Consider the following 144,179-nt stretch of genomic DNA (forward strand, 5'->3'; position numbering starts at 1 on the left):
AAGCTCTTACTAAGATCTGATATTCTCTCTGAACTTTGAAATTAATGAGCTATGTAACGTTGCTGGGTAGAAAGCTGTCACTAAGGATAGAGCTGTTTCACAGTAGAGTTGCTTTATTAAAAAAACCTCTTCCTTTCCGTAGTCCTGATTCAGAAATGGAGGGAGGAGTTATACTGAACTTGACTGTTTACCGGACAGTGAGAATGGAGCTATTGTATACAAAACTGAATATGCTTGTTTGTGCTTCTTTTCACAGAGCTGTACACAGCAATTAGCCTTGAAGAGAGAGGAACCCTCTAAAAAGCTGCTATGAGCTGACTGTCGGTGACTCAAACTCTGAAGAACAAAACCCTGAAGTCATAAAGTTCAGAGGCCACAAGAGGTAAATATGCAATTTGTAATCCCATCCTCTGTTTTCTCATTAGCCTCAGGTTAAGCAACAGATTGCAAAAGCCATACAGCAAAGATCATGTCATCATCTATGCTCTGTACAATATGCACATTGGTGATGCTTGATTAATAATAAAGACTGCCAGGGCAGCAGAGTTGGAAATGTTTATCTAATACTGTGACCTGAATTTGTTTATTTGAATAAAACACTCATCACTTCATGGATACTTTTGTATTAGGCATCATCTTTCAGTTGCATGGTTTCCTGGTGGGCAAAACGATAAAATGTGATTCAATCTGAAATGTGATGCATGTTGGGAAAAGTTATCTCGAGTGCAGATTTTCAATGGGAGGAAGAAACCTGCCCAGTGGTGATGAGAGATGTAGGGGCATAACAGATAAAAGATATGAAATGACATTTGTCACAGCATAATTTACTCTTTTATATTGTTTACTGTGGGTTTCTCCATATTTCTGACCCTTTAGTCTTCTAAGATCTCAGAAGGAAGGGCTCTCAAGAAACTTTCAGGGCAAAGAATGGGGTTTATTTCTGATAGCTAAGCAGAAAAATTAAATACACAGAGTGGAACTTCATTCCTCCCCTGTCATCCCCACCCAGATGCTGAGGATGTTCTTATTTAATTTTAGTTGTTCCTGCTATGGAAACCCTTTCTGTAATGTATGCAATATAAGACCTCTGCATCACTTAAATCATGCTTAAGCCCTTGAAACCGGCCAAGTCTACTATAAACTTTCATCAGTATAACTACATCGCTCCAGGATGTGAAAAGTCAATGGGAGGACTTCTCCCTTGACATAGCTACTGCCTCTCACAGAGGTGGATTAACTAGCTGACAGGAGAGCCCCTCCCACCGGTGTAGTAGGGTCATTACTGAAGTGCTATAGCGGCACAGCTGCAGCTGCCCCGCTGCCGTGTTTTAAGTGTGTGTAGCCCTACCCTAAGTGATACACAGGCCCCCTGAACAAGATGAATTCCACTCTCTAAGAACAGCTGAATGATACTGTGTTTCTGCAGCTCATCTGAAGATGAGAAGGGAAATGAGGCTCTCCCAGCTCATTCGTTTTCCCCATTGTCACTTTACAAACAGAAAAGCTGCCTCATTCAATGAATAAAAACTGTGGCTTCTTTTCCTGTCTTGATCCCGCTGGAATTTATGATGCAATCAGCCATTACCTGCTAAAGGCTGTCAAATTAGGAAGCAGTGGCTAATTTAAAAAGTCACAGGTGGAGCTGTAAGCAATCATCAGGAATAGAGGCAGTGAGGGTCATTCTATTAAATAAAAGACCTAGAGCAGAGCTTGTGTTTTACTTCTGGGAAGGTAGGACAGTCTGAGGAAAGCTTCAGGTGCTGAAAACTTAGATTTTGGTGGTATTAAAGATATTATGACTCTTTATAGACTCATAGATTTTAAGGTCAGAAGAGACCATCATGATCATCTAATCTGACCTACTGCATATCACAGGCCACAGAACTTCGCCCACCCACTCCTCTAACAGACCCCTAACCTCTGGCTAAGTTACTGTAGTTCTCAAATCATGATTTAAAGACTTCAAATTACAGAGAATCCACAATTTATTCTAGTTTAAACTTGGAAGTGACCAGTGCCCCATGCAGCAGAGTAAGATGAAAATTCCGTAGGGTCTCTGCCAATCTAACCTGGGGAAAAATTCCATCCTGCCCTAAATATGGGGATGAGTTAGATTCTGAACATGTGGGCAAGACCCACCATCCAGATACATGGAAAAGAATTCTCTGTAGTAACTCAGAGCCCTCACCATCTAGTGTCCCATCACCAGCCATTGGAGATATTTGCTACTAGTGGTCACAGATTGGCTACATGCCATTGTAGGCAGTCCCATCATACCATGTCCTCCATAAACTTATCAGGCTCAGTGTTCAAGCCAGTTAAGCTTTTTGCCCCCGGTGTTCCCCTTGAAAGGCTGTTCCAGAACTTTGCTCCTCTGGTGGTTAGAAACTTCACCTAATTTCAAGCCTAAACTTGTTGATGGCCAGTTCTTGTGTCCACATTGGTGCTTAACTTAAAATCATGAAATACTCTTGTTGGAACATTGCAACAAAACTGTTCTTTATTTCTTAGAATTCAGAGTAACGCATAAAAACTTAAAATCAGAGAGAGATAAAACAGGTGGCTCCCTAAAACTGAGAGGCACAGATTACATCATGTAGAGTGGCTATCTACAGACTAACTGCTGCTAGGCCCAGATTGCACACTTCCCTACAGAGCCCCCTAGCCTGCAAGAAGGACCAGGAAAACCCCCTGAAATTTTTAACACAATTTTCAACACTAAAATCTTTATTCTAATGTAGTATTTGTATGTAATTCCCTAGGACTGTTTTTTTAAAAGGTAAAAACAAATTATTATGTATAAATGTAACAACCTTCACATCACCAGCAGGGTTTGAACTGCAGCACAGACTTCTACCACTTGAGCTACAAGACTGACTATCCAGAGTGGGGCCATCTGCTAGGTCTGGCGGGGCCATTAGTGAGAGACTGGCCCAGCTCTCTTCCCCTCTTCCCCCACTGTTGCTACCAAAGCTCCCAACATTGTTTCTGCTTTGGCATCAGCATGGATGGGCCTTGCTCTTTAGAATGTTCACATTTAGTGAACATTCCATTACTATTCTGTCACATAGCTGTAATTTTCATGCAGGAGACAAGCAAGAAAAGGAAATAAATCTATAATTAATCCAAACCTGAACAGAGATTATGGGATGAGTGAAAGGTACATCTCTACCCATAGGGCTTTGTCCTTGCTGAATTTCAAAAGCCTGCTTGCAAACAATGGAGGTGTTCAAGCATCTTTTAAAAAAATGCTATTATCTTTTATAATTAAAAGTGTTAAATCAACCAAAATATAGGGGTTTCTACCAGCTCCCTCTATAATACATATATAAAACACACACACACACACACACACACACACACACACACACACACAGAGTCTACAGACTGGCAGAATATTTGCTGATAAAATAATCATGGGTGAAATTCATATCTGTGCTATAGGTTAGAAAAGGCCTATGCATCACTTAAGGTCTGTGACATAGCAGAGACTGATTGAGTTAGTGTTTATAACTGGAGAGAGCAGGCTCTGTGGGACAAATACTTTTCCTTGCTAGCAAGTGGGCAGGATAGCAATGCAGAAGGATGGGAAATGGGTAGAGCTTTAGTTCTGTCCCTCACCTCCGAAGTACTGGCCAGCAGAACTATAACTGTGCATGTGGGGAAATATGCTGCACAATAGTAAGAACTACAATAAATTATTTCCTACCCCACAGACCAGATAAAGAGAGTGCACAGGAGGAACTCAGACTTTGGCTAATAGTTCCTTCTCAGGGCACCACCCAGGGTGGCACACCTATGCAACACACAGGGCTGAGTGTAACTTCTCAATCAAGAATCAAGCCTTCAATTTTTATTGAACAGGCATATTGAGGAAAATGTATAATATACCATTCTCCTAGATTCCATCTATAGCTCTTAGCTATAAAAGTCAGCCATCTTGAATTCTCATTATTCTTGCCATAGCAGATCATTTGCATAAAATGAAAAGACTAAATTGTTAGGAATCTAAAAATATATTGTTGCCAGGATACATCTTGCGAGATGCAAATGTAACTGTGTTTGTGCAGACCAGCTAAAAATAGTTTGGTACTCAAAAAAATTTTTATTAACATTAGTCTTAAGTGAAATGATATATCCCCACTGAGCTACTAAAATTCTGGCTATTTGTTGTGAGTAATATGAAAAATAGCTTTTGCATTAGAAAAATGGAACTATTTTACAAGGTAATTATAATTCCATTAATAACCTTTTTCCAGTGCAGGTGCCACTATAGAAGGATCATATTGTAAGGGTAAGTATTCTATTTCAGCTTCTAGATGCACTTCCTTGTACAATAGATTAGTCATTCATTAATGTTGGTTGCAAGGCAACATCCCCTCCCAAAGAAGCAGCAGCAGCAACAACAAATATTTAACTAGCCGTATATAGTAACACTACTACTATATTGTCAATCCATACATATTTTGTAGAATCACAGCTGAGAATTAGTAAACAAAAGTGCTTTCCTAGGTTTTGATCCTGTACCTTTTAGAGTGTATAATCAATTTTAATGTCTTATGTCTACTTATTCCTGATTATCAAAGAAAATCAGAAGAAATAGAATTATTTTTATTGCAAATAATATACTTTAGAAATATTAAATGATTACAAATTGAACATACACATAGGGGCTTATTTTAAAACCCGATACAAGTTAATTAACTGTCATTTCCATTGGGGAAATTGTTTAAATGAGCGAGAGGACTGAGCTAATGCCAAATCACGGATGAGGGTGATTGGAAATTAATGTATAAAAACATGCACATTGGTAGTGTGTACTGTTTAAATTGCCAGCATGTGGATATTGAATAAATCTTGCTGAATGAATTAGATTTTGCCATTTTAAAAACTGATGTTTTTAATATTTCAGGAAGGATTAAACTGAACATGAATCTATACAGCCAAAAATAGTACTGCAATTACAATGTTAAATAAGGAATAAAGGGAGATGTTTAAATTAAAATAAAGGTGGTTGAAAATAGTATTGCCATGACTTCCAAACAGGCAGAAAAACTTAAACTTAGATACTCAGCTGTATCCAGTTCTATGCCCATCCTGGCCCCAGCACACATGAGGCTGTTCTATCCTATACTGGCTGACTGAGGCCCCTGCAAGAGGCCACTGCCAACCTTGGACTGTCAGAACACACCATGGCCATGCCCCCTCCTCATCTGCTACATTGGGTGCCTCAAAAGGAAGTGGCCTAGGAGTTTATTATGCTAACTTTGTGCCCACTGGGAACAACCTCATGCTGAAGGAATCCCCAGCAATGGAGATCCAGCAACTCTCTGCTCCATTTGGGGAACCAGAAGAGAGCTCAGGATTCACCCTTGTACTCAATAGGTTTCTTCCTTGACTGGAGAGACGGGATTTAACAAAAACACAGGAAAACCTATTCTTGAAACAGAAAAAATGTATTACAGTGTTGAAAAAGGATATTAGATAGCAAAAGCCAATTGCTCCACATAATTCAGAAACATCAGAAAATGGATTCATCCATCACATACAGTTCATTGGTTTTGCAAGGCCATAATTCCATCCATGGCTTCAGTGGAGTTATTCCTGATTTACATAAGTGGGACTGAGAAAAGAATAAAGCCCCTCCACTCCAGAAAACAGCTCTGGGCATGTTTTTTTTTTCTTTTCAGAAAGGCTAAGCACCTACAATTCCAGCAAAAGTCACATGTGCAATGGTTGGCAGGTTCAGGCTAGATATTAGTATAATTTTTTAGCTTCTTCTTCTTCTTCTTCTTCTTCTTCTTCTTTTTGCCATTTTAACCACAAAATTATGGTCCTCACAGACTGAGGGAATGATTAAGGACCTGATTCAGAGGTCATGACATTGATGAGAGTCTTTATATTGACCTTAACAGTCTTTGGATCAGGATCTAAATCTTTTTGTTAAAGTGATATTACTACTTTTTGGCCTTCAAAGAGAGGCAAAATGAGCATTAACTAGGTTGTCATTTTATTCCACATATTAGGTCTTGGCTGTAATGCTCAAGAAAACTACTTGATAATCTATTAGTTCTGCAACATCAAAAGCAAATAACTGTCTCCCATCTGTTCTGGTCCATTGTTTGCACCCAGATGGCTGTTGGTGTGGTTTTGCATAACAAAATATTTCAACAATTGCTACCCTCCAGACAGAAAAGGCTATGCCAGGTGAGTAGTCACTTGCCATGTTCTCAAGATGATGTTATGACTGATTCATACTCAAGAATTATTAAAGAGTCTATATTCCAGCAAATCACTAGATTTTTTTAAAAAATCATGTTTTAGATTGTTTTCCAAATGTATCCTTAGTATCTTTTTATTGCTGGTCCCTTTCCTACTCTCATCAAAATCGATGGATGTCAAAACTCATATTGATATCAGGAAGAGGTATTGTTATGGCCACCTCCTGGCCAGGCCTGGTATTGTGATGGTCATCTCCTGGCCACCTCCTGGCCAGGATAGTGTAGCAGCTTTCATCCCATATGGTGTCCCCTGCTCCATTGTTGCAGTAGTCTTTCTTAATGTAATTCACAGTGCTCCCTCTTCACAACTCAGCCCTCTAGCTAGGTCACTGTGTGTCCCTCTTGGTAGCTCACCAGATCAGCTGTCCAGATGGTGCCCCTAACAGCCCTGCACCACTTTCCACTGGCAGGCAGGGAAATGCAGCCCCCCACTTCTATGCTGGGTTCCAATCCACGGACCCTGTGTGCAGCAACTGTGGTCTACTTGCTCCCAGTCTACATCGCTATTTGCCTGGACTCCTTCCTCCTTTCTTTCTCTATCTTATGGTCCTATCCCCATCTGGGTTTGCCGACCTAAATTCCTTCCTCCCAGGGAGCAACTGTAGACGACTCCCTCCCCCAGCCCCAACTTCTTGCCAAACTCTGTAGCCCCAAAACAAACCTCCCTTCTCCCAGGAAGTGACTGCAGATTACTTCCCCTGCAGTCCCCTTTTCTTTTCTTTTCTTTTCTTTTCTTTTCTTTTCTTTTTCCAGACTTAGCATGTGGGGGGTTCTGATCATTACCTACTGCAGTTTTCACATAAGCAAAAATCTATTTACCCTCACCCAGTCTTGTATCCATAAAAAAGCAAAAGTAATGTTTTATTAATGATATTAAACTTTCCCGGTACTTTCACTAATCCTTTCAGACTCTATTCTTTCACCTTGAGGTATCTCAGTTCTTCATAAAGAATCTTTCTTTCTGTGTAATTCTCCTTGTATTGCCACAGCAGATGCTCAACTGTTTCTTCAGCTTTGCATGTGTTGCACAACCAGTTTTTGTACTTGTTTAGTAAATGTAAATTACCATTCAGGTCACAGTGACCTGTTGGCAATCTAAATTGGAATTTCACTTCTTTTATCATAGCTATTAACTGTGCCGTTATCCTCAAGTTTAGGACATATTTCACAGAACCTTCATCCATGATGTAAAACTGGTCTTATTAATACCCTATACAGCATCAACAATGTGTTCTTATCTGCACCCCAATTTTTCCCAGCAATACTTTTAAGCAGATTTATCCTATCTTTTCATTTAGTCTTTATATGATCCTTCCAAGTTGGTTTGTTATCGAACATAACTACTAAGAACTACATGTATTTTTTCTGTATAGAGATATAGGTTCCATTCTTCCTCAACCTTCCTTTTTGTGAAGATCTTTCCATTTGTTTTACCATGTGTCATAAAAATAAAGGGAAGGGTAACCACCTTTCTGTATACAGTGCTATAAAATCCCTCCTGGCCAGAGGCAAAACCCTTTCAGCTGGGTTTTGAAAGGGTTAAGAAGCTAAGATAACCTTGCTGGCACCTGACCAAAATGACCAATGAGGAGACAAGATACTTTCAAAGCTGGAAGGGGGGGGAACAAAGGGTCTGTCTGTCTGTGTGATTCTTTTGCCAGGGACAGATCAGGAATGCAGTCTCAGAAACTCTGTTAAGTAAGTTAGTAAGTAATCTAGCTAGAAATGCGTTAGATTTCCTTTTGTTTAATGGCTGGTAAAATATGCTATGCTGAATGGAATGTATATTCCTGTTTTTGTGTCTTTTTGTAACTTAAGGTTTTGCCTAGAGGGATTCTCTATGTTTTGAATCTGATTACCCTGTAAGGTATTTACCATCCTGATTTTTACAGAGGTGATTCTTTTACCTTTTCTTTAATTAAAAAATTCTTCTTTTAAGAACCTGATTGCTTTTTCATTGTTCTTAAGATCCAAGGGTTTGGGTCTGTGTTCACCTGTACAAATTGGTGAGGATTTTTATCAAGCCTTCTCCTGGAAAGGGGGTGTAGGGTTTGGGGGGATATTTTGGGGGAAAATGTCTCCAAGTGGGCTCTTTCCCTGTTCTTTGTTTAACATGCTTGGTGGTGGCAACATAGGATTCAAGGACAAGGCAAAGTTTGTACCTTAGGGAAGTTTTAACCTAAGCTGGTAAGAATAAGCTTAGGGGTTTTTTCATGCAGGTTCCCACATCTGTACCCTAGAGTTCAGAGTGGGGAAGGAACCTTGACACCAAGTGGGAACTTAAATCCCCAAGTATATCCCCCTTCTGAAATCTTCCTGAGTATCTCACTGATTCTCTCCATAGCTATCCTAAGTCTTCTATGTTTGGTCTATATAGCACAGTTATCTGCAAATAGGGTAATACTAATTCCTGCCTGTATATTCCCCAGAAAATCATTAATCATAATATTAAACAGAGTGGGCTGATAACACTCCCCTGTGGAGTGCCATTAATAAGTTTATAAATATTCGACAAAGCCTTGCATAATTCTATTACTTAAAAGTCTCTTACCCCCCAGAACACTCTTCCTTTTATTCTACTTCCTGCTAGTTTATACAGCAAGCCTTTCCTCCATAGCACGTCATATACTTTTTCAGTGTCCAGAAAGACAGTTATAATAAATTCTCTGTTCCTCCTGGTTTTTTCTATTTGCTTCTAATCTTACAATATTATGAACTGTGCATATTCCATTCCCGAAACCAGGACACAGTTTATAATTTCATTTTTCCAAATATGCAACTAATCTCTCATTTATCATTCTTTCCATAATAAGGACAATAGGTCTATATGCAGCAGTCTTGTAATTTGCCAGGTTCTCCTATTGGTATAACCACTGCTTGCTTCCTTTATGCTGGTAGTATTCCCTTTCCTCATGTTATTATATAATTTCAATTAAATTTTTAAACTCCCTTATAAGATTTCCTACAACTGTCAAGCAGAAATAGTCAGTCATCCTACATTTTGATGAGTCTCTCTTGATAACCCCAGATCTGGTCATCTGACCTAGCATCTTCTGTAACCTGTGCTCTGAGAAGATTCAAATAATCTATATTTCTCTCTGTAGACATAAACGGTCCAGTTTCCTTATTTCAAATTCTGAAGTATATATGTTTCTGTAATAAAGGATATAGAGAACCTGTTTGGTGATAGCCACTTAATTCACACACATCTGGGATTTCATTTTGTGACAACAGAACCTGACACCTTCTATAATTACTGTACTCATAGATTACCCACATTCCACCAATAACTTGAATTGAAGGTATTTGAGGATTGTATCCTTGGAATTGAAGATTTAAGATTTCTGTAGTAAATTCAATTTTCTTCCCCTTGAAATCTTCCTTTTCAAAGAGAACTATGATTGGCTCAGAAAGCTTAATGTGTATAACGTATAGAGATTTAAGGCTTGTTTGGGGTGGACATCCCATTGCAGACAATTAGGATAGGTTCCTTCTTCTAACACATACTGACTACCAGAGAAATCTTCTTTATAATATGCAATCCAGCTGCCACCCAAAGTCTTTCAAGATGTTATAGCAAATGAAACATCAATATAATTGGTGTTTTTCTCAAATATTTGACTGTAACCTTTGAATTCTGGTTATGAAAATAACTGGACATTGAATTTCCCCATTTGGCTATTGATGGTATCCACAATTATGGACTGAACTGAAGAGATCTTACAATTTATGGCTCGCCCAAGCCTCAGTGCTGGGATACAGTCCTCTATCAAGTATGTATTGGTCTCCTTAAAGTCGGGATTCTCATAGACAACCCACTCTCCATTTAACACATTTATGGATTGTGTCCTCAGCCATTCCAAGTGTCTCTCAAATTAGAAATAATTCCTAAAACATCAATATTGGAACCTTTAGTCCCAAAGTATTTTTCACTGATCATATGGGGGTTTGTGCAATCTCCTAGAATATGTTGCAGTGACTAGCTCTTCACTGTAACCACCCCAATCTTTCCATTCCTGGTACACACCTTCCTCCAGCAAATGATGACCTGCAAACTAATTTCTTGTAAGCAATCCAAATGCCCCCCAACACTTTTATGGACCTAACTGATGTCAATGGCAGTGTCTTCTTTTCTCCCAGTATTTCTTTTTGCTTTTCTTCTTCAGTAGGTGTGAGTATTTCTGATTCCAGTTTCATATATTTCCCCTCCAAGAGAGAGTTCTCATAAATTATTACCTTTGGTTCACCAATGGATTCAACGTTGTGGCCATCAATTTTCAAGGGTCTATCTCATGGACCTAATCTATACTTCCATCTTCTCCCAAAACACTAAATTAGGATAATCACCAGGCTCTAACATTAAAGGGACTCCCTGGAAACCAGGTTCTTCATAAATTAGCCCTGTGCTCCAATTTACCTTTAGAAAACAAGTCTGCTGCCTTGTGCCAAATATACGTTTCCTCTTTGTTGTCAAAAAATGGCATTACAATTCCTACCTCCTTCTGGTTCCACATACAACTCAATTTGGCAGATTCTTTACTACATGTTTAATTTAACTAGTCATTGAAAGCTTAGCAAATTTACATTACTCTTTTTCTTCTGAAGTATTTTCACTTCAAATATTAGTGAGTTCCTGTTCTCCTTCTTCCAGATGAATAGAGGTCTTTCAAAATTTGGTTTCTCATACAGAATTCAGCTTTAACTATGTACCATTCTTGTGAAGGTTTGTTTCACTATATATCAGCATCTGTTCAGGTCTGGGATGGATTTTATTTTAGCTGTTTCCTGAAAATGACTCCCCATTAATAAACCAGCAGGGACATTTGGTTCATATCAGCTAGATTTTAATGAGCTTGAGAAATTTTTGTCAGTGCTTTCATAGTTTGGCATTTGTAAATTTAGTCCTTTTTTGACATCTGTTTGTAAATATTTTTCCATGTGACTTGGAACTTTTGAATATGACAGGGTCTCAGACCTTTGAGGTATGTTGAATGGTCTGGCTGCATCAAGTTATAAAGCAGGCATCCCTGAGGAGTCAGCTGTGAAAGTTGTTCTGATGGTGTTTACTAAGGTTACAAAGGGAGTAAATATCTTTTCTTTGGTTGTAAATATTAGCAAGCTTGAGAAGACAGTACTTTTTCTAGACGGAACCGCTTAATTTCACCATCTTTACCATCCTTGTTCTCTTTTCCATTTACTTCCTGAATCAGTGCAGGTTAATCTCTTTTGGACTTCAGTAATTTGAAAAGTGTACTTTGTTCTGTAGACGCACGCTTGGGTCTGACTCTGGCTTCAGTTTCTAGGCTTTGTACAGGTGAGTCGCATCATGCGCGCGTTTAACTTATGCAAATTCTACTATACGCTCTCGGCAAAAAAAAAAAGAAAAAGATACCTGTAAATAGTGCGGGTGATTCCGCCCACCATTCCACTCAATGAATGTGAGTGAGCGTGAGATGGGAGACGTGAATCTGCTGTTCCCTCAGTCAGTCTCAGTTCCCACGTGCCTCTCATAGTGTCAGCATCTCACCGCACTGATTGTAATTCTAGTCTTTAAAGCTACGTATTTTTCGTACAACATTGCCCCTAAATGCAAGCCAACTACTTCATCTGGTGCTCAACCGAAGAAACAGCTATCTGTTCCAACGCTGGAGGAAAAGCTGGCTGTGTTGGACTTATTGAGAGATGGTATGTCAGTCTTCAACTTGGCGCATAAATATGACTGCAACGAATATAGTGCCATCAAGATTCGAGAGAGAGAAATTCATCAAGCTGTGGCATCATCCTCCAACTTCTCGACCAAGGCGTGATTCGCTGTTTCAAGGCCACGTTCACGAGGCTTACGTTCTCACGGATACGTAGCACTGATGCTGATCCCAATCTTAATGTGATGGAGTGTTGGAAGTCCTTCAACATTGCTAATTGCATCACTTATATTAAACAGGCAATGGGTGCAATCAAGCCTGAAACAGTCAATGCATGTTGGCAAAACCTATGGAAAGAATATGTGAATGATTTTAAGGGTTTCCTGACCATTGACAAAGAAGTGAAATGCATTGTTCAGGTGGCCAGGCAAGTGGGTGGTGATGGCTTCAACAACATCCTTGAGGAAAAAGAAAAGGAGTACTTGCGGCACCTTAGAGACTAACAAATTTATTAGAGCATAAGCTTTCGTGAGCTACAGCTCACTTCATTTGATGCAGCCATAGAGAAACATTGACTAACAAAGAGTTAGAGGAACTGATAAAATCATCTACAGAAGATGAAGATGATGACGATGAACAGGAAGAGCCAGCAAGTTGCAATCTTCAAAAATTTGCTCAAGTCTTCCAAGCAGCGAAACACTTGAATGATTTAATTTCTGAATATGATCCCTCTATGGAATGAAGCCTCAAAATCACACATAGTATTATGGACGATTTGAGACTGTATCAATAAATGTTTGAGCAGCTCAGAGACAACAGTGACAGTTGCCGATCACCATGTTTTTCAAGGAAAAACAACCAGCAGCAGATGAGCCTACGCAATCAATTTCTTGAGCTGAACCAGAGCCAACCACTTCGTCTACGCCTTGCTCTCCATTACCCAAGCTCTCTGTCACCTCCATCTCCTAGAGCAACATCAAGCCCTGATGACCCCCTGTAATTACTCCTGTAATTAAAAATACAGTACTGTAAAATTATATTTTGCATATGTACTCTTTATTATATACTGTATGTTACTGTATACATTATACATTTATACATATTACTGTACAGGGTTGTACAGTATACACAAAACCATGTACAGTATACTGTACTTTATGGGTGATTTAAGGGATTTTCAAGGGTAATTTTGACTATACGCGATTTTCGCTTTATGTGCTGACTTTAGAACCTAACCCCACGTAAGATGTGACTCCATTGTATTTTAAATTACAAGGCTGATGCTAGGTTTCAGAGTAGCAGCCGTGTTAGTCTGTATTCGCAAAATAGAAAAGGAGTACTTATGGCACCTTAGAGACTAACAAATTTATTTGAGCATAAGCTTTCGTGAGCTACAGCTCACTTCATCGGATCCTGTGTTTTTTCTCTCTTCATTCCCAAAATAAACTAAACACACTGGGATTAAATTAGGGTTACCATATGTCCGTATTTTCCTGGAGATGTCTGGCTTTTAGTTCTTAAATCGCCATCCGGGAGGAATTTTTAAATATCTAAAAACGTCCGGGATTTTGCCATTCTTATTTTTCCCCAAAGAAGAGTTGATCATTCAAGAAAGAGAGTGAATGTTGATCATTTGAGAAAGAAAGTGAATTCTGATCACTCGAGAGAGTGCCCGCTTTTTCCCCCTAGTTCCCAGCGCTTGCACCGCAAACAGCTGTTTCGCGCAGCTGGGAGTGAGGGGGGATGAGGGGGAATGCGGCGTGCTCAGGGGAGGAGGCAGGACCAGGGCAGGGATTTGGGGAAGGGGTCCAATGGGGCAGGGAGGGGGTGGAGTTGGGGCAGGGACTTTGGGGAAGAGGTTGGAATGGGGGCAGGGAAAGGGCAGAATTGGGACAGGGCTGGGGGCGGGGGGGCACAAGCAAATACCCCTTTCCCCCCCGTGGAGTGCTTTGTTTTTGAATGTTCAGATATGGTAACCCTAGATTAAATACTTTCTCTAAATTGTCTTCATGAATTGGAGACCTTGTAAAATGGATTGCGGGGGACTTTGGAAGCTTTGGCCTTTCTTCTTACGGGCTATACAAATTGATATGTCTAGATTTTTGATAGTTTTAGTAAACTTTTTCACGTAGGATGGGGACTCGAAAATGCTCTCATTATTACCATCAAAAACATTCCGAGTGTTACTTGGACTCTTCTGAACATTGATAATATTTTGCTCTAATGTCTGTATGTTTTCTAAATTACTTTTGTTATACTTCATGTTTGTAGACACTGACTCTTCTGTTTTTTGTCTTTTTGCCTTCATTTTGTATTTGAGAAAGCATATTCTGCTCTTATTCTGATTCTTTGGAAACTACATCAGATTTTAAGGGATATTTATAATCTTTACAAGGTGAAGTGATCTCTGTGTTTGATAACAATATTTGTTCTTCATGTTGGTGAGATTTTGAGGTTCTATTAATTGTTCTATTAGCATTATCTTGGAAGATTTCATTTTGGGGGGTTTGTAAAGATGTTATTTTAGATAACAAACTGTCCTTACTAATAGTGATGGGTTCTACATCTGCTTGTCTTAAAGAGCAAGCACTAGCATCTGCTTTGCTGGTGTGGTTAAAGAGAAATCCCATAACTTTAGTTGTAACCGTAGATCTGGAAACATCTAAACATAAGTTTCTCAGCTCTGAGCTGTCTAAATCAGAACCTGTTTGTTTTTCATTTGATTTGTCTATTTTTCCATGTTTAATCCTTTGAATACACAAGAGAGCTTCTCCATCAGAGCTCCATTTTTACACATTTTGCTGTCTTGCATTCAGTTTTACTTCCAGAAAGTGAGCAAGTGACCCACATTGCTTTCACCAGAAGCTGTGGGTACACCTCCCTTTTCCACTGAAGTATTTTTTGCTGTTGGTTTTATTGTTTATTGCTACCACAGGTTGGATAAACTGTCTTTTTGGTAAAGAATATTTTACCTGACTCTTCAAACTAGTGGGAAAAACAGGGACTGCATAAGATTGACTCTTTTTAAATTATGTTCTTCTGAATGGGGGTAAAGTTTGGAGTTGTTTATTTTTGTCAGATTCAATTTTAGGTGGTCCCTTGTGATTTGATCCAACCTGTATGTCCTGGTTACTCAAGGTGGAAGAATTCCATTCAGGAGTCTGTTGAGATTTAATTTTTCTTTCTGAGTTGGTTATCTTTTCTGAAACCACATCAGAAGAAACAACGTAATCCAAAACAGGATCTTTTTTTGCAGTATTCTCAGTCTGATTTCTCTCTCCATTTAGAGTGTCATCAAATGACTGAGATTTTCTCCTCTTTCCAGATCTCCTAGCAACAGTTTTTTATCCAATGCACCTGTATCATCACAAACTTCTCCTGATAGGTATCTAATGTTAGAGCTCTAGCAGGATACATGCATTCACTTGATTTGGATTTCACACCGTGGCAATTCCTTCGATTTTGCATTTCGGGATGTGTGGACACTTACACATTCATTAGTTGCTTGTTAATATGTTCTTTTCTAAATCTTTACTAGATACATTATTCAAATTTCTGATGAAATCTAGCATTGTGGAATTAGAAGTATCTAGAACAGGCTCTTTTTCTAGTTCCAATATCTCCACTCTAAAAAACATGTTCTCTGAAGGTGACCTAATGTGTTTCGGTGCTGCTGTTCCAATCAGTTCACCACTCACTGTCAGAAGTGACTCCCTTGCTGCTCCATTCTGAAATATCATGACTCAAAGGTGTTATTTCCTTACTGATATTATTGTGTCTCTGCAACAGCATTCCAACTTCTTGCCTCCTGCACATACAGAGTTTTACATTTTTTCTTTAGGTCTTCATTATCTATTGATTTCAGTGAGGTTGTATGCTTAGGAGGATTTAATATTTGGACTTGAAGAGGGTTCCAGTGAATTTTTGGCATTTTTTTCTCCTCCCTGAACTAAGCACGTTTCCACGCTTCCCCAAAATTGGTTAATTTTTGTTCTCTTCTTTGAAGGAATCTGGAGACTGTGCTTTGCAATTAAAAATTTCAAGATTGGGGCCCAAGTCATTAGGGTATGGCATGACCCTCTATGTACAAAGGTGAAAACCATGTTCTTAAACTTACTTGATTTGAACACCCAAACAAAATATTCTGCAACAGTAAAGGTTGCTCAAGTACAACCACCACCCAGACATGAAAAATAAGGAAGTCCACATTTATGTCAAATACATGTACACAGCAACCAATCAACAGTTTATAGAAAACCCTGGCTTTAATATGTCATCCATCAAACTCCTAAGCAAATACCCCACCAAATAAACCTTAACTCTGTCCCCATAGTCCAGCGCCCTTCTGTTCTCAGCTTCATTCTTTTATACAGGCCCAATCTGCTCCTTCCCAGCTGAACTTTATCTTCCATTAGTTTATTTTTCCCTGGCTCTCCTTCAGGTGCAGAATATAAGCCTTATTGACCTAATTTAACCTACTCTGCCTTATGTGGTGGTGGACACCCCGTCATAGATGCCTATGATTTCCATAAAGTTTTAAGTGCAAGTTCAAATTGGTTAGATGTTTCTAATTCATGGGAGAACATTAAGCCAGCAGTAATAGCTAAGGCCTACCTAAAAAAATAACCTTTGTACTATGCTCTGAAGGTCGGTGTACTGAGCTGTATGAGCAGCTATTGCAACAGTCAGGTCCAAACCTGGTAATTCCATTGTGAGCAGGGTTGAGCTCTCTTTAGATGATATGTGAAGTAAAAGGGAAAAATTGGTTAAATATCAATAATAAAGCCTCTGGACTAGATACTTAACTGATGTAAATCAGCATAACTCAATTTCCTTCAAGGGAACTATACAACTTTACACCAGATGAGGACCAAGCCCAAGTGCCTGATATTCAACAGGTATAAATTAATGGAATTACAGTAAATTACATGATCTGAGAATATGGTTCAATAGACATTATGCAGATTCTAGTTTGGGTGTTTCCATGGAAACACATTTGCATGTATAGTATATTGGTAAATAATTGTCAATCATTTACCAACTCATTAAAATAACAAGAGGGAAACATATTTCTCCTTTTCCTTTAACAGGTTTATAATATGAACTGTGCAATAAACAAAATCTAAACTTTACTGTCAATATTAACATTTACTTGTGGTTCTTCAGTTTTCTTCTTTACTGTTATCTCTGTTTTAATTCAATTTCCAATTTAAAACAATATATATTTGTCTTCCGTTATAACAGACCCATATTACTGAGTATACGTGTATATTTTATTCATCCATCTCAGTAAAAGAGCATTCAATTTTAAAATATTTTCTTTATTGTTAAAATGGCTCTAAAATATTACATTGTAAATGGAAATTGGTTTCACTAAGTCTGAAACCACTTCTGAAGCATAAAGACTTAAATGGAAAAAACGCTTTCCAGCACTGTATTGGATTTAAAATAGCAGTATTAGGTGAGACACAAAAGGCCTGCTGGAGACAACTGGTCAGATTCAAAGTGTTTATTCTTCTCTAATACTGATATCATTTTGTATCTGTTGCTTGGCTAGTGGTTAGAGTTTAATGTAGTTCTCTTAATGTCAAGGTCTTAAACTTAATACAGAAGAATGGTTCAGTGGTTATGGTCCTAGCCTAAGACTTGAAAAACCAGGGTTCAATTTCCTGCTTTTTGTGTGATCTTGGCCTTCCTGTGCCCCACTTCCCTGTCTGTAAAATGTGAGTAATAGTACTTTCTTGCCTCAGAAGGGTGTTGTGAGGACAAACTCATTAAAGATTATAAGGAGCTTAGACACCATGGTGATGGGGACCACTAAGTATGCATTATGTGGATATCCTCTTAGTATCTATTCCTATCCCCTACATTCATCTCATGTATTCTAGTTAGATACTGGAGAAATCTGGGGTTTTAAAAGAAAAGTTCACCCATGGCCATGATGTGGCAAAGCAAGTAGAGTTAAAGTAGCTTCAGCAACCTAGCATACTGCCTTTATGTGGATGAAAGGCTAGAGCAGGGGTTCTCAAACTTTTTTTGTTGGGCTTCCCTTTGAAAATATTTCAGGCTCTGATGACCCCACCCCAAAAAGTGATAGGAAATTACTGTACATACTCATAAGAGCACTAAATGAAGCATGTAATCATTATCCCTGCAGTCAAAGATGCTGAAGCCTTTCAAAAACTGTAAAGCAACAGTTTTCAGGAATAAATATGTGGACATTTAAGAAATACAGGGTTTTTTTGCGGGGGTGGAGGGGAATAAACAACAGGACACAGTTTGGGGAGCTGGAAGCCTTTTCCAGTGATTTTGGCAATAATCATAACATTGTCCCAAGGACTGTGGCTTTATATGCAACTATATACAAACAAGTTTCTGGATACTTAATGCGAACGTGCTGCTTCTTTAAGGACACAATTATTTTAATCCAGGGAACTGATATCTTTACATCACTTTTGCCCAGTATTTATTCTTTAAGTACATCAAAGCTGAAAAGCCAGATTTGCATAAGTAAGTGGTTGGAAATGGGAGAAGCACTTTACTTGCTGCAGTTGAGATTTGGGTATAGGCTGCTTTGAGAGAAACTCAGAAGTCAGCCAGAGGCTGGGATTGGAATTGCTACTTCAGAACGGAATCACATGAGATGTCAATCAATTCCTCTTGAGTTTTCCAGGTGAGAGTTTTATTAGGAGATAACTGGCAGTCAAATAGATTCCTTATCCAATTAAAGGAGGTTAGGTCACAATCAGTAAAATATTTCAAAAACTGGGCTCAGAGTGTAGAGGCATGTTCAGTTACATGTTCTTGTATATCCCCTATACTGACATCATTGGATGAGAATTCCAGGAGATTGTTCAATGTTGAAAATATTTGAAAATTTTTGTTGTTGACCTGTGACTTCAAGAGATCCAGTTTTTTAGTAAAGGCATTAATTTTGTCATTGAGTTTGAGAATGTTAGTTTATTTTCCTTGTAGTGACTCATTCAATGAATTTAAACAATCAAAAATGCCTGCTAGATATGCGAGTGCTACCAACCATTTGATGTTACTTAAATGCTCTGGCAGAGAGGAATCCACTTCAGTCAGAAAAAAACGCACTGCATCTCTCAGTTCAAACAGATGAGTTAGAACCCTTTCCTGTGTCAGCCAGCAAACCTCTGTGTGCAGTAATAAGTGCTGATGTTCCAATCCCATTTCTCCAAAGAGACTTTTAAAAAGTTTGTGAATTCAGTGGCTTTGCTTTAATAAAAATAACAATTGCTACAGCTTGATTCAAAATTGATTTAAGATAAGGATCCATGTTCATGCTAGCAAGAGCCTCCCTGTGAATCATTCAGTGTCCACTAGGCTTCTGGGTCCACTTCTGTAAGTCTGCCTAGAAGTCCACGCTTGGTACCAGGCATAGCTTTTGCAGCATCAGTGCAGATTCCTACACAGCTGTTCCAGTTAATGTGTTACCCCATTATAAAGGAGCTTAAATATTTCCTCTTACATAGTATATGTCCGCAGTGCCTTGCAGAAGAGAAAGTCTTCTTTACCTGTGTTTTCTCAAATGTACCGAACATAGACCAGTAACTGTGCTGCTTCTGAAACATTGGTGGATTCATCAGCCTGTAAGGAAAAGAACTTGCTCTTGTTAATCCTTTCTATCACTTGCTCTCATATGTCATTGGACATATTGTCAGTATGACAACTCATTGTATCATTTCATAGTGGAATGGAGCTCAGCTGAGTGGCAGAATCTTTGCCAAACATAATCTCACATATTTGTTTAGCCGCAGGAAGAATAAGAGAGACTTTTTTGCCCTGGTGATTAAAAGAGAAACACCATAAGATGCCTCCAGAGTTTTGGCTGTCACAGTTGCTGATTTATGTATAACAGTTTTTTGTTGCTCAAGTTCATGAAGATTTCTTTTAAAAAATTCAACATATACAAGTCACTGAATTTCATTTGGTTTTAGGCTGTTATTGCCCAAACTTCACTGCACAAAGCACACTGGGGACTTGAATATCTTCTGAGCCAGAGTAAGTAAATCCAAATGCCAAAGAAAAATGAGTATTTTCTGTTTTTGGGGCTTTTTTACCACTCAGAGTGGTTTCCTTTGTCAGTGAAGACCCCGGGGTTCAGATGTGCATATGTGTGTCAGTTCAGCTCTCACCCAAGGAAAAGGGCACCTTGCTTGCTCTGCCAGCTGAGCACTTGCTCTGGCTCACTGCCTGGCCACCTCGCCAGCCCACTGTCAGTCACCTTCTGCTGCCACCGGCCTCTCTGCTGTGACTTCTGCAGGTCAGTTTCTTAGTGATTTTCAGCTCTTTGCAGGCTGGGCAGAAACACTGCCCCATCAGAAGCAATTTCACCTCTCATCTGAGCTCATTTACATAACAAAAATGCTCCTCATGAAGCCTCTTTAGCTCTATCTTTGAACAGTGGGGAGGAATAGGTTAAACCAGGCTGGGGACCCTTTGGGAGTGTCCACATTTCCTGGCTAGGATACCTGTCCCCACCCCTCTTACTTTCACAGGGCTCTGGCATTCAAGCCCCTAGCTTAACAAGATTCTTTCAGCTGAAGGTGATCCCCCTCATTTGGGACAGGTTAAGCACAGTTCTGCTCCCCTTTATTCATACAATACCGACAACAACAACACTGATAACAGCATTTCACTACCCCTGCAAGTGATCTGTAATCTAACACCAGCCAAAGTGGATTACTTTGAGCAACACTGCTCTATCTGCTGGATATCTAAGCAGAGTAGATGTGTTTATGTAAATACAGTCTGCTCCTGAAGTCTCTCCCCCGCCCAGCTAGCGGTCGGGGGGGGGGGGGGGGAATTCATTCAAACCCTGCTTACAAATATGCTACACAAGGGTCACATTCCATGACAACAAAGCCATTGCTTAGGGAAGTGACACAATCAAAACGGACTAGTTGTCATGGAAGGCCTAGCTCTGAAGGCAGAGCCACCGCCACCAGCAGCGCAGAAGTTAGGGTGGCTTGATATGCAATTGCCACCTTTACCTCTGTGCTATTGCTGGTGGCAGCGCTGCCTTCAGAGCTGGGCACCTGTCCAGCATCTGTCACTCTCGCAACCCTCCTTTTGGGCTGGGAGCCCCAGTTTGAGAAACGCTAGGCTAGAGAATCCATTTAGCAGCAGATCGCACCTTCCTGCCCCACCATCATACATAGCCCCAAAACAGGCATCCCAAATCTTGCCTTCCCTTATCCATTAGAACTACTCCAGTACCAGCCATAGGTCTTGACTTCACTACAGTTTTTATCGGGATAGAATACAACTGTGACGTTTGTAAAGTCTGTGCAACAATTTAAATATCTTGGTTCAGTGTTGAGCCCTGATGGAAATCTGACTGCGGATGTTAGAAGTCACAGGAACAGCACGGGATGCAAATGGAGGGAGCGGATGGGAATTCTCCGCGGCGAGAATATGCAAGGAAAACTAAAAAAAAAAAAAAATAAAAATAAAAAGAAGGTTAGGTCAGCCATGACGTACGGGTCGGAACGATGGCCAATGGGGCAGAGAGAAGAACAACTGCTTTGCGCTGCCACAGTGGGAATGCTTTGTGGGTGCTGGGTGAGATGAGGTGATAAGCTATGCAATGAAATGGTACCGGCCATGATGCAGGTAGCCGCTATTATGGAAAAGCGGAGGGAATATTGCCTGAGAAGACTGGGTCAGTGCGTGGTTTACTCCTCCGCTTACACTGGGGCTGAGGGGTCCCAGGGCCTGTTTCCCCACCTTACACTGGGATGGGGGGGTCCCAGTGCGTGTCCCCCCTTTACACTGGGGTTTGGGGTTTCCAGTACCAGTTGGGAGGGGGGGGGGTCTCCGAGCTTGTTCCGCTCCCTTACGCTGGGTTTGGGGAGGGTCCCGGGGCCTGGTCTTCCCCCGCCCCCCCGGGTTGGGTTGGTCCCAGCGCCCGCTGTCGGCCGGTTAGCTCGGTGAGGGGGAAAGTGGGAACCCGCGGCCCCGTCTGCCAGGAGCGAGGAGGCGGGGCTGGGGGCGAAGTGCCCGCCCATGGCGGCCTGGGAGGCTGTGATAGGCCACTAGGCGGAGGGGGTGGAGCAGTGTGCGCCACGCCCCCTTGGCTGGGCGGGCGCTGGGGCCGCCGTCGCGCGCGGGGGGAGGCGTTGGTGCGGCTTCCTGCTGCCGGCGGAGCACAGCGGCTCGGGTAAGGAGAGAGGCGGGCGGGCGAGGTCCCTGCGCCCCGCGCGGGGAGAGGCGGCTTGGGGCCCGAGTCGCCGCTTGCGTTGCCCCGGGAGACCGTGCGGGTGGGCGCTGGGACATGTGGGCGCCGACCAGGCTACGGCTCCGCTCTTCCCTGCGAGCTGCCCCCGCCCCCGCCGCCGCGGAGTCCAGCCTCCCCCGCCGGCACCGGGCTTCCCCCCCACGCCTCATTCGCTCTGGAGGCGGGGGGCGACCAGCGCACTGGGCTGCTTTCCTCCCCTCCCCCCCGCCACTTCACTGGGCTTTGGGTGGGGAATGCGGGGCTAACCCGTGTCTTTCCCCCCGGTACATTCGGGGGTGGGGCGGGGGGCTGCAGGGCGCAGTCTGCTCCCCCTCCCCGCGTACGCGGGGGCCGCAAGGCCTGGTCTGCTCTCCTGGGGCACCTGCGGAGCTAGCACCGCACAAACACTTAAGCGAATAGAAAAGGAGGACTTGTGGCACCTTGGAGACTAACACATTTATTAGCGCATAAGCTTTCGTGGGCTACAGCTCACTAGCTCACGAAAGCTTCTGCTCTAATAAATGTGTTAGTCTCTAAGGTGCCACAAGTCCTCCTTTTTCTTTTTGCGAATACAGACTAACACGGCTGCTACTCTGAAACCTGTCATTAAGCGAATAGGTGGGCAGTCACATCCCCAAAGCGTTGACGCGTTTATTTCAAACTATAGCAGGTGGATGAGGCAAGCAGAAGTAGGGTGTGTGTGTGTGTGTGGGGGGGGGGGGAATAACGCACACGTATTTGGGTGGTTGAAGGAGAGGGTCCTTCATGTCCACTGGGCTCTGCGTTGGTGTCCTTTTCCCCCCTTTTATTATAGTTTGTGCGTCCCGCATGCTGCAAAATGTATTTTAGGCTTTGAACTCACCATTTGCCTATAAATAGGGTGAGGCAGTACCAAGCTGAGACGCCATTCACCCTCTTTTCTTTTAAAAACAAAATGTATTTTGATTTCATTTCAATGCATCCGATGAAGTGAACTGTAGCTCACGAAAGCTTATGCTCGAATAAATTTGTTAGTCTCTAAGGTGCCACAAGTACTCCTTTTCTTTTTGCGAATACAGACTAACATGGCTGCTACTCTGAAAATTGTCCCCCTGTGATCATTGAGACTGCTCAGGCCTCACCAACGCAGGAAAGTTTTACCAGTTACATTGGGATAGTTGTATCTGTCTAAGCCCTCTGAGGACATTCCTATTCTGGAATAAGGGTGCTTTTCTTTTTTAGCTTAAACCTCTTTCCAAGTAACGTAAACTAAACCAAAAACTGCCTCTTGTATCAGAATGGAGTGTACTACTGGTATACCTACTGGTTTTAATTCATTCTCGGGTTATACTGAAAAAAACTTTTTCTTCTAGCTGCTGTGATATCTAGCTGTAAAGTGTCTTGAGAAGGCTTTTCCTAGACTAAACATGAAAATACTGAAGTTAGTTATGAGGATGGGTGGAAAAGACTTCTGTAACATTGACTCCACCCTCCTGGTTGAATCCCTAAACACCTCTCTATATTGTGATGTATCTGACATTGAACTGTTACCACACTTGATTTACTCATTTTTCTAATTTAGCTTTAAGGCAGTCTTCCTTTTATTTTATTGATCTGGCTTTCAATAAAAGCTCTCAGCATTCCTGTTTTATGTACTGACATTGTGTATATATTCCATAAAGCACTAGAAAGACTTTCACTTTGCACTTTTTTCCCTTTTTTATTTTTGTGTTGTCCTGTCTTTTTTTTATTATTATTATTTTATTTTATTTTCCCCCTTCCCTTCTCCCAGCATCTCTCCATCTGCTTAGTTAGAAATGTATAATAATCTAAACCTCATTTTCACTGTGAGCTCCTACCTGGAGGAATGAAATGCATTTGTCACATAAGATTGGAGAAAATAAAGCTAATTCCTTGCCTATTCTATAAGGTGTGATGATGTTAAATTTTCCTTTTTGGTAAAGTATAGAGAATATTTGTACACCAGCAGTTTTGCATTTTTCTCTTAGACATTATTTCTGTGTGATGACAAAGTTTCTTTCCTAAATCCCCATATGCCATATGTTTAGTTTAAATAAATAAAACTATGAAACCCTATAGAGACCAGGAATTTCTTAATCCTCCGAAGGCTATATTGTAATTTGTTCGTGGACATAAAAGAAAATTACAGATTACATGAGAGTAACATTAAGAGTTTGACTTAAACCCACAAAAGTGGAAACTAACAGTTAAGGCTAAAATTCTTCCAAACATTACATTTTTGCCTAACTACTGCAGCACATCTGGTTTATAAGATTGTACCTAAATGCAGCTAACGATATCCAAGAGTTTCAGGATTGCTTATTAATTTATTTGCGTTCTGAGTACTTCATATTTTAATTTCCTTTTATGCTACCCTCTTGTATCCTTTATGTAGTAACTCTTGAATTCCTGTTTCCTTCCACCCTCAATTTAAAAAAAAAAAAAAAATTGAAACATTAGAAGCCATTAAAAAGTCAGTACTTGTTAGTCAAAAGAAAAAATAAAGGTAACACATAGGGGGGAAACTGTAGTGATGTTGGATTAGTTGGATACCATTGCATAGTAACCGTTGGCAAACATTGACACTCTAATGGCCATCAGAGTAGCTCTAATTGTCATAGTGCTGGGGAGTTTCTTTATTGTCAGTGTGCTGAGGTTTAGAATGTCTTCATAACACTGCTCTATATGCTCTGCTTTTGTCTGGCCAAAAAAACATGTTTAAAATTAGTGTTTAAAAATGCATCTCCAAAGTATCTGGGCTACACAGTGCAAATCATTTAGACTAGAATGAAAATTTCCACCTTCAAATAGAAATCCTTTTTTTTGCTTATGTACAAATAACTTCAGACTGGTTAGTCCTCTCCTATCAGTCACATTTATATACATATCTGAATATCCTGTAATAATAGCTTTTAATTTAATTTGTTTGTGTTGGGCATGATGCAAAATGCTAGTGGCCTTCTTTAAAACCATTTTAAGACTACATTCAGAAACTCCCTTTCCGCTACATACATAAAGTTTGATCATTCATTTGCTAATTAATATTTTTCTGTCTTGTAATATTCAAAATCACACTTTCACTTTTCACAACTTAATCAGATTATTTAGCTGTAATTCTGATGATCTGATATTAAAATCCTGAAAATAAATTTATTATGCTAATGTTAACCCTTAACTTTAATGTCCCAAGTGGACAATAAAACATGTAGTAAATATTTGGGGGCCAGAACCTGCTAGTACTATCCATGTATGTAGTTCTACTGACTTAACTGCATGTCATGGGTTTGGCCTGTTATTAATACTCTACTAGTAGTACATTTCATGAATCTCATTCCGTTTTACTCTTGTTCCTGGGTATGGTGAATAGAGAAAATAATGTGAAATGAGTGAGTTAAAATATTCTATATTGAACTAGTCCGAAAGCTAAGAAAAAATGGGGTAAAATGGAATTTCTCTGAAATTATACATATGGTGCAGGCTATTGGGTTTTTATTTGTAGTTATAAAATTCAAACCATGATAGACAATAGTTTCCATAGAAAACGGTGTAGGACATAATACTGTGAGCCACTGAGTGACCTCCATTTCAGTGAAAATGGAGAGCATGCTTTTATTTTTCTGTATGTATGTTTGGTGCCTAATCCTAACTGGAGTTTTTTGATGCTACCACAATACAAATGATTTATTGACATAGGACAGTTTTTTGGGGACCATATCTGATTGATTATGGGGGCACTCATACTCAATTCAGGTGTTTTTAAATGTTTGTAAAGTTTTTGTTAATTTTGAGTTCTAGCAATGGCCAAAACAGGGGTAATTTTTATTTTAGCCTAAATAAATATCAGTCAATACCAGTGAGATTCATATGAATAATCAGTTTTATTTCACAAACTGCTTTAATAATATACAATTCAGTAAAGTACTTTAGAAACTGCTGAGGTATGATTATCTAACTTAGCTCCTGAGTTATATTGATTAGTCATTTCTCTGGGATTTCACTGTTTGTTCGCTCTCCTAGTTTATAGTTCTGTGTGTCTCCATGCAAATCAGCTTGCAGGATTAGGGGCCTTAGTCAATAGGAATTGTCACTGAGCTTGAAGTGAAGTGCACAATAAATCTTTGCCAGGTTGAGCCCTAGATGTTTGAGAGATTCCTTTTTGTGAGTGTGCAATTGTCTATGGCAGAGGTTCTCAAACTGTGGTCCATGGACCACCAGTGGTCCGCGAGCTCCATTCAGGTGGTCCGTGGATAGTTCCCTCTAAGGTGCACGCCTGGGCAGTCGCACACAGGAGAATGAAGGGCCACCCACCTAATTAGTGGAGCCGTGCAGGTGTGGCTCCACTAATTAGGGTCCTGGACCCTGGAGAAGAACAACATGTAAGGGGAGTTGGTGGCCTTGGGGGGAATAAGGGGTAGGTGGGAGGGGGCAGTGGGGTGAAAAGAGGGGAATGTGGGATGTGCAGGGCTGTGGCGGCCAGAGAAAGAGAAGTCTTTCCCCAGCTGCAGGGCTGTGGCTGCCGGGGAGCTCAGCTCTGTGGCTGCTGTGGCAGGGGAGAGACCCCCTCCTTCCTAGCCCCAGCTCAGAGGCTGCTGCGGTGTGGGAGGGGGGAAGAGGGAAGAGACCCCATCCTTCCTAGCCCCAGCTCAGAGGCTGCCGCACTCGGGGGGAGAGGGAGAGACCTTGCCTCCTTCCCAGTCCCAGCTCGGGGGCTGCCTCAGCGGAGGAGAGAAGGCACATCTATCTCATTAGAAAGATAAGACTACTGATATTAAAATATGAGTTGTGCACTTTTATTTGTAGACCACAAAATGTTAAGGGTTTTTTTTTATATAGAGCTTTTTATCCAAAGCGCTTACAATACTTAACTAGTGGTACAAACAACATTTGGAAAGATCATTAAGTGGTCCGCCGAGACCCTCAGAAATTTTCAAGTGGTCCCCCGAAAAGAAAGTTGGAGAACCACTGGTCTACGGTACGATTCTGCTAGTACTGTAGACCATTCTACCCAGAACTATCAGCAATCCTGTTTGTTGTGGCACTTTATTGTGGGAATAAATATTGGCCCAGTTTATGAATGTATTCCTCCTTCAGGGGTGGCCAGCCTGAGCAGGAGCCAGAATTTACCAATGTACATTGCCAAAGAGCCACAGTAATACATCAGCAGCCTCTCATCAACTCCCCCCCCCCCCCCCGAACCTTCAACCCACTGGTAGCCCTGCCAATCAGCGCCCCTCCCTCCCAATCAGCTGTTTCATGGCGTGCGGGAGGCTCTGGGGCAGGAACAGGAAGGAGCGAGGACATAGCAGGCTCAGGGGAGGGTGCAGGAAGGGGTGGAGTGCGGCCAGGGCCTGTGGCAGAGCCAGGGGTTGAGCACTGAGTACCCCTTGGCACACTAGAAAGTTGGCACTTGTAGCTCCAGCCTCGGAGTTGGTGCCTGTACAAGGAGCTGCATATTAACTTCTGAAGAGCTGCATGTGATTCCGGAGCCACAGGTTGGCCACTCGTGTCCTACTTTGATCTGGAGGACGGTATTGATGTGGCATGAGAATGATTGTATAGGGTTGTGGAGTGTGTTTATCAGATTCCTGGGTTTAGTTCTCGTCAATTAATGAGTCATAATTGGGCCTTAGATTTTGCATTCATAAACCTTCCTACTCCATTTACTCCTGGGGGAATTCTGCACCAAAAAAATTAAAAATTCTGAGCACTATATTTTAAAATTCTGCATATTTTGTCAAAATACAATATAATCATGCCGGTTTCAATTATTTTGGTAATTTATTTCAAAATATCTCTCAGCAAGTATGTTCATAACAATACAGACCAAATAAAAAGATTCTAGTAATTTTTTTTGACAGATTCCTTACTAGGCACATTAATACAGAACTTTGAGTTATTTAAATTACACTACATAATTGTATTTCCTTCACCTGTCAGAAGCAGTGCAAAGGCTTGGGGGAGTCAGGGGTAATGGAGGACCTGAGAGAGGGAGAGTGAACCTGGAGGGTTATTGGGTATGGGTGGGAGAAGGATGGATCAGATTTTTGGGGTGGGGAGAGAGAGGTGGGATTGTGAAGGAGTTGGGAAGCCTCCTCTATGCAGACCCTGTCTGAGCCCAAGCCTCTCTCATTCAGTCAGGCACATGTGCCCCTGTTCCCACACCCCCGTGGGTCTCTGCAGCCTCTTCCCTATTACCATGTGTCCCTGCAGCCTCCCTCCCCATGTGACCTTGCACTCCCACTCCCATTCAGCCCCTGGCTCAACGCTGTCACCCCACAGGCTCCTGAGCCTACGCCCCAATGTGTTCCCCCTCTCCCACTAGTCATTCTGAACCCCAGTCCGTGACCTCCCACTGCAGCCCTGCGTGCCCCACTCTGTCCTAACCTGACTTCATGGTTAAGGTGCTGTGATGCACTTCTACTCTTGGGAGAATTCTGTGCAACTGTGCGCATACAGATTTTTTTTTTTTCCCCCAGAGAAAATACATTCTGCCCCAGAAGTGCTGGAGTTCTTCCTTTTGCTAACTAGAGGCCTCTGTGGTGCCAGAACAGCTGGCTGAGTTCATGCTGCTAGCTGTTCTGATGCCAGAGCAACTTCTGGTGGGCAAAAGGCAGAAAGGAACTGCAGCACTTTTTGGGCAGAATGTATTTTCTGTGGGAAAAATAAAAATTATGCAGGACACATGAATTCTGCACATGCATACTGGTGCAGAATTCCCCCAGGAGTATCCATATACTATTGTGGTGTTTCAGTGTTCTTAAGGGGGGATTGTAGGCATGCATTGGCGTTTTAGGACATAGAAGGTCCATGGAATACTGTAGTTCCCTGATGCTTTCATTTTGAAGCAAATTTATGTGTAATGCATGATTTGGAGGTTTTTTTAGTAGGAGTTTTTCGTGGAAAACATGGCATTTTTTTCTCTCTAGATTACCTTGTAGGGGCATTGTGCTTCAGTAAGTCTAAGGCAAGACTTGGCCAGATTATGACAAGATAATTTGTATATCAGCTGACTCTTTTTTTTTTTTTTCTTGAAGTTTGTTTTTAGTGAGAGCTCTCGGTAAGAGCACAGTTTGAGCAGTGTAATTCAATCATTGATGTCTAGGTTGAATGTGGCTGATTGGATTGATACCTTGGTCCTTTCTCCTATGTTGTCACTTGAAGGCATGTGTTTGAACATGTAGTATTTTGTTTCACAGAGAATGAATTGGTACATATGCTAATTAATCCACCATCATTTCCATTTTGCAAAAGCCCAAAGTTCCATCTAGGATGTCACATTGAAGAAAAGCTCTGTGTAAGCTCAAAAGCTTCTCTCTCACCAACTGGCACTGGTCCAATAAAATATATTACCTCAAAATACAATATAATCATGCCGGTTTCAATTATTTTGGTAATTTATTTCAAAATATCTCTCGGCAAGTATGTTCATAACAATACAGACCAAATAAAAAGATTCTAGTAATTTTTTTTGATAGATTCCTTACTAGGCACATTAATACAGAACTTTGAGTTATTTAAATTACAATACATAATTGTATTTCCTTCACCTGTCAGAAGCAGTGCAAAAGCTTGGGGGAGTCAGGGGTAATGGAGGACCTGAGAGAGGGAGAGTGAACCTGGAGGGTTGTTGGGTATGGGTGGGAGAAGGATGGAACAGATTTTTGGGGTGGGGAGAGAGAGGTGGGATTGTGAAGGAGTTGGGAAGCCTCCCCTATGCAGACCCTGGCTGAGCCCAAGCCTCTCCCATTCAGTCAGGCACATGTGCCCCTGTTCCCACACCCCCGTGGGTCTCTGCAGCCTCTTCCCCTATTACCATATGTCCCTGCAGCCTCCTTCCCCATGTGACCTTAATCATTCTCATGGCTCATCTCTGAACCCTCTCCAATTTATCAATGTCGTTCTTGAATTGTGGGCATGAGAACTTGACACATTATTCCAGCTGCAGTTGTAGTGCCAAATACAGAGGTAAAATAACCTTTGTACTCCTACTCCAGATTCTCCTGTTCATGCATCCCAGGATGGCATTAGTTCCTTTGGCTACAGTATCATATTGGGAGCTCATGTTCAGCATATTAACCACCATGACTCCCAAATCTTTTTCAGAGTCACTACTTCCCAGGATAGATTCCCCTATTCTGTAAGTATGGCTTAGATTCTTTGTTCCTATATGTGTACACTTACATTTAGTCATATTAAAATGCTTATTGTTTGCCTCACATCAGTCCCTGGAAAAACCATGCAGCAGGTCCTCAAGGAATTGATCTTGAAGCACTTAGAGGAGAGGAAAGTGATCAAGAATAGTCGGCATGGATTCACCAAGGGCAAGTCACGCCTGACTAACCTAATTACCTTCTATGACGAGATAACTGGCTCTGTAGGTGAGGGGAAGCAGTGGACGTGTTATTCCTTTACTTTAGCAAAGCTTTTGATATGGTCTCCCATAGTATTCTTTCCAGCAAGTTAAAGAATTATGGGCTGGATGAATGGACTATAAAGTTAATAGAAAGCTGGCTAGATCATCGGGCTCAACGGGTAGTGACCAATGATTCCATATCTAGTTGGCAGCCGGTATCAAGCAGAGTGCCCCAAGGGTTGATCCTATGTCCGGTTTTGTTCAATATCTTCAATAATGATCTGGAGGATGGCGTGGATTGCCCCCTCAGCAACTTTGCAGATGACACTAAACAGGGAGGAGAGGTAGATGCACTGGAGGGTAGGGATAGGATACAGAGGGACCTAGACAAATTAGAGGAATGGGCCAAAAAAAATCTGATGAGGTTCAAGAAGGGCAAGTGCAGAGTCCTGCTCTTAGGAGGGAAAAATCCCATGCACTGCTACGGACTAGGGACTGAGTGGCTAGGCAGCAGTTCTGCGGAAAGGGACCTAGGGGTTACAGTGGATGAGAAGCTGGATATGAGTCAACAGTGTACCCTTTTTGCCAAGAAGGCTTATGGCATTTTGGGCTGTATAAGTAGGAACGTTGCCAACAGATTGACGGACGTGATCATTCCCCTCTGTTCGGCATCGGTGAGGCCTTATCTGGAGTACTGTGTCCAGTTTTGGGCCCGACACCACAAGAGGGTTGTGGAAAAATTGGAAAGCGTCCAGCGGAGGGCAACAAAAATGATTAGGGGGCTGGAGCACATGACTTATGAGGAGAGACTGAGGGAACTGGGATTGTTTAGGCTGCAGAAGAAAAGAATGAGGGGGGATTTGATGGCTGCTTTCAACTATCTGAAAGCAGGTTCCAGAGAGGATGTATCTAGACTGTTCTCAGTGATAGCAGATGACAGAACAAGGAGTAATGGTTTCAAGTTACAATGGGGGGGTTTGGGTTGGGTGTTGCAGCACTGGAATGGGTTACCTAGAGAGGTGGTGGAATCTCCTTCCTTAGAGGTTTTTAAGGTCAGGCTTGAGACAACCCTGGCTGGGATGATTTAGTTGGGGATTGGCCCTGCTTTGATCAGGGGGTTGGACTAAATGACCTCCTGAGGTCTCTTCCAACCCTGATTTCTGTGATTGTATGCTTGTGCCCTGTTTACTAAGCGATCTATATTGCTCTGAATCGGTGACTTATCCGCTGCATTATTTACTCCAACTTTTGTGTCATCAGCGATGATTTTGTAGGTTTTTTTTCTTGTTTTGTTTTTGTTTTGTTTTGTTTCTTTCTTGTCATTGATAAAATGTTAAATATTGTAAGGCCAAGAACTGATCCCTGTGAGATGCCACTGAGAAAACACCCACTCAGTGGTGATTTCCTGTTTAGAATTACTTTTGCAGTTTTTAATCCATTTTATGTGTGATATGTTAATTGTATATCATTCTGGTTTTTAAATCCAAATACTGTGCAGTACCAAGACGCACACATTACAAAAGTTTGACTATATTCTGTCAGCACTATGATCTTTATCAACCAAATTTATAATCTCATCAAAAAAGTTGTTAGTTTGACAAGATCTCTTTTTTCCATAAACTCATGTTGATTACGTTAATTCCGTTACTCTCCTTAAATTCTTATTGAGTCTTATTATCTTGCTGGGATTGATGTCAGGCTGATGGGCCTATAATTACTGAGGTCATTCCATTTACCCTTTATAAAAATTGACGCAATATTAGCTTTCTTCTGGAACTTCTCCAGGGCTCCAAGTCTGATTGAAAATCATAATTAATCTTCCAATGACTTCCTCAGTTAGCTCTCTTAAAATGCTTGGATGCAAGTTATCTGAACTTGCTGATTTTAAAAATGTATGTCTTTATTAGCTTTTCTTTAATATCCTCCAGAGGTACTAGGATGAAGGACGTAGGATGAAGCGTATTTTTATTGCATGATGAAACTACATCATCTTTTCCCTCAAATACAGAACAGAAATATTTACTGAACACTTCTGCCTGTTTTGCATTATTATTAATAATGTAGTGTTGTTATGGACCCATATTATTGTCAGGTTTTTCTTGTTCCTAATATTTTTTTTTTTTTTTTTTTAAAAAACCTTATTGTCCTTAACTCTGCTGGCCATAGACGACTTCTTGTGTCCCTTGGCTTCCATAATCAGTTTTCTATAATTTTCTAACTTCTGGTTTATATTCCTTACAATGAGCTTTCCCTTTCTTTTGCTATATATTATTTTTAATTTTTTTGTAGCTGTCTTCACTTCCCCTCTAAGACAGATTGGTTTTTTAACCAGCGCAGTCTTCTTCCTTAATCATTGGATTGTGGCTTTTTGGGAATCTAGTAAGGTGTTCTTAGATGATTCCCAATTATCATTCACAATGTTCTGAGTCAGTTCTTCCTTCTAGGTAATTGGCTCATGATTGTTTTCAGCTTTGTGAAATTGCTGAGTTGGACTCATTCTGCTTGTACATTATAAATATGACTAAATTATGATTACTTGTACCTAAGCTAACATTAATTTTTTGTTCTGTGATCATCTCCTTGTTAGGACAGGTTCTACACTAATACATTTTTTTCCCGTGTTGGCAGTACAATTTTGTAGTTGGGAAATTGTAATCTGTAATGTTTAGAAATTCCGAAGAAATTTTAGTACTGGCAGCATGAGACCTCCAACGTATATCATTTAAATTGAAGCCCCCCATGATAAAATACCTTTTCTCCTATGTATTATGGATAGGGTGTATAAGGAGGTGGTTAGCATTTTCCCTATTGCGATTTGGTGGTCTGTCAAAACATTGATGCATAAGCATTCAAGATCATTTTCTTTTTTGTTATCAGTGACTTGGAAACAGGGAGGAAGGATTTTCTCATAATATTTAATATTATTTATTTAAATGGCTTGTTTCTAGATTGGATCCTTTACATACAATCTGGAAGTTGAAATTGCTAGGATTGTTTCTCTTCTGAGTTGTCATTATTTCTAGAAACTATTAGTATCTAATGCTTCTTCAGCCTGATAATCCCCTCCCTCAGTGTAATTTGATTTCCTCTGTTAGCGCATCATTATGTAATTTTGTAGTTCTGTAGTTCTCAAACTGTGGTGTAGAGTAGACTACTAGTGGTTTCCATAGAGGACGTTCTGTGCTGCTTCAGCCTTGTTTTCAGATCTGAAGGGCTTGGACATCTGTAGAAACAGCTGGAAACAAGGTAGAGCCACCATAACTGACTCCAGTAGAGGCTCCTCCTGCATAGAAGAGGAAATGGGAGCTGTTCATCTACATTACATCTTTTAATATCAATGATGTAAGCTCTAGTATAGACCATGCTTAGGCATTTTCAGCACTGTCTCAGAGTAGGGTTTCACAACATGGTATTGAAAATGTCAGACCTTATCTACTCTAGTGCTGGTACTGGTGCTGTCACCAGTGCAACTGCATCTGTGCTGAATAGTGTGTATGAAATTCTGTAATGTAGACAAGGCTTCAGGGACAGGAGCTGTCATCTACCATCAATGGAGCTACCAATTGTCTCAGGAGCTGTCGGTGAGACAGGAGCAACCCCTACCACTACATAACTCTTGTGGCAGTCCCCTTCTTCCTGCACATAGTTCTGGGTGTGGCAGGCTAGTATTGCAAGGGAGTGGGGAAAGACTCAATAAGTTGGGAGAGAAATAGTTGCAAGTAGCAAGGGGAAAAAGTGTGACTTCCCTCCAATAAAAGGACAAAATAACAAACATAGCAAACACAGTAAATAATATCTAAATACTTTCCTAATGTTACATTGTTTATATGGAAATCATAATTACCACAAGGACAGTTAGTGATTACAAATAAGATCAGGACTGGGATATTGGAAAACGGGGTCCATGAGACTCTCTCAAAGGTAGTCTGTTTGAGAACCCCTGTTAGTGTGATCAGTATTGAACAGATTAGTGTCTATATGGTGTATGTCTTGAGGTTCTTTATCTTTTTCCTTTATGTATTTGCATCAAATATTACCTCTTTTTAAAAATTTTCTGTTCTGTGCTTTTAATCATTTATGTTGGTTGATTTCAGATCTTAAGGTGAGTTTAGGCTATATTGTTTGTTTGATTAACTGATTGATTAAATTTTCTACAAGTAGAGAGGCTCATGGTTTGAATGTTTTTCCTTTTAATTGTATAGGTTTTGTGAACAGATCATAAAGGTTTTAGATATGTGGCTAGTTGCTTATCCAATAATATAATAGGTGTAAAACCAATTAGTTACATTTTGACAAGCATGGTTGGGATTTGACTATTTATTTGTTCATTATGTCATAGATAGTCACACAGTGTCTTTTACTGAACTTAAAGTAAATCTACCTTAAAAAAAAAATTCCTTTTTGTTCTGCTACTGAAGAATACTGTGGGCTGCCAAGTCCTTGCAGTCACCACAATTGTAGTAAATGTTTATACTTTTGTGAAAGCAGTTATTCAGTATGATCCGTTTTATTTATAAATCAAAGGGTTACTTTAAGTTTAAAATTCACATTTAAGAAGCATATTCCTTGCTTATGTTTGAAAATATATTTGATTATTAAAACAAAATTAAAAACATTTGTCACTATTTATGCTGCTCAATGAAAGAGCAAATACTATGGCTATAAAAATTTGACAAGTAAGTTTTCTAACAAATTTTACTTTCAGGTTCTCATGTACTAGCAGTGATAGGCTTGCAAAAAAACCCAAAACCAAGTTGTTTAAAAATGGTCACATAACCCTGCATTTTGAATCATATTTGACCCAACAGCGTCCCTTGTTAAAAGTTTACATTTCTTTCAGTTTTAAGGCTCTGTTATTTCAGATGCTTACACGTGTTCTTAACTTGGCCTGTGATCCTGCAAACACTTACACTTGGTTAACTTTAATTGTTTGCTGCATCATCAGTGCCCAAGAAAGCATAGACAGCTTAGTTACAAAAAATTCACCTGTTGTCACTCAGCTATTTTTACTTAATATTGTATCTAAGTCTGCAGCCCACATCCTATGGGGCTGGTGACTAGGTTGGACCTATAAGTAATCTGTATAAGCAGCTGTAGTTATGCAAATGTGTGCATGTCAGGTGCATCATCTTATGAGTTGGGCCAGGCTTCCGAGTTGTTGTAAGAGTTACTGAGGCCCCAAACTGAACTTTGTCTTGTTAATAATGCAGAACAACAACACTCATTGAAGGCATGCTACAACAATGTGGAATGGCATTTACTTTTCTACAGTTTGGAGCCTTAAGAGGTTGAGACTGTTTTCTAGAAGACCAAAGTTTTGTAAATTACATTATTATTCTCTTTTCTGGTCCTGTTTTTTTTGAGCTGCATTTGTTAAACAAGAGGATGTGGAGGTAGACACCAAAACATTATAGAGCACATATACGTATGTAGCCTAGTAAATACTCTATTACACAGTTTTGTATTTTACTTGCAGTTCTGAATAATTGTCAGAACATCTGACTCCAAAAAATAAATTCATATACTAGTAATATGGCAAATGGCATTAATACAAGAAGGGAATGTTAGGTAAGCAAATACAAATAAAAGACATGTCCTGCATCTTTTAGTTCTTAATATAGTCTTTAAAGTGTAGCCCAGAAACCATGATATATTTTGTGACAAGTAACTGCGTATGTATTAGCAAAAATGTTGATTAATTTTTGTGTTCTACGTTTGTGCTCTCAGTGTATGCACTTTTTTTTTTTTTTCCACTGAGATAGGGATGAGTGAATAGGAGAGCAGCTCACAACATCCTATTTCATGTCATGCTGAAGGGAGCAGCTCTTGTAGTGGTGCTGACTTCCTTCTATCCTTTTGACCATAAAAGGAGAAAAACACTACCATATGACTTGCACGGGAGAGAATCACAAGGCAAAAAATGCATGTTTTAAAAATCGCTTTAGGAAGTTTATTCTGTTACATTGCTTGCTATATTCTATTTCATATTTCTACTTTTGGTAAAAATGTCTAACTCAGATCTGAGGTCTTTTTATGCCCCCCCCGCCCCGAGTTTTGTGCATCTCAGTTATTAACATTTTTTTAAAAAAAATAGAAAGGCCATATTACTGGTAAAGTGAAGAACAGCTTAATTCTTCCTGGGAATATTTGATAGTAACATCTTCAATGAACATCTGCAGAATTGAAATATATTTTGTTGTTCTGATGAATTTTTGTGTTTTTTGTTAAACACTTTGAATTAAGGCCCCAATTGTTCATTCGTTCTTTCCCTTGATGAGAGAGAATTCTAATGGGGAGCTGGGTGTAAAGAGGGTGGGAGGTAAATACCAGCTCTTTCACCAACCCATTTCTAAACCTTGCAGAAACATTTCTCCTGGGGCTGAGAAGAAAAGCTTTCCAGAGCATTCTCCCATCCTGTCAGTGACTACACACACAATCACTCAAGAATCACTTGGATGTTATAGAGTACCATGCAGTTTTGTCAATAGCATTGTTGTTTTTGGCTACTTTAAGCTAAAATAGACCAGCAATTGTGAAAATATGTAGCAAAAAGCTGGGATTGTAGATTGGCAGCTGTAGAAAATCCTTCCATTGTGTGAATATTTGTATACTGTCAAAAATTGCACATGCATTGCACAGTGGGGACCAGATTCTTTGCTGCCTTGAAACCCTGTTTAACCCACTTTGCATAAGTGTAAACGATTAATGTATGCTTTTTTGACTAGGCCAATGATACTCAGACCTCAGTGGTTCAGGAGCCAAATTAATGATCAACATTACCCAAAAGAGCTACAGTTTGAATATCCAAAGTTTGAATATCACATGCTGCAAATAGCCACAGGAGATGCATTAAAGAGCCTCTCACTTAGTCTGGGTATCACTGAAATAGGCAGCCATTTATGTAAACCACTGGAAAATCACACCACTGGTGATTAAAGAGCCATTGTTTTTTTTTCTTTTAATCACAATCAAGGGGAAACTATTGTATTAACTATGAAATTAAAATCTTAAAAATCTTGAGGCTGGTGCCTTTTCTTTAGGGGGAAAAAAGTTCTTTAACAAATTGGTATTAACAAACAAAGAGGATAATCTAGTCTGAACTAACTGCTATCGTCTACATCTACTAATCTGTTTTTGAAACAAGTGAAAACATAAGTAGATGTCATCCCCTCCCTCCATTATTCATAAACAGTAGCAAACATACAACCTCCTAAAAATTGGTGATTTTATTTTACATTCTCATTAGCTTCTCAAAGAGATCAAGTGTCCACTCCAGATCCCCACATAACAACCAGCCATCCTAATGAGTGGCATGGAAGGCCATACGGTCAGCTGCTCTGTATTGGCGTACCTTCATTGAAGATAGTGGATCGACAGCAACTGACAATTTGGCCCAGAGTCTCTTCTGGTATTGGAAGCAATCCAGGTTGATTAGAATGAAGAGTCAGATACAATAGAGATGGGCACACTAGTTATTTTTATTATTAAACAGAGATTGAGAATTTCCATGCTTCTAGGATAGAAGATGCACTTAAAATTCCAGATATTCCCCACAGTGCCAAAAGTGTGGAGAGACTGTTGCCTTTGATCACTATCAATCCACATATTGCATACACTCACTGAGGATCAGGACCTTTAACTTTTGTTATCTAACAAAATATAGCAAACCTCTAATAACACTTTTAACTAAATGTAAAAAGGAGCTGCTGAGTACTCCTGTGGTATACCTGGAAATTCAAAAAGATACTGTCTGCCGTGTCCCTGGTTAATTTTCAGAATTGTTGTTTCTGGAAAGCAGTGTCTCCAGAAATGGAATTGCAGCAACCCCCACTCAAGAGTATTATGTGAAGTATCACTTTTCAGGAAATTGTGATTCACAAACTTCCCATTGATGCTGTGGGGTAAGCTATGACCGGTTTATCTTTAGACTTCTCAAACTATTGGCTATAGGCATCCAGCATGCCGACTATGGCTACTGGAGGAGGCCTTCCAGATAATTAAATTGAAAGCCGCAGCTTGGCGGCACAATGATAATCAGTTGAAACGAAAATTTAACACCTTACACTCCACAATCGTGAGGAATATTATAACCAAGTGGCGGATGATGTCGAATTTGGCTTAGCCAGGGGTGACTTGAAGCCAGCATTCTGTGCCATTCGCAACCTCAGCGGTCAAGAGGCAGTCATTACAGACTGCATCCTGAATAACAGCCAAGGCCATCCATGTAAATCGGATGATGACCTTCTCTCTCGGTGGGTGGAACGTTTAGCAGTGTCCTGAACCATCCTCCAGCTGCTGCTTATTCAGAGTTGGATGATCTGGCAGTCACTGCTGTTCCAGATCCAGACATTTGTACTGATGCATCAACATTGGATGAAGTGAAGTGTGCTATCTCTAAACTGAAAAACAGACATGCAGCCAGTGCTGATGGCATCCCCTCAGAGCTGCTAAAATGTGCTATTGCTTCTGTAACAGAATCACTTCTGGCCATCTTTCGTTTGGTGTGGAGAACTGGAACCCTGCCAACTGCCTGGAAGAACAGTTTTATGATTTCACTCTATAAGGGCAAGGGATCGCGCAGTGAATGTAAGCTACAGGCTGATCACCTTGCTCTCCATTCCAGGGAAGGTATTTGCACGTGTTTTGCTGGCATGCCTGGAGCCTTTGCTACATCGGAAGTATCGTCCCCAACAGTCAGGCTTTACAAGGAACACTTCCACTTTAGATGCCATTTTGGCCCTTCGCTTGTCGGAGAGACATCACAAGTTCCGGAAGCCTCTGCACATAGCGTATGTTGACCTTAAGGCTGCATTTGATTCAGTAGACCGTGTTGTGTTATGGAAGGCCTTAGAGCGTGGGTGTTCCTACCACTCTGCTGGACTTGACTAGAGAGCTGCATAATAGAACCATGGCCCATGTTTGATGGAGAACGGGATGTCAGCACCTTTTACATTAGTATCTGGTGTTAGGCAGGGTTGTGTTCTGGCCTCTGCACTCTTTTTTTTTTTTTTTTTTGTCAGGCAATGGATTTCATAATGCAGCATTCTGTCAGGTCCATAGCCACTGAGATCGGTGATCTCTCTCTCTCTCTCTCTCTCTCTCTGTCACAGACCTTGACTATGCTGATGATGTTGTTCTTTTAGTACAGAGCCCTGACAGGTTTCATGAGGCACTCCAGCATATGGAGGAGGAGTCAGCGAAGATTGGTCTCCATGTTTTGTGGTCAAAGACAAAACTGAAAAAATCTAGGACCAGTCCACCTGCAACTCCAATCTCTTTGAACAACAAAACCAGAGAATCAGTTTCTAGCTTTTGCTATCTGGGTTCTGTACTTACCACCTCCTCCAATTCTCACGTGGAGTTTCTCCATCGGATTGGCATCAAAGCATCTGCCATGGGCCGTCTACAATGGATATGGAATCAACATCATCTTAGTATGACGACCAAATTCAGTATGTATTTGAGCTGTATCCTTCCCATACTGTTGTATGATTACATCGCACAGTGTCCGTGTTTCGCAGACTGGACAAACCTGAAGACTTTGACATTTTGTGTGGAATGTCGTATACTGGGCATAAAGTGGAATGACTTCATCTATAATGCAGATGTTTATGATCGTTTGAGTCTACAGATTGCCAGGGCTATTGTCCGCAGGCGGCACCTTATGCTTTTCGGACATGTTGCAAGGATGCCACAAGACGTTCCAGTGAACGCCATTCTCCAGGAAACTTGTAACATCTGGGATAAAATTCCACCAACTGTGGCGTGGAGGCAGAGGCAGACCCCCTAATACTTTGGGTTCATCAAGTCTGTTCTGATGTTGGACTCAGGCTGTCAAGCCCTTGTGGTTGCACAGGAACGGACCAAATGGCGAATGATTGCTACGGCCAACTGGCTAAGCGTCGAAGAGAAGAAGCCGGCTGTAGGAGGGATTCTAGCCACACTTAGAAAGTAAGAAGTGATATCTGGAAAACACGATGTTAGTATTAAAAATAATTTGAGGGACTCAGTATTGTGTAAGTGGTCTCTTTGGGGCATGTTTTATGTACAGCCAGCTTTTTTAAAAACCAAAACACTTCTAGTAACTTCAAGCTTTTAAATAAAAATCTGTTGGCAAATGAGATTTTTTTACCCTGCTCTGTGCAGAGGATATGCATGCTGGCTAGAGTCCAAATTTATCCCCATTTTCAGGTTTGCTTTGTAGTTAGGGGGGAGGGATAGCTCAATGGTTTGAGCATTGGCCTGTTAAACCGAGGGTTGTAAGTTCAATCCTCAAGGGGGCCATTTAGGGATCTGGGCAAAAATTGGGGATTGGCCCTGCTTTGAGCAGGGGGTTGGACTAGATGATCTCCTGAGGTCCCTTCCAACCCTGATATTCTATGATCTATGATCTATGTAATAGTTAAAATAACGGCACCAACACACAAACATAACCTTACTGTGGCTGTTCCTAGGATTTCCTCTGCAGAATCTCCCTGCTTTTTGAAGATGCTCTTACCCCTTTTTATTATATTAAATTTAAACCACTGGACAAACTTACCTAACCTCAAAGATTTGGCAAAAATACCTCTGTTTCTTTAAGTAGGGTTCATACCGTTGGTATCCAAATGACTTAACAGAAGACTCCTAGCCACAGGTGCAAGGATCTCTCCTACATTCCTTTACATAATAGTTAAATAATACATGTCTGGTATGGCCAAATCCTTACCTTATTGAAACCATAAATCTTTACAACCTCAACATACATTAAGAGCTTCTATCTTTTTTTGTTTTCTGAAATCAAAATACAGAAAATGTGACTTGATTTTAGACCATGAAACTTGGTACCTTAAGTAATGAAATTCTGAGATTTGAGGTAATTTTGTAGTGACCTTATTTAGAATCTGGTGTTTTCTTTATATTGCATACTACCTTATTTAACCATTCTGTTTTGTCTGTGGTCTGCAACAGTCAAATTTTGCAGTCCTGTGTTTAATCTGCTTTGCTTTGCTCTGTGCATGTAAATACTTCACTATTTATGCTCTGAATACTGATCACATGGCTTTCGTTATTTCTTAAACAGTGGGAAACTTTCATTGTAGCAGCTGTATATTGCCTTAAGTTAAACTGGGTGCAGAGTAAGACTGTTCAGAAATCTGTGTGTAATAAGCTTGGCTCCCGGCAGGTTCACTCGACTGTTGTGCTGAAGATACTGAACTGATTTCCTCCTATGCTTCATTTTAAAGTTCATTTTAACCAGCTTTAAATTGACTAGCTAGGTGGCACCAAAATAGTAACAAAACTAACGCATGATGTTTGTCCTCTTTGAGTTACCCTGAATTTGGCAAAATGCTTTTGCTAAATTTGAAAGTGTAGTGATATTGCATTGTACTGGCCTTACAGTGAAAGAGAAACCTACAAGTACACGGCAGCTGTGAGAGAGGTTTCAACATATTGTATGAATCTGATGTAACAGTTACTTGTACATATCTTTGCTTATTCCTACTTAGGACAGAATACTACAGAAAGGGTAATAATTTTAATAACGTTAGCTCTTTTCTTGTTTCTTTGTAATCTAACTAGGGCACCACTGCAGCCACTTTTAAAATTGTATTGAAAGTTTATTTACAATTTTGTATGTAAAGAAGAGTATTATGTTAGAAGTATTCTGCTTTAATTGACAACATAAGAATATTTGAGGAATATTCAGTTCTTAGAGATTTTGCTCCCCTCTCCCACTGTGCACAGTTTCCCAATGGTTGGCATTTTTCTCTCAAACAACCCCAAATGTTACTCCGTGGGGAATTCTGCACCACTGCACAATGCAGAAATTAATGTTGTGCATGCAGAATTTCCTCTTTCCTCCCACAGAAATGGGTTGCAGAGTTGCTGGCCAACACTAGGGGCCATTGAACCTGGCAGAGCCCCGCTCGTAAATAAAAGACACTATTGAGGGAGAGCAAGGGAGTTGGAGGGTTCCTGGCAGCTGCAGGTCCCAGCATGACCTGAAGGAAGGAGGCAGCGGCGCGCAGGAACCTTTGTACAAGCCTGGAACCAGCATCAGGCTGTTTCTCCCTCTGAATCTCTTGACTCTAGGAGGGTGGGGGTGAGTGTCTGAGTGGGACAGATGGAGCTCTGCTGCTGGCCTCTGGGAGGTAGAGGATGTGAGTGCCTGGGCCAGGGGCCTGCAGCTGGTCTCTGGGGAGAAGGAGGCTGTGAGTGTGTGGGCGAGGGCAAGGGGTGGCTGGGCTCTGCGGGGGAAGCGGAAGCAGGAGCTGGGTTATCCTAGGGTAGGGGTGGGCAAACTTTTTGAGGGCCACCTCGGGGTGCGAAACTGTATGGAGGGCTGGGTAGGGAAGGCTGTGCCTCCTCAAACACCCTGGCCCCTGCTCCCTATCCACCCCCTCAACCTCTGACCATCCAACCCCCCTGCTCCTTGTCCCCTGACTGCCCCCCCCAGGATCCCCTGTCCCAAACCACCCCTCTCTCCATGACCCCACCTCCTATACCCCCCCACTCTCTGTCCCCTGACTGTCAGAGGTGTGGATGGGGGGCAGATTTCCCCCCAGGAGTCCCACAGCCTATTCAACCTCCCCCCCCACTCCACACCTCCTGCTCCCTTATCCACCCCGCCACCCCCTTACCATGCTGCTCAAAGCAGCAGGAGCTTGCAGCCCCACCGCCCGGATGGAGCAAGCCACGTGGCTGCAGGGGAGAGTGGACAGCAGGGGGGAGGCCGGGGGCTAGCCTCCCCAGCCAGGAGCTCAAGAGCCAGGCAGGACGGTCCCGCGGGCTGTAGTTTGACCACGTCCATCCTAAGGGCTTCTTTAATTCTCTAATCTTGTGGGAATTTTTGTGTGTGTCTGTATTGTTACAGACATACTTGCTGACAGGTATTTTGAAATAAATTGCCAAATAATTGAAACTGGTGTGGTTATATAGTGTTACTTTGACAAATAAAATTTGCAAAATTTTAAAATATTATGTGCAGAATTTTTAATTTTTTGGCACAGAATTTCCCCAGGAGTAAAATGTGTCTTGTCTCAACAACCTTTGCCTTGCAGGCCATTCCACACATTCATTGCTTGCTTCGTGAAAAGTATTTCCTGACATCTGTTTGCATTCTTCTTTAAATTTTCATTTTATGCCTCTGCACAGATAATAAGACAGTGTTGTGGTGGCACGATCTGTGTCGCTGCCTCTGTGGTTTTTATACACTTCATTTTAAATTGCTTCCTAATTCTTTTCTAGATATATAAACCTCTCCCGGATCAGGCCTTGCATTCTGGAAATCCACCTCATCACTATTTCTTATGGTATGTCTACATATCCCACAGGAGCAAGCCTCCCAGCCTGAGCTGACAGACTCGGGCTAGCAGAGCTCATGCGAGCGCTCTAAAAATAACTGTGTAGATGTTGCTCTGAAGTTGAGGCTCAGGCTCTTGAAACCACCCCCATCCATGCTTCAGAGCCTAGTTCCAGCCCAAGCCTCAATTCAAACATGTTGGTTATTTCCTGTTTAAATTCCTTTTGAGCATCTTTTTATTCCTCTGGTCTTTATAAATGTATTCCCTGTGATGTACCCTATTCCAGTATCAGTCATACAGCAGCTGTTTGGTTTAATTCTTTATGCATTTAAACGTGGGGATTTTTTTCTTTGACTGCAATGAATTTAAAGATTTCCAGCAATGGCTTTTTTAATTCTTTGACAGGACTTGAAAAATTTGACATCTACCACTTTGAAGATGAAGGCAGCTTGAAAATATACCTGCGTTTTCATACAAATCTCTACTCCCTCCAAAACAAACGCATCCTGAGCGTTTTAAACGAATGAGACCTGTTTTGAACTACAGTATATTTAATTATAACATTATTAGCCTACTTTCAATTTAGTGGAAAATTTAAATGAAACATTAAAACTAACTTACCAAGTCTCCCTTTCTGTTTTTGTGCCTTCTTTCCCTTACTGACATCAGTCTTCTGTTTTCTTTCATGCAGTACTAGATTGCTGTTAAAACTGTAAGACTGATGATTGTGACTTCTGCAATTAAAATATTAGTCTTTCACCTTGATCAGCTGTTTTTAAGCAAGAATCTGACAAATTTAGCTCCATGTGTCCCAGTAGTAAAAAGTTTTTTTTTAAAGTTAGCTAACTAACTAACCACTTTTTAAATAGTTTTTCTACAAAATGATTTATATTCTCTCCCGTAGCCAAACCATGACTTTTTTTTCTCTTTTTCTGTAGCAAACTATTTGATATTAAAATATTGTGTGCCAGACTTCTTTTCTAAACTAAAATTTTGACCTGATCTCTAAAACTGACAAATTGCAGTCTCTGCCTAGCTGTCTAGAAGGCTGTGGAACATCTATACAGAGGTAGGGTTTATCTCACGCCACAAAAGTGTTGCTTTTTAATGTATCTGTTTTCCAGAAAATGGTTTCCACTATTAATTCTCAACATCTCTGAAAAATCTGCTGTTGAGTGCTGTAACCTACTGATGCCTTCAAAATTCTTACTAGCTATGATATTCCAAGACCTTTTTTGAGGCTGGCATAGAATGACTAATTAGAATGATTGACTGATTATTTTCTCTCATGCAGTAAATTCTTGGACTCTGGTTAGGCGAAAGGAGATGGATTCTCTCTTTCTATCATGGGGTTTTGTTCAGGTGTGTAGACGTGCAGGCAGAACCATAACACTCTAGCAATGGTGCAGGAATTGGCCCCACTACCTTATGAAGCCCCACTCATGTGTGGCCCCCAGACTCACTGCTCCCAGAAAGGGTTTTTCCCTGCTCTACATCAGCTTCCCTTCAGAAGAGATTCTAAAAGGGCAGACAAGCCACTGAAGGAAAAACTACCAAGGCAGAAAGAGCCTAATCAATTCTGTTTTCCATGGTGGGGAATGGGTGGTTTTTATCAATAAAGGTTTCTTCCTTTTCTCCATATGGATCTGTTTGTTTTCAAGTGCTCAAATTAGGAGGCCTTTGATCCTATCATGGAGCAAGATGAATGGGCAGTTGCTTCATGTCTCTAGTTAGTTTCACTGTGGCTCTCTCTTTCAGACCATTGCTGAGCTGCCTGAGTTCCTGCTTCAGGGACCCTCATCTAGCCACTTGCCTCTTCCTGGTATAAGTCAGACTTCTTCTTTTTTTAATGCCTCAGAAATTCTTTTAGTTGAAAGGCAGTGTTGCACCTGAAGTGCTTTAGTGGCTCTATTTGTTGAGCAGGTGTATAGCTGTCTTCCCCCTCCTTTCATCTCCAATAAGAACTGATTAAATAGCCTGTCAAATTCTAAAGATTTGAGGCTTCTTTCTACCTACTGTTCTCTGCTGAGGTCCTAAGCTTGCTTTACCTCAAGTGTAAATGATCACCCTCCACACACACACTCTCTCCGTTGCCTCAGAACACTAAACTGCTTTTACTAGGTCACTGTGGGCTAGAAAACACAAAATATGGCAATCCTTTTCAGAGAGTTCCCCAACTTGTGCAGCTCTTCCAACTTTTCTGCCACTCATCTCTAACCAAACAGGAACTATTTTTTTAAAAAGTTAAACTATTTTCCCTTCAGAGTTTGAAAACAAAATTCACCTTCAGGCAGCAATCAAGCATGAAAAATTTCAGTGAGTGAAAACCTGTGATTAGATTGGAAACAGTTACTTTAGATTCTACTGTAATGACAGCTATAGAAGTGCAGCTCTGGGATTTCAGGAGTCAAGTTTTCTCCCAGTAACTTATTTGCCTGATTAGCTCTGCCTCTAAACTTGCACAGCAGAGGGAATAGTAAACCTGGATACTTCGAGAAGAGACATCTCTCTTCTACTACCATATTAGAAATATTGTGGTTATGGGTGAACTGGCATTTGAATTCCAACCTTTTGTTTAGTGGCTAGTAACTTTTTAAAGTTGATTTTGTGTCTGTATGAGGAAAAGCATGAGCCTTCAAAAGTAACTTCATAAACAAACAAAAACAACTGTGCAGCTGTTCTTGAGTATGGAATGAATGGTGGATTTTTAGCCATAAAAAAGAGAGATTGTTACGCTAGAAATAACCCTTGTGTTTGGTTACTTTGTTTTTCCCTAATAGTGATGTGTGGTGGTTTTTTATTTTATTTTTTAAAGCTTTGGTAATCTTCTGAAAGTATGAGAGCCAATCTCAGAAATCTTCCACTATGCAAAAGATTTTGGCAAAAGCAGTTAATGTAAATACTTATTTTAAATGAGTATAGGTATTATGACAAGCAGCTAAATTTTACAAGTCGTGTCTCTCGCATTCCATAATTTAGTTGAATTCTTAACATAATGCACATGCCTCGGCTGCATGAAAACCACTTGCAGCAATTTAATCCCAACTAATGTGTTGAGGCAGTTCAACAATAGTTGAATATTTGCATGAATAAAAATTCAAATTAAATATTTAAAAAATTCAGCTCTGCCACACCTTTAAAATTGTTGTTCTAAGTCTGTTTTAACAATGTTCCAAATTTCACTTTTTAAAGAATGAGTAAAGGCATTCTTTGATAACCCAGTTTGTTTTCTTTTTAAGGTAGGGAAGTGTCATCTGCAAAGCTGAAGAAAAGGAAAAGCATAGTGATTCTGGGTGTGATTCCTGTGCATTTTATGTGATAGACGGATGCTGAGTTTTAAATCCATCATTCTAGATTATTGAACCTGAACTGGAACTACTACCTTACTAGGTAAGAAAATTGCTAAGTGTGTAAGTGATTTATATGCCTTTTCCTTTGCAGTGTTTAAATGAAAGTAAATATATATTGTAGACTTGTAGAGTGTATATTTTTGTTAAATGTGTTTGGCTTTATTAGGGGTGCCTGCACTTCTTAAATAATTGGTACAGTGTCCCCATGAGAGAGGCAACAGCTCTGCATGGACAACTTTAAAACAGCTGGTCGTCAAAGTATATTATGGAACTTTTAGTGCCCAACAGGTTAGAGCACTGTAGATTTATACCCCAGCTTGCGATGCTCTAAGTTGCTTTATAGATAATCTCTTAGTCTCCCTCCAAGAAAAGACTTTTGAGGCATCATGAATGAGAAGGGAGCCTGGTCTGAAAGACCCTACAGACTCCATGGTACTCTCTCCTTGACGATGACTTCTCCCATCACACTTCTCCTGGGGGGAAAGCCTTGCCATTTGGCTACTGCTGTTCACCCCGAGGGGAACAGAAACTAAAGAGGAAAATATAATGCTCCTGTTAGCAGTATTAATGATGTACAAGTTCTTGAAAGGAAATGTTCTGGATCTCTAGGGCAGCATGCCGCAGAACTGTTCTCATCAGCTCTGATTAAGACAAGCTGTTCTTCACCAGTTCTTATTCTTAGCTTGTTTGAAAACTTTGGCAGATGTTAGTGTTTGAAGTGGACTGTCCCTCAAATAGTGACTCCTTGTCAAATCCTAAAGGGAGGGACAATTTTTTGTTTTCTTTTCATAATGTTTATTTTTGTGAGACAAGGCTCATTAGAGGAAGTCAGTTTGGGCTAGTGGTTCCTAGCAGAAAGAAAAAGAGCCTGCAGCTGTGTGGAAATAAGTCTTTAGGATAGCTCTTCTCTACTCTGTCAACAGAACAGCTGTTTTGCATTATCCAGCATGGTATGCTATGAGCAAGTGACTCCCAAAAGAAACATCAAAGAAAAATCAGTGTTACGAGCCGAAACAAATCAGTTCATCACATCAGAAGTCTGTGTCATTGGGGATGTCAACAAAACAGATTTGGTTCAGCCACACTCGGATAAACCCAGGGAACTCAATGCTAATATTATAGATGTGATGTAAAAGGAACAGAATAGAACCACCAGCAAATTTAAGGATTCACTTTAAGGCCAGAAGGGACTAAAATGGTCATCTAGTCTGACCTTCTTTATAACATAGGCAATAGAATTTCACTCAGTAAGTCCTGCCGTAGAGGGAAGTATTCTCTACCATGTAATGTGACGCCATCAAGTCCATAAGTAAATACATACTGTATTCAGTAATCAACATAGATGCTTTGGCATTTGGGTCTCACTTATTTTCTTTCTTGGCCCACATAACGGGGGTCCTTCATGAAAGAATCCTATGGAATTTAACAGAAAATTATTACTGGCAGATTTCCACAGGATTTTTTTAAGTATAAAAAGTCATAAAATATAGAGAGGATATTGCTCTCAATTAAATTCTAGGGCTCATGCTTCTTTAAGAGAGGGAATGGGGGCTGGGCAGCAGTGCAGCTCATGTGCTGCTACCACTTTCACAGGCAGGAGCTGAGGGGCTGCATAGCCAGAAGCTATTGCTCTCAGCTGAATGGGGGAGAGGAAGTTGAGTGAGCCAGTGAATGAATGGCTGTAGGTGGAGGGGTGTGTGTGTGTCTGTGTAGGATGGAGAAAAAGAGAAGAGGGGAGATTGATTAAGGCACAGGACAGAGATCTTTGGGGGGGAGTGTGGAAATGGGGAGAAGGAAGAGGACTAAGGTGAAAATACTGTTGAAAGAGGAAAGGATATACGTGGGTGAAGGAAGAACAAAAGCGAAGAGGGTCTAACTCAGAGAGTCTGATCTATTAAAAAAATGTGAAGTAAAGGTGGGAAGGGGTAATGAGGAATAACAAAAGCATAAGATATAGTTAATAACCGTTTTTTTAAAGTTTTTATAAAGGCTGTTGTGATACAATTTTTTTTTTTTTACTTGAGATACTGGTGTTGTGAAAATTCTGCAAGCCCTGATTGTGTTCATTTGTTTCCAATAAATTATATATCTAACACTTCAGTAACTTCTTACCAGATGACACATGAGTGTGTGTATATGTTATCTACATTTGCAGGAACTTGTTTTAAGTTCTAAATGAGTTTCTGATCGGTTAGCTGAACTTTCATAGTTTGTTCCAGCTAAAGATTGTGACAAAATAATGACTTTGGCAACTCCTGTCTATCTTACGTCACAACAGTTATTGAAAATTGAATCAAAATATCAGGGTGGGGTATTAATGATTATCCTTAAAATGCTGGATACTTTTCTTAGTCAGAGGTGTGCTCATGAAACTTTGAAGACATTTGCCACTTCACTCCATTTGCTACCAAAAGTGGGTTCCAGTAGAGCTATTTGAAAAAATGAAGAAAAATTGCAAAAAATAAATTTGAAAAGCAGTTTCTACTTGGCAGGGTTTAAAAAGGACCTTTTTTTTGTTTGTGGCTTTTTTGTTTTCTTTTGTTTTTTTTTTAAATTGGCAAATAAACTTCCAGAGCTATTGTTACCAAACACTGTGTGGAACTGACAACGCTTTGACATTAGGTTTTTTTTGCAGTTTTTCTTAATGAAGTATTTTATTTGAAAGTTTTAGTTCTTACCTTTTAATATGTATTTCTGGAAAACTAAGATTCTTAAAGAACTGATGAGAGAACTACAAATTCTTTTATATATATATAATATACCATCTGAGCCCAGATAAAGTGAAACACTAGTCCCTTTCTCAAAGAGCTTACAGTTAAAGTATCAGACAAAAAAGAATGTTTAGATACCTTATGCACTGTTTACAATAGTGAGATCAAGATTAATATAATCATTGCATTGTAAGATTTCTGGGGCAGGGACTATTCTTCTTGTTCTGTTTGTACGGTGCCTAGCATGTTGGGCCCTGGTCCGTGACTGGAACTCTTGGGTGCTATTTCAATACAAATGCATAATAAATAAGCAGCTTTCTAATCACACCCACTGTCTAGTCATTGTCAAATGTTTTGTCACCATTGTGACATGAGGAAGGATCTTGCAAAAAGGTGTAGGATTTTTAGAAAATGGGGAGACACAGACTTATGCTCAATTTTATCTTCTGTGCTAGGTTGTTTCAAAGTCAAGTGCCCGGATTGGAGAATACCTTTGAGTCCTTTTGAGAGTATCACCCTGGCTATACTCAAGAGTGGAGCTGTTTCAGTGGGCATGAATGGAGAGGTGTTCTCTGATGCAGCTTATGCCCAGCCTATTGATGCCCTAAAATATTATGGGTAGGGTTTTCAAAGGCACCTTCATGACTTAGGGGCACAAGTCCCATTGACTTTTCATGCCCCAAAACCAGGGCTTTGAATTGTCACCAGAAGCAAACTGAGAGGCCTTAGAGAGTGAGCACAGTGTGATTTTATTTTTTTCTTTTTCTTTTTTAAAGAAAAAAAGAACTCTGAACTCTGCTGTGCCTACACAAATCAGGAAAAATCCATTTTTTAAAAAACAGAACGGCCTCGCTCCTGCAAGCGTTTAAGCATGCAAATTTAGCTGTGAACAAGCTTATGTATTTCCAAAATTGGGGCCTAAATGAGGTAGTCGTTATCTAGGCCACAAGTCAGATCCAAGACTGCACTCTCCTCTTGTACATACTGATGCAAATTCTCCACTGCCTTCTGTTTGTGCCTAGTGTAGTCATTTTTACAGTTGTGCAAAATGGACATAAAGTGCTACCAAAACCAAATAGTAGTGTTTCATGCCTATTTGCACTCACTCTTCGCAGGGGTAAATGACTACATGAGGCAAATCAGGCCCATTCAGAGGCTAAGCTAATTCTAATGAACTAGCTCTTTGCCTGTAAACACTGTGAGTGCATCTTAGTCAATCTGAAAATACTTTACTCTAAGTGTAGTGTAATAACTTTTGGAAATATTAATGGCAAAATCTTCAAATATTGCTGCCTAAAATTAGGTATCTAAATAGCTGGCATGATTTTTAGAGGTGTTGAGCACTCACAACTTGAATTAGCTAGAGTTGTGAGTTTTCAGCACTTACTTACAGATGCCTTGGTATGCATCTAGGTTTCTAAATTTGAGGTATCAATGTATGAAAATATTATACAGTCCTTGGCTGAGCACTCTGCTTCCATTGTACCAATTTTGGAGTGGTAGCCATGTTAGTCTGTATCGGCAAAAACAACGAGGAGTCCTTGTGGCACCTTAGCGTAACAAACTTATTTGGTGGGCTAGAACCCACTTCATCGGATGCATGGAGTGAAAATACGGAAGCAGGTATAAATACATGAAAGAATGGGGGTTGCTTTACCAAGTGTGAAGTCAGTCTAACGAATTAAATCAATTAACAGCGGGATACCAAGGGAGGAAAAATCTCTTTTGAAGTGGTAAGAGAGTCGCCCATTACAGACAGTTGACAAGAAGACGTGAGTAACAGTAGGGAGAAATTAGTATTGGGGAAATTAAGTTTAGGATTTGTAATGACCCAACCACTCCCAGTCTCTATTCAGGCCTAATCTGATGGTATCCAGTTTGCAAATTAATTCCAGTTCTGCAGCTTCACATTGAACTCTGTTTTTGAAGTTTTTGTTGTTGAAGAATTGCCACTTGTAGGTGTGTTGAGTGACCAGAGAGATTGAAGTGTTCTCCTACTGGGTTTTGAATGTTATGATTCCTGATGTCAGATTTGTGTCCATTTATTCTTTTGTATAGCAACTGTCCGGTTTGGCCAATGTACATGGCAGAGGGCTGCCACATGCTGTATTTAAAAATGGATTTTTCATGATTTGTGTAGGCACAGCAGAGTTCACACCAGGCCAACAGCCTATTTTACACATCCAACTACCACAAACATTTAGTGCACATGAGCGAATCTGCAACCAATTCTTCACATCAGTTAATTCAAGAGCTGTTTCAAGAGATTCCTGGGTGTTTTTAAACCCTGAACCAGAGTCGTCACTCCCCAGTCCCTGGGTTTCTAGGCACGCTGTCAGAATACAGATCTTCTATATGATACCCCCTTGAGAGAGCTGGAGCCTGCCTTCCAGCTGCGTACTCCCTCTTGGTCCAGCAGAGAGCTGATTCCTCCCTGCTTAAATACCTGCTGTCCCAGATTCCACCCAAAAGGTGTGAAGCGTCTCGTTTATAGTTTAACTCTCTCAGGGGCAACCAATGGTAGAGAAGCAGTTCTCTTATAGAAAGACTCTCTGCACAGTAGCTCTCTAATACGTTTATGCTCTTTTACTTAATCATTTAATGCACAGGAGAGTGCAGATCATAGAAAATAATAAACACTGCACTTGTGTCCCAGCTTTCCTCACTACTTCAGGACAATTTTTGGCCTGTGGCAGGTTGTCCAGAGTTCTTCTGTTTCCATGCCAGTGCATGGGTCATGGCTGACACATGCTGGATTACTTTTCCATTGTGGACTAGAGAAAAATGGCCCTTGTGCAGACCAATTTCTGCTCTTTATAAAACCTTCCCCCTCCACCCCCTGGTTCAGCTGACACCCTTGACCAACTTTCCCACATGACAAACCTTGTCAAATGACTTTGTTGCCAAGATGACCTCCACCTGGCTATGTCTGTCCTGGACAGTAGTCAGTCGATCTAGAGTGGATAGATTTCCAAGAATTAGGTACTTGGTCAACTATCCTCTATTGGTCAGCCCTGTATCTCTGTGTATTGGGGCTTCAGTCCACTGTGGAGGTGAAGAGGCAATAGAGAAGGTGAAAAGCTGCACATTCAAAATTAAGTTTGCAGCCTCATGCAGATATATAGTTCATAATTTTATAAATCGTACAGACAGATTCCCAAATTATCACAGCATGATATGACATTTCTGTTTTGCATGTTTTTCATGATTGCTTCGTGCCTGGACATTTCTGCTATGTATTTACAATTGTGTTGACTGAAAGAATAACCTGGTAGTGCCAGGTTACTCATAAGCTTGAAACTTGTTAGTTAAATTGGAATAATGCTTAAATCTTTGACATTCATAAATGAAATTGATTATCCAAAATACTGTTCTTCAGTCTATTCATTTTTAGGAAAATATATGGATTGTGTTCAGATGATGATTTTTGCTGTATTGCTATAGTTGAGTAAATAATGCCACTTAGTGGATGACTGCTATCACTACAGCCTCTTATGAAGAATTAAATATGGTTCTTTATACTGTCATTTACTTTTATTTCTAGATAGAATATGCCAAAAATGTCACTTTTTCAAATGACATTACACAGGTCCAACACTGGTAAAAGGAGAAGATGGTATAAGTGGAGAAGAGGTTTGGAAAAAAGTAAAATTTTTAGATTTGCAGGATGGGGATGGAAATAGTTCTTTCAAATTCTAATGGAGTCCTCCTTTAGTTTTCTATGAAATCTAGAGAGGAATTGAATATATTTTTTTCTAAACACAGAATTGTGTGATAAGATGCAGATGCCCTATTAGAAGTATGTTCTCTAGTACTTTCCACTGCCCAACAAAGTAATAACCAGTGTATCTGAGCAAGTTATGGTATGAGATTTTGGATGTGTCAAAAATCATGATGATAGTAATTATTAATAGATGAAGGCCAGTTTTTGGGGAAGTAGCAGGTGAGGAGCAGTGCGGCTTTAGACCAGGCAACAGTTGCATCAATCAGATATTTATGCTCTGATAGTTACGGGAGGAGAGAGAAGGGACTTAAGGCTGTTTGCTGTTCTCCTCCACTTCATGAAGGGGGGGGGTCTTTTTGGTGTGACTTGTGTTTCCCAGATTAACAGGATTTAGGTGGGAAGGCAATGACAGATACGGAGGCAGCTGTGGGAGTGACTCCTGTAGTGAAAGACACATTGAGGATGACTGGATGTGGAAGCTGTGGTATGTACATGATCCTGGAGGGGGGACCTGGTAAGAGTTTTTTCTGCATGAAATGCCGTCTGATAGAGCTGATGGAGGAAAAGATCCGAGGTTTGGAGATGAAGGTGGAAAGTCTCGTTGAATTTAGGAAGGGGTTTGAGCAGATGATGGAGCAAAGATATGAGGTATCTGAAGGGAAAAGCTCAGACTCACAGATGGAAGCAGGGCTGGGGAATTTTGAGGGGAGACTGGGTGAGGAAAGTGGCCAGTGGAAGCATGTGACTAAAAGGACCAGGCAGAGGAAAAGACGGGCTAGTGAAGGAGAAATAGAGCTTAGGAACAGGTTTTCGGAGTTGGAATATGAAGAAGGGGCTCAGCAGGTACTTGTTGAAGGTGGAAGGGTAAGGAAGAAGAGAAGAGAGGCTAGTCCTATAGGAAAAGCGGAAGAGTCAAGGGAGACTACACCAAATATGAGCCCCAGGAGGATACAGGATGGGTTGAAGAGGATTATAAGGGAAAATAGGAATGGAAAGAACTTGCAGCCAAAGGGAACAGGGGAGAGACTGGAGAATAGCACCGTCACCAGGAAAAGGCAGGCCTATGTGATAGGGGACTCTTTATTGAGAAGAATAGACAGGCCTGTAACTAGAGCTGATCCAGAGACTAGAAGGGTGTGCTGTCTTCCGGGTGCTAAGATATGGGATGTAGACCTGAGGTTGAAAAGGATCCTAAAGGGAGCGGGAAATAATCTCCTAGTTATCCTTCATGTGGGAACAAATGATATGGCTAGATTCTTGCTGGAAAGTATTAAGGGAGACTATGCTAGGCTGGGGAAGACGCTTAAGGAAATTGAGGCTCAGGTGATCTTTAGCGAGATCCTTCCTGTTCCTAGAGAAGGGCAACAAAGGTGTGACAAGATTTATGACTGTCAACAGATGGCTTAGGCAGTGGTGCTATAAGGAGGGCTTTGGCGTTCACAGATAGAGGACAGTTCTCTCGGGATGGACTTCATCTGAGTAGGGAAGGAAATAGACTTCTAGGATCAAGGCTGGCACAACTGATAAAGAGAGCTTTAAACTAAGAATTAGGGGGAGATGGTTGGGAGATGTCCAGGTAATCTCCACGCCAGATTTTAGCACTGAGAGGGAAGAAGACGAAGTAAGAAAGGACACAGCTGTGGGTAGGAGAATGTATATAAGGAGCGAGGGCGGTGTGGATACTTGTCTAATAGGTTATACTGGCTGTAGAATGACTGAGCCTAATAGGGTACAAAATGTGAGCGAGGCCAAACAGCAAAAATTAAGATGTTTGTACACCAATGCGAGGAGCCTAGGTAACAAAATGGAGGAACTAGAGCTACTGGTGCAGGAAGTGAAACCAGATATTATAGGGATAACAGAAACATGGTGGAATAGTAGTCATGACTGGACTACAGGTATTGAAGGGTATGTGCTGTTTAGGAAAGACAGAAACAAAGGTAAAGGTGGTGGAGTAGCATTGTATATCAATGATGAGGTAGAATGTAAAGAAATAAGAAGCGATGCAATGGATAAGACAGAGTCCGTCTGGGCAAAAATTACATTGGGGAAGATAACTAGTAAAGCCTCCCCTATGATGGTGCTTGGGGTGTGCTATAGACCTCCGGGATCTAATTTGGATATGGATAGAGCCCTTTTTAATGTTTTTAATCAAGTAAATACTAATGGAAACCGCGTCATCATGGGAGACTTTAACTTCCCAGATATAGACTGGAGGACCAGTGCTAGTAATAATAGGGCTCAGATTTTCCTAGATGCGATAGCTGATGGATTCCTTCATCAAGTAGTTGCTGAACCGACTAGAGGGGATGCCATTTTAGATTTAATTTTGGTGAGTAGCGAGGACCTCATAGAAGAAATGGTTGTAGGGGACAATCTTGGCTCAAGTGATCATGAGATAATTCAGTTCAAACTAAATGGAAGGATTAACAAAAATAAATCTGCAACAGGGTTTTTGATTTCAAAAGGGCTGACTTTCAAAAATTAAGGAAATTAGTTAGGAAAGTGGATTGGACTGAAGAAGTTATGGATCTAAAGGTAGAGGAGGCCTGGGATTACTTTAAATCAAAGCTGCAGAAGCTATCGGAAGCCTGTATCCCAAGAAAGGGGAAAAAATTCATAGGAAGGAGTTGTAGACCAAGCTGGATGAGCAAGCATCTTAGAGAGGTGATTAAGAAGAAGCAGAAAGCATACAGGGAGTGGAAGATGGGAGGGATCAGCAAGGAAAGCTACTTTATTGAGGTCAGAACATGTAGGGATAAAGTGAGACAGGCTAAAAGTCGAGTAGAGTTGGACCTTGCGAAGGGAATTAAAACCAATAGTAAAAGGTTCTATAGCCATATAAATAAGAAGAAAACTAAGAAAGAAGAAGTGGGGCCGCTAAACACTGAGGATGGAGTGGAGGTTAAAGATAATCTAGGCATGGCCCAATATCTAAACAAATACTTTGCCTCCGTCTTTAATAAGGCTAAAGAGGATCTTAGGGATAATGGTAGCATGACAAATGGGAATGAGGATATGGAGGTAGATATTACCATATCTGAGGTAGAAGCAAAACTGAAACAGCTTAATGGGACTAAATTGGGGGGCCCAGATAATCTTCATCCAAGAATATTAAAGGAATTGGCACCTGAAATTGCAAGCCCATTAGCAAGAATTTTTAATGAATCTGTAAACTCAGGAGTAGTACCGAATGATTGGAGAATTGCTAATATAGTTCCTATTTTTAAGAAAGGGAAAAAAAGTGATCCGAGTAACTACAGGCCAGTTAGTTTGACATCTGTAGTATGCAAGGTCCTGGAAAAAAATTTGAAGGAGAAATTAGTTAAGGACATTGAAGTCAATGGTAAATGGGACAAAATACAACATGGTTTTACAAAAGGTAGATCATGCCAAACCAACCTAATCTCCTTTTTTGAAAAAGTAACAGATTTTTTAGATAAAGGAAATGCAGTGGATCTAATTTACCTAGATTTCAGTAAGGCATTTGATACCGTGCCACATGGGGAATTATTAGTTAAATTGGAGAAGATGGGGATCAATATGAACATCAAAAGGTGGATAAGGAATTGGTTAAAGAGGAGACTGCAACTGTCTTTCCTACTGAAAGGCGAACTGTCAGGTTGGAGGGAGGTTACCAGTGGAGTTCCTCAGGAATCGGTTTTGGGACCAATCTTATTTAATCTTTTTATTACTGACCTTGGCACAAAAAGTGGGAGTGTGCTAATAAAGTTTGCAGATGATACAAAGCTGGGAGGTATTGCCAATTCAGAGAAGGATCGGGATATTATACAGGAGGATCTGGATGACCTTGTAAACTGGAGTAATAGTAATAGGATGAAATTTAATAGTGAGAAGTGTAAGGTTATGCATTTAGGGATTAATAACAAGAATTTTAGTTATAAGCTGGGGACGCATCAATTAGAAGTAACGGAAGAGGAGAAGGACCTTGGAGTATTGGTTGATCATAGGATGACTATGAGCTGCCAATGTGATATGGCTGTGCAAAAAGCTAATGCGGTTTTGGGATGCATCAGGAGAGGCATTTCCAGTATGGATAAGGAGGTTTTAGTACCATTATACAAGGCACTGGTGAGACCTCACCTAGACTACTGTGTGCAGTTCTGGTCTCCCATGTTTAAAAAGGATGAATTCAAACTGGAGCAGGTACAGAGAAGGGCTACTAGGATGATCCGAGGAATGGAAGCTTGTCTTATGAAAGGAGACTTAAGGAGCTTGGCTTGTTTAGCCTAACTAAAAGAAGGTTGAGGGGAGATATGGTTGCTCTCTATAAATATATCAGAGGGATAAATACAGGAGAGGGAGAGGAATTATTTCAGCTCAGCACCAGTGTGGACACAAGAACAAATGGGTATAAACTGGCCACCAGGAAGTTTAGACTTGAAATTAGATGAAGGTTTCTAACCATCAGAGGAGTGAAGTTTTGGAATAGCCTTCCAAGGGAAGCAGTGGGGGCAAAAGATCTATCTGGCTTTAAGATTAAACTTGATAAGTTTATGGAGGAGATGGTATGATGGGATAATGTGATTTTGGTAAGTAATTGATCTTTAAATATTCAGGGTAAATAGGACTAATCCCCTGAGATGGGATATTGGATGGATGGGATCTGAGTTACCCAGGAAAGAATTTTCTGTAGTATCTGGCTGGTGAATCTTGCCCATATGTTCAGGGTTTAGCTGATCGCCATATTTGGGGTCGGGAAGGAATTTTCCTCCAGGGCAGATTGGAGAGGCCCTGGAGGTTTTTCGCCTTCCTCTGTATCATGGGACATGGGTGACTTGAGGGAGGCTTCTCTGCTCCTTGAAGTCTTTGAACCATGATTTAAGGACTTCAATAGCTCAGACATAGGTGAGGTTTTTCATAGGAGTGGGTGGGTGAGATTCTGTGGCCTGCGCTGTGCAGGAGGTCCGACTAGATGATCAGAATGGTCCCTTCTGACCTTAGTATCTATGAAGGCATTTGATTCAGTTTGGAGGGAAGCATTATCGAAAGTATCAAAATCATATGGCATTCCAGATAAGATAATTGTAGTTATAAAAGCTGTATATGAAAACTCCTGAATTGCTATAAGAATTTGGCGGAAAATGAAGCAACTGGTTCAAGTCAAAGTTCAGTGCAAGACATTGGGACAGGAAATCATCATTGATTTTCATTCCGGTTTTTAAACTGGATGAAAATGGAAAAATATTGGAGGGTGTGACATTAGATGACTTAGAGTTGAGCTCCTTAGTTTATGCATTGTACAACTGGTAGGCATGCTTGTTTGAATGAATGATACTTTTCACTACTCTGGAAAATGTGTGTACTTGACTTGTACTTGCAATAAATGCCAAGAAGATTTAAGTGGTTGCATCTTGGAAAAGGGGCAGTAGACAGTGTTGAAATACAGCAACGGTGAAGTCATAAAAAAGTAAAATCTTGTGTACCTAGAAAGCTTGTTTAGTGCCAATGGCTCCATAAAGGTTCTAAGGAGTTGGGCCACAACTTCAAGTGCTGCATAGACATTGACAAAATAGCGGCTTCTATAAACGTTCATTTTGGTTCCAAAGCATGCTGACAGTATTATACGATAGTTTGGAAGCAGCTGCTTTAAATGAAACAGACATTATAAGGCTGGAAGCAGTAAAGATGAGGTGTGGGTTTTTTTGTTTTGTTTTTTTAAGATGGCTGATGTAAAATGTTCTGATTTTTAAGATACATTGTTAGGAGCAGAATACGATGTGAAATCAGGATATGGGATTGACGACAATCAAAAAGATTAGGATGGTGAGGAGAAGACAAACATAATAGGAAGCCAAAGAAAATAGTGCAGATGCAACCAGTGTGATGGCAGGACACCGTATGCAGGGACACAACCAGGGTGGACTTATCGGAGGAACAAGCCAGGACAGGAATGAATAGTGACTCTTCACAGCTCTCCTTGTCTGCAGAGATGCTTTGGGATGAAGGAGAAGCATTCTGCTTTTGACCTTGTGCATCGAAGCCATTCGAAGTCTAGTCTATTAATGTACACCCTGATATGACTTGTATTATTGGATCATGGCTTTTGAATTTTAAAGCTAAAGTCTTAAAAAATCTGGATGTATGGTTAGACTCATAAATCCTTTTTTAAGTGCCGAAATAAGTGGCTTGATCTTTCTGCAGTGCTGAGCACCGAAAAACTCTCATTGCCTAGCTTAGGCACCCACTTTTAAAAAATTATAAACTAAATGTTCAAAAACAAATAGAAGTTTGGCTGGCCTCAATGGAATATATCCCCTACACTGTGGAAAAAATGCTTCCTAGTAGAAGGGGGGTGGGAAGCAAATAATAAGGGGAAGTTACTCCTTTTCTCTACTGTCTTGAACACATTCATGTGTGCTGTTGTCTGGACCCATTTTCCCTAAATACATTTCCATTGCTTCTCACGAGCCTGGCTGGTTTTTTTTTCTAATTGCTTTAGTGGGCTTTGGAACAGGCCCTGGGTTTCAACTGCAGAATATTTAATGCATCAACAGGAAATAACTCAATTTGATTTTCAAAACCCAGGATGAGTTATTGATTAAAGATTCCCCCTCCGCTGTGGAAGATTGCTGTGGAAGTTACTTAGGCAAAAAATGTACAACTCCATATAATTTTTAGTCTCTTCAGAGTGTTTTCATACATTAAGCCTTTTTGACAGTTGTAATATAGTAATAGTATGGAATGTTTGGAATAATACAAAATACTTGAAATATGTCTCTTCCTTGTAGTTGCCCTTGAAAACAGCAGAGGGCACTATATAATCAACAAATGTCTTATTCCGAATCTTGTTTTATCCCTTTTTCACATGAAGCCATATTGAATGAGCAAATGTCTATAGACTGGTCTGTGAGTTTTAAATGTCTCCTTCACAGGAAATCCACTAAGTAGCATTGCAGGGTTGTCAAAACAACTGCACAATGTCCACTTTTGTGCATGTGTTTAACTTTTCTCACATCACTGAACAATACTCTGTTTTCTTTGTATAATGGAGCTTTCTGGTCATGGGCATCTTGTAATATGAAGGGAGTAAACTGAGAATCCTAAATGGATTTATATAATTAGTTACTATGCAAATTTGACCTAAAAGTAGTGAATTGATCTAAAATAGTAATGTATAACAAAGCTAAACTTGAACATAAGCTCTACTGTGTATCAATTTTATTGTCTTAATAAAAAATCACTGTGCAATTTTCATAGCTAAATTAACAGTAGTGTCTGATAGTGATTTGACACAGTTAAGTCTGTCCACATATTTTTAAATTTCCTTTACCATTTTAACAAATTTAACTTTGAATTGCTAAATATCATTGTGTGCTGTGACAGGGTGCTTTTGTATTTGATCAGTTGCTGGATTTTTATTTCCAGACCATCTGTGGGATTGTTTAACTGCCTTCTTCACATTGCAGATTTTCTTTTATGACGACTTTGGAAAAATAAGACTGTAAGATTCCCCTCGGCATGAGCAATCTTGAGAAGCTGATATTTTACATTCTGTTTCGTTAAAGAGTCATGTCTTGTCTTTCTTATCTGCGAGTTTCTAGGATGTCTGCTATTATAGCAGTTCGATCTTTATTTGGATCTTTATTTTGCCCTTTAAGGAAGCTAATGTGGCAATTAGCAAAAGGTGATATGCAAGGAGAGAAAAATGGCCCTGAGTGTTTTTGTTTTTGTTCTTCACTTCTCCTGTCTTCAAAGTGCATGCATGGGGAGATCTGCTTAGGCTGATATTAGACAGGACTTGAACTTCCAGTGGAGAAGACTGAGAGTTACTAAAGTAACAGCAAAAGAGTCAAGAAAATTAAATTTGAACAATTGAGGGTGGGGTGGGGGGAAGAGTTAAAGTGTCTAAAACTTGGAGGTAGGGTAGAGGGGGCTGTTCTTAACTGTTTAACTTGAATGGCTGGCTAACATTTTGGAGGAAGAAAGTCCTAACGATCACACTTTAATCTAGGGATCAAGATATTGAATCTTTAACAGTATGCACCTTTTGAGACATCCAGTAGGTATTCATAGAATTGGAAGGCACCTCGAGAGGTCATCTAGTCCAGTCCCCTGCACTCATGGCAGGACTAAGTGTTATCTAGACCATCCCTGACAGGTGTTTGTGTAACCTGCTCTTAAAAATCTCCAATGATGGAGATTCCACAGCCTCCCTAGGTAATTTATTCCAGTGCTTAAACACCCTGACAGGAAGTTTTTCCTAATGTTCAACCTAAACCGCCCTTGCTGCAATTTAAACCTATTGCTTCTTGTCCTATCCCCAGAGGTTAAGGAGAACAGTTTTTCTCCCTCCTACTTGTAACAACTTTTTATGTACTTGAAAACTGTTATGTTGTCTCTTCTCCAGACTAAGCAAGCCCAGTTTTTTTCGATCTTCCCTCCTAAGTCATGTTTTCTAGACCTTTAATAATTTTTGTTGCTTTTCTCTGGACTTTCTCCAATTTGTCCACATCTTCCATGAAATGTGGTGCCCAGAACTGGACACAGTACTCCAGTTGAGGTCTAATCCGTGTGGAGTTGAGCTGAAGAATTACTGCTTTTGTCTTGTAAAACTGTAGAATGCTGCTTCTAATATTTCTGAAGTAAAAAGAAGAGGGTAAAACAAAACTTTCATGCCCTCCTTATAAATTGTCAATCAGTAATGTCAGTGCCAGCCATCAACCTACCCTCCTTATATTTGTTATTCATATCTTATTTTTAAAAAATCTACCTGGCCTATGGTAATGCATGTTTCTTATTGCTGCTTCCTTAATCTCTCCCCTCTTCCCGGTCCTTCTTAGTACTAGTTATATTTACTGCTGCATATTGATTTAAATTAGGCTGTAAACTCTTCAGAGTAGGTCTATCCTTTTACTTCGTTGGTACTGCACAATGGAGCCCCAATCACTTTTGGGGCTTCCTTACATTAATGTAATATGTATAAGAAAAATACGAATGTGTGTTGGTTCTCTCTCTTATCTTTCCCTTGCTGTCACTCGGAAATGGTGCCAGGTCTTAAACTAACTAATTTGAAACGGCTAGGTGCATTAGAATCTTAATAGTATCAGTCAAACTATATATGATCTAAGTGCCCTACTAACCTATTTGCAATGTTGTAGAATAATGCATTTTATTCACTGGAAGTGTCAATGGGATATGAAAGGGTAATATTACACAGGAGTCAATGACCATTGTTACTTTGTGTAATAGAACTATCAAATATAGTCACCCCAATGCATACTAAAATACTAAAACCTTTATAGTTTAAAGGTTTACTTAAAACTTTAAGGTTTAAAGTCTTTATAAAGACTTAATATTTCATCCTTACTCACAATGTGTTGTGTTGTTATTGCATACAGTGTGTCAATAACCACTATTTCAGAATTCTGGTGATATCACAGAATTTCTTGTCCAAATAAATTGCTTGCTTAGCATTCAGTATAAGATAGCATTTGTTTTCTTTGTCAGAGTGGAATACTTGCAAGTATTAGTTCAGATTTGTGCTCTACAGTTTACCTTATTACAAATAAAAAATAATAATAATATACATGTTCAGACTGGGGATAATACAAGCATTAGCTGCTTGGTGCTGACATTTGAAGTGCACATCACCAATTATCTCAGGATTAATATGGCAGGTTTGATTGAAATTAGATTTGATATTTTGACACGTACATAACAATGGTGGTAAAATATTTATTCATTTCTGTAGAACTAGGGTAAGATTTCTCTCAAAGCTCTAGGGTATGAAAAGGCTCATCTTGTTTTTAAAGCATTTGTATTGAATTTGCTCTGAGTACAGTTCAGTACTCCATAAAGCACCATCAAGAGCTTGAATAACAGATAAGACAGTGGTGGACAAAAAGGAACAGCTACATTATTAAAGTACTGTGTAAGTCCTTCTGTTCCTAATTTTCTTCTGCATTTGTACACTGCATCTGATCAGGAATGATACACTTGCATTTTCTACTGCTGCATGTTCTATAGGATATTTTCCAAATAAATCACTTCAAACAGTTAAACTGGCAAATTTCTAGGGGGGCATTTATTGAGATGGCTTCTCTTTTCTTTCACTGTGATCTTGTTGTGGGTTAAGTGGAGGAACATCCTGTGATATCTTTTGTAAGACTTCTCCCTCGCTGAAGAACAGCTGACTCAAACTCATCCCAGGTCTACACAATGTGGTTACATAAGAACGGCCCTACTGGATCCATCTAGCCCAGTAGCCTGTCTTCCAACAGTGGCCAATGCCAGGTGCTTTAGAGGGAATGAACAGAACAGGTAATCCGCAAGTGATCCATCACCCATCTCCCATTCCCAGCTTCTGGTAAACGGAGACTAGGGACACAATCCCTGCCATTGACGGACATATCTTACGTGATCTGATTTGAAGGGGGGGAACTTTGAATTAGGCAAATCCTTGTATTCCTTTTTCTATCAAAGGCATCTTCCCCATTTCTCAAAGCGAGCCAAAGCCTTGACATTCTTCTTTGCTTTCCTCTTAGTTTGGGTGACCAAATAACATTGATGATGAGATTAGGAGAAAGAACCTCTTTCGCTTCCTGCCTGCTCACAAACTTTACCCCTTCACGAGGATGAGCATCTACGAACTTGATCTGTATGTCCATCAGATTGAAACTGGGTACACAAAGCTGATTGAGGAAGCAATGAAGAACCTATGCAAAATGTGTCCCATCCTGCCATCTCAACCACAAACACATTAGTCTGGTGGTCCTGTGCCTCCATTCCACTTCTATTAACTGTGTAAGGTCCTGATCCTGACCTGCAGATCCATCAGGACTAAGATATGTCACAACCTCATTTCCATGCCATCAAGATAGCTCCTTCTGGGACACTGCAGTCTCCGAAGCCCAGGACAAAGTATGTAGGAAATCAAGATAAAACATACATGGAGGGGGTTGGATGTGGAACAAAAAAACATTTTTGAGATGGTAACACTAGACAAAAGACTTCCAGTTCTGAAAAGTTAAGGTATTATAATCTGAGGTCATCCCTTATTTCATGATTTTGGTGATGTATCTCTGGAGTGTGTATTTCTGTCATTGCAGGCTGTGACAATGCTGGCCAGCTCTCTGGTGTGATGGAATCAGGGGAATTATTTATCATAGTGGGTTATTTATTACTCAGTGATATGTTAATCCCTTCAGATGTGTAGAATGCTTCCTATAGTTCTCTCTCCTGATTGTGTGCCAACAGTCTACGTGTGGATTCCAGACTTGGAGCATTATCTGTCTAGCTGTGTATTATGGCAGTCCTCTCTTCTTTGAACTGTTACTCTTATATTTGGGATTTTTTGCAACTTGCTCTTTAGCAACGATGTATGTCTTGTTCCATCCATTCTTACTCTCCATCTTGTGGCCTACTCTGTGCAGATCACATAGCCCTGCTTTCCTTTTTTCATTTGTTATTTTGTTGTTATTCAGGTATGTTACACCCTGCTACCAGTTGATGTGTGGGTAAATCTTTCCCAATTATTACTGATTTTAGTTTTTGTTGTGAAATTATTTATACAGTTTTTTTTTTAAAGGATATGTTTATGGGTCATAGTGGGGCTGAAATGACTGTCTTCTTTGGGAATGTGTAATAGTGTTGCCGTTTGGTGTGTAATCAGAATGATCAGTTTGTTGCTGAGGATAGATGTAGGTAGTACAGTATGAAAGTTCTCTAGGAATAGCCTCTAGCCTTATCAGAGAAGTGCATACTCTTCATATACTGTAGGATTAGTTCCAGTGATATTCTGGTGACATACTATGGCCATTCTTCTGTCTCATAGGTCACCCACCTCTGTATGCATGTTTCTACCGCTATATATTGATAACCAAGAGCTATCCATAACACATGATCTGGCTGCTTTTTATGTCAGGAAAAAATCAGACTCGTCTTAGAGTATTTCCGTCACACGCACACATTTTATCCACTCCATGTTCTTTGTTGTCTGTGGTCTCTTTCTTGAACCTCAGTTATTGAAGACAAAAGGAATCAATATCCCTTGTTGGATTCTGTTCAGAATAAATTGAGAAATTCTACTTATGTTTCAGATTTAATACAACAGTTTTGAGGCAAAAAAGCCTTTTTAATGGATTCTAGAAGGTAAATCAGTTTCAGGCTTATAATGAAAACTTATTTGCAACCTTAGCTGTTAAGTGTCTGCTCTAATAATGTGACAGACTGAAGTTAGTATGCACCTTTCAATCTATTCACTTGACCACTAATTATTGTAGCCCAGAACTACAGGTAAAATGTCAGATATCTAAGCTGTTTGAGATGGGTCAGATTGGAAGGTGCGGGGGGAAGGTGGTAGTACTCTTGCAAGCTCTAACTACATAAGTCTAGGACGAAAGAATGTAGGCCATTCCTATAGAATGGGGGGGGAGAATATACTGGAAATCAGTGACTCGTAGGAGTAGGGGAGGTGACTTTACCTGTGTTTATAGCGTTGGTGAGACAAATACTAGAAAGCTCAGTCCGGTTCTGCTATCAACATTTTTAAAAGGGTTTTGAAAAATTTGGAGATGGTGCAGGAAAGACCCACGGAAATTATTCAAAGATGAGAAAAAATGTCTTGCAGTGAGAGACTTAAATTTCTCTGTTTAGCTTATCAAAAAGATTGAGAGGTGTCTTGATTTATAATGTATAAGTACCTTAATGAGGACAAAATACCAGGTACTAAAGTGATATTTACTCTGTCACAGAAAGGTTACACCAAGAACCAATGGCTAAAAGTTAAAGCAGAAAAATTCAAATTGGAAATCTGTGCAGAAAATTTAATAGTGAGTGTTTAACCATTGGAACAAACTATAAACATAAAGTAATGGATTCTCCATCTCTTGATATCTTCAAATCAAGACTGAATGTTTTTCCGGAAGATATGCTTTAGCCAAACATAAGTTATTGGACTTAATGCAGGGATAACTGGGCGAAATTATATGAACTGTGTTATACAGGAGGTCAGGGTAGATGATCTGATAGTTCTTTCTGGCCTAAAACTCTGTGAATGTAGGAATAATTGCTGATTATCAAAATATGATTTTGTGTGGTCTCTGAGCTCCTTGAGCTTGGCTTCCCTTGAATGTGCTCATTGGCTTGTTTACTGGGTTTCTTGACTGACTGACTGACTGACTGACTGACTGGTGTGTGGGTGATGAAGCTCAGGCGAATACTATCTGGTCGTGCACCAGAATAGACATCACTTTCAGTAAACTGTGAAAAATCTGATTTCCCTCCCGCCCATTCTTTATTACATGAGGCAGAATAGATGTTGGTGAGTTATACAAAGAGGTTGGTAGGAGTTTGAGAACATCCTTCCGCAATCTAGTATTAAGACAGTTGTATTTTTTTTTAAAATACTTCTACCATTCTCCTTTGCCCCCTGCCCCTCCCTCTTCCCAGCAATGGTTAAACTTTCAGCTAAACTGAAACTAGAGCTGGAAGGGAAAGGTTTTCCCGCCTAATTTTTTTAGGGTAGGTGATGTAATCACTTTTTCCCTTCATTATTACTTGTAGCACATTGGTATATTTTGCTACTGATATATTAAGTTATAAAATTAGAAACCAATTTTATTTTAAAACAATGAAAACAAAGTAAATTTCACATCGTGCCCTTAAGGCAGCCATATATGTGAGAGCAAATTCTCAAGACTGGACACTCTCTCCCAAAGACCCCCAGTCCTGCAAAGATTTAACTATTCCTTTAGTTTAACTATTTAGAAATAAATATTCCTGTATAATTTAGCTATTCTGGTCAGTTTCCCCCAAGCATGCAAGGCCTGAGGCAGTAAGTGTCCTCTTCTCCCCCCCCCCCCATTGATTTCAATGAATGTAGAGAGCCAAGGTGAGTGAAGTAATATCTTTTATTGGATCACTTTCTGTTCGTGAAAGCGACAAGCTTTCAAGCTACACGGAGCTCTTCTTCAGGTCTGATCCCCGATGCCCATTTATGAGCGTATATAGCGACATAACCTCCTCAACCCGCACTGCTTTTTATTATGACCTTTCTGGTTGTATTGTTTTTTTTTTTTTGTTTTGATTTGTTTTTTTGTCTAGAGCTTCAAAATGGAGCACCTAAGGAATAAATTGGGATTTGATAACTGAAAAATTATGTAAATGAAATAGAAAAGATATATTTTTCTTACATGCTTGTGTAAATTCATAACTAAATTTGAACTGTTTGGAGAGCAGAAGAAAGCATAAATATATAGTTGAGATTCTGATGTCAGCACTTCATTGATTTAAAGCATACTACTGAAAGGTAAGTTATTTCTAGAATTATAACACTAAACTGGACACTAAACTAAATTGGACACTAAACAGAATTTGGAACCCCATTTAGGAGTATTACAGTACACACATTTTAATCATGTGTATGTTGAGCTGGAGCTCGTCTTTTAAACTGGGTCCACAGTATTGGAGAGCAAATACTTTCCGGGTTAGTGAAATGGAACATTGTGCTTTTCTAAAACTAAACTAATGATTATACATGATTTGTTAGTCTATCAGCTTTTCACTTGAGTATCTAATCTGTGTGATCGAAGAAACAAATTATATTCACACCCCCGAGCAGAAATAATTAGCTGCTATTTTGTAGAGTTCACCATTACCACAAAAGATTCTTTATCAGTTTACAAGCAAATTGGTTTCACTTCTACATCTTGGTTCACGATAAAGCTTAAAATACTGCATTTGAGATTTTCCAGTGGAAGTTATTTTGTAAAAAGTCTGCATTTTATACCCTGAAATATGGTAGAGCAGTCAGCTCTCCACACATGTATTTGTCTGAGGTTTGAGCTAGAACAATTGTGAAATATGAGATGTATTAACATGTTGTATTTATTAACTGTTAACACTGCTGTTGACCCTATGCTAGCAACACTCATATCCTCAGTTTCCCCTGCCCCAGCAAGGATCCTGAATAGGCCTTTCCTATATTAGAATTTTTCAACTGGTGGAAACAATGTTGAAAATTGTAGTTTAATGTAGCTCAGAGAGTTACAGGCATTTTTAACATATTGTAGGCAAATACTATATGCACATAAATATTTTTGAGTGACTTGGAGTCAAAAACTAAAGGCAGGCCCCCTGGGGGGGTGTTTAAAGCGGGGTGGGGGAGTCCTGCATTTTTTCTTTTCTGAAACACTCTTCCCCCCACCTCCTTGTACAAAACCTTTCTATTCATATCCCTGAAAACTGTGGTAGAACCTTGCTTAGGAACCTTGCTTATAGTTAGCTGTCCCTAGCACAGCGATGGGCAAATGTTTTGGTCCGAGGGCCACATCTGGGTATGGAAATTGTATGGTGGGCCAGGAATGCTCACAAAATTGGGGGTTGGGGTGTGGGAGGGGGGTAAGGGTTTGGGTTCTGGGATGGGGCTGGATATGAGGGGTTGGGGGTGCAGGAGGGTGCTCCGGGCTGGGACCGAGGGGTTCGGAGGGTGGGAGGGGGATCAGGGTTGGGGCACGGGAGGGGGTCGGGGTGCAGGCTCTGGGCAGCACTTGCCTCAAACAGCTCCTGGAATTAGTGGTATGTTCCCCCTCCAGCTCCTATGTGGAGGCGTGGACAGGTGGCTCTGTGTGCTGCCCCATCTGCAAGCGCCTCCCTTCTTCCTCCTCTTCCCCCCCCCCCACAGCTGCCATTGGCCTCAGTTCCCAGCCAGTGGGAGCTGCGGGGGCGGCGCTTGGGGCAGAGGCAGTGTGCAAAGCCCCCTGGCTGCTCCTACATGTAGGAGCTGGAGGGGGGACTGGCTGCTGCTTCCAGAAGCCGCACAGAGCCACGGCACGTGCAGAGTGGGGCACGCCCCCAACCCCACTCCCTGTCTGGAGCACCAGAGCAGGGCAAGTCCTGTACCCTGCTATCCAGCAGGAGCTCAAGGGTCAGATTAAAACGTCTGAAGGGCCGGATGCGGCCCCCTGACCGTAGTTTGCCCACCCCTGCCCTAGCGTGATTTCATCCCTTCTGGTGTGATAGTCTCTCACTCTGCCTGGTCACATGCCATTTGAGGTACATTGCGCATATGCTAAGAAGACTGTGCCTAAAATCCAACTTCAATAACTTATTGGCTGGACAGGCTTTGTGACTGTTTCTAACAGATACACAATGTTTCATATTCCTAAGATTTATAATTAGGAAGAGCTATATTTATGTTTCAGGTTGGGATACCAGGATGGATAAATGGATAGATGCTAGTTTCTCTAGAGGGTTGATGGTAACTATGTTAGAGGTCTCTCCCAACCTCTCTTGAATTAAACCAGTCTGCCTGAAATTTCATGTATATGATCTTAACTCAACAAAGGTGTGTGTTTTGTTTTTTGTTCCCCCCCCCCCCCCCCCGCAAAGTCTAAAGTAAATCTTGCATAGAGTTTTTGGGAATTATGAGTATTCTCACTTTTTCAACACTATCCCTAAGTATGTTTGGTTTCTCATAGCTCCAAACTAACTAACTTGGTATATAGAGACTCCCAACTTGTTTTTAATCTTTTGCTTTTTGTGAGAATTTGTGATTATGTTTAGTTTGTGAGGATGATTGTGGGTGGAATTTAGTTCTTTAAAAGCTTCCATGTATGTTGAGCTACTGTGTTGTGTATGCACATAAAGTATTTGTCTGAGTCTAAAGACTGCTGCCAAACAAATCTACTAACTTCATTTGGTTTATTATTCTCATAGTGGAAGAAGTGGAGTGCTATGTAGAAGGAAAGAATGGGCCCAATGTGAAGACTGAGAAATAGGATGTTTAATTTTATTTTAAATAATTGAAGTTGGATTTTCCATTTAATCCATGAACAGAAACCCTTAAGAGGATGTTGAACATTGTATTCTAGCCTTTAGAGTAGCAGCCGTGTTAGTCTGTATTCGCAAAAAGAAAAGGAGTACTTGTGGCACCTTAGAGACTAACAAATTTATTTGAGCATAAGCTTTCGTGAGCTACAGCTCACTTCATCGGATGCATTTGGTGGAAAATACAGAGGGGAGATTTTTACACACACACACACACACACACACACACACACACAGAGAGAGAGAGAGAACATGAAACAATGGGTTTTATCATACACACTGTAAGGAGAGTGATCACTTAAGATGAGCCATCACCAGCAGCAAGGGGGGGAAAGGAGGAAAACCTTTCATGGTGACAAGCAAGGTAGGCTATTTCCAGCAGTTAAAAAGAACATCTGAGGAACAGTGGGGGGGGGGGAGAAATAACCTGGGGAAATGGTTTTACTTTGTGTAATGACTCGTCCATTCCCAGTCTCTGAAAAAGCACAAGAACAAATCCACACAGACACACCCCTAGAACCCCAACCTAGGGTATTCTGTCTGCTACCCAAGATCCATAAACCTGGAAATCTGGGATGCCCCATCATCTCAAGCATTGGCACCCTGACTGCAGGATTGTCTGGCTAGGTAGACTCCCTCCTCAGGCCCTACGTTACCAGCACTCCCAGCTATCTTCGAGACACCACTGCCTTCCTGAGGAAACTACAGTCCATTGGTGATCTTCCTAAAAACACCCTCCTAGCCACTATGGATGTAGAAGCCCTCTACACCAACATTCCACACAAAGATGGACTACAAGCCGTCAGGAACAGTATCCCCGATAATGTCACGGCTAACCTGGTGGCTGAATTTTGTGACTTTGTCCTCACCCATAACTATTTCACATTTGGGGACAATGTATACCTTCAAATCAGCGGCACTGCGATGGGTACCCGCATGGCCCCACAGTATGCCAACATTTTTATGGCTGACTTAGAACAACGCTTCCTCAGCTCTTGTCCCCTAATGCCCCTACTCTACTTGCGCTACACTGATGACATCTTCATCATCTGGACCCATGGAAAAGAAGCTCTTGAGGAATTCCACTATGATTTCAACAATTTCCATCCCACCATCAACCTCAGCCTGGACCAGTCCTCACAAGAGATCCACTTCCTGGACACTACGGTGCTAATAATCGATGGTCACATAAACACCACCCTATACCGGAAACCTACTGACCGCTATTCCTACCTATATGCCTCTTGCTTTCATCCAGATCATACCACACGATCCATTGTCTACAGCCAAGCTCTACGCTATAACCGCATTTGCTCCAACCCCTCAGACAGAGACAAATACCTACAAGTTCTCTATCAAGCATTCTTACAACTACACCTGCTGAAGTGAAGAAACAGATTGACAGAGCCAGAAGAGTACCCAGAAGTCACCTACTTCAGGACAGGCCCAACAAAGAAAATAACAGAACGCCACTAGCCATCACCTTCAGCCCCCAACTAAAACCTCTCCAACGCATCATCAAGGATCTATAACCTATCCTGAAGGACGATGCATCACTCTCACAGATCTTGGGAGACAGGCCAGTCCTTGCTTACAGACAGCCCCCCAACCTGAGGCAAATACTCACCAGCAACCATACACCACACAACAGAACCACTAACCCAGGAACCTATCCTTGCAACAAAGCCCGTTGCCAACTCTGTCCACATATCTATTCAGGGGACACCATCATAGGGCCTAATCGCATCAGCCACACAATCAGAGGCTCGTTCACCTGCGCATCTACCAATGTGATATATGCCATCATGTGCCAGCAATGCCCCTCTGCCATGTACATTGGTCAAACTGGACAGTCTCTACGTAAAAGAATAAATGGACACAAATCAGATGTCAAGAATTATAACATTCAAAAACCAGTCGGAAAACACTTCAGTCTCTCCGGTCACTCGATTACAGACCTGAGGGTGGCTATCCTTCAACAAAAAAGCTTCAAAAACAGACTCCAACGAGAGACTGCTGAATTGGAATTAATTTGCAAACTGGATACAATTAATTTAGGTTTGAATAGAGATTAGGAATGGATGAGTCATTACACAAAGTAAAACTATTTCCCCATGTTATTTCTCCACCCCACCTCACCCCCCACTGTTCCTCAGATGTTCTTGTTAACTGCTGGAAATAGCCTACCTTGCTTATCACCATGAAAGGTTTTCCTCCTTCCCCTCCCCCCCCTTGCTGCTGGTGATGGCTCATCTTAAGTGATCACTCTCCTTACAGTGTGTATGATAAAACCCATTGTTTCATGTTCTCTGTGTGTGTATATAAATCTCCCCTCTGTATTTTCCACCAAATGCATCCGATGAAGTGAGCTGTAGCTCACGGAAGCTTATGCTCAAATAAATTTGTTAGTCTCTAAGGTGCCACAAGTACTCCTTTTCTATTTGTATTCTAGCCTGTAAGTTCAGTAATTTGAGACAAGATTGTTTCAGCCCAATTCCTATTTGGTTTTTATTGTCCTTTTTAATTTTAGTAATACAAAACAAGGAGCAACATTGAGTAATCATCATCACCAAATCTTTTTGATATAGCAGTTTTCATGTTTTTGTTTATGTAGCTTTAGACACCAGTGATAGAGGATGTTGAAGTTTCACCTTCTAGAACATCAGAAGTGGCAGCATGGCCATCAGCAGTGATCACTATGAAATCACTATTTGTTAAACAATCCTTGTTTATGACAGGGAACAAATTAAACTTGAGCTGAAAATAATTTAATTACCTGACTATTCCAAATGGGGGAAGGCAAATACATTAAAATGGAAGTTCAGGTATATGTAACTTAAGTCCAGGAAAATTTACTTTGCATGAAAAATTTAGAATTTTTTTTCCTTAGCCCTGGAGTGTTGCACTACAGTGTATTCATAAAATATCTAGGGTGAGAAATAAGAGTTTGTCTCAGACTAGCATGTTTGTTTTTTGGAAAGGGAACTGCTTTCTTGCTGTTTCTAGCATGCTATCACCAAGCCAGTCTTTGGATGTAGTGCTGACTTTGGAACTAGAAGAAATTGCTCCATCAGATGCTGTCTGAACAGTGAGGTAAGACAAAATTTAAAAGGAGTTGGAAGTGAGGAATCCAAAGTGGGACTAACTGGGTCATGTTAACTATTTTCTTAAAGCAAAGGTTCAATAACAGTGCATTGCTTCTTCCATGATTATGAAAAGGAAATTGAGATCTGCATATTGTTTCTTCTGCATGATTCCGGTAGCAATGTGTTACCGTTGTTGGGATGAAATGTTAAATTACTGAAGAAATACATGATTTAGTACTGTATAAACTAATTTTGGTTCCGTTTGCATTTTGTTCACTTTTATAATCAAATTGGCAAGTTAAACTCAGTATTTATAATACAGATCTTGCTTTGAAAGTTTTTTAAAAAAAAAGTAATCTTTGTTTTTACATATGAGCTGGTATAACTTACTGAGAGAACTGATCTTCACGTTTTAATATTTTCAATGCAAAATGTTGCTCATTGTAAAGGGCTTGACAGTCTGCTCGTTAGAGGTGTTCTGGAAAGGAAACTTCTGGATAGTTGAATTTCATGAAAAATATACAGCCTAATATGGCTTCCTAGATGAAGTGAGATCATATATCATTGACTGTTAATTTCATTTATAACACTTTATGAAATAAACAAGGCTGCTTTAAAATCCTAGAAACATTCCACTACAAGGCTATTCCTGTTCTTTCTTGTCATGGAAAAACATCCTTTTAAATGTGTAACAGGCAGGTGTCATGTTACCTATCATTCCCAAGGTTTATAGGACCATTGGAAAAAACCTCACTTCTCAAATTGGGTATATGAACGCTATATGTGTGCTTAATAAGTCAGAGTCTTGTATGGGGTCTAATACTCCTTTAAATGAAGAAGGCGGGGGGGGGGGGGAGAGAGAGAGATTAAACTTAAAAAAAAAAAAAAAAAAAAAAAGATGACTATCGGGTGCCAGTCCGAAGATCTATGGATGATAGGGTTTGACTAACAGATATGCCATGCTAAAATTGTCATTAATGTGCCTCACTTATCTTATAATATAGTACTTCGAAAGAGGTAATTGTGTAGCTGAAGGTAAAGGGGAAATATTGCGGTCCTAGATTGCTATGGGCTTTGTCTAAACATGGAAGTTTAACACTTTCTCTCCTATTATAACCCTTTTTCAGTTTAGCCTCTCTCTCTCTCGGGAAGTGGGGTTAAACTAGCTGAAAAGTCTTTTTATACTCTGCCAGAATAAGAATCTCCATATAAAAAGATTATACTGGTATAATTGGTAAAACTTTCCAGCAAAGACAAGGCCATACAGAGGTCCTCTTTCATGTCCGTCAATGAGACACTCCACTTTTTCAGGAGTTTCTGTCAATTTTTCTCTGACACTGGAAGTTTTTTTTCGTTAAGATGGGACCCGGGTGTTTCTTAAATCACTAACTATGCATATGAGGTTTAAGGGGTTATCCCTTTTTTAAAAAAAAATTATATTACTATGAAGAGGTAAAGTTCAACAGTTTTTGTAGTAGTGCTTATGATGATGATGCTATTTAAATCTTAATTTTAGAAACACAGAGAACTGTAACTTTTTGGTTCTGTTCCTTAGATTAATGGATGGTGGGGGTTTTTTTTAATAGATGACTTCTTGGGTTTCTATTTTTAAATACAAATCCAGGACTGAGACCTTGTTTTTCTTTGGAATATTCCTGATTCAGCAAGCGGGAGAATTCACAACCATTCAGGGTTTGTCAGTTTTGCAAAGTGAAGTAACTCCAACGTATCTTCGCCTAAATGTAAGGGTCAGTACAAATGCATTTACCCTGACTGCTGACCGTCTGTTTCTCGATCAGAGGTATTTCCAAGTATAGACAAGGCCTCACTCTTTCCACATTGGTATGTAAATAAATACCACACAATTAATAATAAACATTTTCTGTATGGTCCAGAACTTACCATGAAATTTAATAGATGTTGCAGACTGTGTCAAGCCCTTAGTTTTTAACTTTCTAATTTTGCATATGCAGTATAATTATTTTATGATTTTGTTGCATTCACTAGGTTTGCTGGGATGGGTAATCTTCTTAAGGTCCTTACCAGGGAAATTGAAAACTATCCACATTTTTTCCTGGATTTTGAAAGTAAGTTCAAAAAATTACAATACAATGAGAGAATTTTTTCCATGACTTAAAAGCTAGTAGAGAGAACTTTTTAATGATCAAATATAGTGGCAAGTTTCTAGCAGAATCAGAATATCCAAATCTATGTCCAAGATCATTCATTCACTCAGGATGCCTGTTCTCTTTCTTTTCTGTTTTTCAGTAACCACATGTGTGAGCTTTTTAAAAGTACTCACTTGCACAGAACTTGATCAGGGGGCAGATTTTTTCCTTGACTTTGAAAGTGAGCAAAACTTCTTGCCTGGCTTGCTGCCTTTATTCCTAATAATTTTTTCCTAATAGTGTGTGGCTTTATGCATCATACAATATTTCAAAAGAGATTTGTGAACAAATTGATGTATGCTTCTGTTTAATATTGAATTCCGATAAATACTTGTAAAACATTTTACTGTAAAATTGCTAAAATCTTGTTGGGCAAAGAGGATAAATGTAAGAGTAAAGTCTTGTCCTGACTTGGTTTCAATACACATCGTATCTGTCCTAAAAGTAGATAGAGAAATACTAATGTTTCTGATGAAAGGTTTGATTGCCTTATCCTTTTTTTTTTTTCTTTTTTTTTCTTTTTTTTTTAAGGATCATGTGGTGGTGTTTGTTTTTTAATTTTTTAAAAACTACAATATTTGTTACTTCATCATATAAAAGGGTTTTTTTTTAAATAAGTACCAAGTATATCAATAACTACAACATAAATTGTTCAGATGGCACTTTTCTTTGCATTGTTCAATACTGAATAAACTGGGTTATTTTTATAACTTCTAATAATGAAAATGTGGTCTGTATATATGCTTTATTGCATCTTTGTCAAACATCTGTCAGCTTGCAAAATGTAATGTGTTACATGCTAATTTTCTCACCACATCTGTACCTTGATGCAAGATAATTCATTTTTTACTGGTTAGTTCTCCTGCATGTATTCTAGACATTCTCTTGAAAACTGGCCATCACATTTTTAAACATAGATTGAATCTTAATTCTGCTACTTATGTTAAATGCCTTTTTAAATTATACCAATGCATGTTGGCATGGCTTTTTTTCTGAGAGTATTTAAATACCTTTATTAAACAATGGTTCTGGCAGAAATAATTAATTATAGACTTCTATCAAGTTCTTTTGGAAGAATGACAGGGACAATTTCAGTCTGAGTCCAAATTTGTACTTGTCCTAAAATACTCTGCTTGAAGTATTTGATATCCACCTGTTTTCTAAAGTCATATTTTTAAAAGATTAGATCCACTTTTAAAAAAAAATCTAGTTGTTATTTTTAATTCTTAACAGAAAAACAATGGCATTATTTACACACTCAGGTCAACATGTTCTTAAATCAATGCCTGTTCAAGAAACTACTTGAGTATGCTTTCCTGAATTTAGGCTACAGCTTTGAAATAGCATTATTTGGACATACAATAATTTCCCCTCCCAGATCTTAATTTACTAAGTTATGAAGAGTCATGCTGGTACTACTTGTAGAGTTTAATCTGTTAGTTCCAATAAATAAATAGTGCAAGTAGAAATTTGAGTTTGTAAGCCTTGCATCCTCTTGTCCAATTCATATAAATACCTTTTTATTGTAAAACTGGGGTGTCAAACCTTTGTCCCAAACCTTTTGTAATCTGGTCTATCAAACTTCAGAGTATTTAATTAAGCTCTACACCTGCCTCTATGCTTTTATAGGGGCATCTTACTGCCTTGGAGATCCACTGTTCAATCAGTACCATCATGTCATGGATTGGAAAAAAAGATATTTCTGCCAGAACTGCAGACTTGGCAGGAGACAGGTGGTCTGGCTGTAGGAGGCCTTGAAGGAAAAATACCTATTTTTAAAATCTTGGCACTGGAACTGGATTTTTCTGAAGTATGTTGCCAACAAGAAATGAAGTGGGGTAATGCAGAGAACACCCACTCCCCAAGGACAACGACTAGTAATTATTATAGGCCCATGCATACACTCGTCTGGCACTTTCAACTATGGAAGAGCAAAAGTACCTACAAATTTTAAATTAGCTGACACTGCTGAGTGAAAGGTTAAAAATTCTGTAGTTTTGTTATTACTTTTAAAGGTACTACATGATTGAATTGGGTCAAGTCTAAAACATATAAAATAAATACATCGGAAGATTCCCTTAGCTGCATGCTTGAATGTACTTTACACTTACCCCATTATAGCATAAAAAAGAGGCTCTTAAACTAATGTGCATGCATAAGAATGTACTTGAATTCTTGCTTGTTTTCTAACTTCCTGTATACTTAAGGTTTCTAGTTTTAGGTTTAAAGTCAATTAAAATGCCACCAAAGCTGACACTTCAGAAGGCTTTTCTAAAATATACACTAACCAATATCCTCTCCCCAAACTTACTTTATTTTCATTGTTGAATTTTCTTTGAGGGGGCTAGCATACTGTAAAGTTACTGGGAACTCATCCACCATACTTCTGGACTTGGGAAGTGGCCCAGTTTATTTTGATACACAGTGAAACATGATACTGCCCTTCATGGGAACCTCCTCCGCTTTAGAAACCACCCTAAAGAATTCCCAAATGTATGCCCTGATCCTGCAAGCACTTTGCTCATATTTAAGTCTGAGTAATCCAGTCAGTTCTATGGAACTACTCACATAGTGATAAACACATGCATAAGTGGTGGAGGACTGGGGCTATATTGAGCACAATTCTGTTCCATGTTCATTAAAAGACCACCTCTGTTCTGCAACCAGTTGCTGTTGGTCCCTTGCATGATTAAGACTGTCTTCACTGCATTTCAATAATAAGATCATTTTCACTCAAAAAATTGATTTGCCTAAAAAGCAAGCAATAGAAACAGGAAAAATAGAACTGTCAAACTAACACACACACACACACCTTTTGTAGCTTCTGTGCCCCCATCACTCCTCATTATTTATATGGGGCAAGTTTTCAATTGTATCTTTACATTTTATTAAGATATAATATATATTATAGCTATTCTTCTCGGAATATAGTTTTACAACTGAAAACAGTTGAGTTCGATCATCTTTCAGCTTTTTATGAAGTTAACACATTTATTTTAGGACTATCTCTCAGACCTCTTTCTACACTTCATTGTGTGAAACACACAGGCTTTGTGTCACAGACCTTCCTGTTTATCACAGGTGCACAGTAGCCAATTGATGTGTCAGGATGGTTTGGAGATGGGGATGCATACAGTGTATGTATATTCTTGATTTTAGATTTATAGTTCTTAAAATGAGATTATTATGTAGCAATCGAACAACAAAAACAATTTTCACCTCGAGTGTTGTCCGACATATCTGGTACGTAACTTTAAAAGTGCTGAGACTTTAACAAATCTGACCATGTTCTACTGCTTTAGAGATTATAATGAGAACCAATAGGGAAGGGCTAATAAACATTAGATCTTTGTTACTCAGATGTTACTCTAAATGTGTCTACTGAAATCATAAACCCAAACCAGCTCTGTATTTCTCAAGCTTAGGTAATCAAATAAGACCAGAAAGATCTTAGTACACTTAGCGTAGTGTAACGACATGTCTGATTTACTGCACTCTTAGTCAATATTAGTTTTGTTTGGGACAACTGCCTTTGGTAAAGCTATTTTATTTTGTGATTGTATAGTCCACAGATCAGAATTTCTGGCATGACAGTGTTTTCCCTGACTCCAAGGCTTTGTATTTTCTTGATAGTCTATGGTTTGAGGATCTCCAATAATTGATGATAATGGCAGATTCCTCAATGCGTTTTTCCCTTCCTGAAACCATTATTTCTTACCTGGCTTGAGCCAGTTGGTCTTCATCCATCTGCTGACCTCTCTAGGCACTGGGACATGTTGGTGATGGCAGGGCCTGCCTCCTCAGAGAAGGAAATAGGCAGCTGAGTGTCACCAGCATCGGAGGTTCTGGTGTTCTTCAATATCTGCATAACAGAGCTTGGAGAAATTGAGTGCATATTGAGCCTTGCAGTAGTCCCTATGCTAGTGCCTTGGTGCCCGGGAGTAGAGGCCAATCATGAGCCCCTGGGACCTGTTTCATAACACTGAATGAAACCAGTAGCATGTTGTCCCATTTGCTTCTGCAAGATTTTGTATACATGTCATTGGCACAATGTGCTAAGCAGTACCAAAGGCTTCAAAAAATTGAAGTGACCTTCCCCCCAACTTCTCAGTGGGTTTGGGTAAACAATGAGTACCAGCAGAACTATCTTGGTGTCATATCTAGATATCTGATGGCTAATTATGATAACTTCAGGGATGCTGGCAGAGAATAGATACCAATGGAGTTTGAGTGTTACCACTGTCTCAGTTATCTTGCCAAGAAAAGGAGGCTGAGGGTAATGCAGACAAGGATACAGGAAATGTATGACAAATTGGGATGCTTTCAAAGTGGTAAGATACATTCATGCTCAAAGCCAAATCCTACCCCATACATTCTCTGATGGCGTGCAAATGGCACTCTCCAATACATTTGGACCCTTGATGTATTAATGCTCTCAAATATTATGGAGGAGTCCATTGTTCAGGTAGCGTTGAGCTTTTCATTTAAAGCAGGACTAAATTTGCTGCTTTTCACATATTAATTATTGAATTCAGTCTCAAAATTTAACACCACTATTGTTCAGGGGAGAAGTAAATGTTATGGAACATTTTCTGGATAAAATACTTGCCAACTTCTCTAGAGAAAACAGATTTTTTTTTTTAAATCAACCCTCTATGAAATTTTAGCCCTAAGTATGTATGATGTATGAGGATCACTGCGGACTATGTGGCTCTGGGAAGAAGGATAAAGGAGTTGGAGGCGCAAGTGGTGTTCTCGTCCATCCTCCCCGTGGAAGGAAAAGGCCTGGGTAGGGACCGTCGAATCGTGGAGGTCAACGAATGGCTACGCAGGTGGTGTCGGAGAGAAGGCTTTGGATTCTTTGACCATGGGATGGTGTTCCATGAAGGAGGAGTGCTGGGCAGAGACGGGCTCCATCTTACGAAGAGAGGGAAGAACATCTTTGCCAGCAGGCTGGCTAACCTAGTGAGGAGGGCTTTAAACTAGGTTCACCGGGGGAAGGAGACCAAAGCCCTGAGGTAAGTGGGAAAGCGGGATACCGGGAGGAAGCACAGGCAGGAAGGTCTGTGAGGGGAGGGCTCCTGCCTCATACTGGGAATGAGGGGCGATCAACAGGTTATCTCAAGTGCTTATATACAAATGCACAAAGCCTTGGAAACAAGCAGGGAGAACTGGAGGTCCTGGTGATGTCAAGGAATTATGACGTGATTGGAATAACAGAGACTTGGTGGGATAACTCACATGACTGGAGTACAGTCATGGATGGTTATAAACTGTTCAGGAAGGACAGGCAGGGCAGAAAAGGTGGGGGAGTAGCACTGTATGTAAGGGAGCAGTATGATTGCTCAGAGCTCCGGTACGAAACTGTGGAAAAACCTGAGTGTCTCTGGATTAAGTTTAGAAGTGTGTGCAACAAGAGTGATGTCATGGTGGGAGTCTGCTATAGACCACCGGACCAGGGGGATGAGGTGGATGAGGCTTTCTTCCGGCAACTCACGGAAGCTACTAGATCGCATGCCCTGATTCTCATGGGTGACTTTAATTTTCCTGATATCTGCTGGGAGAGCAATACAGCGGTGCATAGACAATCCAGGAAGTTTTTGGAAAGCGTAGGGGACAATTTCCTGGTGCAAGTGCTAGGGGAGCCAACTAGGGGGAGCGCTTTTCTTGACCTGCTGCTCACAAACCGGGTAGAATTAGTGGGGGAAGCAAAAGTGGATGGGAATCTGGGAGGCAGTGACCATGAGTTGGTTGAGTTCAGGATCCTGACGCAGGGAAGAAAGGTAAGCAGCAGGATACGGACCCTGGACTTCAGGAAAGCAGACTTTGACTCCCTCAGGGAACAGATGGCCAGGATCCCCTGGGGGACTAACATGAAAGGGAAGGGAGTCCAGGAGAGCTGGCTGTATTTCAAGGAATCCCTGTTGAGGTTACAGGGACAAACCATCCCGATGAGTCGAAAGAATAGTAAATATGGCAGGCGACCAGCTTGGCTTAATGGTGAAATCCTAGCGGATCTTAAACATAAAAAAGAAGCTTACAAGAAGTGGAAGCTTGGACATATGACCAGGGAAGAGTATAAAAATATTGCTCGGGCATGTAGGAAAGATATCAGGAGGGCCAAATCGCACCTGGAGCTGCAGCTAGCAAGAGATGTCAAGAGTAACAAGAAGGGTTTCTTCAGGTATGTTGGCAACAAGAAGAAAGCCAAGGAAAGTGTGGGCCCCTTACTGAATGAGGGAGGCAAGCTAGTGACAGAGGATGTGGAAAAAGCTAATGTACTCAATGCTTTTTTTGCCTCTGTTTTCACTAACAAGGTCAGCTCCCAGACTGCTGTGCTGGGCAACACAAAATGGGGAAGAGATGGCCAGCCCTCTGTAGAGATAGAGGTGGTTAGGGACTATTTAGAAAAGCTGGACGTGCACAAGTCCATGGGGCCGGACGAATTGCATCCGAGAGTGCTGAAGGAATTGGCGGCTGTGATTGCAGAGCCCTTGGCCATTATCTTTGAAAACTCGTGGCGAACGGGGGAAGTCCCGGATGACTGGAAAAAGGCTAATGTAGTGCCCATCTTTAAAAAAGGGAAGAAGGAGGATCCTGGGAACTACAGGCCGGTCAGCCTCACCTCAGTCCCTGGAAAAATCATGGAGCAGGTCCTCAAAGAATCAATCCTGAAGCACTTAGAGGAGAGGAAAGTGATCAGGAACAGTCAGCATGGATTCACCAAGGGAAGGTCATGCCTGACTAATCTAATCGCCTTTTATGATGAGATTACTGGTTCTGTGGATGAAGGGAAAGCAGTGGATGTATTGTTTCTTGACTTTAGCAAAGCTTTTGACACGGTCTCCCACAGCATTCTTGTCAGCAAGTTAAGGAAGTATGGGCTGGATGAATGCACTATAAGGTGGGTAGAAAGCTGGCTAGATTGTCGGGCTCAACGGGTAGTGATCAATGGCTCCATGTCTAGTTGGCAGCCGGTGTCTAGTGGAGTGCCCCAGGGGTCGGTCCTGGGGCCCGTTTTGTTCAATATCTTCATAAATGATCTGGAGGATGGTGTGGATTGCACTCTCAGCAAATTTGCGGATGATACTAAACTGGGAGGAGTGGTAGATACGCTGGAGGGGAGGGATAGGATACAGAAGGACCTAGACAAATTGGAGGATTGGGCCAAAAGAAATCTAATGAGGTTCAATAAGGATAAATGCAGGGTCCTGCACTTAGGATGGAAGAATCCAATGCACCGCTACAGACTAGGGACCGAATGGCTCGGCAGCAGTTCTGCGGAAAAGGACCTAGGGGTGACAGTGGACGAGAAGCTGGATATGAGTCAGCAGTGTGCCCTTGTTGCCAAGAAGGCCAATGGCATTTTGGGTTGTATAAGTAGGGGCATAGCGAGCAGATCGAGGGACGTGATCGTTCCCCTCTATTCGACACTGGTGAGGCCTCATCTGGAGTACTGTGTCCAGTTTTGGGCCCCACACTACAGGAAGGATGTGGATAAATTGGAAAGAGTACAACGAAGGGCAACGAAAATGATTAGGGGTCTAGAGCACATGACTTATGAGGAGAGGCTGAGGGAGCTGGGATTGTTTAGTCTGCAGAAGAGAAGAATGAGGGGGGATTTGATAGCTGCTTTCAACTACCTGAAAGGGGGTTTCAAAGAGGATGGCTCTAGACTGTTCTCAATGGTAGCAGATGACAGAACGAGGAGTAATGGTCTCAAGTTGCAATGGGGGAGGTTTAGATTGGATATTAGGAAAAACTTTTTCACTAAGAGGGTGGTGAAACACTGGAATGCGTTACCTAGGGAGGTGGTAGAATCTCCTTCCTTAGAGGTTTTTAAGGTCAGGCTTGACAAAGCCCTAGCTGGGATGATTTAACTGGGACTTGGTCCTGCTTTGAGCAGGGGGTTGGACTAGATGACCTTCTGGGGTCCCTTCCAACCCTGAGATTCTATGATTCTATGATTCTATGATTCTATGTTTCTTGTTAACTATAGCTACCCAATCACGGTCACTACAAACTGCAGAATTCACATACGTTCTACATCAGTGTCTTTTCTCAGGCATGGGCCACCACTGAAATTTAAAATACAAACAAATTAAAGAAAGGTATTCATCATAAGAAACTTTATTTCCACCAAAAGAAGCAGATGGAACTATCCCACTGTAGGATTACTTCTGTTTTCAGGCACTTTCTTCCTGTCCCTGATGCTTGGCCTGTCTCCCTGCTTTCTATTTCCACTCCTTCGAATTCACTAGCCTGATCATGGGGATGTAGACTGAGCTGTGGCATGATGAAAGTAGAATGACATACATGCAGTATTACTTGATATGGCTGCTCCCCAGCTGTGCTGCTTAATTTGTCCCCTATCTGCTTTAAAATGATGTTGCATCTTTTGGTTTGGCTGAGTAGTCCTGCCTGTAAACAGACTCAAGCCAACCACCACTCTAGCCTTTCTCTAGCTCCCTGGCCCACTCATTCCGGGCCCCTGGCAGATGTGATAGCTTCCACCAACGGATGTCTGCACCTGACGCATCTCCTTGGTTCCAAAAGACTGAAGCCCTTCTCTGGCAAACTACAAGTGGACCCCCCCCCAAAAAATTGCTTCCAGAGTTTAGGTGATGGCCTGCGGTGCACACTGTTTTTGTAAGAATTTTTTCCCTCTCTGCTCACTATTAGATGGTGTAAAAGATCAGATAGAGAAGGAGACTTGCAAATTAATACACCTGAGGAGCAGAGCTTAATAGCTCAGGTCCTGAGGGTGCTCCTCCCTCTGTTGAACTGCCCATGGCTTGCTGAAGAGTCCCAATGTGACAAACCTGAGCATATTAGCTGCACCCTACAAAGGTGGGTGGGAGGGGACCACCACTGGAACATGGCTTGGAGGTTAAATGATCTTGTTTTAAACACACTGCCGCTCCCAGTTATGCTGTTAGAAAACAGGCTGAAATCGAGGGTGTGTGTGAGAATCAAAATATGGGTTGAGGACAAAGGGTTGAGCAGAGACTGTGTAAGAATGTAGGTGAGCAAAGAAGCATGTGGACAGGGAAGAGGACGTTTTACGGAGGCAAGAGGTTGTCCTGTGCTAAGTCATCAGTGAATGAAGGGCTCCTTAGAGTATCTACAAAGCAGCACATGGAGAGCTCTTGATATGCCAGTGCCTCAGTGCAGACAGTTCAAATTCATACTTTATGGATGTAACATGTTGTTACAGGTATTTCTACTAACAAAATATCTTAATCTGGCCCAGGTCTGAGTTCATGTTTTGTATGAGTGCTCTCTAATCATTGGGTGTGTGTATTGTGAGTGGCTGTTATAATTGAAAGAGTTTGTGGTATAGCTGTGGAGTTTGTAGAGCAGTGAATTGTGTGTTTTGTGTGGTAAGACCTGGGAATTAAGGCTGGTTAGATATAACTATTTGCTTAACTGACTATTTCCTTGATTATTTTTAAGCCATTGTGTTAAGTGGGATGTGCATTTGAACATTAACTCTGTTGGTTAAGATTTTTGTTGATAACCAGAAGTACAAATAGGTTTCAGAAAATATGCACATATATCTAGGTAAATAAAGACAAGTTGGTTACTTATGTTAATTTTCTAAAGGCTGCAAAGATTCCTTTCTTGTTCAGCATATATTTGACTATACTGTATTTAAATCAAGTCAGTTTTGTTATCTCAGTTCATTCAGTATCAAATACAATGTATAAAATGGGTCAAATTAGCGATCTGCTTTCTTAAACATTTTTTTACCAGATTCATGGATGAATCTTGGATAAATTTAGAGGAAGGATAATCTGTATGTATGTATTTACAGGGTTTTATTCCAGGCACATATCACCTGTGTGCCAGGGCACCTAGATCTCTACAAAGTGATGCTTCTGGTTAAAAGGGGCAGTGTTTTAGCTCAGTGCATTCCTTCTTTGAATTCTGTTTTCCTACAATTATTAAAACGAAGTCCAACTGAGGCAAAAAATGCAATTTCAGCCATTGCACAGAATAACTGCTCTTCAGTAGCTTCCTTGGGTGTGAAGTTAATGTGCAGACAAACATACAGCACTGTGATTTGGGAAAGCAGACTGGAGAATGTTACCGTTTTTTTTTTTTTTTTTTTAAAAAGTATTTGGGGACAGCAAATTCTGTTTACCTCATTTTCTGACTTAACAGGACACTGTACTCTTTTTTTCTTAACTGCCTGCTGAAATTTCAAAATGTAATCTCTGCATCAACTCAGAAATGTATATCTTTGTAATTTATCTTGCAATTCTTCACTAACTCTTGGGATATATCAGCTGAAAAGTGGGGGGTGTGTGAGATGATATATCACTTCCTGTCATGGATACAAAATGTCACACTGGATTGCAATCCCTAATGCTTTCTTTGGCAAACCAGTCTTTTTGAAAGTAAATATAACTATGACCCACATGATTGTCCCACCCTCTCCACTTCTAAACAGGGATTACATGTGCAAATATTGGTCATAAGTGGTGAGGAGAAAGGGTAAGGGATCTGAGTAGGAAGAGAAGCCAAAGATCAGCATGGTTCTTTATTCTCCACGGTCCACCCTTCATGTGAACTGTCCATAGGTTGAGGTAGTGCAGCTCATCCCTACAGTCAACTATCTTCTCCCTGCAAAATAGCATGTTACATGTTTATTAAATGCTGATTCTCCATAGCTGTTATTTCTGGGTTGACCAGTAATTCTATAATTTGATACAGATTAATAGCAGGACATCTTCACTTTTGGATTTGAAAAATCCTACTATGTAATTTTCAATTAACAATACATAACACTCCAGTCTACTTCCAACTGCTCTTTCTTTTCATCAGTTGAAAGATCTCATTTTTGTCGCAAACATCTATCACCAGTCTGCTCTTTTCGTCTTTTTGTCCTTAGTGTCTCAAACTCCTTTGACATAAAATTCTTGACTTTCTTACTAGGGCTATTTGGAAAAAAAATGAGCTGGGGATTCTTGAATATTTGTGTGAAAATTCACTCACACACACATACACACATCTTTTTAAATCAAAATTTGTAAAATTTTAACTAGCTCTACTGTTGGCTGGAAAATAGGTGAGAAGGATGGAAATCCTCTCAACTTTTTCTTTATCCAAATTTTGAAATTTCATCAATTTAAAAAATGTTGACCAGCTCCATTTTCTTACATTTCATCTGTGGTGCTTAGGGATTTCGGGTACAGAAAAATCCTTTACCTCTCTCATAATTTTTTTTTCATGTAACCAACTATATGATCAGTTTTAATTTTTCTTCTGGTGTTTTCCTGCGTTTTCTTGACAAGGAAGTATACTTCTAAACTGGAGATGGGAGTAAGAGCTAAGGAGGTAATATTTTATTTATACTTCTCTGTAATATTGTCTTGCAAGCAAAGGGAGTTCTGCATACACAGGAGTAGTTTTCCTGAGTTGGGCAGGTACTGTGGTGATCAGTGCCATAAGAACCTAGACAATTTAAAAAGAAAAAAAAACTAGACAGGCAAAAATTAAAGCTGTTAATCACAGCACATATCTCAATATAATAGCTGAGTAGATTCAGCAGCTTCCATCATCATCTTTAACTCCAGACTTGAAACCAAATATCAGTGCCCAAGACAGTCTCTCCAGCAAATGATATCCCACTTCAGGAAGCAAATCTTATCTCCTGAGAGTGAGGGGGGGGGGGGAAAGTAATTTCAAAAGCCCTTCTGTAAGAGTAGGATGCAGACCAAATAAACATAAGCCATATCACTTTGATAAAGGACTACCAGTATAATCTTTCTTTACTTCCAGCAATAAAACAAATGAGCATTCTTCTTGAAGCACGAGGCATTGGTGATGCGGGCATTCTCAAACAGATTTGGACTTGGATTGATTAGACACCTCCTATACTTCTTCCCCTTACCCCATCAAATTTTGAGTTAATGGGTAAACGATACAGAACTAGAATCTTAACTCCCAATTGGTCATGTGAACCTTAGGTATCACAACTAATGAAAACTTTCATTATCACTTATGGTGAATTTCATGATGTGCATTTGGTAATTCAAGGGGCACTGTACTGTTTGGGTCTGACCATGTTTAAATTAATGGCTAATGGACTGAATCCTGAGTACCTGAGGCTGTTCTCAGCAGGCTCTGAATTTTCTCTTTTCTCATAAAGGATTTACTGCCAGAGTTTATTGCTGCCCGTGGAGGCCCTTCAGGGGGTACAAAGAAAGCAGAACAAAATATCTTTCTGGGAATTCTTAGGGAATACTTTGGAGTTTTCTTAAAGCAACAAAAACAGTCAATTTTGAACTTTGAAGGAGTTCTGTTTTATAGCAGCTTCACAAGTTATTTTGGAAGTTTTTTCTTGAGCAGGTCTTGTCTTCCAGGTACTTCTTCTCTTCTCTCCCCCTGCCCTTAAAATACCTTTCAGTTTCTAAAAGCAGGAGCTCTTCCAAAACGTTCAGTTCCAAATGGTAAGTTAAACAGTGCCCTACAGAACTTGACATTCCATTTTTGAACTATTATCCAATATTTGTTCTGATTTCTATTCAGGTGACTTTCAAAAATTATGATTAACTTTGGAACAACAGAGGAGAGAATTTGGGACTGTTAGTACAAATAACCATTTTATTCCCAAGAGATGCTAAACCTAAGACCAGCGCTTTCGAAGTAGATTGTCTTAGGTCTGTATTTAGGCACCTAAGTAAGCAGCCTTTTTCTTCTTCTTCTTCCAGGCCAATTATAGTTGTGGGTGTTTAGCATCTTTGAAAATCAAGCTGGCTGACTAGCTGCCTAAATGGGAATTTATGTGCCTAATTTGAGATACAAGAGTCTGAAAATGTTGACCTTCCTGAACTTTTTTTTTTTTTAAATTTTAAACACCCCTACTGGTACGCTATTATCCAAGACGCTTTTTATTCATATCCCAGTGATTTCCGAGCAAAAAAACAGTGGAGCTTCAATTCAATTCAATTAGAAAAGTTTTGTTGGATCTCAGTTAGTTAGATTGTCAGCTAATTACAATTTGCAGAAATAGTCATAAAGCTTCCAAGGATCCCCTTTTCGGGTTAGCTACCAACTTCACTGTGGTCAGATATTGTCAGCGCCATTGCTCGAAGCATTTACAACTTCTGAATGGAGAATCAAGTTTCCTGTTAATACATGAATAGAGGCATCAACCATTAGAAGAAGTAGTAGATATCTGTAGTACATTATGTTCTAAGAATTTAAGACAGTTGGAACTTATGCTCCTCCTATTCTCCTCAAATCTGCACAGGGAAGGCCTGAGAGCATGCGGATGCTGAACGAGTTAGACTAGGCCCTTCGCTTAGGCATCCACTTTTGCAGCTTCACACTGGGGAATGCAGTTCTCCCATGAATCCCAAGTCCTGTTCCTTTGCAAATGCATTGCATCCAGGAAGTAATGTGTGTTATGAGGTTGACACTCCCTTAATGACCTATTGGGTACTTCTACTCAAGGAAAGTATCAGGGCTACTTAAAGTTCAAGAAGTTGGCATGCGGGTGTTGTGAACGTCCTAGACTCTGAAAAAACAGACATGCAAGTTCCTTTAACATACATAAAAGTGCTTTTAAGTAGCAATAATTTCTCCCTTACGTGTTCTTTCACCCTTCCAAAAAAAAAAAAAAACAACCCCTCATGAAAGGTCCATTGGTCCTTGCAAGACCAACAAGTTTAGAAGGGAAAGCTGCGTTTGGAGTTGGAACCAGAAAAAGTGAAACCCTGCATCTTACTTTTTTGTAAACACCTCCATGAAATGCCTTTGCTGAAAACGTCCAAAATAAATTCACCTTGCACATGATCATACTCATGAAATTTCAGGTGGCTTGGTTTCATTTTGACTAATTTAGAAGGTAGGAAACTCAAAATCAAGTTTATAAGGAAAGCTGGTTTAAATCTTAACCATGGAGAGGTTAACATCTCTACCCTAACACTTTTTTTGGGGAAAAAATCATTGCATTTAATGATGTTTGGAGTCCTTTTAAGTATAGTATTTGCTGTAACAAGTAATGCTGGGAGAGGGGGATATTCAAGCTCATAAAATACCTTTTATCTATTGCTTTTGATAAATGGGGGTGGGGAATCAATGTTGCTGTGACGTTAAACTTAAAGACATGACTACAGCATACATACAATATCTTTCATTCTATGCTGTTTTCTGTATTATCGGTGCTGGGTGATAAGCTATGCATTACAGCTATGCAGTAATGGGCAGTGTTGACAAGATGGGCTCAAAGCAATTCCTTCAAGGCATCATGCTCTCTTAATGTTCAGATCAGTCAAAGCTAGAGAGGTGTGATGCTTTTGGCGGATATGATGCCTCACCCAGTGACATGCCAAGATTGGTCTGCTTCAAGAGGAGACATTTTAACTTGCATTTGGCTTCATTTTCAACTCCCGGAAGAGGCCACCCAAGACCTTGCATTACCCCAGCCTCATTAAGTTCAGTGCCTTTGCTCCACATCACAAATTCTTAGGGACAGCAGGATATATTGATTGGCTTTATATTGTCCTCATGTCCTATAATTTTAGTGATATCCCAGGTATTTGCACCAGCTTCATCATAGAGACAATCCTTTGTATATTTAACTGATAAGCAAGGTGCTGCCTTACAGTGGCTTTTGTACAGCTAATGTTGATGCATACGTGGCAGTTGCTACACTTCCAGCAATTGCGCGGTCTGAAACATCATTTGAATCAGGGATGTTAGACTCTCAGGAAACTGAAGGCAAGTTGGATTTTTTTTTCACCTCTGTAAAGAAGGAGGAGACGCAATGATTTCTTCCCCCAGAATATCTGACTCCAGTGTTAGTAGGAAAATGGCCTGGATTGTCCTTTCTGCTTCACAGCCATTAGGACCCCATGGCAAGCATTTTGAGGAGTACCTCAAGAGGCTGCTCTTACAGATAGCGTAAATGATTACAACTGTCCTATTCATGACTAGTTGGTTGAATAACAACAACCTTGCATCTCCCTGTCTATCTCTAATGGGGCTGATGAAGTATTTTTTTCTCAGGGGGTTACAACAGTTATGCTTTCCACCTTCCCCATGACAATTTGCTGGTGGAGGATGTAAAAGGCAAAGCCAATCTGGACACTTTGGAGTCTTTGATACAGGATTTACCAGCTGGTAGTGCTAACAATTCATATTAGGCAAGCATCACTTGAAGCTGGTGATGTCTATTTTATTTCCTCGAAGAGGGATGCAGTGAACTTTCAGTGATAACCAGTGAGTGTATAGGCAACCAGACTTCACCAGCATCACTTGAAACATCAGCACCTGATGTGTCGCTGAGGGCAGTTGTATCTAGCATGGGTGCTTGTTGGCTCTCTTGGCTGTGTTCAGACTTTTACAGTAGAACCTCAGAGTTATGAACACCTTGGGAATGGAGGTGGTTCGTAACTCTGATATCCTTGTAACTGAACAAAAGTTATGGTTCTTTCAAAAGTTTACAACTGAACATTGTCTTTATATAGTTTTAATTAATTAAAGTCGTGAATTATCTGGGCTGTCACAGTTGTCCTAACTAGAGGGAATTTCATGGATGGGGCTGTCTCCTGCTGCCAGGGACTGACAGGTCTGGTTTTAGGAGGCTGAAGTAGCCATTGTAATGGACTTTTGGACCTTATTACTCAAAAAAAGGAAACTTTCAGTTAAGCACTGTTAGGTTGTCCTAGTTTCTAATTTATTTACTTCTGAAAAATTCCTCTAACTTTTTCCTATGCAACGTTGTTGTAGCCATGTGAGTCCCAGCATGGTAGAGAGACAAGTTGGATGAGGGTATATCTTTTATTGGACCAACTTCTGTTGGTGAGAGAGACAAATTCTCGAGCTTACACATGAAGAGCTATTGTTCACGTGTAAGCTTGAAAGCTTGTCTCTCTCACCAACAGAAGTTGGTCCGATAGAGATTACCTCACCTACCTTCTCTCTAAATATTTTGAACATTTGAATGTATTGACTTGAGAGGAGTGGGGGTGGGAATTGAGCAAAGCCACTGGTTTTGATCTAAAGCCCACCAAAATCAATGGGAATTGACTTGGATCAGCTTTGGATCAGAGCCTGATTCTGATCTTTCTTTCTTTGATGTAAAGGAATAATTTCTTTGAAGTTAGTGGAGTCATACCAGAATAAAATCAGAATCAATTATGACTTATCCAATTGGAGTTAACTCCATAAATGGAACTGAATTATGTTGACATTCATATTTCATTTCTAATGTGATGTGTATTTGCTCTTTATGTTTCTTAGATGCACAGCCTACAGATGGAGAAAGGGAGGTATGGAATCAGATCAATGCAGTTTTACAGGATTCTGAAAGCTTGCTTGCAGACCTTCAGGCTTACAAAGGAGCTGGACAAGAAATAAGAGATGTATGATAATATAGCAATGACATTTCTCTTGAAGAAACATCAAGTAATAGCCTGCAGTATTTATTTCTACTTTGCATGCCAGATAATTCACAAAAGTTATTTATATTAAAAGTACTCAGTAAAACTGTACTTATAAAATACATTAGATATTTAGAATTTACATTAACTCTTTCAATGATAGGTACAGTGCTGTCAGTGGTGTTTCATTTAAACATTTTAATATTAATACAATTAAATACTGTACTTTGCTTCTGAGAAAACACATTGTATGTACCTTTATGGGGAAAAACTTAACATCCATATTTAGAAAAAATTTCAATATCATTAAGGCACTGTAAAATTAGGAAAAATGCAAAATAATTTCTGTTCTATGTAAGACTGTCAAATGACACCATAAAAGTACATCACAATTACAATTCTACAGGTGATTGTCTAAGGAAAATCTTCTGAAATGCTACAATTATCTGCTAGCATTCAGAATTGTATCTATCTACTTTAGCTCTCACTTGACCTGGGGTGTTTTCCAAGTTAGGGGTGAGGGTCTCTGATACAAGATCTTCATGATTATCATTAGTGAGAGCAGTTGGTTACTTAACAGCCAAAACCTAGCACTAAAGTAGTGACAGAACTCCCATTCACTGCGAAGGGCCCAAGCTTTGACCCTGTAAACCCTTTTCAGGGTTTGTGTGAGTGTAATACAAATGGCCTTCATTAATGTTTCTGCTATGGATAATTTGACCTAAAAAGAAAAGGAGGACTTGTGGCACCTTAGAGACTAACAAATTTATTTGAGCATAAGCTTTCGTGAGCTACAGCTCACTTCATCGAATGCATGCAGCAGAAAATACAGTGGGGAGATTTTATATACACAGAGAACATGAAACAATGGGTGTTACCATACACACTGTAATGAGTCATCAGGTAAGGTGAGCTATTACCAGCAGGAGAGAGGTGGGGGGCAGGTGGGGAACCATTTGTAGTGATAATCAAGGTGGGCCATTTCCAGCAGTTGACAAGAACGTGTGAGGAACAGCGGGGGAGGGAAATAAACATGGGGAAATAGTTTTACTTTGTGTAATGACACATCTACTCCCAGACTTTATTCAAGCCTAAGTTAATTGTGTCCAGTTGCAAATTAATTCCGATTCAGCAGTCTCTCGTTGGAGTCTGTTTTTGAAGTTTTTTTGGTGAAGGATAGCCACCCTCAGGTCTGTAATCGAGTGACCGGAGACACTGAAGTGTTCTCAGACTGGTTTTTGAATGTTATAATTCTTGACGTCTGATTTGTGTCCATTTATTCTTTTACGTAGAGACTGTCCAGTTTGGCTAATGTACATGGCAGAGGGGCATTGCTGGCACACGATGGCATATATCACATTGGTAGATGTGCAGGTGAACAAGCCTCTGATAATGTGGCTGATGTGATTAGGCCCTATGATGGTATCCCCTGAATAGATATGTGGATCCAGTTGGCAACCGGCTTTGTTGCAAGGATAGGTTCCTGGGTCAGTGTTTTTGTTTGTGGTGTGTGGTTGCTGGTGAGTATTTGCTTCAGGTTGCGGGGGGCAGTCTGTAAGCAAGGATTGGTCTGTCTCCCAAGATCTGTGAGAGTGATGGGTCGTCCTTCAGGATAGGTTGTAGATCCTTGATCCATGCTTCTGAAGCATGCTCCTGTATGTGGGTGCTGCATTTTGAATGAATAGTTTTAAAATAGTTCCCAGGACTTCATTAAATACTGTTTCTACCACAGCTGAAACAGATGCCTTGATATTTTTGTTTTGCTATTTTTTAAAAAGCCCTTGACCTTGTATTTTTGGCTTTTTTTTTTCTTTCATACAACAGCTTTTGTCTTACAATTGTTCTAGATTTTTTTTTCAAGAAATATTTTAAAAACTACCATACTGGAAATCTTCCTATATTTTTACATCCACAAAAGCCTGGTTCTTTATTCCATTGTCATACATATATTTACAGTAATATTGTCATTGCAGGCAATACAAAACCCAAATGATATCCAACTTCAAGAAAAAGCTTGGAATTCAGTGTGTCCTCTGGTCCTAAGGTTGAAGCAGTTTTATGAGTTTTCACTCAGACTAGGTGAGTGCCTCATATATTTGTTTTAACTGATATTATTTTCATATACAGATTTGCAAAGCTTCTCTTTTTCTGAAAGCTTAGAGCAGTGGTTCCCAAACTTGTTCCGCCGCTTGTGAAGGGAAAGCCCCTGGCAGGCCGACCCAGTTTGTTTACCTGCCGCATCCACAGGTTCAGCCAATCGTGGCTCCCAGTGGCTGCGGTTCACTGCTTCAGGCCAATGGGAGCCGTTGGAAGCAGTAGCCAGTACGTCCCTCGGCCTGCACCACTTCCAGCAGCTCTAATTGGCCTGGAGCAGCAAACTGCGGCCACTGGGAGCTGCGATCAGCCGCACCTGCAGACATGGCAGGTAAACAAACTGCCCCGGTCTGGCAGGGGCTTTCCCCGCACAAGTGGGGGAACAAGTTTGGGAACCACTGGCTTAGAGAGTTGTACCATTAATTCAACTAGAGTGCCTAGATTTCTATCTTCTGTGAAGCCTGTAGGTTCTGTTTTCACAGATCTGAACATAAATATATCCAGATGTAACTTTTGGAATTTATTTAAAGCAGCATGAAGCCATATGCTTTAACATTTAGGGTTCTAGCCAGCCCTTGAGTATGTTTTCACTATCAGTACTGGTTAATTTCCTGAGCTAAGAGAGAGCATCTAGAAAGAGCTGGGAAAGAGGGTCTAGGTTAGCACTCCTGAGTGGAATGGGAAGAAGTATAGACAACCTTCAGGTCCACTAGGCTGAGCTTTCCCCTCCCAAAGCCTTTGTAGGAGATTATCCCTGCATCCTGTATTGCCAGGTCCCTCACTTTGCACTTGTAATCCTCATGTTGGATCCCAGTGGCATCGGTGACGAAGGTTAGATTCTTTTTGGCAGAGGTCCCGGAAGCATCTTCATATTGAAGGGTGGGGGTGACCATTAGGGGAAGTAAGTGGATGAAAAGTCTGAGGGACTGGATGCAATAGATCTTTCTTTAGCATTTGCGTATGGGAAGGATTGTCAAAGAATAAAGGATGTGGAAGGTCTCTTTTGAGAAAGGAGAGAGAAGACCAAGATGATTGGAAGAACTGGGAGTGATAGCAGGGAGTGAGGAGCCGCTTGTTGGTGGTGGTTGTTTTTTTGACCCCCATCCCTCATTTTAGAATTCTAAGGACAATTACTAATTATGTCCTTAGGGCTCCGCAGGTTACAGAGGGCCTTTCTTCTTGAAAAATTCTTATGTAGAACTTTGTTACAAAAATAGTTGTACATATGGCATCAAGCATCAAGATACAAATTGACATTGCGTCTAAAATGAAAAAGCCATGACTTACTACACATTGTGCTTTTTATCTTCCTTAGAGAAAGCACTACAGAGCTTATTAGAATCATTGACTTGTCCACCCTATACTCCAACTCAACACCTGGAACGAGAACAGGCTCTAGCCAAGGAGTTTGCAGAAATCTTACATTTTACTCTCCGCTTTGATGAACTTAAGGTTAAAAATATTTTTTTAAATATACACTGAAACATTTCCTTGCATTTTGAAGTGTGTTGTAAACTGATTCTTTTTATCCATTAAGATGAGAAACCCAGCCATTCAAAACGACTTCAGTTACTACAGACGGACAATAAATCGCAACAGAATAAACAATATGCATGTAAGTAAATAGAACTTGGACTTTCTGTTTTCACTCTGGAGTTCATGGATATGCATTCCCACCACTGGTGGTAATGTTTTTTGCAGTGGTTTACAAACTGCCTACATTTAAAGGCCATATTGTCAACTCCATACATAGGTGAGCAATTAATCAGACAAGTTGTACCATTGACTGTAATGAGACTACTCACGTAAATAACGGCTCACCAGTGTGAGTATGCAGTTTATCTGTTTCTCCCTGCTGGTAACATTTTTGAAAGGACTGTCATTTATTAACTATTTTTTCTTCATATTTTCATCAGATAGACATTGAGAATGAAGTAAATAATGAAATGGCCAACAGAATGTCTCTATTTTATGCAGAAGCCACACCAATGCTCAAAACCCTCAGCAATGCCACAACACACTTTGTATCAGAAGTAAGTGATAAGATTTTTTGCATTATTTTCTAACATTTAGAAACATTCTAACATTGTACAATTTTGGTTTAATGATCATGGTTGTGTTTAATTTTTCTAGAACAAAACCCTACCGATTGAGAATACAACAGACTGTTTAAGTACTATGGCCAGTGTATGTAAAGTAATGTTGGAAACACCGTAAGTTTATCTAGCAGTTCAATCATTTTTTGGGGGTGGGGGGACCTGTTTAAGTAGCCATCTAGCATGTGAGCAGTTTTTGCAAACTAAGTCTAGTATGTATGCCTTAAATTAAAATATCTTTCTAATATCTTAGATTTTTATAGAGCAACCAGCCTGGTATTGCTCTATAAAAATTTAAGATAGATATTTTAATTTAAGGCATACATACTAGATTTATGAGTAGACAAAGAACTAATATAAGCAAGTTATGCCTCCTGTCTTGACTAGTATGAATATTTTTTTCATTAATAAGTTAACAGTTTTGCCCAGGGAGGTTCACAGCATAAGGCTCTGATTCAACAGAGTGTTAGAATTGGTATGTAGACTTCAGTGGGACTACTTGCATCCATAAAGCTATGAGCGTACTCTGTGTTTTGCTGGATTGGAGGTTTAATTTCTTAGAAGATTCCCAAACAATTGTATATGAAGTAATCCTCCTGTAGTTAATATCACAAAACCAGATACTTCAGTCTGAGCTATGACATTTTTATAGACAAACTGGTGGAAACAAAGATAGTCTTTTTGGGTGGTGGTTAGGGTTTTGTTTTGTTTCTGAAAATACTGGAGGTTCTGGAGAAGTATATATTCTTTTTCTTGATCAGGGAACTTGTTTGTTTAAATTGAATCTCCATTTTGCTGTTAATCAGCCAATGGAGAGAGTTTTTCACTCAGTTGTGATGTTTCGCCAAATCTACCTTCATTGCAACAGTTTTTATATAAAAGTTTTCTAAATAGATGGAAGATAAATAGAACTACAACAAAAAAAGACACATTGAAATGCTTCTCTGCTTTGATGCCTACAAAAACAGGTGTGATATGACCATGGCTTACCAAGTTGATCCTAGTCATTTGTTACTCTGTGCTCCCTCCCCAATTTGTTTGTATCCATTTCCTATTCAGATTAAGGAAACTCTTGGAAATAGAGATCATCTTCTCATTATATGCTTGTACAGTCCCTAGTACAATGGGTTTGGTCCTCTAGGCATTACCACAATATAAACAGCAAATATTATCAGTACCCCCATTGTAGAAGAGAAGGATGTAAGTAACATAATAACCGATTTCTTCCCAAGCACAGAACCCTGTTGTACGTTAGCAAGGAGTACGTGTCCAATATTCTGCAAACATTAATTCAATCCTCATAATATAGCTGTAAACTCCTAGATCAATATTTTCACATTGGGAAAGCATGGCTGCAAAAGAAAATGCCTAAAGCCATATAGGGAGTTGGTATCCGAGCTGAGAATCCCTCTGCTCAGTTTCTGTACTCAGCTGACAAGAAAAAAGGAAGAGTATTCTAAAATGACAAAAGGAACATAGACTATATTGGCTTTACCTTTTGACTCAAATGTCATTGCTCCTTTTAGAAAGGGACTATTACATAATTTTACTGGGTCCAAGGGATTTATTTAAATAAAATAAGCTAAAGATTGTGTGATGAGGAAGCCAGTGCTTATTTTTTGGCTTTTTTTTTAATTGTAGTCTAGTTGTAGTTTTTGTTTTGTACAATCCACCTTTATGAAAGGAATCCTTTTATTTTACTTACTGTTAAGGCTTCTGCTGCAGTTTATTTACCAGTTGTAAAATGTCCTGGCATGATGCTTTTAGGCAGATGGTGGGAGGAACGGAGGAGATATTGAAGGTCAAAGAATGTAATAGTAGTACATCTCCAGTGAACTCTCCTTTCATTTACCCTAACATTCCAGGAGCTATGACATACTAAAAATTATCATTGTCCTAGGAATTGAATTAACAAAGCCTTAAATATGATAAAATGTAAGATACAATATTTTATTCTTACTGATCGGGGAAAAAAATCTGGTGACCTTTTTTAATTCATCCTCCCTCTGCTCCATATTTCATATCTTAGTGACCCTTAATCTTAGCTAAGGGTTATTACCGAGGGTCGTGGTGGATTCTCCATCACTGACTATTTTTAAATCAAAATTAGATCTTTTTTCTTAAAAAGATGCTCTGGAATTACAATTAAACATGTTCTTCGTTCATAAGAGAGCAAGAAAAAGTGACTTGTGTTGGGTGATTCAGTTTTTGGTTACCCATCTTGACATCTGATAGGAAGCTGATTTTCATAAGTGTTGAGCATCTGCTACTTTATTTTGAGTGCATCAAATTTTTCGTACCCATCTTGATACCTTAATCAGTTGCTTTTCAAAATTTAGGCCAAGGAGTTTACAGAAAGAGGTAGCATAATTGAGGAGAATTTTAAGGGATTAAAATCATTCAGATAGAGTGATTAATAGTTGTAATGGAATTCCAGTTGATAAGCTAAAGGGATGTTTGTTTTGTATTTGCTGGCCACTTGGGTCAGGAGCAGATGGTTTTCACTGAAAATATGCTTATCCCTAGACTAGCTACCGTTATTCTTTGCAAGAGACTGTATTGCCATCCTGGTACAACTGTTCTTTTTTTAAAGACAATAAAATAAGGAATGGGACATTTTCAGAATTACACAGCTTTGTCCTGTCTGTTTCATATACATTTTACCACTGACTTCATTGGAAGCAGAGTTAGGCAAATGCTGATTGCTTTCAAAAATACCAACTGAAAACTTTTTTAAAAGCATAATTTTAACATTGTTTTTAAATCATAAAGGAGACAGCTGAATAGTTTTCATACATTTCCCAATGTCAGTGCTCATAGCTGGTTTCTGATTATATGCTATTATTGTTACTACATTATTTAAACAAGAAAAAATAGAGTTCAGGAACTCAAAGTAAAGGAATTGTGAAGTACAGCTTCTAGTTTTTGGAAATTGACAAGGTTCACCATTCTCCTATTGGTGACTTTCATTTAAGAAATCAGAAAAGTTGCCAATTAAAACAATAAAGGAGTTGATCTGAACTTCTGATGTAGGAAGTGGTTGAGAAATATAGCATAGACTAGTCTCAGACCTCTTTTTTTTTACTCAATTCATTTTTCACCTCCCTGATAATGATTTCAAGGAGTAACTGTTGTAGTGACTGTTTAACTTTACCATCCACATACTGAGTTTTCCATTTGAAAGGTAAATGAAATCTTGATAGGAATATTACCTGTTCACTACTCATATTTAAACAACAGAAGTAGCTTTACTTTGAGTTCCTATTGTTTTGGCATTTTAATAGTGAATAATGAGCATTGTCTATCTTTATAACCTTCCATATCTGTGGAGACCTCCCAGCAAATGTCTAAAATTCAGGGTTTGATAGAGATGATGATATGATCTTTGAAGAGGTAATGGAAGACTGTACCATCAGTTGTTTTCTGTTTTTCTCTCTCTAAACTGCCAAGTGGATTGATTCAAGGATCATTACTGGTGTTGGTTTCCATAAAAGCTTATTGATTTACACTTTTAATGCTATTATATCAGATTTGGGATTTCCATGCACTAATACTCTAGTTTGAGAATAAAATTCTCATGTGAAACACATGAAAGAATAAAATTGTGCTATGCAGAATCAGTCAAGAATTTTTTTTTCCAGAGAATACAGAAGTCGGTTCACCAGTGAAAAGACTCTTATGTTCTGCATGAGAGTAATGGTGGGAGTTATTATTCTCTATGATCACGTTCATCCCGTGGGAGCTTTTTCTAAGACATCAAAGATTGACGTAAGCGTAATTTACAAAGAAGATTTTTTTTTAATGCTCTGTACATTTGCTAAATATTTGTCTATAGATTTCTTCCATAGAAGTTTAGGCTTTTATACGACTCATTTTCAATTCTTTTTGAATTTTGTATCGGACACTGGTGCTCATTTATCGTGTATTAAGCAGTTCTGTTGCTTTACTAGCTGTTCTATTACAGTAAAATTGCAGTGTAGACATTCTGGGATAAACTAACCTTGTAATTTGTCAATTCTAAAACTCACTTTTTGGAAGTGTTTCTAATCTAAATAACCAGCTATTCCATGTGGTTACTAGTTTGGCTGAGACCCAAACTAAGCCTAAAGTTTATCTGTTTAATGCTGACTGAGAACTTTTAGCTTAAGTTTTGGTGAGCATAGTCATGAAGTGAAATCAGCCTTTAATGTCTTACATATATACAGGAAAAAGTACCTTCCTATTTACCCAAGGTGCTTTTGACAAATTTAATTCTACAATCAGTTAAACAGCTGACCTTCAACAAAATTAAACTGCAACTGACAAAAGAAAAAAAGTTTTCCCTAGCAGCTTCCCCTCCCTCATACAAAAAAATTTGGGCATCTGTTGTTTTTTTGTTTTTTGTAATATTGGTGATAATAGCCTTCATAGTATATTTCATCTGTAGATCTCAAAGCACGTTACAAACACTCTTTCACTGATTCCATATTACAGTGAGGAAATTGAGGCACATATAGGCAAATTGACTTTCTTAAGGTCACAGAGCAGGTCAGTGGTAGAGGTGAGACCAGGCTTCCTGATTCCAGTGTCTTATCCAATGGACCATGCTGCCACAGAAATAAAACACTTGAAATGTTGCCAAAAGCCCAGTTGTATATGATAGCTTTCCTAATATATATGATGATTGTTTCACAATGCTGTTATCAAATGAATGTGGATCATTTGCCTGGCACTTTATTATGTATTCTAATCCAAGTGTATAACAGTGTAGGTAGCTAGATACAAAGTAAAAAGGAATTGGCAGGCAGGAGATACTCGAGTCAGTTTTTAGAATATGCAAAGGGGACCCAAATCTTAATTTCAAGCGTAAAGTGCACGTCCTAGTATGAATACTTCCAGTATTTCAGACTTGTCTGTTCAATGGAGGGTCAGTTTTCTGCAAAAGGCAATTCTCCTCTCCAAGCCAGCAATCTCTTGGGAAAAGTTTTGGCGCACTCTACAGACAGTGGAGAAAATGAGCCCTTTCTTACCCTCTGAGTTACCTAGGTTCTGATTTGTCTCTGTTCTTGAAAAAAGCTACATTCCTGCCGAGTAACTTGGGTGACTGCTTTGGGCATAGCTTCTGCCTTAAACTGCACCCATCTATCCATGGATTGCTGTGAGCTCAACTGGATTTCCCATACAGGGAGAATGAGCAATTGGCTAATGTCCATTTGATTACTCATTGAGTAAAGGCTGAGACAGACATTTTCCAGATCATCTTGTGCAGCTAATCCATAGACATTGCACTAGTTAAGAGCATCTGGGAAGTGCTTAACTGAACCTCCATTTATTCACCTACAGATTTAGACACCATTGTTATCTCAAATTGAGAGGAAAGATTGACCTGTGGTTAACACTCTGCAGTGGGTCTCGGCAGTAGAGCTGTCCAGACTATTCTGTTTCCCAGATTTTGAGGTTTTGAAATTTTGTTTAATTCTGCATAGGAACAAAAATGAAACATTTTAAATGTTTTTTTTGCAAAAAAACAAAATTGTCAGGGGAAACGGTAGGGGTTTTTGTATGGCCACCGCCTGGTGGTTAGGATAGTGGCTGGGGATGTGGGAGACCCAGATTCAAGTCCCTGCTCTGCCTGATTTTGAAGTGATCTAGGATGAAAAATTCTGTTTGGAATCAGGTGGGGAAGGGACTTAACCTGTGTTTCCTATATTCCAGCCAGTGCCCAGACCATTAAACTATAGTCTCTTCTCTCCTCTCTTCCCCCCCACCTTCCCCCCAAAATAAAATAAAATAACCCTTTCCCAATTAGAGTTTTAGAGAAATAGACACATCTCCATAATGTGGTATTCAGTTTAGTTGTAATCGAGTCGGTCCCAGGATATTAGAGACACAAGATGGGTGAGGTAATACATTTTATTGGACCAACCAACATCTGTTGGTGAGAGAGACGAGCTTTTGAGCCACGCAGAGCTGCTCTTCTCTGGCACGGGTTGTAGGGCTAAAAATTGCTATGTAGACATTCCGGCTTGGGCTGAAGCCTGAACTCTTGCCCATTATTTAGTATAATGACATTTTACTGTTCATGTTCACTGGCTGTATGAGACATATCTGGAAATAAAGCTGAACTGTATTGGTTAGGTTTTTACCTGTTTTCAGATACTGCAAATTCTGTATTGTTCAATAGTCGTATGCTTCTGTTTCCAGATGAAGGGGTACATAAAAGTTTTAAAGGAACAGCCTCCTGATACCGTGGAAGGCCTTCTGAATGCTCTTAGGTATGTACAGGGGTAGATAGAAGAGTATAGTGTGAAGTGCTCAGGCCATATGGTAAGGGGGCAGGGAGGCATGCACAGATCTAAGGTAAGTAGATGTACTAAACGAGGATTCCAAAAGAGCAGAATATATTTTGATTATTTCTAAGCAAAATTAATTAGATTGTTTTGAGAGCATGGAGATGAAATGGATGAATGGTAATAGAACCACTGACTGTCTTCTATGAAAGTGTTAATATCCAACCATACAATTATACCATCCATTTTAGAGTTATGTTCCCAGCAGTAGCTTTGTTTTCCATAGGGAAAGTGAGGAAACTGTTTAATATATATAAACCTACTATATTTAGTAAAACTTCATATTAATTTGCAGAACCGGTAAAAAAGCTTTGAGGATGTCCTAATTCATGTTCATTATTTGTATATTACACTTTCACTTTGTATTTTATAATTTCTAGGTTCACTACAAAACACCTGAATGATGAGTGTACTTCCAAGCAAATTCGAGCTTTGCTTCAGTAGTCCCTTCTGAGACAAGTGGATCTATGTATTGATCACAGAAGATGTGTATGTTTACATAATTTAATACAGATTGGTGTTAATACTTGTGTGTATGTTCTTCACATCACTGAAATCTATGAATCTTTAGTCGTAATATGACTGACTTTATGTAGCACAATCTCCATTTACATGTCAGCCTTATCTTTTTACATTTTACTTCAGCTACATCTATAACAGTCTGTTGTTGCCTGTGTTTTGTTTAACCCAAAAAAGTCACCTCTTTCACAGAAGTAAGCAGTAGTAAGGACAAAATGGAGGTCAAATAGACTAAACCCTAGGGGTGAAATCTTGCAGGAGAAATTTAATATGAATTAAAATAAAAGTGAAATTCTCATTTCTTTTTTAGTGTGCTATTCAGTTGGAAATTTAGTTTTACATAAAGTTCTCCATTGAATTTTTATGGAATGAAGGTCATTTGAATGTTCAGCACCATTGCATGAGACGCAGCATGTTTTGTATTAGGCAGAAGGAAAAGTGGCCACTTACTGCTCATTCTTGCTTGGCTGATAACAGCCAACAAATTCTCTTGCCAAAGAAGAGATTTTTGTCTCTTTGGTTTATGAAGTAACCCTTTCCATTCCACAGTTGAGAAATTAATATCCTGTTTCAGGTTTAATGTACTTACTTGTAAAATGCAGTTCAAGACTATCCTCAGATTCAGACAACCTAGTATTACTGAAGAAGAAAAATACTCTTAAAGCTTGGAGAATAATGAAGAAGTACTAAAGCTTTGTGTACACTTGAAAGCTTATGCCAATTTCCCAAATGAAGTCCAAGGGTCTGTCTACACTGAAATAAAACACCTGAAGCTGGCCCAGGTCAGCTGACACGGTCTCAAAGGGCATGGGCTGCAGACTATAAAATAGCAGTGTAGATGTTGGGTCTTGGGCTCGTAGGGTCCCAAACCCTGGGTTCTAACCCAAGCCTGAATGTCTACACTGCTATTTTATATCCCCAATCCCCACAACACAGGCCAGCCACAGGTCTCTTTGTAGTGTAGACATACCTTAAATGGGCAAAAAGCCTTTTTGCTAGTATAACTGTCTGCACTAGAGCCTTCTGCTGATATAAAAACATTGTAAAGACTCTCTCACCCCTAAATGACATTATTATACCAGCAAAAGTTTCTAGTGTAAACCTGGCCTTATTAGAGCAGGAGTGATATAAAGAGGGTTTGACTGTGTTTGGGAGTTGGGCTATTTGTAAACGCCCTTAAAGTCAAACTCCTTTATAGGACTTCTTATCAGCCAATACCATGTGAAAACTGAGAAGTGTCAGTTGCTTACTTAGCTGTTGTTTTCAAATGTGACTTATACTTTCAAGAAGTTGAGTTCCTCGCTGAATTACATTTGTTCTTATTTTCTCCAGTCGAAGGAATAAAGGTCTTTTGCAAAAACCAGAAAAGTGCTCTTTTAAGTGTCTGAGTGACCTGCAGCAGCTGTGAATTTTCTAGCAGAGAGGATCACGTTTTAAAAACGTGCACTAAATTTTGCATGCTTGGCTTACATGTTTGCATTTAAACTCTAAGGCATATGCATAAACCCTGATTTCTGTATCCGTATATATGTCGGAGTTTGTGTGCAGTCACTGGAGTTTTCATGAATGTACTTCAGAAAATGTGGCCCTTTAATGTTTTTGAGGTGTAACGCTGCACGTTAGAAACTGTACTGCACTGCTACAAAGTTACTTATCAATGTCAGTTCCTAGGCAGTATTTAGTTTGCAAGCTCTTAGCGGATTGCCTTCTGTTTTATATTTACATAGCACTTATTACTCTGAGGCCTCAATTCTGATTGGGGTCTCAAGAAGCTAACGTAATGCAGATAATAATGCTTCTGATTCTACTATACAGCTGCTGCTGAGTACTCAAATGTCATCAGAAACAGTTTAATATAGGGATATTTACCAAATGCTCTTGAAAAAAGTACTTTTGCCATTGTCAGCTAAATGGTCTATAGATTCGTAGTGGATCTGGTAGATTCTTTATTTGCTAAATTTCCTGAAGTTAATACTTGCCTATCTGTAATTATAATTGTTAAACATTGAAGTTTTTTTAAGAGCCAAAAGAGGAGAGCTGTGTAATAAAGAAAAATGTAAACCTGAAAGCATTCTTAAAGTTGTCATACGCTGTTTGCAAATGTTAATGCATTTCTTTGCCTGGTGTGACAGGGCTATTTTGTACAGAAGTTTGTTTGAAATAATAAAAAGTTTGGTACATTCACAGCATTTGGATTGTCTGTATTTATACAGTGGGTAATAAGAAAGGAGGATGTGGATTAACATTTGAAAGTTCCATTCAGTATCCCTAAATATATCCAATTTATAAATGTTATACTTTTTATACCAGTGATATTATAGATACTACACTTGAACAGCTCTGCTGGTTGAATCTATCCTATATAATTACTCTTGGGGAAGTTCTGCACCATTGAGCGATGCAGGATATGTGCAGAAATTAGTATTATGCTCAGAATGTGTTTCTCACTTGCCGCTCCCCTGAGAAATGGGCTTCAGAGCTGCCAGCCGCCACTAGGGAGCACTAGATCCAGCAGAGCCCAGCTCACAAATAGAAGACACTGCTGTGGAGAGGGGGAGGGAGCTGTAGGATTCCTGGTAGCTACAGTTCCCCAGAACCCAGCATCAGGATGTTTCTCCCTCTGGATCCCTGGGCTCTAGTGGGATAGGAGGTGTGTGCGAGTGTCTGGGTGGGGTGGCACACCTGAGCTTTGGGCGCAAGGGTTCTAGGAGTCTGGATTAGGGAGATATCCTGCAGCTGGCCTCTGGGAAGTGTCTGGCTCACAAGCTGGGCTCTGCGGGGGCTGGGGGGGGGGGGTAGAGAAATAGGAATTGAGTTGTTGTAGGGGTTTCCTTAACTCTCTGCTCCTCTGGGAATTTTTTATATCTGTATTGTTAAACATAGTTGCTGATATTTATTTTGAAATAAATTACCAAAATAATTGAAACTGGAATGATTATATAGTGTTATTTTGGCAAATAAAATATGCAGAATTTTAAAACTGTGTGCAGAATTTTAAATTTTTAGCAGTTTTTTTTTAACTTTTTGGCGCAGAATTGCCCCAGGTGTATATAATATACCTTTCTGTGTGGTGAGCATTATACAAGAAAAAGCCTCCAACTTTTACCTTACATTTTAATTGTTTTTAAGCTGCTTAACATTTGATTACTACTACATCATCCTATATTATAACCACATAAAAACTGGCTACTATAAGCTCTGAGGCAATGCAGAGTCTTAAATAGCTTACCATGGTTGGAGAAAGTTCCCAATATTTAATTGAATCATCATTTTTATTTGCTGTCCAAATGTAGAGTCAGGGTCCATTGTGCTAGGCAATGTACACATGTGGCCATAACTTTCTACCACTGCCTATGGCAGGGTGTGGTCCATTGAGGCTGCATGTTGAATCTATGTGGGTGGCTAATTTCTTTTGAGGAGGAAAATTTGTGATAGAAGCAGTAATGTGCACATTTTTTTGACCCGTATCCATCTCTCATTTTGCCCTCAAACTGCTGCCCTTGGAACAAAGAGGCTGGAAAGGCAAAATGAAACTCTTCAAACATTTTTTTCACAACCACATATTGTATATGCCAATTAAAGTGATCAAGATATATTTAAACAATTTGGGGTGGGATTTTCAAAGGAACTTAAGTGAGTTGGAGACTCAACTCCCACTGACTTTCAGTTTGCAGCTGGGCATCTTAAGTCTGAGGTGGTTTTGGAAGTATCATACCTGCAGGACAAGAAAAGTAGTCCATAGACACCTGGATTTTAAAGTCCACCTGTGACCGGAATCCCAGGGGAGTCAGCTGAGGTCACTCAATTAGGGTGAACTGCAAAGAACGGGGCAGGCAATCCCCAAAGCTGGTGAATATTCCAATACTTAGATTTACCAAGCCAGCACAAAACAGCTTCTGTTATACCTCACTGGTTACTCAACAAAGCAGTTCCCTTAAAGCAACCCAGCCTCAGGCCTCCACCTACTCACTCAAGACAGATATAAGGAAGATTAATGAAAATCTTATTCATTATATAGAAAAGGTTCAACCAATCCCATAAAATGGGACACATTACCTCTCAGGTTAATGAATATTCCAGATCTTTCCCAAATACATGCTTACAGGCAATTCTTATTGAGCAATCTAAAATGTATTAGAAAATAAAAGTGTGGTTAAAAGATCAATATACATACAGACATGAGTTAAGTTCTTGATGTTCAGATTCTTAGCAGAGATGGGTTTCAGAGTAGCAGCCGTGTTAGTCTGTATCCACAAAAAGAAAAGGAGTACTTGTGGCACCTTAGAGACTAACAAATTTATTTGAGCATAAGCTTTCATGAGCTACAGCTTCAGGAATGCATCCGATTAAGTGGGCTGTAGCTCATGCTCAGATAAATTTGTTAGTCTCTAAGGTGCCACAAGTACTCCTTTTCTTATAGCAGAGATGGTGAGCTTTGTAGTTGCAAAGAGTTTTTTAGAATCTAGTCCATAGATTATAATCCAATGTCCAGTATCATATTCAGGGTGTTCCATTTTAAATGGGGTCTCAATTTTGCAACTCAAACTTCCCCTGATGAAGCTTAAGCAGATCTGAGACGACAGGATCAGGACCCCAAAGGTCTTTTATACAATGTTCTAGCATCCGCTTGACCATAGGGTCTTGGGTAAACAATAGGCAGTCAGAGAGACTTCGAAGTAGGTTTACTTCATAAGTGTCTCCCAGTAATTATTCACACAGATTAACAAGGTAATTTCCTGTTTTTTTTCACCATTCACAGATTATTTGCTATACATTTCAAAGAGATGAATACAGTGACATCCTATGTTTACAGGTTTCAGAGTAGCAGCCGTGTTAGTCTGTATTCTCAAAAAGAAAAGGAGTACTTGTGGCACCTTAGAGACTAACAAATTTATTAGAGCATAAGCTTTCGTGAGCATCCGATGAAGTGAGCTGTAGCTCACGAAAGCTTATGCTCTAATAAATTTGTTAGTCTCTAAGGTGCCACAAGTACTCCTTTCCTATGTTTACAGTTCATTTAAATGTTAAGATGTTCTTTTGATCTCTGAATTAACAGAATACAGCATAGACGGACTGTGGATTATACTGTTGACCACTACCTGTATGTAAATACACAAACATTATCTCTCCATATATCTAAGGGCTGAATTTGAGTCCTTCATCCTGCAGGATGCTTAACCCTTTCTAGTCTTGCATCACACCACCATTTATCATTGAACAAGTGCAAGTACTTATATATTAATTAGAGCAGGGACTGAACCTCCATCTTCCAGGTGATGCTCCTAACCACTGAGCTATAGTCGTTCTCTTGCTCTCTCTCACACAATGATTATTTAAGTATTTCATACAAAGTAGAACAGCTTCAACAGGAGAGACCCATCTCAGAATATCCTACAATGCAGTAGTTAAAGAACTCAGCTTGGAGACGGATTCATGTCCTAGCTCTGAATTTATCCTTTGTATCATGGGCCAGTGTTCTAAGCAATAACCTAAAAAAAGGTTATCCCACACTCCTCCTCAGCTGTTTTCTGTGGGCCGGATCTAGTAGGCAGCCAGGCTGGGACTTCTCTCTCTCTCTCTTTCTCCCTCCTGTTCCCATCAGGTCTCCCCTCTCTCCTATTGATCCCAGACATTCTTGCCTCATGTAGCTAATGCTCCAACTCTCAGGTGCAGTGAGTCTCAGAATCAGGATTCCTGGGTTCTCTTCCCAGCCTTGCCACTGACAAACTGCGGTAAACCACTCACCCAGTTTCTGCCCCACTTAAATAAGATGAGATAAAAAGACAACTTGCTGCTGCATCTTTCCAAAGAAGTTTTATTTGACCAAATTAGAATCCAGGTTCTAGTTCACATTTCAGTGTTCAGGAGACTAAACGGTTGTATGCCAGAGCCAGAGACCAGGAAATATTATGGAGCAACCAATGCCTGAGGCCCCTATGGCAGCAGGGAATTGATTAGATGACATGCTCAGATAACCCTTACAGATTATCAGTGCTCCATGCTGCAGAGGAAGGCTAAAAAGTTGCAAGGTTCCTGCCAATCTGACCTGGGTGAAAATTCTTTCCTGGTACCAGTACCTGGTACTGGGTAATCAGTGTGAGCCTGAGCATGGGAGCATCTGCTAAGCATCTGGGAGAGAGGATTCTCTGTAGGTCCTTGGAGCATTGGTTGATCTCATCCTGTGGCCTGATTCCAGGTGTGGCCAATATTTGATGCTTCGGATCAGATGAAGGTTGAGGGGAAAAAAAGATCCAGAATGCAGCTGGCCAAATGTGAATCAGGGAAAAATTTCCTTCCTGACCCTTGCAGGTGATCTTCTGAAGCCTGAGGTTAGATTGTAGTGATTGACTAAATGCAGAACTGCAAGTGTTAAGTACATGATGAGGGCAATTCCTGTTCTCTCCAGAGCCGATGAAGGAAGAGAATGAACAGGGGAAAGGGAAGGAGTTATGGCCTTTATTTGGCAGTGAAAGTGGGAGTCAGGAGAGGGTAGGGACAGTCCCTCCAATGAACTCTGCGCTTACACAAAACAAATCCAAACAGGAAAATTCCATGTGATCTTCCATTGTGTGAGAGCAAAGCACGCTCACTGTACTGTCCTGTTGTGGAATGGTGGCCTTGCTGATGGGCTCCAATTGCTCGTCCCACTCCCTCTCTGTGTATAGACTGAGGATGCTCGTGCTGAGGACATGTGGAAACAAATTACATTATTATAACAAGAATGCTAAGCTTCTATGCGACATTGACTGGTTTGACACTTTGGGGTCCAATGCAGACTAGTAAGGGGTTTTATCACTGCCTGCCCTGTATATCGGAGCCCTGACACCAACAGCATGCTCACAGCACAGTAGCCTCATCCTGGTTTCCACCAGCTTGGTTACTCCTTGCAGCGTGACACCAACACTCTCTCAGTTCTGAGTTCTCCCCAAGAATGTCTGTTTCTGCAGTGCCCAGCCCTTCTTATTGTAGCACCCCCAAAACCTTCTCAACTTTGCTATTCCTTTCAAGAGACCCCATACACAGCAGCGTATTAATTGGGGTTGACAAATCCTCCACTTCAGTCAAAGCACTGAGTTGGTTTATGGTAAAAGTAAAGCAATTTTATTAAGAAAAGGACATAGGTTTAAGTGATACCAAGTATGAGGAATAGGTATAGAAAGCATTGCAAACAAACAAAGGGAAAAATACATTTCTGAGACTAAAACTCAACAACCTAGAGTCATTTGTTCAAAGACTTTTTTCTCACCAGTCATTCTTCCAGCATGGCTACCCTGTTCCTCAGCCAGGACCCAACACACAGTGCTCAAAGCACTTGGTTTCATTGACTCCTCAGGTGAAGGCTAACTATGGGGTTTGTTCCTTTTATTTTTATAGTAAACCTTTGAAATGTATTCTTTGAAAAATAAGCTCAAAGGTTCTCACTCCTGCTGGAATGTAGATGCCATGCTGTGTTTTTCCCTGCTTGATAGCTTTGTTTACCTTATGTGTAAATGTACCTTCATTGTTTCTGATGACCAAACTGGTCAGACAAGCAAACACACGTTCCTTTGTCTAGGGAAGACTGACAAGCAATTCATAAGCCCAAACACATTTAAAAAACATAATTCTAGCATCTAGTTGTTCACAACCTATTCATACACCACACAATGATTTTCAAGACCAGCATGTTACTAGTTCGTATATGATACCTTACTTGATGCCTTTTAGATACAAATTATGACAACACTGTGTTAGGTGTGGTGAATATGTCAGGCCTGACAAGAGTTGCTGACACAAACTGGTGACACACACTGCACTTAGGATGGAAGAATCCCATGCACCGCTACAGACTAGGGAGCTAGGGGTGACAGTGGACGAGAAGCTGGATATGAGTCAGCAGTGTGCCCTTGTTGCCAAGAAGGCCAATGGCATTTTGGGTTGTATAAGTAGGGGCTAGACTAGGGACCTAGGGGTGACAGTGGACGAGAAGCTGGATATGAGTCAGCAGTGTGCCCTTGTTGCCAAGAAGGCCAATGGCATTTTGGGTTGTATAAGTAGGGGCATAGCGAGCAGATCGAGGGACGTGATCGTTCCCCTCTATTCGACACAGGTGAGGCCTCATCTGGAGTACTGTGTCCAGTTTTGGGCCCCACACTACAGGAAGATGTGGATAAATTGGAAAGAGTACAACGAAGGGCAACGAAAATGATTAGGGGTCTAGAGCACATGACTTATGAGGAGAGGCTGAGGGAGCTGGGATTGTTTAGTCTGGAGAAGAGAAGAATGAGGGGGGATTTGATAGCTGCTTTCAACTACCTGAAAGGGGGTTTCAAAGAGGATGGCTCTAGACTGTTCTCAATGGTAGCAGATGACAGAACGAGGAGTAATGGTCTCAAGTTGCAATGGGGGAGGTTTAGATTGGATATTAGGAAAAACTTTTTCACTAAGAGGGTGGTGAAACACTGGAATGCGTTACCTAGGGAGGTGGTAGAATCTCCTCCTTAGAGGTTTTTAAGGTCAGGCTTGACAAAGCCCTAGCTGGGATGATTTAACTGGGACTTGGTCCTGCTTTGAGCAGGGGGTTGGACTAGATGACCTTCTGGGGTCCCTTCCAACCCTGATATTCTATGATTCTATGATTCTATGAGTGAATGGCTAGCCAGCAGTTCTGCAGAAAAGAACCTAGGGGTTACAGTGGACGCAAAGCTGGATATGAGTCAACAGTGTGCCATTATTGCCAAGAAGGCCAATGGCATTTTGGGCTGTATAAGTAGGGGTATTGCCAGCAGATCGAGGGACGTGATCATTCCCCTCTATTCGACATTGGTGAGGCCTCATCTGGAGTACTGTGTCCAGTTTTGGGCCCCACACAGAAGAAGGATGTGGAAATATTGGAAATCGTCCAGCAGAGGGCAACAAAAATGATTAGGGGACTGGAACACATGACTTATGAGGAGAGGCTGAGGGAACTAGACTGTTCTCAGTGGTAGCAGATGACAGAAAAAGGAGTAATGGTCTCAAGTTGCAGTGAGGGAGGTTTAGGTTGGATATTAGGAAAACCTTTTTCACTATGAAAGTGGTGAAGCACTGGAATGGGTTACATAGTGAGGTGGTGGAATCTCCTTCCGTAGAGGTTTTCAAAGTCAGGCTTGACAAAACCCTGACTGGAATGATTTAGTTGGGGATTGGTCCTCTTTGAGCAGGGGATTGGACTAGATGACCTCCTGAGGTCCCTTCCAACTCTGATATTCTATGATTTCTAACATAGGATTCCTTAGAATGGATGTGAACCAGAACCTTTGATGAGTTTTACAGAAAATAGTATATCTGGTCTCAGTTAGTGATATTTGGCTAGCTCAGTTTATGCTTTCTAAAGTGATAGATGCCATGGTGAGGTCAGCCATTTAAACAGTTGTACTATAACTAATTGTGGAACAAAACCTTTGTGACCCCAGACCAACCTTATTAGGATTTACATTAAATTCTTATTATGTGTATTAGATTAAAAGTATGTATTCATTTTGTTGATTTTTTGATTGCATACATTTTTATTGAAATATATGTTCATGATAATATCTTAATACGTATACCCTTAAAGATTGTTTCCAGCTCTTAGCCCAGCCAATTCCGTGTAGCTGTGTTTTAAAATTACAAAGTAAAGGCCACATTTATTTAACTTAATCTGTCAAAATGACATTTGTTTTATTAATTAACGAGTTAAATAAGCTAATTAAGATTTCTTTGTTCAGTGGTTTCATGTTCACATTAAGGCTTACCATTCTGATGATGTCTTGCACAGCTATAATTATTTTAATTAATTTTGTGGGATATGCATTTAAGCTTGAATAATTAATCTTTATTTTTATCACTCATGACATAATTGCCCAGATCCTCAACTGATGCAAATTGCTCTTGTGCCATTGAAGTGAATAAAGTTATTTCAATTTACACTAGATGACGATTTGACCCAAATAATTTAAGCTGGTTTGAGGTCAAACCAGCTACCACCATTCTTTTTTATTTTACAGTGGCAATGATTCATATCAGAACATCTAGAGATAATTAAATGTCATGGATTTTACATTTGGTAATGAATAGTAGATAGGAACCCAATAAAAAAATAAAGAGCTACTCCCCTTTATAAGTGCATTGACCTTGTGGCTCTGCCTGCTTTCCTGCTGTTCTCAATGGGTTTTTACAGTGCTAGCATTAAGATAATACAACCAAAGTTATATAGAAAAGAGAAATTAATGACTTTAATAACTGATGGCCCGCTCTGAATAGTGAGAGTCTAGTGCACATGAGGATGTGTGGGGTCCAATTCTCTCACTTACACCCATTTTACATAGTGTAAGTTCCTGGCCCCATTGAAATCAGTGGCCATTTGGCCATTGACATCAGTGATAATGCTCTTGATTTATACCAGTGTGAGTGATATCAGAATTAGATCTTATGGCTCCAGTTTTGATGTGACTAATGATCTCCTTGTTGTCATTTGCTTTTTAACTGATAATAAAACAATCTTGTTTTCACTGTTTAGGTTATATGAAGTTTTTACACTATTAGACTTTGGAATGACAACTAGGTCTTGTGAGAAAGTGCTAAAGCATTTTTGCCTTCAATAGGTTTGTCTAGCTGTAACTGACTGGAACTTAATAAATAAGTCTCTGGATAATGCACAAATAGGAATAAAATCCAGCTCACAGTACATGTGTTGGCTACACAAAGTGAACAGGAGTAAAATACAGTAAACATTTAGGACTTGCCTACATGAACATTCAGTTTGTGGCAAGCTGAGGTGTGAATTTGCTCTGCAGTAGTCTGCTGTGGACCAACTGACCACCTGCACCTTTCTTAAGCACATTAACTCTTTAGAACACTTTGATCTAGTCATCTTTGAAACAGGACTGGCTCAAAGTGCTCTAATGAACTGCTAACATGGGGGCACACACACAACTAAGCCACTACCCCACTAAGTGTGGGGTAGATTCACACCCAGCTTGCATTGAACTAATTGTGTAGAGAAACTATGATGAGGTGTCCACTCCACACAAGGCAGAGATGGTTAAAGTAGGTTAATTAATCTGATAGGCTGCACCTGGGGAGAGCCAGCCATTGAAAGACTGATTCATGATGGAGTCCAGCTGAGGAGGAACAGGAGGGTCTGCTGTAAAGCCAGGAAGTTGGCAGTAAAAAAAAGGCTGTGAGGAAGTAGTTTTCAGTTACCCTTTGGGAGAAGAGAGGTGTGTTTTAGGGCTTTGGAGTTGAGTAGTTACTCCTTGGGAGTTGGGCTGGTAAACCCAGGGAGGGAGCCAAAAGATGTAGGAAGGAGTCTGGGGAAAGAACAACAGGGTCTGGGGAAAAAAAACGACTACAATTGTTAGACACAGATCCTGGGACAAAACCTGTAATACAGGGTAGGCCTGGGTTCTCCTACCAGCCACTGGGCAAGTGGTAGAGACTGGGCAGTGGAGAAGAAGACTGCCTAGGACCTGTTGTCCATAGGACTTCTCTACCCTGGAAGAGAAGGACTATAGTGACCTAGCTGGAGGGCCAAGCCAGGAAGAAAATACATGAGTCACAGAGAGAGATGGCAAAAAAAGGTGTATCAGCCCTGAAAGGAGCTGGTTCCCCAGAGCAACCTGGAGGAGGCACCATAATGGTCCTGTGACACAAGTCCTTATTTTAGCCACTACAGTCAGCAGCTATTATTCTGAATTAGGCATTGTAATTCAGTATAGGTAGTATTTTCTGTGGAAAAATACAGTTAGGTAGCTTTCTGCTTTGACCAGCAAAGGGAACAAAAAATTCAGTTTTGCTTTGTCAGAAAAAAGATTTAAAATGAAATGGATTTCTGTGGAAAGTGACCTTTTGTGTGAAAAATCGAGAATTGAGTGTAAATGATTCTTTGAAGAAGCAATGTAACCATAATACTTTTCCATTAAAGGTTTTCAACGAACACTAGTATTTATGTAGCTCACATGTCACTTTTTATAGGAGTGAAAGCTTCTAGCCCCTCATGGTTGTTGGGCACAAACTTTATAAGTGCTCCTGCCTCAGTGTTGCTGGGAGTCTGTAAACAATGGCTCTGTCAGGGAACATATAAACATACCTTCAGGACACATCTATACATACAGTGCCTCTGCATCACATCTGGTGAAGACCCTCTATACCAATGAGAGAGAGCTCACCTATCGACATAATAAAACCACCTCTTTGAGTGACGGAAGCTATGTCAGCGGGTGAAGCTGTCATACAGACAAGCATCGATGTAGACATGCTATGTCGGTGAAATTTGCGTCTCTCAGAGGGAGCGGTTTATTCACCCCCCTGAGTGACCTAAATTATGCCAACATAAGCTGTAGTGTAGACACAGCCTCAGCTAGTCCTGCAAAACTTCTTGCTTCTCTTCCTTCAAATCCCTCCCCAAGAATCAATCAGTAGGGTGCCTACAAGAATCAGCCATCAAGTTATTGAAGCCTGAGTGAAAAGTGCTGCTTGCATTCTTTTACATATCGTAACTGAAGAATACAGCGGAAAAAGAAGAATCGATACTCCTTAGCAGTGATAGGGATGCTGAATTTAGACTAATTCAGATGAGGATTTCTTTCATATCTTATCAGATCAGTGTGAAACAAGAGTCAAAATAGCAGGCCAGTTCCCAGTGAATAGCAATTTTTAGCTTAGTGCGGAAAGTCTCTTAAGGCTCGTGTGTGCCTGAAGCTCATTTTTCATGGGTTCTTGTTCCATTGTATTACACACTATGGTAATGTAACTGCCTCTTGCTGGTGTACTCCTTTGACATAGCTTTTATTGACTGCCCAGGTCAAGAAGCATAAAAATGAAAGATAGTGTTTTAAACCCCTGCAGTGGTTAAGTGCAGTGGACCACTTACCTCTGTGTCTCTAAAGCAGTATGAAAACAATTCATGGCCAGAGTGCTGGTAGGAGAGCAGTCAAAAAGACATTCTCTCAACTACTTTTAATGGGAGTTTAAATATTTACTAGCTGTCTCCTCCTCCCCCACTTAAAAACTGGAAAATAAACCCCTTTCCCTGGCCTATTCTCTCCTGGTCATCTGGTGCAGGGTTTATTTCTTCCAAGCCCTCTTTATGCAGTATGTCCAAGGGAACTGAAGTGAACCCTTGGAAGTCTATACTTCTGAATGCTGCCAGCAAAAGACATTGCATGAAATATATTGCATATTATTCCCAGCACAAAAGCGAACCCTAACTGTGATTGTCCCCTGCTTTGTTTATGCACCAATATCAGCATAATTCTGGGAATGGCCTCTCCTCCAGGTCTCCCAGCAGACTCAAGGTGGCTTTGTCTGGGTCAGCATGGCAAAGAAACCCCCTGGCCTCTCTACAGATGGCACTCAGACCTTGTTTTCCTCCACTCCTCATGGGCCCCTCCTCATGGGCCTGAGGAGATGACTTAGGCTGATTGGTTCGGCAGAAGATTCAGCATAAGTCTATTGGCTTCTATCACCCAAGTGGAGGACTTATAAAACCTTTTGTCTCCTTGGATTACAATAGGACTGGGTATTTTCCTTGCTGTGAGCATCATGCTAGTTGCCTTTTCGGGACTGGGAAGGGAATTATTCCTCCCTGCCAGAATAGTCTGGAAGGGATGGGGTGTTTTGCCCTTCAACTCAGCAGCCCAGAGACCTGGTAGTAGGTGAGGCTGTAATATTCATTTTGGTGCAACTTGCCATGTGCCCATTGTCAGGTACTTGTTCATGAAGGGGGTTGGAATTAGAAGTGGATTAGAGGAAGACATCTCCTAAAGAAGGTGAGGAATGGGGGTTTTTTCCTCACCCCTTTAGCCTTCGATAAGGAGACGTAATAGGGGCTCACCAATGGTGCTGGGACCGATGTTAATAGGGTGCGGGACTGAGTGGCTGCCCACTCTAGCAGATGGAATATATTACAAAGGAAGGAGGACCTGCACTGGATGAGTTATGCTGGATAGTTGCCAAATGCATCAAATTAATAAAATGGCAGCCCAGTTAAACCACATTCCTGGCATCGTGTTGTGCTTACTGGGTCCTGTGATAACTGCCCCACCTCCAGCACAGCATAGAAAGTACATCAAAGATGCCAGAGGATATATCAGGGGAAGAGCCGAGCTCTGTTCCACCCTATTGATCCACTGGCATATGTTGGAACTGTCTCTAAGATCGACTGGCCCATCAAATCAGGCAGCCATAACTAGCACCATGACAACTCTTTCCTCTCCTCCATAATTTCCTCTCATATAATCCTTCTGTTCATTCAGATCCCCCGTTGTGTGTCAATGGAGATACTACAGAAACAAAGCTCAATAATAATGGGGGAATTTCAACCATCCCCATATTGACTGGGAATATGTCACTTCAGAGTAAAATTTCTAAACCCCATTATAATGCTTGCTTCTGGAGCAGGTAGTCCTGGAGCCCACAAGGGGAGAGGGCAATTCTTGATTTAGTGCTAAGTGAAGCACAGGATCTGGTCCAAGAGGTGAATGTAACTGAATTGCTTGATAATAGCAACCATAACGTAATTAAATTTAACATCCTTAAGAGGGGCAGAGAATACCAAAGAAACCCACCACAGTAGTAATTAACTTCAAAAAGGGGAACTACACAAAATGAGGCTAGTTAAGTGGATATTAAAAGGAATCGTCACATGAGTGAAATGCCTGCAAGCGGCATAGAAACTACCAAAAACTTCCTAACAGAGGCTCAAACTAAACATACTTTTTTTTTTAAATTTGGAGTAAGAGGACCAAAACTAAAGAGCAGGGTAAAAGGTGATCAGAAGCAAAAAAGCATCCTTTAAATATTGGAAGTCGAATCTTAGTGAGGAAAATACAAAGGAGCATAAACTGTAACAAGTCAAGTGTAAAAGTATGATTAGGCAGCCAAAAAAACAATTTCAACAGCAGCTAGCAACAGACACAAAAACTAACAGCAAAACATTTAAGTACACCAGAAGCAGGAAGTCTGCCAAACAATCAGTGGGGCTACTGGACGATCATAGTGGTAAAGGAGCACTCAAGGAAGACAAGGCCCTGGCGCAGAAGTTAAATGAATTCTCCATTGCAGAGAATTCTCCCACATCTTCACCAGTCTTTATAGATGACAAATCTGTGGAACTGTCCCAGATTGAAGTGTTAATAGAGAAGATTTTTTGGAACAAATTGATAAATTAAACAGTAATAAATCACCAGTATCAGAGGGTATTCACCCAAATATGAAATGAAGAATTACTAACTGTGTAATGTATCCTATTGTTTAAATCAGGCTCTGTACCAGATGATTGAAGGATAGCTAAAGTAATGCTCATTTTTAAAAAAAGGCTCTAGAGGCAATCCTGGTACTTATAGGCCAAATTCACTACCAGGCAAATTGGTTGAAAACTCCAGTAAAGAACTGAATTATCAGACACATAGATGAACACAATTTGTTGGGGAAAAGTTAAGATGGTTTTGTAAAGTAAAATCAAGCCTCCCCAATCTATTAAAATTCTTTGAGGGGAATGGGCATATGGACAAGAATGATCCAGTAGCTAGAGTGTAGTTGGACTTTCAGAAAGCTTTTGACAAGGTCCCTCACCTAAGGCTCTAAAGCAAACTAAGCTGTCATCAGATAAGAAGGGCAGTCTTCTCAGGGATCAGTAACTGGTTAAAAGACTGGAAACAAAGGGTTGGAATAAATGGTCAATTTTTGCAGTGGAGAAAAGTAAATAGTAGGGTCCCATGGGGATCTGTACTGGGACCTGTGCTGTTCAATATATTCATAAATGATCTGGGGAAAGGGATGAGCAGTAAGATAGTAAAGTTTGAAGACAACACAAAATTACTCAAGATAGTTAAGTTCAAAGCTGACACTGAAGAATTACAAAGGGATCTCACTAAACTGGGGGACAGGGCAACAAAATAGCAGATCAATTTCAATTCTGATAAGAGCAAAGAAGTACACACAGGAATAAATAATCCCATCCGTACATAAAAATGATATTTTTTTTTAGCTGTTACCACTCAAGAAAGAGATCTTGGAGTTGTCATGGATAGATCTCTGAAAACTGCCCAATGTGCAGCAGTAGTAAAAGAACGAACAATGTTAGGAATCATTAGCAAAGGAATAGACAATAAGACAAAAAAATCATAATGGTACTAAATAAACCCATGGTATGCCCACGCCTTGAATACTGCCTGCAATTCTGGTTGCCCCATCTCAAAAAAGGCGTATTGAAATTGGAAGAAGCACAGAGAAAGGCAACACAAAGCATTCGGTGTACAGAACATCTTCAGCACAAGGGAAGATTAGAAAGACTGTGACTCTTCAGCTTTGAAGAGATGACTAAGGGGGGATAGATAGAGGTGTGTAAAATCACGAATGGTGAGGAGCAAGTGAATAGCGAAGTGTCATTTCCCCCTTCGCATCTCACGCAAACCAGGGACCACGCAATGGAATGAATAGGCAGCAGGTTTAAAACCTAAGGAAGCCTGGTGGATGTTGTGAATGCCAAAAGTATAACTGAGTTAAAATAAACATAAGTTCATGGAAGATAGGTCCATCAATGGCTGGTAGCCAAGATGGTCAGGGACACAACCCCATGATATGGGTAACCCTAAACCTCTGACTGAAAGAAGCTGGGATTGGATAACGGGATGGATCACTTGATGATTGCCATGTTCTATTCATTCCCTCTTCAGCATTTGGCACTGGCCACTGCCAGAAGACAGGATACTGGGATAGATGGACTATTGGTTTGACCCAGTATGGCCGGTCTTATGTTAATACTAGCTTTCTTATCTTTTATTCACAATAAATAAATAAGAGATCCATTAAGATATGTCCATGCATAATCGGAGCATCTGTTTGATGGTAAAGCTGCCCCCTCTGTCCTTTCTCAGGCTGTCTCTTCCTTTCTTTGCTATTCTATTCAGGGTCTTAACTATCCTTATTATCATCATGTTTGAGCACCTTCCTGAAATGCATTAAATGATGTGACTACCATGTGGCTCCTTCTCTCCCCAGGGAGAGAATTGTGTGCACAGGGAAGTGGGTTTTTTTGTTGTTGGAGATGTTTTGTTTCTTAGTTTTTCATACATACTATGCTACTCCGCATATATGTGAGGAAGGCAGGTCAAAGAGGTGCACCTTGGACTTGCAGCAGAAGGAGGGGAGGATTGTGATGAGAGTTTCTGTGAAATGTTGTTCCACAATCCGATCTCCCTCTGAGGAAGCTGTCTCCTGCACAGATAACTATATTCTTATGGAATAAAGTCCCATTGTGTCCAAAGAAGCAGAGTCATTCCACTATGGTCCTCATTCCAGAACTTTGGTTGATTTTTTAGAGATGCTGGGCCCAGGTCTTGGAGCACCTTAAAATAAGGATTGAGATCTTAAACTTTAATCTATATGCATAAGAAGCTAGTATAGATGGCAGTACACAAGCTTGATGTGCTGTTGGTAGCTTGAGTAGCTGAGGAAAAGTGCTGCTCCATTCTGAGGTAGTTGGAGTTTGCTAAGGGTTGACAGCTTCATGCCCAGGTACATTGCATTGCTGTAGTCCAGATGGGAGGTGACAAAGATGTGTATAACAGGATGAGATGGAATCTCCTTCCCTAGCCAAGTAGAGATGGTAGAAAGCATTACGTGCAGATGCTGCTATGTGACAGCTTAGCATCAATGAGGAAGTCAGGGACACATTTAAATGACAGACTGAATTAACTGATTGTGGGTGTGCAATCAAAGGAAAATGTACCATGACTGCAAACTCACCTACACTGGTCACCTTCACTCACCCTGGTGTGTCTGAAACGTAGGCCCCTCTCCTGCAAGCTGATGGATAGACCTTCATGATTATGATCAGATTAGTGCTTAACCAACTGCACATATTAACAATTAAAATACATAGACACCCTCCCCCCGAAATGTATATGTGTATATGCGCCTAGTACTCTGGGCCCTACCAGGCTGAGGTGACAGCAACTGCCAAAGCAGAAGTACTTGGACCACAGTGGGAACAACGGACAATAAAGCCAGTGATCTGGCTCCCATGTAACTGTTTCCTTAGAATTTGATCTAAAGCCCCTTTAAGTCAATGTGTTTTGGATTGAGCCTGTTATGAACTTTAAAAAGAAAACACAACTAAAAAGCAGTTATTTCAAGTTCTAACATTTTTGTTTATTCTTCATGTACCCCAATAAATCTTCCTTTTTCTCTCTGGTGGCCACAGGCTACCTGACAGGCTAACCTGCAATGCTAGCTTCTCCAGAAGGGTTCAGCAGTTCATCCTTACTGGGTTACTTGGAACTCCTTTTCACTTACTCTCTCTGGGTCTCTTGTCCATCTGTGTCCACTTTGAACAGAGATCCTCTCCAATGTTACTATGTTTTAAGACATGCTCCATTTGCTGCAGCACAAGTTTTATATCCAGCCATAATTGATTAGAGCTGACCAAAAATACCCCAAATTGCAATCTGAACATGAATGTGTACACTCATCACACATCATAATTTTAAGTATCTTTGCAAATTTTTCTGGTTTAATTAAGAAATAGAGAAAATCAGTTAATCTATTTTTCCCATCAGCAAAGAGAACACATCATAGCAAATATTTAAGGAATTATGCTTATTCCTGATTTAAAAAACAAACAAACAACCGACTATGTCCATGCCTACAGCATTCAATAGAGTTGCAAATATTGAATAAAATGTTTAGAGAATATTTGTTTGAGATTCAAAATAAATTGGCCTCAGTCATTTTCATGCCCCTTGTAGCATATGCTTGGCTTTATCTTTCTGGGAAACAAGTTTACCGGTAGGAATATCTGTGGATAGGGATATGGACTCTGTGTTTTTTAGAATATTCATAGAAAGTGAATTTTATTTTTTTAATTATGAAGAATTGCTCCAAAAATCTGATTCTAAACTTCTGCTTATCCTGTCAGGGAACAGGAAACACCTCATACTGTCTGACTTGAAATTTGAATATTGGACATTTGCCATAAAATGCTCACAAGCTACCGTCAAATTATTTATTTTAAAAAAAGTGAATAATTTTGAATTATGAATTTTGAAGAAAACTATGATCCATTGATGAACAAATTGCCTTACTGAGATTAAATATCAGATCTTATATTCGCTTTCCGGTCAGTCTTCATAGTAGAGCTGGATGAAAGTAGAGCCTGATCCAAAGCCTCTGAAATAAATGAGTTTTTTCCATTGACCTTGTTTGGATTGGGATCAGGTCCTCAATGAATTTTGCATATTTTCCAGCAAAGTTCCCATTAAAAGTATGGGAATTTGTTTGAGTAAGGATTGTAAATTGGGCCCATGCAGTCTAAATAAGGCATTTACCATGTTGGTAACTTCCTTTCATTGGGTCACATTCTGCTCTGACTTAGGCCTGTCTCCTACAAACCTTTTCTTATTGTAAAACTCCTGCAACTCATGGACCATATTCTCTACTGAAATAACCCCACTGAACTCAAAGTACTTACCCAGCAGAGAATTTGACCTCTTGACTAAAATATGTCAATACTCCTATGAGCAAGAGGTTGGCAATGAGCTCAGTGTCAGTCATACGGTATATCATATATACATATATCATAGCATAGAGCAGGGTAGAATGTGGTCCGCTGTAGAAAAAGAAATGTTTGCTACAGATACTACTGAATATTATACACTATGATCTATAGTCTCACCTACCTAAGCCTTTGATTTTTTGTTAGGTTTTTCACAGAGTCAGTTTTCTCTCTTTATTACCAAATGATATTCCCTGTCAACTCAAATGTGCTTCCTGCAGTTATTTCTTAGAAGGGAAAAATAGCAAATCATAACTTTTCACTTAAGAGTTTCTGCTTCTAGTCAGATCTGCTTTTGTCTTATGTGGAAGGAGGGGGAAAAAGCCATTATGTTATCTCATGTTTCAGTTCAGTCTAGCATAGATTTGCTTGTGGGGGAAAAGGTTGAAGGAAAAAGGAAAATGTCAAAAATGAATAATAAATGGTATATAAACAGAAGCAGATTTTCTGCGATACATTACCCCTGATAAACTTGATAATGTTTCCCAAATGTGTTGACTTGGTTCAAAGCCAAGTTGACTGGTCAGGTTTTATGCGCTATTTTGAATTTTTACTGCTTAAAAAGCTTGACATCATCCTGTAGGAATTCCCTCCTACTGCATAGCTGCAACTAGTTATTTGTATGTTAAAATTCATCTTTATATTGATTCATATAAAACATGTGTTACCACAGAGGCAGCAAAGAGTCAGAGCTGGGTGGGTAAAACAAGCAGGATTTGCAACGAAACCTTTTTTTTATTTTTTAAATGAAATATGTTTCCTTTGAGGTCACTCAACTGTTTGATATTGTAGACTCGAAGGTCTTTCCATTCAGTAAACTTTCCTTGCCCTTTATGCAGTGAAATCTGAATGTGAAATGTGAATGCAAACAACTACGGACAGGAGAACATAGAGACTTATGGGTTTCACAAAGTCTTTAGAGCTATATAATAAACTCGTGAGGCTTTGCAAAACCATTTAGCTTTTATTTAATACATAGAAACAAAGGGCCTGATTCTTCTCCCCTGCCAGCATTACACCAATAAAACTCTATTAACCTGAAAAGTTACTCCAGAGTTACGTCAATGTAAGTGAGGGTAGTTAGACTCAAAGTAAAAAGAATCTTGCTCTGTCTCAGAAGAAAATATGAAAGGGCTACAAGATTTTAAAGCGCATTAAAACGGACCAAAGACACAAGAGAGATACTGGTAGTAGAAAAAAGTAGCACCATCAGTGTATTTATATATAGTGAAAAGGTTGAAATCAATTTTAATATTACAAAAACAAAAGGGACCTACACACTAAAATGTAGCCAATTTAAAATAGAAAACTACTTTAATGTCATATGTAATTACCCTGTAGAACTCACTACATTAGGATACTCTTGAGGCAAATAGCTGAATAAGATATTAAAAAAGGATAAAATGTTTAGATGAATAATGGTAGCCCTAGTAACTACACATACTATCAAGCAATTAAAATATTAATCACAAATGTGCTGTTAAACAATAATAGAATACCATTTATTTGAATGTTTTGGATGTGTTTCTACATTTTCAAATATATTGATTTGAATTACAACACAGAATAGAAAGTGTACAGTGCTCACTTTATATTTTGATTACAAATATTTGCACTGTAAAAATGATTAAATAGTACTTTTCAATTCACCTCATACAAGTACTGTAGTGCAATCTCTTTATCATGAAAGTTGAACTTACAAATGTAGAATAGTTTTTGAATGCAGTTACATTTTTTTGTACATAAAACAATGTAAAACTTGAGAGCCTACAAGTCCACTCAGTCCTACTTCTTGTTCAGCCAATTGCTAAGAGAAACAAGTTTGTTTACATTTACAGAAGATAATGCTGCCTGCTTCTAATTTACAATGTCACCTGAAAGCAAAAACAGGCATTTGCATGTCACTATTGTAGCCGGCACTGCAATATATTTATGTGCCATATGACCTAAAGATTCATATGTCCCTTCATGTTTCAACCATCATTCCAGAGGTCATGCGTCCATGCTGATGATGGGTTCTGCACGATAATGATCCAAAGCAATGCGTACCAACAGATGTTCTTTTTCATCATTTGAGTCAGATGCCACCAGCAAAAGGTTGATTTTTCTCTTTTTGTGGTTCAGGCTCTGTAATATCTGCATCAGAGTGTGGTTCTTCTAAGACTTCTGAAAGCATGCTCCACACCTTGTCCCTCTCAGATTTTGGAAGGTACTTCAGATTCTTAAACCTTGAGTTGAGTGCTGTAGCTATCTTTAGAAATTTCACATTGGTACCTTCTTTGCATTTTGTCAAATCTGCAGTGAAAGTGTTCTTAAAACGAACATGTGCTGGGTCATCATCCGAGACTGCTATAATATGAAATGTATGGCAGAATGCGGGTAAAACAGAGCAGGAAACATACAATTCCCCCTCAAGGAGTTCAGTCACACAAATTTAATTACCACTCTTTTTTTAATGAGCGTCATCCGCATGGAAACATGTACTCTGGAATGATGGTTGAAGCATGAAGGGGCATATGAATGTTTAGCATATTAGGCATGTAAATACCTTGTGATGCCGGCTACAATAGTGACATGCAAATGCCTGTTTTTGCTTTCAGGTGACATTGTAAATTGGAAGTGGGCAGCACTATCTTCTGTAAATGTAAACAAATTTTGTTTCTCTTAGTAATTGGCTGAACAAGAAATAGGACTGAGTGGACTTGTAGGCTCTCAAGTTTTACATTGTTTTATGTACAAAAAATATAACTGCATTCAAAAACAATTCTACATTTGTAAGTTCAACTTTCATGATAAAGAGATTGCACTACAGTACTTGTATGAGGTGAATTGAAAAGTACTATTTAATCATTTTTACAGTGCAAATATTTGTAATCAAAAACAAAGTGAGCACTGTACACTTTGTATTCTGTGTTGTAACTGAAATCAATATTTGAAAATGTAGAGAGAAATCCAAAAATATTTAATTTCCATTGGTATTCTATTGTTTGTTTGCACTCTTAACGCTGTGATTAAACAGCCATTAATTCACAGTCCTAGTAGTTAAATTACATATGATAAATATTATAACTATGCACCATCATATTTTTGGGCAAAAGCTTTTCACAGAGGTCAGGCAGCACTTCCCCAGGATACCGAATCACACAATTAAGAAAATCATGGAGATGTTATGCTTTGCTTTGAAACATCGGGTAAAAATATCTTAGGTATATTAGCCTAGATGTACCACTGCTCTATGTTGATATGCCAGTTTCCATATTCCTATTAAAGTAATTTTAAATTCTTAAAAAGCCTCCTGTCCTTTAATGATTTGGAAACAAATTACTAAAATAAATCCAGAGCCTGCTTCCATTAGCATCAATGGCAAAACTTTCATTGACACCAGTGGGAATAGGACTGGGTGGATAGGACCCAACCCTGAAATGAACTTAGCATGAAACTCATTTGGAAGGTACTCAGATACTATGATAAGAGTAGTACAAGAACTAGAATAGCCCACTTGGAGCTCATAAGAGAACTGCTGCTATAATTTGCATTCATATTTTCATCAGGAAAACAATATGCAAAGTCTCTTTCTGTAATTACTTATTTTAATAATCATAAATGCCAGTTTTTCCTTTTTATGGTAACTTTTTGGTCATTTTCCCTAAAATGAATGACCTTTGTAGGAAGAAAAAGTAAGGTAAAAGGCATACTGTATTTTAAAGAAAAAAATGTAAGCCAATAAAATTTCAACAAACCCTTTTAAATTAATGCCCAATGCCCACTGTGTTTTTGTAAAGTGGTGACAGTTTGCTCTGCAGAAAGTACTGCTCTCCTTCCACCCTTTTACAGCTTCCATCACTTTTCTTAAAACTGGCAGTAGTGGCGAGAAATTGGGGCATAGTAGAACCACCTTGGCGCCTGCAAATTCTAACATTGTCTGAGCCTTTTAAGTGGGGGGGGGGGAAACTAGCCACTCTTATCATTTAAGCGCACATAACTCAACATTGAACCCATTTTAGTCAAATTGATTTCCATAGGAGCAGAAGCAGGACCAATATATACAACTTTCCCTTCATGATTTACAATATCCATCATTCAGTTACACCTTTTTTTCTCACACACTCAATCTTACTTTCCAGGATTGTGCAAAACACTGACACCTAAAACTGTAATGGGTCATATGACCAGGAGGTAGAACAATCATTTACATACCGGGCTCCTGTTTATAAATACTGGACTGAAACAACATATCTTGATTAGTACATGAATCCCCTGCAGCACCGAACAGGTGCATTGGCTGAACAGTATTCATCACTATGAAATCCTAGCATATCTGACAACATATTGGCATCTGGGCAGGGTGGACATTCAGGATGCTTGAGCTCAGATTTCAAAGACAGGAAGAGGGAATCCCTCCTTTTAGCAGCTGTACTACCTAGTACAATTACATATATAACTAGAATATTATAGGGCTAGACTAACTGTACACTGTGCCCTGAATAGAGTGTGGTGCCTAACTGTACCTCCCCAGAAGAAAGTACAGAATGAACTGACACTCACAATTGCACCCCTGCCCCTTGCTGAAGGGAATAAAGTGGAATAAGCTACTTTGTCACTTTTCATGCAGCAGCTTATTACCCTGATCTGCTCAGCCAAGCATCTCCCAGACCTTGCCACTCTTTGCACTTCTTGACCAGGGAGTATCAGGCAAGTGGCTTTTTTTCTCTACCCACAGCCAGAGTCACCATCTGAGCAAGCTGGAGTAAAGAAGTAAGGGAGGTCTCACACCTCACTCCCTTCTTACTCCCTTGGGTGGCTTAGCAAAGGTTCCAACAATCTAGCTCAGAGAGTCCTTTCCTTTTTAAAAATGTGTTTAGTGCCAAAAATTGCATGTGACTGTACAGAACAGACAGTCCCCACCCAAAGTGCAACCTTTCTCAATATACCCATTCAGAAGACTGAATGCCATGGGAAAATCTTAGCTGGGGCTCATTACTATCTCTAATATTACTGCTAAATTCACTTCTTGTGAGTATCACTGATGGGCCTCAAGATGAGATTGCTTTTTACAACACACGTTGCTTCTGTGATGACTTTTGGGCTCTCTTCTGCACCATCTTGCTCCTATGTCTGTGTAATATTTGTGTCTGAACTGTTTTGCCCCTCTAACTATATTATAAATCCCCTAAAACAGGGACCATCCTTCGGGTGGCACCAAGCCCTTGGCCAGCACTTAATAAATAAATATATTAATATTTACACACTTTTAGAAACAGTCTTATTTACTGTCTCCAGTTTTATTTAGTGTATTTCCTTTTTCAGTTAAAAAGTATGACGTTGAACAGTTAAGAGTCTTTGACTGGAAGCGTTGCTCTAACACACCTTTTTGTATTCATAATTAGCCAAATATTAGGATCCTGGCTCAGGTTGTACTGAGTCCTTACTCAGGCCGAACTCCCACAGAAGAGTGTGGGAGGTTGATCAAGATAGTGACTTTGGGGGCTGGGTCCATGTTTTTTGCTTATGACATCTACTATTGGTTTTCCTGTAGGATCCAGATGGCATTTTTTTTAAAGTTAAATTTAATCAGTTGGTTCAGAAATAAGATTCCAGCCTGATTCTTAAATCAAGAGTAAATCGGTACTGTCCTGTTCTATACAGGCTCTGACACCTCCCTCATCACCATGGTACCTGAGCACCTTCCAATAGTGTATTAAGAGGCATGGTGAACATCTATCACATGAGATAGGTTGTCTTGTTCCTTCCCAGGAGGGAAGGGGGGAATGTGTGGGCAGTGGAGTATTTTGTTTTTGTAGGCGGTTGGGGTGCTTTTTAGGGTATTACATTTCGATGGCATTAAAGCAAGTGGAATTACACTAAAATCTAACTGATGTGAAGGAGAAGAGAATCAGGCCCATTAAACTGTGTTTACAGAGGGGTTTGGGTAAGGAAAACCCTTCACTGAGTGATACGCACATCATCTTCTATGGAGTGTGGGTTGCATAAAGTTTTATTGTTCCCTGTTCCAACTCACTCAAAGGTTGTTTTCTCTTTTTTCCACCCCACCCACCCAATCTTATAAGCTGCCTGTTCTCTTTTTTTATTCTTACTGCTGCTGTGTTTCCTTTTTGGCCTCTGGGCAGGATGTAGCAGAGCCTGGGCTCCCACTCTTCTGCATATGAACAGCATATCTCTTCTAAAACAGCCTGCAAGCCACAGGAATGCATCATTACATCAGCACCAGGCAAGGCCTACCAGTTTCTCTAAATAGCTCCTTATATCCCTGGCTGCTGAGCAAACCACAGGGTGGTGAGGTTGGTGGTTTAGCGTCTAGCCTATGTCAGCAGTAACTCACATGCCCTTGCTTTTACTCTATGGGTACATTAAAAAAGATTCCCAGAAATAAAAAAGCTGTTCATATCGGATTCAGTGCTTGCTTTCAAATATTTGTGCTCAATGACTTAGTCTAAAGAGGGAAAGATTTTTTTTTTATTTTTTTCCAGGTCAAATCAATGACTGCAGAGATGAAAGTAAAGATTTGTTCACATAATTAGCTTTTATACTGCATCCATGCTTACTAAATCCATCATTATAGTTACTGGATTTATTTTTGGATTGGTTACTTTGACTGGTAGATAATAATAATTATAGGTTTGGCCTATAAGTATCACATATTTTACAACATTCCCAGATTAAATTAATTATAATTAACATTTGTAGCACACCACTCTATGGAACTAGGAATAAGGAAGGTGGATCAAATTTCATCCTGAGGTCTTTCATATATTTGGTGTTAAAACCACTGATGAGTGGTCAAGCTAGTATATCCTATGTATGGATGGGGGGGGGAAGGGAAAATAAGTGATATTCATCCCAGAAGCTAATGGAAAGCCTGTGTATCCCTTCAGTGCCATATAAACTCTTCAGAGGTATTGTTTAGTACTTATAGTAGCATCTAGAAGTACAGCATGGAGCAACCCTTAAATTTTAAATCAGATAGTTTCATTTGAGGGAAAAGATAAATGGCATCATGTTTTCCTTTACCCAAACCTCTAGGAAGATAGTTAGTTGTCTTTTTGCACTCATATCTTGCTCTGCTAAAGGTAAATCTTGTTTCTTTCTTCCATTACCAGAAGAGGATATCCTCAGAGAGGAAAGTTTCCAAAAAGCAAGCCTTTGGGAGGCAGGTATCCCTCCAAATTGTATGAGACACAATTGGATTTCTTTAAATTTAATCATAGTCATAGGGTTAGAAGAAATCACAAGGGTCATCTAACCTAACCCCCTACCAACATGCGGGATTTTTTGTGTCTAACCCATTCCAGACAGATGGCTATCCTGTATCCAGCCTCCTTTTGAAAACTTCTGGCGAAGAAGCTTCTACAGCATCTCTACCCAGTCTATTCCATTGTCCTACAGTTCTTACAATTGGGAAGCTTTTCCTGAGATTTAATCTAAATCTGCTATGCTGTAGTTTGAACCCATTGCCTCTGGTTGTGCCCTCTGTGGCAAAGAGAACAACTTTTTGCCATCTTTTTCTGTGGCAGCCTTTCAAGTACCTGAAGACCACTATCATGTCCTCCCTTAATCTCCTCTTTTCCAAACTAAACATATCCAGTTCCTTCAGCCTTTGCTCATAGAGCTTGCATTCCATTATTTTGAGCCTGTCACTCGCCTCTGGATTCTTTCCATTTTCTCTATGTCCTTTCTATACATCAGTGATCAAAGCCAGACACAATATTCCATCTGAGGCCTAACCAGTGCTGAGTAGAGCAGTACTATCACCTCCTGTGACTTTCATGCTATGCCTCTGTTAATTCAACCTAAAATTGCATTTGCATTCATTATCTTACCATGTATACTTTGGTCATATTTTCTCCTTTCCCCTGGACTTCTACTCCACATGAATAAAGATGAAAATTTGGACACTGGATTTTAATGGATAGATCTGTTATAGATAATGAATTCCATAACTTTCATTACAGTGTATCAAAACTTCATTGGAGCAAAAGTCTCAACTTATTATTTCTGTCTATATAAGCAACTAAATCCAAAATTTAGGTGTCATAGGCATACTCAAAACCACTGTTCAGCTGCCTCCTAATGTCCCATAGGTGTCTAAATTTATGCTGGTGGTCATGTGAAAGCCACCTAAGTCCTGAAGTTACTCCACAAACTCCTAACAAACTCTTTGGAGCCCTAGTTCATGCCTAAGCCTTGGTGGAATTCTCAGATTGATTGTTTTCCCCAATCTATCTCACCAGGAGGACCTGATCAGGCAGGCATGCTCAGAGCACACCTAAAGACAGCTGGAGTAAGCAAATCAGAAATTTTGGGGCCTGTCTGCAGGGGTTTCCCCCCCAGAATATCCAGTGGCCCAGGGCACTGACATGGCAGACCGAGGTTTGAATCGCCACCCTGCCTGATTTCGAGCAGGAAATTGAGCCAACGTTTTCCACATCCCAGGGAAATGCCCTGCTCACCAGGCAAAGGGATATTGGAAGGGAGAATCTCTCTCAATCTCTCCTTTTGGAACTGTTCCGCTTAGTATAAGTAAATAAATATTACTATGGCCACAAATTCTCAGCAGAAACTTCCATTGGCATGAGGAAAGATTGAGCATAGATATGATTTATTTTTCCTACCCTGGGATATGGGGTGGAGAGAGTGACTGATGGAGCTATGCCAATTCTCTACAGGCATAGGACCCATTAAGGCAGCAGTCTGGACACAAGGGTCGATCCTGGGGCTGGTTTTATTCAATATCTTCATTAATGATCTGGAGGATGGCGTGGATTGCACCCTGAGCAAGTTTGCAGATGACACTAAACTGGGAGAAGTGGTAGATATGCTGGAGGGTAGGGACAGGATACAGAGGGACCTAGACAAATTAGAGGATTGGGCCAAAAGAAATCTGGTGAGGTTCAACAAGGACAAGCACAGAGTCTTGAACTTAGGACGGAAGAATCCCATGCACCGCTACAGACTAGGACCGAATAGCTAGGCAGCATTCTGCAGAAAGGACCTAGGAGTTACAATGGATGAGAAGTTGGATATGAGTCAACAGTGTGCCCTTTTTGCCAAGAAGGCTAATAGCTATTGGGCTGTATAAGTAGGATCATTGCCAGCAGATCGAGGGATGTGATTATTCCCCTCTAGTCAGCATTGGTGAGGCCTCATCTGGAGTACTGTGTCCAGTTTTGGGCCCCACACTACAAGAAGGATGTGGAAAAATTGGAAAGAGTCCAGCGGAGGGCAACAAAAATGATTAGGGAGCTGGAGTACATGACTTATAAGGAGAGGCTGAGGGAACTGGGATTATTTAGTCTGCGGAAAGAGAATGAGGGGAGATTTGATAGCTGCTTTCAACTACCTGAAAGGGGGTCCAAAGAGGATGGATCTAGACTGTTCTCAGTGGTAGCAGATGACAGAACAAGGAGTAATGGTCTCAAGCTGAAGTGGGGGAGGTTTAGGTTGGATATTAGGAAAACCTTTTTCACTAGGAGGGTGGTGAAGCACTGGAATGCGTTACCTAGGGAAGTGGTGGAATCTCCTTCTTAGAGGTTTTTAAGGTCAGGCTTGAGACAGCCCTAGCTGGGATGATTTAGTTGGGGATTGGCCCTGCTTTGAGCAGGACCAATGGACTAGATGATCTCCTGAGGTCCCTTCCAACCCTGATATTCTATAATTCATCATTGGGGCCAGCCTTCAGAATCTGAGTGTTGTAACTAGCTCCCCTGATTTCCTCCTTCCACTCAGTTCAGGAGAGAATCTGGCCACACCAATACTAATACTATTACTGCCACTGAACCTGTGTTGCCTTGGCCAAGTCACTAAGAGCCACATTTTCATAACCAACTGCTTATTGGGCTGCCTCCATTTCTAGGTGCCTAACTTGAGACACTTCATTGTAGATTTTCTGACATGCTGAGGATTTACATTTCCTATTGACTACTTAAGTGAGTAAAGGTTTGCAGAATAAGCTCTTTAATTCGTCCCAGTCCTAGAAACATGGAATAGAACCTTTATTATACATTTTCTAACCCCTGGTTCATATAAGAATTTATAACCTATGACCCCAATGGGCACTAGGGAATGAATAATATTTACTTATTACATTTTGTTTTAATGACGCTTAATGCAAGGCTAAGGTATATTTTGGTCTGGCAGTAATGAACAATCTACACCATTTCCAGGTTAATGCACAAAGCCATCATATGGAATCAAAGGAGGGCCCATTATCCGTTCATGTTTAGAAGTGACTTCAGTCAAATATGAATCTATCTAATCTATTTATAGGGGAATGATAAAGTCAACCTATATATTTCAAACTTCACTTCCTGGCATACTCAATAGTTCTGTCTAGACTGTGGGTTAAAGAAGGGTGGGATGGGACAGTCAGGCCAAACTAAACTCTGCTCTAAGGATCAACACTTTCTTTCTTATAGAAATCTGGGAACTGAACTAAATCCTATATATCCTCTAATGGTTCATAAGCATATTTTAAACTATCAGAAGCAAACCACTGATCATGATGCAAGAAAATAAAAGGTTGTTACAAGGAGGAGGAAGAAAAATTGTTCCTTTTAACATGTGAGGATTGGACAAGAAGCAATGATCTTAAATTGTCACAAGGGCAGTTTGGACATTAGAAAAAACTTCCTAATTGTCAGGGTAGTTAAGCACTGGAATAAATTACCTAAGGAGGTTGCAGACCTCCATCATTGGAGATTTTTAAGAGCAAGTTAGAAAAAATACCTTTCAGGGATAGTCCACATAATATTTAGTCCTTCCATGAGTGCAGGGGACTGGATTAGAAGACTTCTCAAGGTCCTTTCCAGTGCTATGATTCTGATATTGAGGTTAATTAATCCATGTGTAATGTACATCAGTTATTCATTTCTATGTGTATAGCAACAATATAAATATTTTGACCTATGAAGACAATCTGGTCCTGATCGCAGATAACCCTGAGAGTCTCTTCTGACAGAGGAGACATCTGAGCTATTAGTAATTAATTACCTTTGAAAGTCGTGGAAGATGGGAGGAATTTTGGAGGAATGGAAAAGGGAAAATATAGTGCCCATCTATAAAAAGAGGAATAAGGACAACCTGGGGAATTACAGATCAGTCAGCTTAACTTCAGTAACCAGAAAGATAATGGAGTAAATAATTAAGCAGTCAATTTGCAAACACCTAGAAGATAATAATAACTATTATGTATTGTTATAATGATAAGTAATACTCAGCATGATTTGGGAAGAACAAATTATGTCAAACCAACCTAATAGCTTTCTTTGACAGGGTAACAAGCCTTATGGATGGGGGGAAGCAGTAGATATGGTATATCTTGACTTTAGTAAGACTTTTGATACTATCTCGCATGACCTCATAAACAAACTTGGGAAACACAACCTAGATGGAGCTACCATAAGGTGGGTTGTAAAACTGTTCCCAAAGAGTAGTTATTAGTGATTCACAGTCAAGCTGGAAGGGCATATCAAGTGGAATCCTGCAGGGATCAGTTTTGGGTCCAGTTCCGTTCCATCAGGGTGGTTAAGCACTGGAATACATTGCTTAGGGAGGTTGTGGAATCTCCATCATTGGAAATTTTTTAAGAGCAGGTTAGACAAACACCTGTCAGGGATGGTCTAGATAATCACACTCCTATAATGAGTGCAGGGGACTGCAGTAGATGACCTCTCAAGGTCTTTTCCAGTCCTACAATTCAATTATTCTGATTAGGGCTAGAATGAACTGTTAGGTCCAGCCCCATGTGAGGCAGTATGTAGTTGCAAATCCCCAGCAGAAGCATGGGGAAGTAATTGTACCTCAGAGATACTCCTTTTTGAAGCTCCCCTTATCTGCTGTGGGAAGAGTCTGCTGAGTCAACTCTTAATCAGGCAGAATGTGTCCCTCCATCACAGCCAACCAGCTCTGCTGTCCAGTGTGTGGGCAGTTGAAGACATGGCTCTGCCCTGTCCCATCTGCTCCCTGTCCACTTGCACACAGGAAGGGGATGGTGGCATTAGATGTGTAGCTTCTGCTTTTCCCTTTTCCCCACTACTCCTGGACCTAAGAAGGTGCTGTGTGGCTATACAGCAGTGTTCGGGGGCGGGCAGAGGGAGGAGGTACTGTGTGGTCAAATACAAGCAGTGCACAATCCCATCATCATCATCATAATAGTGTATGATATGTTATTATAGTACTTTTTAATTCAAAGTATCCCTCTGCAGTTTACAATATTCACACTGTACACAGCAGTGCTTCTGTTAGTAAAAAAGACAGCAAATCCTGAGAAAGTGATTGTGTAAGCAAGGCAGTAGAGGATAGATGGCCTTGTGATTAAATCACTAGAGTGGGACTCGGAAGATCTAGGTTCAACACCTTGTTCTGCCACAGGTTTCCAGTGTGACCTTGGGCAAGTCACTTAATGTCTCAGTACCCTAGTTCCTTGTCTATACATTGAAGAGAATACTATTTCCTTTCTCCCACCCTTTCTCTATCTTTTACGTTTTGACTATAAACTCTCTAGGGCAAGGAGTGTCACTTACTGGCTGTTTGTACACTAATTAGGAACATGGCACGGTCATGGTGAGATCTTGTATTATACATAATAATGTGTGCATCTCAAAAGGGTGATTTCCTTTCCTCTGGCTGACAGCAGTGAGACCTGCTCATATCCTCTCACCTCCATGTTTATGATACACAGGAGGGTCATCCCATTAACCACTCAAATGCAGCCAGCTTTAGCCTGAAACATGGCAGCCAGGTAACAGCAGACAGCAAGCCACCCAACAGTTTAGGACACGAAGTGAAGAAGAATATGAATTCAATTAAAATTGCAGTGATTGTGCTGCAACTGTTTTTAATGTGATTTTTTGGAGCAATGGATGCTGTAAGTTACACCAATGTAAATCTGGAGTAAGTCCTTTGGAGTTAATGGGGTTTGTCAGGGTTCCCCCCACCCCACTCTGAACTCTAAGGTACAGATGTGGGGACCTGGATGAAAGACCCATTATGCTTACATTTTACCAGTTTAGGTTAAAACTTCTCCAAGACACAAATCCCTTTCCTTGTCCTTGGACTGGTATTGCTGCCACGACCAAGTGATTTATACAAAATATTTAGGGAAGGGTCACTTTTGGAATCCCTATCCCCCCAAAATATCCCTCCCAAGCGTCTTCACCTCCTTCCTGGGGAGACTTGAGATAAACTACTACCAGTTGCCTTAGCAATGTGAGCGCAGACCAGACCCTTTGTTTTCAGACACTGAAATCAATCGGTTATTTAAAGAAGAACTTGTATATTAAAAAGAAAAAAGTAAAAAAAATCATTACCTTCAAAATCAGGATGGAAGGTCATTTACAGGGTAATAAAAAGATTCAAAACACAGAGGATTCCCTCTGGGCTCAGCTTCACAATTACAAAAACAGAATGAAACTGCCTCTGTAGCACAGGAAATTCACAAGCCAAAACAAAAGATAACCTATACATTCATTGCCCTACTCACAGTTTCTGTGGTTTTAGATGGATTATTCAAGGTATATTGTCAGGATATATGTACCTGCTTGGCTTCTCCCTCCATCCGGAGAGGGACAACAACACAGAACAACAAACAAATCCTTCCCTCCCAGATTTGAAAGTATCTTCTTTTTCATTGGTCCTTCTGGTCAGGTGCCAACTAGGTTATTTGAACTGCTAAACCCTTTAACAGGAGGCAATCCAGTACAGCTGCCAAGGATCTATAAACGTTGCTACCCTTCCCCCTATATTTATGAACAGGGTTCACTATTTTGACATCAGTGTAAGAGGTATGAATCTGGCTTTATAATTCGCAGGTTATCCTGTTTCTTAAGTGTCCCATGAAGACGAAAGCACACACCGTGTGCAAGATGGTCAGTCTGGTGCACAGCCTATTATGCTAGTTGCAAGTCTCCTTTCAGAGTCAGCATAATGATCTAGGTGTCCAAATACTCTATAGGATGTCATGACTCATGCACACACAACTCTGTGATGAAATCAGTACCAGACTTAAAAGAGGTGGAGAGTAGGGTTATGGATGCCTTCCAGGATAGGCAGAGTGGCCTTAGCTCACCTTGTTTTGGATTAGATACTGCATGATTTTTTATCTTCAGCCATAAATTGTCCGTGATCTGCTTTTACATATCCATTTGGATTCTCATTTTCCATTGAAACTGCTGACCTACAGTCAAATTCAGCAAGGATGTAAGGCACAACTTCAACACTGCCAGGGGGCTGCATGCGCAGAGGCCAGTGAGCAGATGAGCAAGGTGTCTCTGTGCTCCCCATGCATTGCACAACTCTCTTGATGCACAGAAAGCTAAAGTGCAGTGATGGGGCGGCTTAGGTACGTGGGGGAGCACGTGACAAGCTCCATTACAGGAAGGGGGGACATGATGGAAAAAGTTGTGGTGACAACTGCTCTAAGGAGTAGAATTAACAAAAAAAGACCCTCTACCAACGCCTCCCCACTCTCCTTTTGTGACTGCGTAATGCTGTATTACAATACCTGCACACCTAGGTGCCAGATTATACACCTTCATTAGACAAGTGGGTTTGTGTACATACATTCTTCCTCTTACCCATTCAGATGTTAGAATCTAGGGTGTTTCAAAACATGCCACTTTGATGTATTATGTACACAGAAAAGAGGGTTGTATCTGGGAATAAGGCCCCTTGATGTACAAAGGGCCTAAGATTTGTAGTTTTGGAGTATCCAGGGTGGGCATTTTTTGCAGCGCTAGTCAGACACACTCAAACCAGGAACTTCCCATACAGAATTTCCGAGGGTGTTTTTACTGCACTTCTGCCTGTATTCTGTCAGACCCTGTGCTCCATTCTCATGTGTCATTTTTTGCATCAGATGCACATCTTGTGCCAGATCCACAGCTGGCATAAATCAAGATAGCTTCATTGAATTTAATGGGATTATGCTGATCTACTCCAGCTGAGAATCTGTCTTTAGAAGTATAGCATTCAGTTCTGAAGAAAAGGAGTACTTGTGGCACCTTAGAGACTAACAAATTTATTAGAGCATAAGCTTTCGTGAGCTACAGCTCACTTCATCGGATGCATTTGGTGGAAATGCTCATGAAAGCTTATGCTCTAATAAATTTGTTAGTCTCTAAGGTGCCACAAGTACTCCTTTTCTTTTTGCGAATACAGACCTACACGGCTGCTACTCTGAGTCTGAAGAGTATGTCAGTTTATAGTTTAATTGAATTCTCTAGCAGCAAATACAGGTGCCCTAGAAAATTTTTTTGGTGTAGACTATAAAATAAAAACAAAATGGCAAAAATCTACAGGGCACAGGAGGTGATAGATTTTATGGACTTCGATTTTTTTTTTTGGCCAATACTTTGGAGGATAGAGCTAAAATTTAGAGGGATCTTGAATAAACTGGAGAACCGGCTATAGCCAACAATCAAATTCAACAAAGACAAATGTAAATTATTACACCTAGGGAAGAAAAAAACAAATGCACAAATACAGAATGGGGGGAAACTGGCTTGGCAGCAGCACTACTGCAAAGGATCTGGGAGTTGTGGTGGATCACAACCTCAACATGAGTGAAACAATGCAATGCTGTTGCAAAAAAAAAAAAAAAAAAAGCAAATGCAATTTTAGGTGCATTAACAGAGGCACAGCTTGCAAGTCATGGGAGGTGATAGCACCATTCTACTCGGTGCTGGTTAGGCCTCAGATGGAATACTGAGTCCAGTTTTGGTCAACAATGTATAGAAAGGATATAGAGAAACTGGAAAGGATCCAGAGGCGAGTGACAAAGATGATCAAAGGGATGGAATGCAGTCATATGAGCAAAGGCTGAAGGAACTGGGTATGTTTAGTTGGAAAAGAGGAGATTAAGGGGGTGGGGGCATGAGCAGTCTTCAGAGACTTGAAAGGCTGGCATAAAAAAGATGGAGAAAAATTGTTCTCTTTAGGCACAGAGGGCAGGACAAGAGGCAACCGGTTCAAACTACAGCATAGGAGATATAGAGGAAAAACTTCCTAACTGTAAGAACAGTACAACAATGCCTAGGGAGCTTGTGGAAGCTACTTCACTTGAGGTTTTCAAAAGGAGGCTGGATCACCATCTGTCTTGGATGGTTTAGACACAACAAATCCTGCATTTTGGCAGGTGGTTAGACTAGATCAGTGCTACTCAAAGTGGTGGTCCGCGGACAGGTGCCGGTTCGCAAGCCATCGGCTGCCGGTCTACGCACACATTGGAAAAAAAATTGCTGGTCCCCCACATCAGATAGCTTTAGAAGCATTGAACTAGATGACCTTCATGATCCCTTCTAACCCTATGGTTCTATGATTCTATGATGGGTTTGGGAGTCAGGGAAATATTTTCTTAAAGCGGTTCCTGGCAGTGAAATCAATGGATGTTAAGCCTCTAAACACCTTTAAAAATCTGATCCTAAGAGAGCACTGAACTCTCAACTGCTGACACCATCAGCGGCTTGCCTGATGAATAGGAACCCAAAGCACCAGTAGCCTCTTCCTCCTCCTCCTCACCAAAATGAAGATAATTGAAAGGGGATTAAGTCCCATATTAACCTTGTGCTTAAACCAAGTCAATAGCAGCCAAATACTTCAGATTCCTCAGGAGCTACAGTCAGATACTGCATGATGTGTTTTAATTTCATCAACTTTAGCAAGGCAATAACATTTTTTATTCATTTTGGTCTCTCGGTCCAAACTTCATGCATAATGATTTTAAGAAAAGCATTGCAGATATTCGGAATCACATATCCAATTGTCCCTAGGGGCACTCTCAGACATAAACAGAATGAAAGCATCCTATGTTCTGACCCTTAGAGTAGGAACAGCAGAAACCATGGATGGATAAACCATACATGGCATTTAATCCACTGAATACATGCTATCTGGTATACTGGCTGTTCTGTTCTGTTCACCTGTCCTTGCTCTTACTGACAGCTGCTGCTGTCATCATCAGACCGGAACTAAGTACATTGATCTGCTAATCAGTGCTTCTAGCTGGATCTGGTTGAAATGGGATTGTGTAGGTTGCTTTCGTAGTTTGCCTGGCCAGTTCTGGGGGGCATAACGGGGGATGCACTGCCAAGACTCTGCTTTCTCCCAGCTTCTCCTTGTCCTGACGTGCATCCCTATGGCCACATAGTCTTTGCACAACCCTGAGACCAGGTTCTGGGATTTGACCAGGTCCCTGATCAAAGCACTGAGTGCACAAGGGGAGGACGCTATCTTGCGTCCATGTGTCTACCTCACATCAGTGCAAGGACCTGGGACAAACTGGGCCTCTTCTAAACAAAAGCTAGATACCTCACTTCCCCCTCCTTGTGCAGTCTTATAAACAGACACCAAAAAAAAAATCCTTTTGCAGATCACTTTTCATAAACAATTGTAAAGGTAGGGAAATATCATCTCTGCTTGTATCTCATCCCTCCAACTTATTCTTCTTTCTCTTAGATATTACAATTCATTTTTATTTCAAATCCACTGTCAGGTGCTAAATAATATCAAGCTGACCAGGAGCAACTCAAATAAGAACTTGAACAAATCCAAATGTCAGCTAGTGAAACACCCTTGGTATTCAGTATCCTGCTTTGAAAAATTGTTGTCCCCCAGTTCCTGGTAATTTCTACCATGCATGGCATAAAGAAACATAATTCACAAGATCAATAACAATCTGAGAATGTGGAAAACATAGGACCAAATTCTCAGTTGCTGTAAAGCAATGTGATTCCATTGAAGTCAATGAAGATATGTTAATTTCAACCAACTGTGTGGGGTGGGGGGAAACGTTTTGGGGAGATCAGCACAGGGTTTAATAAACAAGTGCTAGAAAGTTCAGTGTGATTTTTGGGGATTATATTTTCTCACCCATTGCCACCTTAGTTTTTTTTGTCCTTAACAGTTCTTGGCAGTCCACAGAATCATATGCACTCCACATGTGGGAGCATAAGGGTGACGAAGGAGAAAACAGCTTTCAGCTCCCTGCAGCAACCTGTTCTAATTGTGCTTTCTCAGCATTACTCAGTATCATCTGCTGCAGAACTGTGAGGTCACCCTCAGAGACACTCCACAATAAGGCTGCTGGAGGTTTGTTCCATCCCAAGGAAAAAACATTTCCAAATACCACTCTGAGGTTTCCCTGATCAATGTACTTAGAGAGAATTGTAATTCCATAAGGTAAAATAAATCTAATAAGATTTAAAAAAAAATCACGGATGTGATTGCTGCCTTTGCATTACTAATGAGAAACCTGTACTGCAGGGACTAAGAGAACTGAAAAAAGCCATCAAGTATGGATGGGCCAAATCTAGTGAAATCAAATGCTGAAATCTGAATGCTTGTATGGGAAGGATTTTGTTGTGCTAATCTTTAGCACAAATGTTGATACAATTCACCTTACATTGGCACAGATTTCATAATATTAAATAGGGTGTAATATGTTATAGTAATAAGTTAATGTTATTAGTAACAAAGGTAAAGATGGGGAAAATACCGCTCACCTCACTCATGTGAGTGGTTTCAATTAAGCTATTGCAATTTTCTGTGTGCTAAGTGAGCTGCATTAGGCTTGGTCTATACTTAAAATTTGTATCAACATAGCTATGTCAGTCTGTGGTGTGAAAAAATCATAGGCAGCAGTCACATAACCCCCAGTGCAGACCCAGTGAGGCTGACAGAATGGTGTTTCTGTTGACATAGTTAACGTCATCTGGGGAGGTAGAGTTCCTATACCAATAACAAACCCCCCCCCCCGTTCTATCTGTCTGTATAGGCTTGATGTACACTACAGGGCTATGTCAGTATTGCTCTGCCAGTGCAGTCTCTGTAGCGTAGACATACCCTTAGACTAGTTTTTAAATTGTAACTACATCTGATAGTCATGTTGACTGTGTCCCTTTAATTAAGTAACAATAGTGAACCAAATCCTGAGATCCTGACTCAGTTCTATGCAGTCCTTACTGAGGCAGGCAAACTACCATGGATTTCAGAATCTAACCTAGTAACTTTATACTGGGCTATTTCAGTGGCAGTTCTGCCTGCTGAAGAATATCAAGACAGCTTGGATTCCAAAGGACTTTAAAGATTGTAAACCTGATTTAGAAAAAAAAACCTTTCCTTTTGCTCCTGCAAACAACTTTGACCAACATTTATTGGTGAGTGAACATTGCAGGAAAGGGAAGATGAGTTGAGAACCTCTTTAAAGATCAAGTCCTCTCCATATATCTCTAATATAGAGAGGATCCCTGACATATTACTGAAATGCCTCTGAGAAGGAACACATCTTAGGTATTTATACCAGCACCTCAGAATCATTACAAGTATTAATTCTCACTACACCCCTGTGAGGAACAGAAGTACTATTATTCCCATTTTGCAGATGGCGAAATTGAGGCAATGAAATGACTTTGCCCAAAGTCACACAAGAATTATTTATCAGAGCAGAGAATTGAACTCAGATCACCTATCTTCTCAGCTAGCAATGTAGCTACTGGACCATCCTTCCTCCAGAGACCAATCTCTCTAATTAAAATCACAGTTTGATAGAACATGATTACCCAGATTGGAATTTTACCAGGCCTCTGATCTTATGAAAAGTGCCATGGGGAATTTTTCATGAGCACCAGTTGTCAGGTGCTCAGATTTACTACTGAGCCGTAAGAGAACATCTCCAGTCCTACAGCTGCCTTGACATCGTATTGGGGAATTAGGCCCTGATTCAAGAAAGCTGTTAACCATCCCCTTGCCACAATACTGACTCATGTAATTCAATTTACCTGAATAAACTCACTGATTACTTGCATAGGTAAATACTATCCAGGGTGATAAAGGATTGCAGAACTGGGCCCTCCATGAGAAGACTAATACTTAAGTCAACTCTACCAGCACCTGAGTTTTCATTAGAAGTCTGCAGTCTAAGGACTGATCAAGCCCAACTCTGTTTAACTTCTTTCAGCAGCATTGGAGGTGGCATGGCTGCAGGTGAGCTTCTAATTTCAAAATAAAGTTTTATACAATTATTGTAGGTCTATGAAATATAAACATCGACACTAATGGCAGAGGCCCATGTTCTTCATACAGTTGGTCAGAAACAGCCCTGTCAGCCTTTTGAGGTGCTGCCATCAGTAAGTTTATAAGGAAATCCTCTAAAAACTAATAATCAGAAATAAGTTGCCAATTTCCTTTTAAAAGCCTAGGCGACTCAGCTGTGTTCACTGCCACTTCATTTTTCCCCTCAGTCCATCCAGCTATCGTTTACATTCTTGTTCAGCATCATAATATATTATTCAGCAATGCCCCAGCACACATTTGTCACAGTTTGACTGAAAGTTTGGACTTATAAACTTGTCAGCTATATAGCTCTATTGATTGGAAGGCTTCCATATTAATCAATTTTGCTCTGTTCCGCCGAAGTGTTAGTCTTTGTGTACTTGATTTGGAAATGCTGGGAATACTAGGAAAATACATGGCTGCTCAGTCAAGGTCTATCAGGGACAAATATGGATTATTTTTCACTGCTTTCCCCCACAAGCTTTTTATGCCTCTGAATAATCATCCACCTCCGTCATTCATAAGGACAGAGAACAAAACACTGAGTCCTCTCTGTGATTTATGACTAAGCAAGGGAAAGAAAAGTAGCTGTACTTAGTAATTGTGTTTGTAGGGAAAACACACAGTTATATTAACATATAAATGAAGGGCATCATAATGACCTTTCTATGCTATTCTTAAAGGGCATGGACATGTGCATACTCTCAAACTGTACATATTAAAACACATAATTAAAAACAGCTCTTTGTAAACATCCCTTACTCCTTGAGTCTATCATACAGTTCTAGCCTTCCTGTACCCAGTTTGAAGGCCTGTAACTAATTACATGGTTAATCTCTCCCCTCTAACATCTCTGTTTAATCCCACATGGTCTTTCTTGTCTCATTATTTGAAACATAATAGAAACCTGGTGAAATAATCCAGGTTAAACTGTTGAGAACTTCCTGCTTTCCTGATCTGCTTTTTTAGCTCACAAAGTAAAGTCACTACTGTGCAGAGAGGACAGCTAAGGTTTAAATTCTTTTGTTTAATTAATACATATCAGTTTGAAGCACAATATCCCAGAGGACTTCAAGTACGATAGGGCAGTAGGGCAGTGCTCCAAGTTAACGTCTGTTTCTCTGAAGTACAAACCAAGCTACTGTAAAGGTATGTAGTAGGCATTTGTTCCTATGCAAGCAATGAGGCAGGGAATGGAAACCTTGACAATTGAATGCTTGCAGTGCAGGATACATAGTACTTGCCCAATTAGATAAGAGGTATGAGCACTGGCTAAAGTACTTGACTAGAACTAATGAGAGCTGGGTTCAGTTGTCAAGTAGGATACTACCTTCCTGAGATACCTTGAGTAAATCTGTTAAACCACTGTGTGCCTGTGTCTCCATTTGTAAAACTCTACGACACAGGGGTATTGTGGGGATAAATTCATTAAAGTTTGGGTTGTGCTCAGATATTATGGTAATGGGCAGTTAGTTTCTCAGATACCA

At 40.1% G+C, this 144,179-nt stretch overlaps 1 protein-coding gene and 1 pseudogene across 9 annotated transcripts; one reads left to right on the forward strand and one right to left on the reverse strand.

Moving 5' to 3' along the window:
• Positions 1 to 9,199: 9,199 nt before the first annotated feature.
• On the reverse strand, positions 9,200 to 21,555 carry LOC122459185 (annotated as a pseudogene).
• A 462-nt stretch (positions 21,556 to 22,017) lies between these two features.
• On the forward strand, positions 22,018 to 105,256 carry CYRIA (CYFIP related Rac1 interactor A). Of its 9 annotated transcripts, XM_038395148.2 has the most exons (16): positions 22,018 to 22,109; positions 43,750 to 43,814; positions 44,211 to 44,874; positions 47,045 to 47,195; positions 73,363 to 73,474; positions 75,475 to 75,554; positions 75,736 to 75,816; positions 91,893 to 92,014; positions 94,006 to 94,111; positions 95,442 to 95,578; positions 95,664 to 95,741; positions 96,043 to 96,159; positions 96,260 to 96,339; positions 99,864 to 99,990; positions 102,406 to 102,476; positions 102,932 to 105,256. In XM_038395148.2, exons 6-16 carry the CDS (start codon positions 75,485 to 75,487, stop codon positions 102,993 to 102,995), a joined length of 1,053 nt encoding a protein of 350 aa, XP_038251076.1. In that variant the 5' UTR covers positions 22,018 to 22,109; positions 43,750 to 43,814; positions 44,211 to 44,874; positions 47,045 to 47,195; positions 73,363 to 73,474; positions 75,475 to 75,484; the 3' UTR covers positions 102,996 to 105,256. The 9 variants fall into 9 exon arrangements, with proteins under 9 accessions (XP_038251076.1, XP_038251074.1, XP_038251086.1 ...); XM_038395146.2 differs by lacking the exon at positions 73,363 to 73,474; XM_038395158.2 differs by lacking the exon at positions 75,736 to 75,816 and having other exon boundaries at positions 22,020 to 22,109.
• Positions 105,257 to 144,179: the final 38,923 nt, after the last annotated feature.

The sequence above is a fragment of the Dermochelys coriacea genome, chromosome 3 (genome assembly GCF_009764565.3).
Source record: "Dermochelys coriacea isolate rDerCor1 chromosome 3, rDerCor1.pri.v4, whole genome shotgun sequence".
Classification (NCBI taxonomy): domain Eukaryota; kingdom Metazoa; phylum Chordata; order Testudines; family Dermochelyidae; genus Dermochelys; species Dermochelys coriacea.

What these genes read in the sequence shown, in the direction of transcription:
- CYRIA (XM_043510224.1), top strand. An exon ending in CTGGACAAGAAATAAGAGAT is followed by an intron (nt 92,015 to 94,005) that starts GTATGATAATAT and finishes TTGTCATTGCAG; the next exon opens with GCAATACAAAACCCAAATGA. An exon ending in ACAGAATAAACAATATGCAT is followed by an intron (nt 95,742 to 96,042) that starts GTAAGTAAATAG and finishes TATTTTCATCAG; the next exon opens with ATAGACATTGAGAATGAAGT.